This window comes from Pezoporus wallicus, unplaced genomic scaffold (genome assembly GCF_028554395.1).
Source record: "Pezoporus wallicus isolate ANWC-B61680 ecotype Strahan unplaced genomic scaffold, APGP_CSIRO_Pwel_v1 contig_7066, whole genome shotgun sequence".
In the NCBI taxonomy this organism is placed as follows: Eukaryota; Metazoa; Chordata; class Aves; order Psittaciformes; family Psittacidae; genus Pezoporus; species Pezoporus wallicus.
Window position 1 is genome coordinate 264,311 of NW_026640426.1, and position 110,424 is coordinate 374,734.

At 38.8% G+C, this 110,424-nt stretch overlaps 3 protein-coding genes across 8 annotated transcripts; 2 read left to right on the plus strand and 1 right to left on the minus strand.

Annotated features, from left to right (window-relative positions):
* Window positions 1-272: 272 nt before the first annotated feature.
* On the plus strand, window positions 273-9,751 carry SLC25A47 (solute carrier family 25 member 47). 3 transcript variants are annotated; one of them, XM_057418923.1, is made up of 6 exons: window positions 273-577; window positions 6,545-6,588; window positions 6,880-6,951; window positions 7,209-7,391; window positions 8,429-8,702; window positions 9,452-9,751. In XM_057418923.1, exons 1-6 carry the CDS (start codon window positions 550-552, stop codon window positions 9,736-9,738), a joined length of 888 nt encoding a protein of 295 aa, XP_057274906.1. In that variant the 5' UTR covers window positions 273-549; the 3' UTR covers window positions 9,739-9,751. The 3 variants fall into 3 exon arrangements, with proteins under 3 accessions (XP_057274906.1, XP_057274907.1, XP_057274909.1); XM_057418924.1 differs by lacking the exon at window positions 273-577 and adding an exon at window positions 709-932; XM_057418926.1 differs by lacking the exon at window positions 273-577 and adding an exon at window positions 3,172-3,511.
* A 5,261-nt stretch (window positions 9,752-15,012) lies between these two features.
* Window positions 15,013-41,192, minus strand: WARS1 (tryptophanyl-tRNA synthetase 1). Of its 3 annotated transcripts, none has more exons than XM_057418927.1 (12): window positions 41,109-41,192; window positions 39,073-39,128; window positions 34,194-34,410; window positions 32,883-33,090; window positions 26,629-26,737; window positions 25,638-25,757; window positions 25,039-25,221; window positions 23,652-23,752; window positions 22,271-22,383; window positions 21,002-21,175; window positions 17,989-18,129; window positions 15,013-15,481 (listed from the first exon to the last, which is right to left on the minus strand). In XM_057418927.1, exons 3-12 carry the CDS (start codon window positions 34,305-34,307, stop codon window positions 15,323-15,325), a joined length of 1,422 nt encoding a protein of 473 aa, XP_057274910.1. In that variant the 5' UTR covers window positions 34,308-34,410; window positions 39,073-39,128; window positions 41,109-41,192; the 3' UTR covers window positions 15,013-15,322. The 3 variants fall into 3 exon arrangements, with proteins under 3 accessions (XP_057274910.1, XP_057274911.1, XP_057274912.1); XM_057418928.1 differs by lacking the exon at window positions 41,109-41,192 and adding an exon at window positions 41,017-41,095; XM_057418929.1 differs by lacking the exons at window positions 39,073-39,128; window positions 41,109-41,192 and adding an exon at window positions 41,017-41,096.
* A 1,424-nt stretch (window positions 41,193-42,616) lies between these two features.
* Window positions 42,617-109,055, plus strand: WDR25 (WD repeat domain 25). 2 transcript variants are annotated; one of them, XM_057418941.1, is made up of 6 exons: window positions 42,617-44,898; window positions 79,252-79,399; window positions 88,695-88,825; window positions 101,145-101,315; window positions 107,344-107,388; window positions 107,776-109,055. In XM_057418941.1, the coding sequence occupies exons 1-6, from the start codon at window positions 44,185-44,187 to the stop codon at window positions 107,995-107,997; spliced, it is 1,431 nt and encodes a 476-aa protein (XP_057274924.1). In that variant the 5' UTR covers window positions 42,617-44,184; the 3' UTR covers window positions 107,998-109,055. The 2 variants fall into 2 exon arrangements, with proteins under 2 accessions (XP_057274924.1, XP_057274923.1); XM_057418940.1 differs by having other exon boundaries at window positions 42,623-44,898; window positions 107,248-107,388.
* Window positions 109,056-110,424: the final 1,369 nt, after the last annotated feature.

Consider the following 110,424-nt stretch of genomic DNA (forward strand, 5'->3'; position numbering starts at 1 on the left):
TCCGTAGAAAGGGCACAAAGAATTTTCCTTGATAGGAGTCTGCTCCATCTGAAGGAGGAGGGGTGGGATGGGATGGGGGAAGTGTCCCATATCCAGCCACACATGCCACTTCTCCACAGCACAGGGCAAGAGTGACTTCTGGCAAACAAGCATGCAAGCCTGTCTTCTAGGGTTAATAAGTACAATGGGGAACGGTCCCTTCACATCCAGCTTTATCCTGCAAGGCACCACCCCTCGTGATTTTCCAAGCAGAAGGGCACTGGGAACAGCGGCTCTGGCACAGCGTTGCAGGGCTTCACAGGATTACTTATTCACTGTGCCTGGAACAGCTCCAGGCTTCCCCTCTCTGCCTCCAATGTGCAAATTCATCAGATATCCACAAGGCTCACAATCCCTAGAGGCAAGAGAAGACAGTAGGAAAGGGATTCATATTCCAAATCACTCTCTCCGAAGGATCTGCGGGTCTCTGGAAAGGCTGAACCAGTATCCGTCTTTCTTCTACCTCCCTAACGCTTAATCGGGGTAATTAAGGCAGCAGAGTCAGTCTGGATGGATTTCATTGCCGGGGCCATTGGAGGTAAATACATAAGTAGTGCTTGTTGATGAAAGCAGATTGCTGTGTTTCCTTCTTGTCCAGCTAATGGGCAGGTCTCATTGCAGAGCTGAGAGTCTTTCAGTGGGGGCTTGTTAAAAGTGCATTCTTTACTAAATGGAAAATGTCATCCGAGCAGGTTCACAGTGCCACTGGAGAGTCAGTGCTGCAATTTGGTCAGCTGAGGTCATCACCCTGCAGTCTCCTCCAGTCTAACTGCAGTGGGGCAGAGCAAAATTCTGTTTGGAAGAGGCAAAGTGGAACGTGTTGTGTGCAAATACAGATTGGCTAGTACTGCCTGGAGAGCAAAACCTCATGTGTCTGATGCCTGGGGGTGCTGGTAGGCTGCTGGGGTCGTGGCTCTGGAGGACTGAGGATGGGAATTGTGGGACAGTAGGGAGGAAGCATGGCTTTGTTGCAGTGAAGAAGGTCTGAATGAATGACCTTTGCATTATCTTGGGTTAAGATGTATTTCAGTTGTGATGGTAGTGTCAGTGCAGGCATGCTGCAGAGCAGGCTTTGATCTGGGAGAAAGTAGGTTAGTTGTAAATAAAAAAAGTAAAAGGAGAAAAGTGTTATTTAATTCCAGCCGTTTTCAGAGGACGTGCTGCTCACACCCAGCTCTGCTTTAAACAACAAAATATAGCCACTGGTTTAATTGCTTTTTGAAATCTTGTCAGATTAGTGGAGTATCAAATACCAACACAAGAGCCTTGGCATTGCTGCCAGAAAGGCCAGGTAAACCTGAGACACCGAGTCCAAGCCTGGATATCTGATCTCACTGAGCTCGGCTGGAATTTGGCAGTTTCCCTCACCAGGTACAGCAGCCTGTGGTCCTGGTGCAGATGTGCATTTCCTGGAGAGCATTACGATGGTTTTTACCCTGCAGCCCCTTACTGCTCATCACCCAAAATGTGCAAGTAGGTCAAGGTCTGGTGTCTCAGCAGCATCCAGCCCTGGAGGTGCCTGTTGCTTGGGCTGTTGACTTTCCTGGGGTACTGGGGGTCCCTGCTTGGCAACAGCCTTTCATGGGAGAGGGGGATACAATTAACCCCTCCATGACAGCCTCCCTTTCTCCTCCTCTTTCCTTACTGACTTCAGAACACCCAGTGGAGATGGGAGCCCTGTGCTGGGGCTGGCAACTGCATGTCCATCCTGTAGGGATCCACCAGAACTCCTCTGAGACTTCATGTTAATGGTGGGGCATTGACGATTGCATTTGCTGTTTGGAGTCCTTTGCTTTTGTGAGCACAGTTGGAGCTGGGTCACTTAAGGATAATCTTGTTTTGCAAGAGAATTTGGAAAGCTGAAAACAGTTTCAAAGTGACTGCTCACCTGCATTCTGTCCCCACTTCTATGCAAAGCCATGGTTTGTGTGGTGCCCCCCATCCTGGCACCAGCATCATGTGCTACCCAGCCATGCAGCAAGTATCTCCCATGGGTGCCCCGGAAACAGGTTCAGCCTGGGAGGATGCAAGCTGGGGAACTCCAGTGAGGACCAGAAATGTCTGCATGTTTTAAGGCACTTTACCGATCTCAGGGTGTCAGAGAGAAAGATTTTCTATCCTGTCATTTGTGTCCAGCTCATGGCTTTTCTAAGAGGGTTAGTGCAGACAGAGGTGTTTTCTGGCATACTTATCCCTGCTGGGAGCTTGCACATAAACATGTGTGAGGTACCTGTGCAGGGCTTTAGGGCCATGGTCCCTACCCCACCATGGGACAGCTTCCTGGGGTGGGACAGCTTTCCTGCAAGAACTGGGATGTTTTTGGTGCTGAGCTTATTTTATGGCTTATGTCAGAGCTGAAGCAGTTTTCATGTTCCTATAAGGGCTACAAACCCAGCTGAAGTGCATCAGACAACTCAAGAGGCAACACAGATAATAACAGAGTTTCTGTTTAGTAAATTACATTCTTGTGACCTTGACCTATTTTCAGAGTGTTTTAGAGAAAGTGTGGCTTAAGCACCTCTGATAAATGGCTGAGATGCTGCTTGTTTTAATCGCATGTAACTATCCAGCCTGGCTCAGGCACGTGCACAAATATAGCATCTCCTCCACAGAGCTATTGCTTCTGTGGCCATGGGATAACCTCAGCATCTTCAGCCCAGGAAACAATGACCTACTATGACTCCAGATGGAAAAAAAACATGAAAGGAACATGCTTAATGACTGTGGAAACTTTCAATAACAAGCAAATGAGGCTGCATGTTGGAGAAAGCAGCTAATCTGTAAGGATGTCTTCCTTGGCCAATAAAGCTGAACAGGAGATTGGACTAGAAGCCTCAAGAGATCCCTTCCAACTCAATTTTTCTTATGATCTCATGTATTTTCTAGCCCTGCTGTAGCAGCAGCCTGAGCCATGACAGGTGATGGATATTGATGATTAGGGCTATTTATGACTAGGATATGACTTGACCCTTATGCCAGGTGTAAAGAATTGGGAAGGGGAAACTGAGGTTTACCCAATGGTTTTAGGGCAGCAGGGTCTGTAGCATGCCCAGGCTTCTCCACATCCTGCTGCAGGGTTACATACCCAGTCACATGAAGTTCAAGGATAGATAAAGTAGTCCACTTATGGAGGGAACATGCTGTCTTGTCCATGCAACTAAAGCAGCTCCTGCTGGACACTGCCAGGGTCACATTACTGGGTGGAGTTCAGCTTGCTTAGGGTATGGGTCACTTCTTATGTTCCCAGCTCTTCACAGAACTTTGGAAGCTGTTGTCTACCCATCCAGCATAGGGACCATTATCCCTGCTTCTCCATGGGTCTCTCAGCCAGGGGGTCGCCAACAGCTGGGAACTGTGGCAGCCTACTGGGCTGCTGCTTCCTCTCTGCTGATTGCCATTGTGGTGGTCACCATGCCAGGATCCCTTCTTCTTTGAATTGCCTTGTTGAAGCCACCTGATTCATGAAGAGACTGTGAATAGCTGAGTTTTGAACCTGTGCTCTGTGTGTGTGTGTGTAGGGGATGCCGCAACCTCTGCACAATACCTGAGAACATCTCAGATAAAGTAGGCATAAAAAATATCTCACTAATCCCCAGAATGATCATTCACCTAATCTTGATAGTTATTTTTGTCACAGCTTGTGCAGCATTACTCAGCTGGACTCCCACAGGATTTCTCCCCAATATGCATGCTATACATTGCTGGTCTTACTTGATTCTGCTGTGCAAACGGGGTGTGTGTGGGTCATGCTGTCTTCATCCTGGGCTATTTATACTGTGTGACATTGTGCAGAGCCCTTCCTTGGCCTTTGATGGACTTGGCTGAGCTCCTCAGCTCTGACAAGTTAACTGCTGAGTGCTTTGGCTCTTACGGAGTTTGGTTCATGGCAGGCTATGGTTGTTTAGAGGTTTGGGGGGCTCACATCTCCACTTTGGTGGCAGCAGTGAAAAACTTATCTTTATGGCCTCCTCTCAAGAGGATTTTGATCGTTGCTGGAACCAATCTGCATGGAAGCCCTTAGGACTGAGAAGCAGCAGGAAACAGCCTGGTTTAGGGCAAACCTGCCTTGTTTTGTCTATGTTGCTGTTGTCTCTGCAACTTAATGTGTAAACTGGGCAATTTCTGCAGAAGGGAGGACACTTAGTATCATAGAATCATAAAACAATTAGGGTTGGAAAAGACCTTAAGATCATCCAGTTCCAAACCTCTTCCATGGGCAGGGACACCTCGCACTAAACCATGTCACCCAAGGCTCTGTCCAACCTGGCCTTGAACACCACCAGGGATGGAGCATCCACAACTTTTTGTCAAAGGCTGATCCAATCAGCCCTGGCTCCTGATGCTCATGAGCCAAGGCTCTTGAGCCTGTGGGTCAAGCCAGTGTTGAGCTGTGAGAGGCTCACAGTGACCCTGTGTCGCTAGTGTCTGGTCAGCTCATGGCCACTGCCTCTAAGGCTGAGGAAGGCTGAAGCTGATGCGATGCCAAATCCTTCTGTCTGGGACAGGGTGCTTGGGCCAGGACACTGCACCTCTGAGGTCAGGGCTGTCACACTGAAAGTGACTTATGTGCTGCTCTTCTCTGGCTGGCAGGGTCCATGTTTGCAGGCTGTCTCTGCCCAATGACAGGGAATCCCGGATGGTGCAGGTGGCCCTGGGTGACTTTGTGCGTTGTCACTCTCTGCTCCGATTAGAAGCGTTGCTCCTTCCAGCCATATTATTCTGCTGGTATATTCCCCCTCGCTATCTCTCTTCCAGCCTGATCTCATTTTAGTTTTGGAATACAGAAGGTGGACCCATTTTTCATCTTCATTGCTGTTTATCTGGTGGCAGATTTGATATTTTTGAAGAATAAACCTCATTTTTCTGCAAGCAAGATACTGTTGGTTGTTTTCGCCTGAGTAACACACTTGGGGATCGTCTCTCGGTGACTCACACCAGCAACTGCTGATTTTTTTCCAAAACAAAGTAGAGCATTCCAGAGCTCCCAAGCTGCTGTGTAACCACACGTGAACATGCCCTGTGAAATACTTGTGGCTACTAATACTTTTCAGTATCTTGGGTTTTGTGTTTTTGTTTTAAAAGAAGGACTCAATCAGAAGTAGTTTCCAACCTGTGAGCCACCATATGTGTACTGTATCTTTGACTGCCTGGGTCCCCATAGGGCTTATCCAGCACTTTTATGAACTGATCTCTAAGTAACTCATATGGATGTAGCTCTGTCATCCCCCAGCCTGATTTCCTCTCAGATGACTTTGTGATTTATATACTAGGAGGAAGTTAGCTGGTCAGTCCCTTCATCATCTGTTGATGTACAATGCAACAATAGATATGAGATGGATTTAAACCAGAGCTGGGAAATGCAGCGATGTAAGGGCAGGAATGGGTGATCTCTTTGTTACTGTGACCAAGAGAAGTCCACATTGGAGCTCTTTTACTCTCCTTATCTGCCATTAAGGCAGTAACTTTGTCTCATGGGATTAACATGTTTCCAACTCCAGTGGCTATTTTAAGGTCTCAAAAGAAGACCGGGTGTCGATAGAGGATTGACCACCTCATATGCCAGACATGCCATCAGTGCTGCAGGTGGGGATTCAGCAGGTGTGCAGGCCATGCAACCTTTTGCACACGCAGCACTGATGCCTCACTGCCCCTTAATCCTTCTGATCCCTGAGCAGCGGAGGGCAGGGGGCACCACAGACCAGCACCACTGGTTGTCACACCAGCCTGCCAGGGCTCCAGCAGCCTTTGCTTTTGCTCCTTGTTCTGCTTTCTGAAGCAGTGGTGCGTACAAGAGATGAGATGTGCTCCAGAGGCTTAGCCCAGCATGGTGCCATGGACCCTAGTACCCAGTGAATTCCTCACCCAAGGTGCTAGATGTGCTTTGTAAACTTGAGCCAGGGCACATCCAGTCCCTGGCATGCAGGAGGCAGCAGGAATACCTCTTCTGACCTCCAGACAGAACCTGTAATGTGTGAGGGTCATCCCTCTATTATAGATGTCCTTGTGAGAGCTGCTTTTATTTTCTAACATTTCCAAGTTAATCATGGAGAACCAAAATTGCTCCAGAGACCCTCTTGTGTGGGTGGGCACTCTGCACCTCACATGAGGATGCCTGGTCATAGTCCAAAGATGCGTTACTCCCTAAGCTGAGAGAGGGAACAAAACCAGTCCAATATACAAGTAATCCCTTCAACCTTCCTTCAGCAGTGCTATCAGTGTTTCTCCCAGTCCCAGCTTTCACTGTGGTGTTATTCCTCCTGATAAGTTTCCCATGACGCTCGGATTCCTCCTCTGAGCCTTGGTCATGCAGAGAAATCTGTGCATTCTGCTCTGTCATTCTTGGCCCAGACGTCAGCGCTGGAGCTCGGGAGAGGTCTGGTGCCAAGCACGGCGTGGCTCCGAGGCTGCATTTTTCTGTCATTCCCCTAATGCCTTTCTCTGACAAGGGAAAACAGTCTGTTGTGCCATGTGCTGTTAACCATCTCCTATACGCTCTCTGTTTCAGGTGGTCTAAGCACAGCAGTGGGTTATCCGCTGGACACAGTGAAGGTACTTGTTAGAGCTTTATTTCTTGACTACAGATTGAAAACAAACAGGACCTTTGGCTTTCCCCCTCGTTTTTAAAAAAAAAACACTATTCCCATGACAATGCTTTCATTTTCGTTATGTCGACATTTCACTTTATTTGGTTGTGCTGTTTTTCTCTTAAAGAATTAAAGAAGTCAATTGTTTGGTGATGCTATTTTATGGTTAATTGTCTGGTTTGCTGCTATGGCATTTGTTGATTGTATTTTTTTTCAGTCTGATATCTGCATTTTATATTTGCTCCTGTATTTCTAGGTCAGAATTCAGACTGAGAGGCGTTACAATGGGATTTGGCACTGTGTTCAGGAAACATACAGGACAGAAAAAGTAAGTACCTCCCATCAGAATTTCTGATAGCAGTTATGGATCCTTGTTTGAGATAAACAGAGCTGCCTCTGCCAGCTTGGGAAGGATGGGCAGCAGTTGCATACAGTCATTTTTTGGGAGAAGGGTCAGGATGAAACTTAGCTTTGCCAATGATCTGTAAGATGCGAGTAAGTTTTGGCTCAGCTATGTGTGGCCAGTAGGTGCTTTCCCATGCCATTCCCTCTTAAAAGTGTTTTTTTTCCTCTGTTTCCAACTAGGTTTGGGGATTTTACAAAGGTATGTCTGCATCAGTCCTCACGGTCTCAGTGATCTCTTCTGTTTCATTTGGCATGTACAAAAACTTCCTTTGTGGCATCTGCAAGCTGCGATACGGGGCTGCAGATGTGAAGCCATCCAAGCTGGATGTTTTTCTTGCCGGCGGTGCTGCTGGTGCTGTCCGGGTAGGTAAACAGATGGAAGGGAAAGCACAAGAAGAGATCTTGTTAGCAGACACAGGAGGCTGGAAAAGCAGTGAATGTTTGCTGTCCAGGAGGCTTTGTTTTCACACGGGGGTCATGCTCTGCCCCTCTCTGGTCAGCCCTGCGGCATGGCTGATTCCTGCTGTGCAGCTCATGCTGGATTTGGTTTAGAGTGCCAAAACACTTAAGAGCATGTTGTTAAGAATGACATCGGCCTTGGCAGCACAGACAAGGAAGTAAAAACAGCCTGGGCAGCAAACTTTCAAAGTGACTCTGATGGTGTGTTTGTATGCAAGACTTAACTCAGTGTGTTACAGCACAAGCCCAGTACGGTGTTGCTGTAGAAATAGGTGGTACATAAACTCTGCCTTGTCAGGACTCAAAACTCAGCAAGGCATCACTGAGAACTGATGCTGCCTGGCAAAGGTGCATGATACCAGGATAGGGAGGTGAGGCTGAATCCAGGAACAGTTTCCCATAAGCAGATGGATTTCTGTGAGCATCTGCAGGTGCTATGAATGCAGCAGAGCTCACCCCAGTGACCCAATGGCATGCTGGGCAGAGATGCATATCCAGTCACAGGCAATCCTCTTACAGAACAGTCCAGATGGTCAGGTTTCTAGATGTTTCCTAGCAGGCAGTGACTCTACTTTACACAGGCTGATTTTTTTAGTCTTTATGGCCTTGGTTCCAAATACAGATACAAGAGCCCTGATGTATGCTACCCCATAGCTGAGGACATCCCCTTTTCATGCCCATCTGGTTTAACAAGTTGTTACAGGTATATGATACCTTCTGTTGATTTCTGCCTTGCCTTCCACTCAGCATGGTGCAGCTCAGACATGTATGTCCTGCTGCTGCTGGCTGAGATTTAGGACAAACAGAGGGAAGGAGGCTGGAACTCCCTGGCTTCAGAGAATATTATTGCCTGAAAAGGTGGGAGACAAGCAATTTGCAGGAGGGGGATCAAACCACTGTTTAAATGTGAAGGGTTAAAATACCATCTTCTGATGTTCCAGGTTCTGTTTATGGCTCCTAGTGAAGTGGCCAAAGTTCGCATGCAGACTCAGAGGAACCCACATCCTTCCATCACATCTCCCCAACCTGTTTCCAAACCAAAGTACCGAGGGTCTCTGCACTGTCTGAAGGTGATTGCCAAGCAGGAAGGTTTTGGGGGTCTGTACAAGGGCTGTTCTGCATTACTCTGCAGGGATTGCTTTTCTTCTGCAATATATTTCCTCACCTATTCTGCTCTGTGTGACTGGCTCACACCAGCTGGGAAAAATAAACCAGGTAGGCACCAGAAAGCATCTGGCATTACCTGCAAAAGTGGCTTATTTAGTACCACACTAAGAGGGAAATCAGGCTCTCAGCAAAAAATCAGCCAGTGTCTATAAAATCTCACCCAGATGTGGTCTGTTTGCTTCTTGGTGCTACAGGGCCACTTTGCTGGCATGACCTTGCCCCTCAGCAGCTACTCCTCTCCATACAGGAGGGGTATTTATGGCATGCTCTGGTGCCTAGTATGTGGGTATGAAATCATCTTAATGCAGAAATAGGACATAGAACTAGAAATGAAACATGGTCAAACCTCCCAGGAGTCATCATGGAGCACAGGTCAGGATCAGTCCAGAAGTCCAGGGGCAGAATTAAGACACTTCAGTTTCATGGTTGTGATTTGGCTCTGAAAAAAACCCCTATCCACTTTGGGAAAATATCAAATAGGTGACAATTCTCTCTAAGAATTTTAAGAATCAGTAGATCCAGCTGAAGAGAGTGTGATCAGCTCTCAGGCTGCATCACATCTAATTTGTGCAGTGTTAAAAGCATCATGTAGGCAAAAGCAAGCTGTGCAAACCACAGCAAAAATGCTGTGAAATCAAGAGGCACATGGTTTGTGTGAGATCACTGGAACTGGAAGAGCTGGACAAAAAAACTGCTAAAAACCACTGAAGTTAACATTAGTTGACAAACCTGAGATGCTTGTGGCCATATGAGTGCAAGGCTGGGAGTTAACTGCTCCTCCCTTCTCTCTCCTGCAGATTTCCTCGTTGTGCTGCTTTCTGGTGGTTTTGCTGGAGTCCTGGCCTGGGGATTTGCTACTCCCATGGATGTCATCAAATCACGGATGCAAACAGATGAATCGGACCAGCACAAGTACAAAGGCCTTGTCCACTGCATTAGGGAAAGTGTGAGAAAGGAGGGTGCAAAAGTACTCTTCAAAGGACTGGGTTTAAACTGCATTCGTGCCTTTCCTGTGAACATGGTGGTGTTTGTAACGTATGAAGCTGTGCTGAGATGTACAGATTATTATTTAAACAAAAAATAGCTTGTTCCACTCTGTTCTGAGGTGTGTTTTATTTAGATTGTTTTTTTGTAACATGACATCCACAAACAGCTGCTGAATGCTGTCTCCTTTCATGGGCAGCATAAGAAGCATGGACATTTCAGCACAAAGCTGGATGACCGATAGCTTTGTCCTGTTCTTATAGGATTACAAACTCACCAGGGAGTCTTGGACTTACAGACAACCTCCCTTTTATCTTGTTAATGTATTTAGACTGTATCCACTGCTTAGGCCCTTGAAACATTTGCAAATATTGATGTTCTAAAAGGCTGCTAGTCTGATTAGAGATTTTGGTAAAGGATTAATTTTGTTTTCTACTGGCACAGAAATAGATCCTCACAACCAAGGCAAGGGTTGGGGGCAGTCTGTGTAAGATTCAATACTCTCCAGCGTGTGCTCTTCACATATAATGCCCGTATCACATTCACTGAGTAACCTGCATATTTGTGCTTCAGGCTGCAACTTTTCTTTCACAGCTATAATTCTCCCAAAGTACTCTACAATTATACCACTTTGGTGGCAGTGATATTATTTAATGAGTGGCAGACATGTCCTGTTTACATAATTGTACTAATGGCCTCACTGAAAGTGAAGCCAGGCACAGTTTCCCATAAGCCATGTGATTTCTCCTTGTACAAACCCGAGCCCTACAGCATTAGTAACCCTACAGGCTGATGGTACTGCAGCTCTCAAGAGCTTGGCACAGCTCTGGAAACAATCTGTTCTGATCCTGGGTAGGAAGAGATGCAAAAGCTCCTTGCTTCTCAAAGGAAGGCTGCCATAAAATCTCCACACTAGCAAGTTAAAGGAAAGTTGCAAAGTTGTAGAGTATAATTAAGATGTACAACTTTTTAAAGGTGCATACTCTTCTCCCTTTACACTATGCTGTCAGGAGCAGCCAAGTGTTTTTTTGTCATGGGTATGTTTCGAAAGAATTTCTGACTTTTCTATCAGCTATTTTTCACAAAGGTAGAAAGCTTCATCAACACATCACTTGAAGAAAACAAAATCCACACTATTGCTTCAGAAGATAAAAACCCTAAACCCAGAAATACTTTTATTTGCTCATCCTGGTTCCGGATACAGCACGTATTTTCTGTATCTGCTTTAATCCCTAGACGACGCCATCTGGAGCAGACTGGATCCAGCCTCTGTCAGATTCTGCTGAAAGTGCATTTTTTGGAGGGAAAGAGGGAGCCTGTATTTTTAGAGTTCTAACATTCAGGGTTGATGTCCTTCTGGCCCATGGCCACTTTTACCAGTTAACATGGCTCTGACTACACTGACAGCATATTTGCAGCAAGCAGGACTTGTCAGCTACCCCGGATGTATAAAAAAGGCTCTTGTGCTAGAACAAGTTTAAAAATCTCAGGTGTTACTAGGAAAGAATAAAGGGAACCTCTTCAGCTCCAGACAGACCAGTAAAAAGCTCCAGAAATGGCCTTCTGAGATTTAGGCCTTCAACTGGCTTTTTAAACATGCTCACAGACATGTTATCCACCAGTCACTAAAGTTGAGTCTACCCAGATCTTGCAGCTGATCCAAGAGCAGGGTTAAAACACCAGGCAGGGTCTCCTACCCTCACCTCTTTCTGCAAGGGGTGCATTTCACTGAGTGCTGTCCCACCTGTGCCTGGTTGTTTTCTGGAATTGAGCTCCTTTAAGCTGTATTCTTCTCAGGCATCACGTCCTCTGAACACAGACAGTTACAAAATGCTTGCAAATCAGACTAAAGAACCATTTACTGTTAGGCAGTGCTGATACCATCCATGGTCAGCCCAAAGCTTGAAAGTAAAGTAGCTCAGCTTTCCTAACTGGCTCAAGCATTCAGATAACTAAAAATGTCTCTTCCTGTGGGTGTAACTGAAACAGAGCTGGTTTCAAGAAACAGCAATTACAGATGAATTGTAAAAATGAGTGGGAATGACTGCAGAAGCCAGAACTGTAAGCCTCAGGGTATCCAGCACCATGTAAAAAAGTAGGTTCTCATGTGGCCTGAACAAATGCTACACGTGAGGTGAGTTGTATCTCCAGGCAGGGTATTCAGGAAGGTAACCACTTTGCAATCCATCCTATTCACAGCCCTTTACAGGAAAAAGATATACAGCATATGGGGGACAACCTGCCTTAGAGCAAGAACTCCTCTGATTCATGCTGATACAAACTATCAACAGGTACAGGAATTGACTGTAACAGTCCTGTAAACACAGGCACATAAGCATGAACTGATTTTTGTTTAACAACATGACACACTGTTACATACTATGTACTTCACCAGACGCACCCCTAAGCCGGGTGTTTGGCTTCTGGATTTCAGAATTTAACTGCTTTCTTTTCTGATTTATTTTACCTTGACCTTCAGCTGCTCTGACAATCATAGAACAATTTATTCTGACAAACTAGCTAGCTGAAGGCCAGCTAACAGAAAGAAGACACCACATTTGTTGTGCTGAAGTTGGGTTTCTTTGCTGTAGGGGACTGCAGCCTGCTGTATAGATGTTTTCTTTTAGTAACAAAGTTGGTTGCCTTGAAAACAAGTGAATTTTCTTTAGAAGAAAATGTGCCTCTTTCTTTTAGATGGCACATTCTGCCTCATGTTTTCATGTTGCTGATAGTTCCTGTTTTCTCTGAGAATGTTAATGGAGATCCAAGTAGGTTTCAGGAGGTCTCTTGGTGTCTATGGAGGAGTCATGTGAGGCTACTTGGAATCTGTGCTTTTCAGACAACAGCAATTGTGGAGGATCATGTTTCCATTTAAGTACTAGTCTTTACGCAAAACCTACTGAAGCATCATTGTAAATGGGTCAAATCAACCTTGCCCTATTTCTGAGATGGCTGTTGTGCACAGGGAAATTCAGCATCAAGTCTTGTTTGCAGTCAGTTAATCTGGAGAACTGACTCTTATTAGCTTGCCCTGGGAGCAAGCTGAAGTCCACCTAGTAGGATTGGATAGAGGGGGTTGTAAGGCACCTTATTTCACTACTTAAATGGCACTGGACATCAAAACAAGGGCCAGATCCATGAGATGACTAAATCAACACCTAAAAGAGTAGGAAGAGAGGTCAAAAATAGAGTAAGTGCAAACAAAACCTTTTAAAATAAAAGATAAATAATAATAAAAAATAGATTAAAAAAAGAGTAAAATCAAAAGTTTAATGTAAACTTCTATCTACATTTTTATTACAGTGAGATGAACAAAATATGAGCAAATTGAGGAATTCTTAGATATTTCACACCTACTTTTGAAGACTGCCTTCTCTTGTCTTTTAAATACTTCTGGGACTTGAATTGTAACAGCTTTAGGAATTTGCTAAGACTCCTCTGAGAAACTAGAAAATGTATCATTTCAGAAGCATGTTTGTAAGAATTCACCAGAGTACTTGAGTAAGGCTCTTGATCAGTAAACAAATACCAAATAATTTCGTTATCACTTTATTTTCTAGAATGTTCAAAACAGTTTTTAACTTTTGTGTTATAAAATCAATCCATATGGTTAGTTAGACCACCACTATTTGTTTCTCCTACAGCACATTTCCCTTCCCTAAATAACTAAATAAATTCATAGTTAATGAAATCTTGCAGGACAAATCTGCATACAAGATTTTAAAGAAGAAATCTTTCATATGTATCTTAAAGATGGTCATAAGAAGACTGCAAGAACAAGAAGGTCCTAATTAAAGTCTAAAGTAACTAAGAATTAGTTCATTTACTGCTGGAAATAAGAAGCTGTTGCTTGTTTTTTTTTTCTGTCCATAAGAATTGCTCCACCACTTTACAAAAACCAGCTTTTGTACTAATTGTTAAACACTTGTTAGCATGTGGATGCTATGTCTGTGGGTTATAAAGACACAGTCGCTAGTAAATATCTACTTTAATACATTCAAATCAATGACATTAGTGATGCCAGCACATGTAAACTGTAAAGAAAAGGACAAAAGCTAAGCAGTGCTATTTTCAGCACAAGTTTGAAACACATGCAATAATAGGACTAAATTTGCCTTGCGTTTCAGTCTTTTCTTGGTCCCTTGCACAAATGTAATTTACATACAGTCTGGCCCACAGACATTTCCATCTCAGAAATGCAAGGTCACTGCCAGAGAGGACATGTATGCTGCGTTACAGAACCGCTACTGGTGGGATGGCAGCAGCATCAGCTTCAGGCAGCATGAGCAGCCCAGCATGTTCTCACATACTAACAGGCTGATCCAAGGTCTGTTGAAGTCAATGAGAAGACTCACCATTGAAAATGCTCCCTTAACCCAAGTGTAACCAGCTGACTTCAAAGGTTTACAGTGAAATGAAAAGTGTGCCTTTTTGGGTCTCTTTAAGAATGCTACAGTCAATATATGTCCACTAGGCTCCACAGTACATAACCTGTTCAAGCTTAAATCTTTCACACCTCAAACTACCTTCCTCATATTTTTAAATGATTTAAAAATACCACACACCATTACCCACCTGTGTTATGAAAGGTATTTTTATTTGATGTAGATAAGACTACATCTGGGCTAGCAACTTTCTATTCTATATAAAACCAAGATAGATCTAAGTTTGCATTCAGCACTGTACATATCAAACCAAATTAGCCAATAATACGAATTTTTCGTTCATAAATCGTAGCAAAGTCATTGAAGTTCTTTTTTAAGAAAGGAGATCATTAAATAGTATGTGAGGTATTTTAACAAATTATACTTTCTCACTGGAATACATCTTACAATAAGTACCCTTAATTTAAATGACTTGGTGCAATAGAACAGACAGTACTAGAAGTATCCAGCAGTTATTTCATTTTCACAGTATGATTTAACACTTGATATTTTTTATAACTAGAAACAAAAATTTGCATGCCTATACTAGCTTGCACCTGAGAACATTAACAAACTTTACAACCTTATGATAACCTCCTCCCTCCAGAAGCAGTCAGACCAGTTAAATAGCTGCAGAAACAAAAGTACAGTGAGATTTCTGTGACTTGCTCCAGGTCAGAAAGGAAGGCTGTAACAAAACCAGTCTGATGCTCTTTCTCTCATGCTCAACTTGCAGATCTCCATTCTTTCTGCATCAGTCCCAGGCCTAAGTACTGTATAATCTGCTTTGTAACCTCACTATCTTTTTGTGCGCAGCATGTTCCCAGTAGCTCAAAAGGACATACGGTCTACTATATCAAGGTACACAGTAGAAGAGAAAATGGAGTTACTAGTTATTATGTTGAGGTATGACCTTTTACCAATGTATTTAGAACAATTTACAAGTTAGGTTTTATCATCAAAATGGAACTTTTATTTTATATTTTCAACATGAAATACAATAAAATAACAATGTTGTGCTGAAAGACATGCTTTTCTGCAAGATTGGGCAATTCTAGCTTGTGTATTCTGATTTTAAATAGATACAAGTTCCTATTTTAAACTTTTCCTGTACTCTGACATACACGTTAATTAACACATTAACAGCAGTATTTATAAAGCACTGATTGCAGGCTGTACGTAAGTAGGGAGTGATGACATACAACAGAAGACAACAGTTATTCTTGGTTTTATCAGGTGATAAGTTACATACACATTTCTTCAAAATTCAAAGGCCAGCTTCCGAGGAGTCATGAACTGCTTCACCATTTCATCTGTGACATGCTTCCGTCTCTCTTGATGAGCTGCTATCAAGGGCTGCAGTGTTTCAATGAGTACCTTCTTCAGCTCCCCTGTGAGCAATTCCCCACTTGTGTATGCCTGTCAAGGAAGTGTTGATTGCTAAATATGGTGCCATATGGAAAAAGACTCATGACAAGTATTGCTTTAAGAGCCTGGCCCTAGCAAATACAGATTTGGATGTCTTAAAAATAAGCACATGCCTTAGAAGACTGTGTGGCATCACTTTGAAGACGTAACTTGCAAAATTGCTTGTTGCCTTCTGAAAGATTAAGGCAGCTGTGCAATTTCGTATGTGAAAAGTTATATGGACTGAATAAGGTACATCCACAAGAATTTAACTGGGAAATCCTGTAATTATTTGAAAGAAAAGGTGTATTTTTCACTCCAGAATCCCAGTTCAAAAAAAGTCACCTTAAGTTTTTTTTGCAATAAGTACAAATTCTCACTTTTTTTTTTTTTCCTCACTTCATTTAGGTATGAGATCAGATGTGATTAAAATATCCTTTTTATAGCAAAGACACTCAGAATCTGTGTTCACACTAGCAGTCAGGTTCACAGCTGGGAACTCACTCAGTTCCTGTGATATTGGAAATACACTTAGCTAAAAGCACAGGCTAACTGCTGACGGGTTCAGCCCTGGTCAACCTTGGCTGGGGCAGTTCAGCTATGATATGAAATGGCAATCTTACCTTCTCTTGCCATTAAGCCATTGTCGTGGTTTAAACCCAGTCAGGTAACTTGTTCACTCACTCCCAGTGAGTGGTGCCGAGCTGACAACAATCGAGGTCTGTGCCCCCCCCCACGGGGGTTCTCCCCCACTCCCGGAGGAATGGGGAGGAGGATCGAGAAAAAAAAAAAGTGCAACTCCCACGGGTTGAGACAAGAACAGTCCAGCAACCAATGTACAACACAAATCACCACCGCTACTATCAACTACAACAATGATAAGGGAAAATAACAAGGGAAGAGAATACGATACCACCGGCCAAGAAAACGAGTTCCACCCGGAAGCCCGTGTCCTTCCGGGTAACTCCAGTCACCCCCCACCCCGGCCATGACGTGCTGTGGTATGGAATACCTCCCTGGCTAGCCCGGGTCAGGCGCCCCGTCCCTGCTTCCTCACAGCTTCCCTCCTCCCTGGCAGAGCATGAGCCTCACAAAGTCCTTGGTCAGGGTAAACATCACTTAGCAACAACCGAAAACATCGGCTTCACCAACACTGTTCTCAGGCTGAAAGTCAAAACACAGCACTGCACCAGTTAACACAAAGGAAAAAAAAAAAAAACATGACTGCTACTGCTGAACCCAGGACAGCCATTTGTAATACCAATTCAAGCTGTAATTGTTGCTGATGCTTACTCAGCAACAGTAAAATATGGATAATAACAATGAGCTAAACTGTAACTTCAGTGGTGGTTTTTGGGTTGTGGTTTTGATTTTTCTGTTATAAAAACACCAATATTGCTTTCTCTAGAAGCTACTTCTGGTACCATACCTGAAACAGCCCCACTAATGCCAGTATAAGCAGTTACTTCATGTTTTCTAATCTGGTTCTGGGCTAACATTGGAGCAAGCTGCTAGTGGTGGTCTAGGCTTTGTGCTCTGTCGCAGTTAGGCTGATAATGTTGCAGTGGCTGGAGACTAATGGCAAACTGTTCATTAAGTCAAATGTGCTCCAGATTTCCATAAGAAATTGACAATGATCTGTATAGGGATTAGCAGCTATCCAACCCTGCTCTTGTGTGGAATTTATATAAAATAATATAAATATACCAGAGGGCTGGAGAAGAATCTGAAGTTGTTGACTTTCTCATAGCTGTTCCCAAAGCTGCCAAACCTTTGAGCAACCTGGTCTATTGAAAGGTGTCCCCACCTGTGGCAGGTGGGTTGGAACTAGATGATCTTTAAGGTCCCTTCTAACTCAAACCATTCTGTGATTCTATGAAACCAATGTGACATGGGTACTTTCAACTGTGGATACTGCCTTCCAGAGAATGCTTACTGCCTAGTATTGATGACAACAATACAGCTGAAGGAAGTGTAGTATCTTGCTACCAACCCCTGGGGACGTAAGTCTGCCAGATAGGTTTAAGGAAAATGCCACTTACATGAAGCATTTTTTTCTTGGGAACAGAGAATCAATTCCTCATAGCTACTGCATTTCTTGTGATAAGAAAACACCCAAAATCCTAGCAAGTTCAGCTGTGAAGCTTTCGTACTTTTGCACAGTATATTGGTACATTGCATGTAAGGAACAGGCAGAGTGCATTATACAATAAAAACAACACTAATCCTAAGGTGGCTTCATTTGAAAGGTAGGGGAGATGCTCTACACAGTGTTGGAGATCTTTATGAAAACACTAGGAGTTTATTTATTTTTTTATTTATTAATTTTTAAGAAGAGATAGATTGGCCTGTGATAAAGAACACTGCAAACAAATACAGATATTGAGACTTGCAAGGGCTGGAGAGTGCAAGAGTAACACCACAATTACCTTTGTGCAGCAAGTTCACAGGAGGACTTGGTTACAGCTTTGTCCTTACAATAAGGAATGAATAGTATTATTGTCAACTTGGTTACTTACCTGCTTCAGTTGTTCAAGCCTGTCATCATCTTCTAGGAAGAAAGTCAGGTACATAAAGGACACGTCAACATCACAGTTACCTCCGTACTTCCTATGCTCTTCAATGGTATCTCTGCCTCCTGAGAAGGCATGCTTGTTAATCTGAAACAACATAAAGATTTTATGGTATAATTTCTCCTAAATTATGCACTGCTCTATTGTAAACAGAGGTGTATCATGATCCTCAAAATTCTATACTAAGGACAAGCTGAAGGGTGAAGGGTGGTGCAAGTTAATGCAGAGCCTCAGGACCGACACAGGGAGGCAAAAGGTCATTATAATACAAAGACAAAAATGGCTACATATATATTCCTCAGACTGCATAATCAGAATGAAAATAAAGCAAAATTAAAAATAATCCACCCAAGATTTAATCAAAAAAGTTTTAAGTCCCTTTTGCTGAAGCAGTTGTCTCTCGGATAGAATTTGTGCTTACAGGAAATGTACTTCATGTAAAGAAAAATTAGATATTCACTTCATCAAGAAATTAATTTTGAAAGACATGAAGAAGGCATGGAGAATTTTGAAGAAATTCTAGAGAGAACCTTGGCTCCTTCTCTTTTCAGTGAAAAGGAAAATAAGAGGAAGAGAAGTTAAAGATTACAAGTCTGGCTAGAATGGCTAAAATCAGAAAACGCCTAATTGTTCAGTATGAAAATGGAATACTTGCTTCCTCTCTCCCCCCTCTTTCTAAGCATAGATTCCCATGGGCAGATGAACTGCACTGGTGAATACAACTACTTGCTAATCCCATTCCCACTAAATTCAGAAGCCACTAGCGTATTTTAAAACTTTACACATGTATAGAGTTCTCAGAGCATGCTAATCTTCCTCCAAATTTAAAGAAAACAAATTGCCAGAAAAGGAAGAAAAGTATTTCTCAACCATAAGTGGAGTTTTCATTTGGCTCTTGTATCTTTTCAGATATCACCATCAAGCAGCCAAGAGACACACATACATCTGAAGTAGATTTTTTTTTTCAGTTCTGGTACCTAGGAGCCGTTACGCATTTACAATTTCTGAACACTCTTACTATCTGGATGACTGTCTAGTGCTTTTTTGAATCCTTCTAACCACCACATTACAGATGATGTTGTGGCAACGAATTCCATAAAAAAATGATGCGCTGATGAGTATCTTCAGAAAATGAACCGCCATCTGCCACATCACATCTATTCTTATATTGCAGGACAGCCTGAAGATCTGTCTCAGTATCTGTAAAACTAAGTTTTTACATATTATTTTGCAGTTGCCTCTCTCTCCTTTACTAGACTTTTGAAAGCCTTGGTATGAAATCTTTTCTGTCATTCATCTCTACAGTTTGCCTTCTTACTAAAGGTAGAGGGATTAAACACAATATGCCAGGTGAAGACACACTGTTGTTTTATATGAAGTGTTTTCTACATGAATCTCAAGTTCATTTTTTACATATTCTGGCACTTAGTCTTTGACTGAAAGTTTCAACGATTTATTTATAATGATGAACTGACCTTTTCCTTGAATTAGTACAGACAGAATCTAAATAACACTTTCTAGGAAATCAAATAATTGAGCTGTAATTTGGTGCTGATAGGTGCAATAAGAATAGTTTATTATAATGTTGACATTTATCTCCTTGGATTTCCCAGAAGCTTCTCAGCCTTTCTCAGTATCTAGTTTGTTTTTCATCCACTATTACCTGTTAAGTTTTTGAACATCATTACTTTATTTGCCGTAACAATATTTGATCTTTCACTCTGGCTCTATTTCCATAAAGATTTGTTTATGACAAGCTTCAGAAACTGAAATAAATCTCAGTTTGTCCTCTGTTACTCAATACTTGACATTATGTTCAGAATTTTTTCTTTATAGCTTTTACACTCCAAGTAGATAGAATTATTTTTTATTTTTCCAACTAGTTTAAATATACCAGAAATAGGACTTATAAACTGGACACAGGGCATCTTGGATCTTTTTGCAGATTACTAGCTACTTGCCAGGTAAAGAATGGAAGAATATTACCAACATTGACACTAACAGTGTATTCTCTATTCAGAAATTACAGTTTTATTTAAAAGGCAACTCTGTAACTGTGCAAATAAACTGGAGTTATTATAATTCAAACACATGAAGAATTCCAATTCTTCAAAACAGTTCTGTTTAATCAGTTTCTTCATAAGATAATGAATCATTACAAGATGGCTGTAGAAGAATCTGAGCCACCATGGGTTCATCAACCATAAGAGAACCAATCCAAGCCCACCCAGTAAAACAGCATACACATCTTTCTTGTTCTGACAGTTACTTAATGTCTAGTTATCATGCCTATACGAATCCTTTTGCAAAGACTGATTTATATTTGTGTTTTTTAAATACCACAACACAGGTGGGCTTCTGCCAAACTAGATGTACTTTCCCTTGAGCTTGAAAAAATACTCATAATATACTCAGGAGAAAATAGCCCTTCTAAATCTTAGGTGAAATTCAACACAGTATTTGTTTGTCAATTGGAGTGTATGGCAGCAGCAGATCCCCAGGTAGCAGGAAAAGCCTAACCTGTGCTGTAACTCACACTGTGCAACACTTGGTGCTCCCAGCATGGAGAGGCAGTCAATAGAAAGAGCTGTTTATTAGATTTACATCATGGCTTGTCAGATTTCAAAACTATGGCAACATTATTTTCAGAGCAGGAACCTCCACAGCTCTTATTCTTACACCACTGTTATGCAGACATCAGAAAAATAAACATGATGTTTTGTCCATTATTCTAGCTAATGTTTGTACTGTTTGACTAATTGGCAAGGCAAAAGGATATATTTCATAGGCTAGTTAAATTTGCGTAACTCAGTCAATTCCTGAGGAGGATTTGCCATGAAATGTATGGGAAAAAGGATTCAGATATGTTTGAACATTAGAAAACTGTCATTGTAACCATGAGGACCACCATTCATTTTTGTTATAAAGCTTTTAACTCTCAGGTTTTGTAGGTCCTTACCTTTGTCTTGATTTGTTTGGGTGTATCTGTGAGGAAGATGGAGGAGTTAGGGTCACTAGCACTCATTTTTGTCTGTGCTCCTTGTAGGGCTGGGAAGAAGACTGAATGCAGTAAGGCTGGCTTAGGTTGTCCAATTCTAGGTGCTACATCCCGGGTCATTCTAAAATAAGGATCCTAGAACAACCATCAATAAAAATACAGAATAAAGCTGAAAAATGTAACGTAAAAGCTGACTACTGCAGACTCCTTCAGGCTTTAGCAGGTGGTCTCAAAAAAAACCCAAACCCAAAACAAAAACCCCAAACCCCAATATTTTCCAGAATCTACTTCCAATCCAATTCATCCAGAGGAACAAACAAACAAAATCTATTTTTTCCATCTCCATAGTTTTGTTACACACATTGATTCCCCCAACTAATAGGCATATTAACAAAGACTTACATGAATTCAAATAGTTGTGAGAACTATGCTTAGTATACCAGCAGATGGATGAAGACTAAGATGCAAGCTTTCTCTCAAAGTCTTTTAAGAACCAGCACAAAATCTGAAATAAATCAGTGATCAAGCCGGCAGTGCTGTGCTGATGATCTGACTTAAACCAATTGTAATATTAGTACATAATATTGTGGCTGATGAGCATAATTACGTCACTGACCCTGTGACTAAAATAGCTAAATATTCAGACAGTGCAGACTTTGATTCCTAGAAACAATACTTATTTAAAGTAATGGCACTACCACTGTCATTTGTAGTTGATGTTCTTCCAGTCTCTCTCTATAGATCTAAATTGTTAAGATTCTGCATTGCAGCCTTTTTGGCAAACTACTTCAATGCCTCTTTATACTTACTGATAGAAGATTTTTCCCTATGGTTCGATATAAATCTCTTGTGTTGCAAGTTGAGCTCATTAAGTCTTGTCCCAATTACCACAGAGGTGGCCAAAGATTCTTCCTAGACCCATGTCAGTAAACTTCTGCATAAATTTTAGTGTCTTTGCTTTCACAGGTTTCAGCTCACTGTGAAATGGGTTGAGATCAAGAAAGATCCAAGACTGGCAAGAATGAGTAATGCACAAATACAGATAGTTGGCTTAAGCCTTCATATTTGTCAGCACACAGCACAACATACTTCTAGCTCTTCCAGCTTCTGCCCCAGAAAGGCGCTTGCAGGAATGTTTTACAGATGTTCCACCATACCACCATGAAGCTTGAATTGTACATCATAAAAACAAGTCCATGAAAAGCAAAATAAGTAATACGATTTTCTTACCTGATCGATAGCACATGGGATAAGACACTGAATGTTCTCCTTGCCATTGAATATCTGTGGAAATGATGAACTGAAGGATGGAGCGGCTTGAATAGCAGGAAAGCTGATCTTTCCTAGGAAAGAGTATATTTGGAAAAGCTAAGCAGCCCATACAAGCAATGATAAATAGAGATAGCATTTTGAAATATGTCAAATGCACAAGTAAATCATTCAGATACTCAGTTGAACACCAACAGCTATCTTTCTCAAGCAGTCTTGCCTTATCTGAGGGAATCTTTTAATCTTTACCTTCTATGTTGTCAAAAACCTTCAAAGTAACATAGAAACTAATGAAAAGAGGCAGGCTGTGATCACAAATGTTTCAGAAAAGGTTCATCAGCACATAATCTCTTCATCATTGAACTATCTACCCTCCCCAGAAATTCAGCTGACTACGTCATCAGCCTGAGCTGCTCTTTTTCTCTTTTAACTCTTTGTGAGAATGACTCTAGAGCTACTTATTAGGCAAGTTCTGCTCCAAGATCTTAGAATCATTGCTATATGCATGCTATGTTTATGAAGCATCTCAGATATGCCTAGTTTTCTTTTTTATACAGTGCTTAGTCACAAGGTGCCCAAGATGCTTCCTTGATCAAAATCCTCTTGGAAAGAAAGCAAAGGGCAGATTTTTTCAAACACATAATGAAGTCATTATCACAATACCAACTTTTATTAGAGCATGCTTAAAACAAGCAGGAATCTGTTACTTGGTTACAGTGAAGGCTAAAAGCTGTCACCGGCCTAATTACTGGTCAAAGAACGATGTTAGTGCTCACGACACCAAGGTTTTAATGCCATATTTGACTTTTTTTGGCCAATGTTACAGAAACCTGCAATTGCAGTGAAATAACTGGAAGACAGAGTTACTCGGAACCTTGATAATTAGGCTTCTGAGCACTCCTTAACTTTTTTCATATATGCATATGCATGCATGTGTGTATTAATATGAAAGAGAAAAGCTTCTATATAAATCTAGCATAAAAATTTCTAGGAGGCATACTTGACTATAACTCCATTATTAAAAAAAAAACAAAACCAAAAAAAAAAAAAACAACCACCAAGGGAAAAGAACAGTTCTCTACCTTGGGGATTCAACATTGGTCTTTTGTATTTTGCTGTTACTAAGGCTGAAAAAGTAGCTATTAATCACACTAGAAATTTCACTGTAAATTGTTTTCGATATTGAAGGAACCACAATAACACCCTTTTAGAAAAGCCTAGAGAAATGGATCTTCTTGCTTTTTCTATCCATTTCATGATACTAATCTCTTTAAATTCTTACTTAAATAGTGCCACAGAGAGTGAAAGCAATCACCACTTCCAGTAACCCATTATTTCCTACCAATGCAATCACTGTCTGTAAAGCCAAAGATTCCTTTCACTTGGTTAAATGTAACATGCTTCTGAACTTTGACAACATTTTTGTAGAATCCAGTACTTGTCCTGTGAGAAATAAAGTAGAAAAATAAAATGAAAAGAGCAGAAAAGTGCAGGCAGAAACTATAAGCTAAGAATGTCAAAAACCCTGCAGGATTAAATCTGTTTTAGATTTTCTGTGGCCCACTGAGATAATAATTACAGAATTACTTACAAACAAGAACTTTATTCCTTGAAAGTTTAATTTATTCTTCCCTCCCCTCAACATTTACTGCAAACATTTTTTGTCACAATTAACTAGACAGTTAACCCAGAAACACTTTGATTTGGAAATGGTGCCAAAATGCCTCACAGAACCTGAAGTTTACTTATCCTTATGCTTCTCTGTGAACTAAGGCAACCTGAATGGATTTTGTCTTCTGTGTTGCTTGGCATCCCCAGTGTGTATCCCATACAGGACACTGCATTTTGTCAAAGTAATAGCTCAAATGCTCCAAATTCTTGTTTTCTACAGGCTAAGTTCCCTGCTTGTATTTCCAAACCAAAAAATAGCTCAGCAGCTTCTTCCTTTTTTATTTCTGCTGAGGAGCTGAAGCAAAGAAACAGCAATTCTGTTATTCAGCCTTATTCAGCCATAGGGCAGATCTGTGTTAACGACACTTTTCTAAGGCAAGAAAAATCACAGGAGTTAAAGGAAGAAAAGCTGCTTTGTAGGTTCCACATTCTGGGGCTGTATGTTATACAGTTCATCTCTAAAATACACATTCTCTCATCCAAGTCTTTAGGGAAGCTCATTTCCCCACATGGAATAGCAAAGCCCATAACTCTGGTTCTGAACTCTGTCATAAAACTTATTCCTTCTGAGAAGGCAGTTCCAATAGACACTTCTTTTTCTTAAATCTTCATTAAACTTTACTCAAAGTCCAAATAATAATCTTGCATGCTCTATTATTAAATTAATTAACCACAGTTGCTGAAATGCCCTTTGTTAACACAGATAAAGTGGAAGCACACCACAAAGATTTGGATACAGTGTTAAACAAATCAATCTGGAGGTTTCTTGGAGGTTTAAATATTTTCACAATTTAGCTGTTTTAATATGTTTTTCATAATTTAAATTTAAGCATTGCACACAAAAGTATTTTTTCATATGTTATACAGGAGAATGACAATACTATATACACAAAATATTAGACAGCCAAAAAATTAATTATGTTTCTATTGTAAGTATTGTAAAACTTGTCTTGAAGCTTTCAAATTTAGACACATTTATCAAAACATTGCTGGCTGTCAAAGTTTGACAGAAAATAAAGGCATTTCTTCATTAGAGCCCTAAAAAGATTTATACTTACCCCAAATAGTCTAAATCAGAAAATATAAAGGTTTTATTGATGTCAAAACCACATGCAATGATGTCTTTTGCATTTTCTTTAGCATACTCATATGCCTTCTCAGTTGTCATGTCCTTCCATAGATATTTCTCATCATCAGTTAACTGTATAACTAAGGGAACATCAAATACTTCTTGCAGCCACCTAATAAAAACAGGAAGATTTTATCACAAAGTAAGTTAAAATGAAAACGTTAAGTCATGGAAATAAAATATTTTTATACATTGAAAAAGAAGTGTATAAAGAGGCCTGTTTCTCCTCTTTGTATGCATATGCAGTTGTTGATGTGAACAGAAACCGCATTATAGAGCAATGTTACCAAGTCTCACCACAAACTCATTTTTAAGAAGAACAGAAATTCTAAGGGATGCCACAGGGCTAAGAGTGCAAGGAATAGGGCTTCATGGCAACATAGGGATAATGATAATTTTAATGAAAAGGTAAGACTGCATTGTTTAAGTTCATTAATATTCAGCTCACGTAAGGAGTTCCATAAACCATGGTCAGTATTTCCTTAGGAAAAAATGTTTTGATTAACACACATAGTAGAAATAACTCACTTTGTGAACACAAATGGGATAAGATGACCAACATGCATTGCCTGAGAGGACGGCCCTCTGCCTGTATAAAGGTAAAAGGACTTCTTATTTTCATAAGCATCAAGGATTTGGTCCATATCTCTAAAGAAAAAACAGAGAAAACAGATGCAACTCTTCAGGAAGAAACATCACAGCAAAAAGCTTCTATTCAAAATCTGACTGCTTCTGAGGCCAAACACACTTATAAATAAAATACTGTATGTTAAATGTCCTAGAAACAAAAGGGTTTTGTTTGTTCATTTTTTAATTTATGTATTGTCACCTTCAGACTTCATGAAAATGAAGAAAAAAAGAAATTAAAAACCAATATTTAAATTTAAATAGAAAATGTATAACTTTTGGAGTTACTTAATTGGATAATAATCTCTAAAGCCTAATTAAAAGAGCTAGAATAATTTCTCAGGTAGGTTCAAACAACCAGCTTGAAATGGTATGTGGTGGAGGCTATGCCCTGTATCCTACTCAGGCACTTAGCTGAAATGTGCTAGCTGCCATGTGTGCTAACAATTAAACAATGTAGATGACTGGCAGACTGGTGCTTAAGATTATTCCTTGAGTCTTTTTTATATAACAATACAGATGCACAGGTCCCAACAGGCCATGTCAACCCTTGTTTAAATCAGCACTGACACCATATGAGCCCTTAAGTTCACTGCTAGAACACCGCTTTTGTCTGGCTGCTAACATAGAATCAAATGAAACCTGTACAAAGCAAAGATCCTGTGCACACTTCTTGAATTTGGGATTAGTGAGGACACATCAGAAACAAATGCAACCAGGGTTTTCAAATGCTGACAGTGGAAATCTGCAGTAGTTGCTAACTTCAAATGACAGAGTTGGTTTTCCTTGTTATAGAAGAACATAGCCTTTTGCTAGTCACAGGTTTCCTCCCAAAAATGCTCACAGAAAGTCTAATAGGACCTCTCTGAATGCTAAACCAACAAAAACTCACCTGTGAGAAAAAAAGATTCCTCTACGTAGAAAGCGGTGAGGTTTTTGCCCAATAGCTCTTTCTATTCGATTGATCAGGTCGGTGTCAATTTTACTGCTGCCAAACCGAACTATAATCATAAAATGTAAAAAAAATTAAAGCATAGCACACTTGCAACCAGATCTTGGATCACCAAGAACATACCGATGCAGCCTAGATTAAAAAGAACATATTCACATCTCAGGTAAAAAGGCTGGATTTTCCTGATTCTTCCCTGAAGTCCCAGTCGTTATCCGTCCCCAGAAATAACTCTATGCTAAGAGACCCAAACCATTCACAACGTGTAGTACTGCTCTATCCATTACTGATTATAATTGCAGTCTCCTTACAGATGAAGTATTGATATTCAGCACAAAAAATATTACAAAGAAACATATTTAGGTCAATAACCTGGCCTAACTAAGCCATAGGATAAAAGTAGCTGTGAGGCTCTGAATGTCCCTCTGTTGATATCTGATTTTTCACGTTTTTTTATCTGTCAACCCCAAATGCTCTTCTGCAAACTTAATTCTGCTTTCACATGGATATGATTACAGACACTGCTCCCCTCAAGAGGCTTAAAAAGGTAATGCATAATACTCTTAATGGCAACCAAGCACAAGTTGTTACTCGGTGGTTCAGGAAATCAGCTGATTAATAAAACAATATTTTCAGATGTAGTCATTTCATTCAAAAAAGGTTTTGACAGAGTGGAATAACAGTATTTTTTCCTATTCCATACTGAACTGGGGAAGCCTTTTATTTCTTCAGTAAAGTTTCCTATACTCCAGTCACATTTCTTGGACCCTAACAAGCGGATCAATGCTTTGTGATTTGGATTTGATAAACATTTGAGAAAGTCAAGACAACAATCTACTCTTTGCTACTACTGTGGTCCATGCAGCATTGGAACAATTTGCACTTTTAATTACTGGAAATGCCAAAGTATCCAAGAGAACAAAACAGAGACTCTGGATGTAAAGATAACATTTTATATGCACAAAATATCTAAATCTATCTCTTATTAAAGAGAGACTGCGCTGGCAAATTCCACGGTTATAAGACACACACCCACATGGGAGAAGCACTTCAGGTCTTCCTCACTATAACACAAAACAATCATTCCACAGGGACATATCACTGACACTTGATAGATTTCAAATATCTTGACAGTTTCCTAAGGAAATTGGAAACAGAGAAATTAATTTTAAACCATTCATTATGCAGCTAGTAAATTATGGCTTACAGAACTACTTAGCTCTGCTCTGTTGAAAACAGCATATTCCTAAGTTTTCAATTATTATTTGTTTCTTGTTTTTTTTTTTCCAAGCCAAAACCCAGTGACATTAAAAGCCTTCCTGCAAGAATACTGTCATTAACAAAAATTACAATTATTGTATTTATTAATATTTGTTGAACAGGTAGGCTTCTAATGTTACATCCTAGCACATGGCAACAATCCCCAGCTGGACAGTGCAATGGTTTACATCACTGGACAACAGAGAGACAGACTGATTCTAGCTGGAGGCAGAGCTCTCTACTTGCGCTGGTTACCCAATGTACTACAAATCATTTTACAAAGAAAATTAACCCACTGGGGGAGCAAGGAATATTAAGCACATTGGTGTAATTTGAAAGTAAATATTCAGATACAACTTGTGTATTACAGTAGACTAGAGTAATTTCTTCCCCAGAAAAGGGAAAGAGACCTTTGATCCCTTTACAGCAGAGGTTCTCTAAAAACAACTTGGAAGCGACTTTAAGGCTTTACATACATCTCAAAACAAACTATTTAAAACCATGACCATCCTAATCATTGTGACTGCAGTGCTCCCTAGGGATTATGAGGGATGGGACAGAAGAATCAGACCAATATATACCCTAGGGCACTGCAATGCAGAGAAGCTCTGAGCACAGGGAATTCCTCTTCTACACTCTGGCTGACAATGGGGATCTGTGTTTAAGTTTGTTACAGGAACTGTTTTTTTAAATTTTGTTATATGAACAACCTTTCACAAACAAAAATCACAATCCCCACTGAAATACTCAGTTTTGATAGAAGTGTGATAATGTACCCAATTTGAACATCAACCTGGAGGTATGCACTTTTGCTGTTCCAGACCCTCTCTATCCATTTAATTTTCTTAGAGAATTACTGTTTTTGCATGGCATTAATATAAAGCTTTGCATATGCAATTAAATTTTAAGTTAGTAGGAATTAATTTCTAAATGGGAGGGAAAACTAGGAATATTATAAAGAATGGTTTGGGTTGGAAGGGACCTTTTAAGGTCATCAGTCCAAGCCTCCCTGCACTAAACAGGGACATCTTCAACTAGATCAGGTTGCTCAGAGCCATGTCCAGCTTGACCTTGAATGTTTCTAGGGATGTGGCATCTACAGGTTGCTCTCTCAGCAACCTGACCCAGTGTTTTCATAACCCATACCGTAAAGTCTTTCTTCCTTATATCTAAATCTACCCTCTTTTAGTTTAAAACCGTTGCCTCTTGTATTGCTACAAACCTTGCTAAAAGGTTTGTCCCCATCTTTCTTGTAAGCCTCCTTTAAGTACTGAGAGGCCACAATAAGGTCTCCCTGGAGCCCTTCTTTTCTCCATGCTGAACAACCCAACTTTCTCAGCCTGTCTTCATAGAAGTGCTCCAGCCCTCTGATCATCTTTGTGGCCCCTCTCTGGACCTGCTCCATTTCTTTCCTGTTCTGAGGGCTCCAGAGCTGACGAATTACTCTAGAAGGTGGTCTCACTAGAGTGTAGTGGAGGGGCAGAATCACCTCCCTCTACCTGCTGGCCACATTTTTGATGCAGCCCAGGATACGGTTGGCTTTTGGGGCTGTGAGCTCACATTGCAGGCTCATGTACAGCATTTCATTCACCAGTACCACCAAGTTCTTCTCTTCAGGGCTATTGTCAATTCCTTCATCCCTCAACCTGTCTTCATACTGCAGGCTGCCTAACGCAGGTGCAGGACCTTGGCCTTGTTGAACCTCATGAGGTTCATGTAGGCCCACTTCTTGAGCTTGTCCAGGTCCCTCGGGCATGCCAACCACACCGCTCAGCTTGGTGTCTATACCATTATCCAATGGGAAATGAGTTCTTGCTTAGAATTGTTCATTCACTCCAGATGAATCAAGCAGGGTATCATACTGACCCATTAAAATAAATGTAACTAAAAAAGACAAATGCTGATACATGGTTCAGCAACCACTGCTTTAATTCATATGTTTTCCAAGCATTATCACATCTGTTTGTCCTAAGCAAACCTTAATTACTGAATTAATTTCTTTCTAGCAAATAAAAGGCATTACAAAATGGCAAACTAATTATAATCTGGATGAATGCTAAAAAGAGAACAAATGAACATGAAAATGTTTGGTTCAGCAGAACAATAGCAGCTGGTAAGAGGCTAATCTCACGGAAACAGAAAACATAAGGTTAATGAGCTAGCCACCCCAGAAATATTTGTATATTGTCATGGAAAGAGATTAAAAAGTCTCTGATATATAGAGCACTTCACTGGAAATGACTAAATATCTTCATTAAACAAACATTCACAGGCTGCACAACTCCCATTTCTTTGCCCATCTTCATCTTCCTGGTTAAAAAATAGGGTAATTTTTTCCTACCTATTTCCTCTCATGAAGGTGTTCAAAATATTTTAGGCTTTCTATCCACTAAGAATCTGCTTTCCTAAACAGCTTCTGACAAGGACATAGTCTCTACTCCTTAACAAACTTTAAAAAAATTCTTAGCATGCTTTTGATCTCTAGTGTTTTTACACTAGTGTTTTACTAGCTTTTACCAAAAGATAGCTTTCAACTTGCTGTATGTAAGAAGTCCTGACACCTGCCATATTCAACAGCATATTTGCATTTTCTGAAAATTTATTGTGTACTTTTCCTCTTTGCCATTGCCATATTATATTTGCATACAGGAAACTAATACCCTACTATTTGTTATACAGTAACTTTACTGATCGGGCCAGTACAGACAGAACAGTCACAGCAACTGGGAGAGGCTCCTGGGGCTGGAAATGCCACTCCCACCTTAAAGAAGGGCAAGAAGAAGGAACTGTGGAACTACAGGCTGGCCAGCCTCACCTCAATCTCTGGGAATGTGATGGAGCAAATAATCCTGGAAACCACTCCCAAACATTATTAAAGACATGAAGATGACTGGGAGTAGTCAGCATGGATTTATGAATGCAAAATCATGCCAGATCAACCTAATAGCCTTCTGTGATATGACTAGCCTAGTACATGAGGCAAGAACAGTGGATATTTTTTATCTCAACTTTAGTAAGGCTTTTGACACCATCTCCCTTCTCATTCTCATGGCTAACTCGTGAAGTCTGGACTAGATAAGTGGATGGTAAAGTGAATTGAAAATTGGCTGAACTGCCAAACTCAAAGGATTGTGACCAGCAGCACAAAATCCAGCTGGAGCCCAACATTATTTGTGTACCCAATAGTATTGGCTACTGGGGATAAAACTATTTAACATCTTCATTAATGATGTGGATGATGGGATAGAGTACACCCTCAGCAAGTTTGTGGATATTGCCCAATATTGGGAGGGGTAATTGATACAACAGATGGTCATGTTGCCATTCAGAATGACCTTGGCAGGCTGGAGAAATTGCTGACAAGAATTTAATGAAGTTCAACAAAAGAGAACACAAAGTCCTGAACTTGGGGAGGAATAATGCCATACACTCGTACAGGCAGGGGGCCAACTGACTGGAAAGCTTGGCACAGAAGGACCTTAGGGTCCTGATAAGATGGAATTGAACATAAACCAACAATGCAGTTTTGTGACATTGGAAAGTCAAACGCTTTATGTGTTGCTTTAGGAACAGCACTGCCATAATGTCAAGGGAGGTGATCCTCCCCCCCTACTCAGCACTGATGAGACATATCTGGAGCACTGGATCCAGTTCTGGGCTCCAGCTTTAAAAGGACACCCAAAGTGAATCCAGCAAAGGGCCATAAGGATGAAGAGCATGGAGCATCTGTTGTATGAGGAGAGGCTGAGAGAGCTGGGATTGCTGAGCCTGGGGAAGAGAAGGTTCAGGTGGGGTCTTATCAATATGTATAAGTATGTGATTAGGGGAGGTGTGGGGAGTAAAGAAGACAGCACCAGCCTGTTCTCAGTGATGCCCAGTGAAAGGCCAAGGGGCAATGGGCACTATATGAAATGAAGGAAATTTCATTTAAACATATGAAAAAACTCCATATTGTGCATATGGTCAAATACTGGAACAGGCTGCCCAGGAAAATCATGGAATCTCCAACCTTTGAGATAATAAAATTCCTACTGGACAGGGTCCTAAGCAACCTATTTCAGTTGACTCTGAGGCTGGGGGCTGACTAGACAACCTGCAAAAAAATCCCTGGCAACTAACTGCTTTCTATCACTTGCAATATTCAGCTCACTGAATTACCAGCATGGTTGATAATATCACACACAAATCTCTCTCATTCACCTCTCTGCCCTCTGCTCAAACAAACAAAACAAAAATTCTATGGATGTTCATGTCCAGTGCTTAGCTAACAGAAACTTTCTTCCCAAAATACCTTCAGGCTGTTTTGCTGTGCAAACATACACTTAAGTGCATCTAGGATAATCATTTGAGAAAAATATCCCTTTCAATTACACAGTGCTTTTAGCACTTTTCTTCTGTTTGAGTAAACACAAGAACACTGGCAACTTTCTGTGGTAAATAAACAGATTTTAGGTAGCACAAAATATCCTTTATTGTAAGATCTATCAGATGTCTATTTCTTGGCCAGTATCTTTTATTATTATTTTAAAATGGGGAGGAAGAAGAGGAGGTTTATCAATAATGAGCAGTAACTGTTTCACCACCTGAAGTTGCTAGGCTAGCATTCTCTGACAAATTTCCAACACATCACTTGAACAAACAAAATGACTCATCCACCAAATTCCCCAATCTGCTAGTACTGTAAGTAAAAACCCTTAACCTAACCCACCATTCTAGGGTAGATCAAAAGTTCATACATACACACACGTACACAAACAATTACTGGGAAGAAGGGCATTGCTGTCAGGCTTTAACATGGCTTTAGAGAACTGATTTACAGTGACATCATGATAGTCATGATGGTTTTGATCAGGACTTTTTGTGATCCCTTGCTGTATTTATGGTCATTAGGATCACTTAGCTTAAATTCCTTAGTAGCAGTAAAGAAAGAGTTATACCTATGAGTTTATCATAATCCACGCCTTTAGCATTTGAAGTCTGCACTGTCCAGGGGTCCACAAAATCTTCATCCTCTTCTTTAGCTGTTCCATTGCTTATTAATACAAGATCTCTTGGAGGCAAGCCTGCCTGATAATCTTGTCCTGTTGCTGATTTATATGACAGTTTTAACGATAATAGCATCCTCACTGCTGCATCAATTTCATCCTGAATAAAGGAAAAAAAACCTGTTTGCCTTGACATACTTAAGATAGGTAATTACATTAATGTCCTAACCTTTTAAAATCCTGCATCCATGCTTTGACTTTAACTGCATTATTCATAAACTCTAAATTTTTATTTACATGTTTGCAGCGTTACTACCAAAGGCAAAAGAAAAGCAAGTAGCAGGTAACCATTTCTTACTTCACAGAATTTAGAGCATCACTACTGCCAATATATTTAAAGCACCATTGTCTCACTTTTCAATTTCTGCCTGACAGAAAAAGAAAATGCTTCCTCTTTTCAGGGGTATAACAAATTTAACATTTTAAGCACAAATTACTAAGATACATAAACATAATTTCTTGTCTAATTTACTTCAAAATGCTTTTAGTGGCTCACCTTAAAACTGTTCATTAAAATTAACTGACAAATTTGAAGAAAAACTAGAAAAAAATTTCTTCACAACTTTCATGGTTATGACCTTTTAAATTCAAGGCTATTGCAATATTTCATGCAGGCAATAAATAATAGATAATACAAATATATAAATACTTGACTCCCAGTTTTCAAGGCTTACTCCCACAGGCAATACACCAAGAAAGCCCGTATTAAAACTGAACTCTCTTTGCCAACATAGCGATGACAGAACAGGGAACTTGAAATTAATGGCAAACTACTAAATTAATTAAATGAGATTAAGCAGGGATTGTCATTACAGTTACAGAAAGACATATTTACTAGTATGTACAAATACAACTGAAGAAGAAGATTTTAATGAAGCATCTAAAACCACTGAAAAATGTGAGTGACACAAATTTTACTTGAAAACCAAATACCCTGAATCCTGTCACAGCATGCCAAGTGGCTAAAGCAGACTTCTAAGCCTATGACTTTCTTTTCTTAATTCAGGAATAAAAAGTGCTCTTGCTACTGACTACCTTGCTCCAGGTATGGCTATAGTTCACAAAATGGACATAAATGCTTTTAAAAAGATTTTTTTCTTACTGCAATACAAAAAAAGATCTTAGAACAATCATATTCTTCAGCATTCTTAAAGGCAGACCTAACTTGGAAAAGGATGGGTTCAAACCATGAAACAAAAATACCTTTGGTGCTTTTCCTGCTTTCAGTGCTCTGACTTTCTCTCCTTGTTCAGTTACTCTTTCAAACAGCTGGAGCGGACTGAGAGATTTCAAATCACAGTTTGGACTATCAGCCATTTTGCCAGACTGCAAAAGACTTGCTTATTTACAATTCAAGTAAATTTATTGTCTTCCAATTCTTTGGCTTGTAGATTCCAAACAGCAGCAACAACAAGGAAAACTGTAAGGCAAAAAATAGTGTATTTTATTCTTTTGTGTTTATCTTGCCAACTAGAAGAACAGAACAAGAATACAAAAACTATATTGACCTAATTCTGTTCATATCAGATGGATAAATGTGGAGGCATCAACACAATAAGCTTCAATTTCACACAGAAATGGACCAAGACTGACAAGAGTACCTAATAAATTTAGAGATCACTCTTAATGTTGTCTGTTTTTAACACGAGAACACCTTTTCAAAGACAAACTCTTGCGAAAAGGAAAAGTAATTAAATACATTATGATTTAGAGCATTGCAGAACAGTTGGTAGAGGTTATCCCATTCCCAATTAGTTAATGGTTTTGCACTACTTGATATCCTGTCAAATTGTGAATGATGAGATTTTTATGACTGTCATATGGAATTTTGTCTTAATATATGTAATGTGGTACTCAGCTCAAAGAAAGATATGCAAGAGAAAAGCTTAGTCATCTTTACTGCTTTCCTCTAGAGGTTACAAAACACATTGATTATTAGTGAGAAATACTGCTTTCCAAAGAGTCCTCGGGTACGCAACAGGCTATAAATTTAAGGAACTATTTTGTTTCTCAGCAGAGCATAGGAAAAATCAGAGGAGGTGGCTTAAGATGATGAGATAGCCAAGAATAATAACACAGCAGCCTTCCTATGTCCAACATATACACCTTGTTCATTGGAGTTTCTTAGCACAGAGCATTCCCATGATTCCACAAATGGGCTTTCCTTCCAGGCTAATATCATTGTACATATTAACAATAACACCATCTCAAAGTTTCTTACCAGTCTAGTAATTAACAGTGACTGAGACTTTGGTAAACTACAACTGCATAGTTTACAGTACACTAACAGAGAAACTACAGGAAGTTAAATAATGCTGTTTTGTTAAGTAAGCACACTTAACATACTTACATAAAACAAAGCATAAACATACTTAAACTTACTTAACACAAACATACTTAAAGTGTAATGTTTTCTTATCAAAAGCATTAAAATGATTTTCACTCTACCTCAGAAATACCTTGATCTTTTCCCATCAGTCGTAATCTAAAATGTTATAAAGAGCTCTGCTGTACTTAAGTTTAATGAATACACTGAACACCTCTTAGTAATTTCCAAGACACAAATGCCTGTAACGTGGATTGCATTGAATTAACTCATACTTTATTACATATGCCTCCCATAAAGGCTGGCACAGCAGTTACTGGTATCCCAGAAATTTCTTCCTCTAATGTTTCTGAGGTTATCTGATAAACTGCCTTCAGATGACCTTTGATCTAAAAATAGAGTTTTATTTACGTCTAAGAAATCCAGTGAACATTAGTAACCTGCCAGGAATAAAAATCCATTTCAACTGCAAAAGAAGAACTAATTATCTTAAAAAGTCCTTATTTTCAGAAATTATTCATGCTCAGCAGCTGTCTGTACAAAATGATGACTTCTTTAGAACTACAGATGCTCTAAATAATTTCTTTCATAAAAATTCAAGCATCATACTGTTTAACTATTCATAACTGAGGATAAACAAGCATTAACTTGATAGGCAAAGAGAATTTTAAAACCATTATGGTTCTGGTTATAGTGAGCTTGCCATATTTACACAGAAGAAAATAAGTGTTAAAAATGGGTAAGGAGAACACCATCTGTCAGAAAAACAACATTGTAAGTGATCTTGGGTTTAGCAGTAGCCGTCAATTTTTCTCCTTTTTGGTAGCTGGTGCAGCGCTGTGTTTTGACTTTCAGCCTGGGAACAGTGCTGATAATACTGATGTTTTCAGTTGTTGCTAAGTAATGTTTACCCTGACCGAGGACTTTGTGAGTCTCATGCTCTGCCAGGGAGGAGGGGAAGCCGGGAGGAAGCAGAGACAGGACACCTGACCCAAACTGACCAAAGAGGTATTCCATACCACAGCACATCATGCCTGGGGTGGGGGTAACTGGGAGTTACCCAGAAGGACACGGTGTCTTCTGGGTCGGACTCGTTTCTCGGTGGGTGGTATTGTATTCTTTTCCCTTCTTATTTTCTCTTATCATTGTTGTTGTTGGGGGTAGCTGTGGTGATTTGTGTTGTCCATTGGTTGCTGGACTGTTCTTGTCTCAACCCGTGGGAGTTGCACTTTTTCGATTCTCCTCCCCATCCTTCCGGGAGCGGGGAAGGGAAAGCCCCTGGGGCGGGGGGCCTTGATTGCTTCCAGCCCGGCACCCCTCACTGGGAGTGAGTGAACAAGCTGTCTGGCTAGGGTTTAAAAAACGACATCATCGTTTAACACCAGACAAGACCCAAACCTGACTCTGCTTAACTCTTGAAATTAGTCGTGAGCAAAATACACTCCGTATGCGTGCCAACATGGTGATCCCCATCACGATCAGCAAACAAGTCTCAACAGCATTAAAAGGCCATTCAAAAACTTCAAAACTCTCAAATGATGCTGTAAATGATCTGGGGGGAGGACTGGGAGAGTAAAAGAATGCCTCCTTCACAGGTTGACCACCCGAGAAGGAGAAAAAAGATGTGTAATTGCTAAGCACTTTTATTATATACCTCCCAAAGTATAAAGTTGGTGACCACACTGGGAACACAAGCCAGATCAGTTTCACGATCAATGATTCTATTGTATTACAAGTCATTACCATAAAGTACAATGAGACAAAAACCTTAGCCCAAGCCCCACGCTTGAAAAACACTAATACAGCAAATACCGGATGGAGGTACGATATACTGAAACTGTGAGATCAAGAGGAACAACCTTGAGAGCCAATAAATCAGCATTGTGACGAGTGACTATTAATCTGGACAGATCTGTCGTTATCTCAACCCTTTGGGCCCCACGTTGGGCGCCAAAAAAGAACTGTCGTGGTTTAACCCTAGCCAGACAGCTTGTTCACTCACTCCCAGTGAGTGGTGCCAGGCTAGAAGCAAACAAGCCCCCCCCCGGGGGCTCTCCTCTTCCCCGCTCCCGGAAGGATGGGGAGGAGAATCGAAAAAGTGCAACTCCCACGGGTTGAGACAAGAACAGTCCAGCAACCAATGGACAACACAAATCACCACAGCTACCCCCAACAACAACAATGATAAGAGAAAATAAGAAGGGAAAAGAATACAATACCACCCACCGAGAAACGAGTCCGACCCAGAAGACACCGTGTCCTTCTGGGTAACTCCCAGTTACCCCCACCCCAGGCATGATGTGCTGTGGTATGGAATACCTCTTTGGCTAGCTTGGGTCAGGTGTCCTGTCTCTGCTTCCTCCCGGCTTCCCCTCCTCCCTGGCAGAGCATGAGACTCACAAAGTCCTTGGTCAGGGTAAATATCACTTAGCAACAACTGAAAACATCAGTATTATCAGCATTGTTCCCAGGCTGAAAGTCAAAACACAGCGCTGCACCAGCTACCAAGAAGGAGAAAAATTGACGGCTACTGCTAAACCCAGGACATAAGTGAAACTGCAACTATCTCAAATGAATCCATTTGGGATGAACATACCATAATAACAAAGTGCACAGAGAGAATTTTAAAAGAATTTCATAAACTATTAAAATGAGGTAACAGTGCAGATCCTAGTGGCAAAAGCACATTTTCCATGAAAACTATCACTGCAAGTTGTCCAGTGTTGTGAAGTGCTGCCTCACAAACCGATGTGGTCAATTTCTGCAATCACCCAAGCTACTGTATAGCTTTTTTACCTGAGGAAAGTGATGTCATCTTAATTCATAAATTTATGCTTATTTTACCCGCACTGTATTCAGACATGATAGCAACAAATGCAACAAAAGGTAACTGAATTCTGAGTTGCAAACAGCAGGGTGTTGGAGTACTCGCTGTCATGGCATGGTTTAGTGGTGGACTTGGCAGTCCTGGGGTAAAGGTCAGACTTAATGACCTTAAAGGTCTTTCCCAATCTAGTTGAGTCTATGATTCTATGCCCACATCTATGAAGGAAGAACTCTGTGCCCATGTAAAGTCCTACTGACTTGTAAAGGATTATGTCTCTCTGGAGACACTCCCTAGCATATTATGAATCCGTTGCTATGCATGGAGCATGACTAGACTGAGTTACAAGATACATACATAAGTGACTCATATAAGCTGTTAATAAAAATTCATTTGGCTCCCTTGTCCCAGAATTAAAAGAGAAGAAACAAAAGCATATAGCAGTTGCATTAGTTGTTCACCAGTATTTCAAAGCCTTCCTTCTACAAAAACAATCAGCCTAATCACAACCTTGGTTATATTTACACAGTATATATTTAAAGGCTGTAAAAAGGCTTCACCTGCCTAGAAAACTTACACAGGTTGATTTGGTAACTTGCTGGCTACCAAAACATATCTGCCATTAAGGCTTTGTTTGTCAGACAGCTGTGGCATTCCCAGATTTGAGCTTCAGTTTAATACCCCAAGAAAGCTAAGAAGCATATCTGTCCACTTGCTAATTTAATTCACTTTGTCTATTAACATTGACACCATATTGGGCTTACATAATTGACTAAAATAAGACTAACATATTATCAGTAATATTTATGTATTACTTAGTTTTTAACCTCGATCCTTTCAAGTTTGATTATTTGCAATTTGACAGCATTATTCTGAAGAGGTAATCTGAAGCATATAAACAATTCTCTGATGTATTCCTGCAGTTTACTTACATTCTTTTATTTGGATACTAGCGTTTTTCTCTTTTTCATGAGCACAAGATATTTAACTGGAAAACAGTAAATTTATATTAGAAAATATTTATGAAGAATTACATCCTTTCTGTAAGAATATGCCAGTTATATTTACTGGCTTCAAATTTTACAAAATAGAATAAAGTAAATAAGAATTAACCTTTGGTGGAGAACAAATTGTGATTTGGTGTTTTAGCTTAATTTCTGAATGCACACTGTTACTGACAGATTGCATCTGCTCAGAAAGGCTGAAATGGCAGAGTTGAAACTGAGCACATATAGTGGAGAGTGGTGAAAGAGAAAGACTCTTTAAAGATTTTGGAATATTAGGGATTTAAGCTGAGCAAAGTATCACAAAATACGGTGCATTTTCATTAAGAAGCAGCAAAAGTTATCTAGTCACTGCAACAAGAGATATTATGATTACAGAATGTAAAAGATATTGACTGCTACATAAAACTTATTTCTTTTTACCTCAGTACTGTCATTACTTGCTGATGGAATTCAAGCCAGGAATTCAGTAATATGGAATAGGTCTATATCTTTTGATATCCATAACTGCAATTGTGAACTGCTTACAAGAACATTTGGATATTCTGCACTTTATCAGGACTTTTTTTCTTGCCCTCTTATTGATATTATAAAAGCCAGCAGTTAGATACTGCTGGTTTTAGACACATGCGTCTAACATATAGACACAGTATTTAATTGCTGTGTTAGACACATTAGATACTGTATGCAGACACATTAGATTTCGTATGCAGACAGATATGGAAGGAAAAAATGATACATGAGAACCTGAGAATGGACTACTAGGATATTCAGGACCAGGGTCTTAAATGAACTTAAACGCCTCAGCACAGTTTCACAGTGTGAACTTAAAAGCCAAGAACTGTGTGCTTTTTATATTTATGCAATGCATAGTAACTTGTACGGGGCACTGCTCTTGTGACTGTTTCAGAACATTAGATCATCACGAGACAAAATAATATCTCAAAAATAATCCTTGGCATAGATATCAGAAAACAACTATGTCCTCCTCTCTTTCCAGCTGGGTGACAATCACAGTTCTATGATAATTCTCACTGTTTCTTATCTGATTTGGTAAGTTAGAGACCAGAGAATCAAAGAACAGGGCTTCACGTTATGCTAAGAAAAGCTTTTTCATGACAAACATTTCATGAAAGAGAACAGCAATACAGAAGTCCTGAAAAGGTTTTCATGATGAATGAAAGAATGCAAATTTAAGTCTGACATCACTTATGTTCCCGAAAACTGTTCTGCCTCCTGGAAATAAAAAATGAAAAGTGAAATTAAAGCAGCTAGTATGCACACAGGTGTGAGAAATATACCTTAAGTACTCCAAAACAGGCTGCATTTTATAGTAGCCCTACCTTCCCAGCCATGGCAATCATCAACTTCTGTATGAAAACACTAAAGTGTGCAAGGCGATTTCCTGAGATGATAATATGGCCAACCACTCTAATCTTTAGAAAGTCCAATATGAATCTCTACTACCCCACAACTGTTAACAGCTAAGTTCTTGTGCAGGGATGGTCATGCATGACATTAACCAGCAAGCTAATGTTTCTAACCTGCCAACCCTTCTCTACCACACACGCCTGCCCGGCCAAAGCAAAGGTCCCCGCCTGCTTGGGCTGGGCCGCATTTTCCAGTGACCAGAAACCCCGTTCCCCGTCGCTCGCCAGGGAAAAGGGCTTTTTCTACTGCCGCACCGGAGACGTAGCCACGGGGGCTGCGACCACGCAGGGAGCGCAGGAAAGACCCCTCAAGCATACTGACGTGCCGCGGAGAGAAGGTGCCCAGCAGAGAATCTCGCTCCCAGCACACCGTATTGGCCACGAGGCCGCAATAACCGCCCCGAGAGCCCCTCTACCGCCCCAGGCCTGGCCCTGCGCTCACCTCCCGCCGGAGCACAGCCAGACCCGACTCCACTCAACTCAACTCTCCCCTGTCACTGCCATTGCATCACCCCCCACCGGTGCGGCACTCACCCCTCCCGGCTGGGAAACGCATGCCCGCGGAACCATTGCTTCCCACTGTCTTTCTACTTTCTAGAGTCACCAACTAAACGACCCTCCTCTACATCGCCCACAACGGTGGTAGAAGAGCTCTTATACGCACAGACAACCGCAAACTAACCCCTGCTCTTCCCAAGAGGCGGCCCCTAGTCAAAAACTGTTACACGTGGAACGGTTTGCACGGAACGCCTTGTTTCCACCCGGCGAGCTTTTAAACACGGAGCCTCTGTAGGCTGGTTGGTGAGTTGCGGCCTAAGCGGCCGGTACGGTGTAGGTACCCGTAGGGTGGAGCGGGGCGGCCCTGGGCACGATGCCGGGCTCTGCGGAGGGACAGCGGTAGAGGTGGCCCCACTAGTGCCCTCGGCCGGTGGGTGCACAGTGCGTATGAGTGGAGGGAGCGACAACGGTTCTCGTGCCGGGAGAGACGGGAAGGAAACGGGGTCGGGGTGCCCTGGAGACCGGTGTACTGCTCCTGCGGGCGGGGCAGTTCGGGCTTTGGGTTGGGGGTCGTTCTCCCCGCCTCGGGGCTGTGGGGCGGCGGGAGCGAGGAAGCTCTTGGAGAGGACTCGGGGCTGTCCGGCCGGGGTGCGAGTTAATCCCGCCGTGAGCGGCTGGCAGTGCTGCTCCTACCTCTTATGTCGTATCTAGAGTGACTTTCGTGGTTTCTTAGCTGGTGTGTGGCGTTGTGCGTGCAAGCCTAACGCTCTTTCATTTAATGCGTTCGGATAAATCGGCCATGGGAAAAAGACAACCGAAACTTCATAAACTTCCTTGTTAGCTCAGTGCATTGTAATTCTTGTTAATAAATTCGGTCTACTTACAGTATGTTTCCAGTGAAGTACATTCTGCCTTTTTTCCCCTGTGTTTTTCTTTAGTTGGGGCACTATGATAAACTTTGGGGTGGTGTTTCTTTAGAAGCAGATGTTGAATGGGAAATCTTAAGATGGCAGAGTTGTGGTGTTGTTACAAAAATACTAATGCTTATGAGTGATGTGTGTGAGGGGAAGGAGTTACCTGACCCGTTACTAACCAAACGTAATGGGACAGCTTCATTCCAGTATGTCATAGGAAACTTTTTTAACCTTGCATGTGCAAGACACCCTCTCTGAATCTCAGCTTAGGGTTTTTCTTGGTGTTAAACCAAACTCCAGTAACTTTGAAAGTCCAACCCAATCCAGTTGTGTATCTTCATTTATAGCTTTCAGCCAGAGGTCAGCTTCTTACTCTATTTTTTCCTTAAACACGATGCTTTTTGCCTGCATCCTGTTTCCAGCACTGCAATACAAATAGTAACTACTTGTTTCAATTATTGGAGTCCTTCAAAGTTACTATTGATTTGCTGAGAAATTTCAATTTACTACTAGTCTTCAATTTACTGTTTTTGAATTATTATTTAAGTTTTCCTGAATCACTACTTATTTTTTTCCTTTACGCTGTTTAAGTGAGATGCTGGTTTAATAAAGGAAGTTGTATTATTAGAAAAAGAACTTTTCCTTGCTCTTAGTTGCTCTCACTTTCAGCTGTCATAAACTTCAGATACAGACAAAATGTCCTCTAGAGGGAGACCTTGATGCTTTTATGTGCCAAAATGTTGGTCACCTTGTTCCAGTTAAACTCTTGATCACTTATCTTGGAAAGATCTGTTATGAGGTTCATAGGAACCTGTCTTCCACGTTTGTGCTTGGAATTTCATTACAGAATTTAGACCATAGCCAGTAATGTAACACTTCTGTAGATTAAGTGAAGCATTCTTGTTTTAATTCAAATAGATCTAATTCTGAAGTTCAGTGAGTAATCTTTACAAATTCCAGAGTAGTACTACTCCTGGAGTAGTATTTGGAGGACCTACATTTGTGGCATCAGTTCTGCAGATGCTTACGTAGATACTGACTTTCATACAGCATTCTCATTTTAATCAAGATGCTTTTAAGGACAGTTTATATGTTGACCTAAACTAAAAATTTCAGCAGCTGATCTCAAAGTGGTGTGGGTTAAATCACTTTAGCATAATGAGTGCTAACAGCTGGGCAAGGAAACAAAGCAGAAATGAAATGTCCCATTTATTCAATCTTAGCAACTGAAAGTTAGCAATACTTCTTGACTATAAACAGCAGAATGTGAAAGATTATTTCTGCAGACACATGAATTATTTGAATGTAGTTAACCCTATAGTCCACATGCTTCATCCAAATTATTAGCAGAAGCTTGGTGGGATTGTTATGGTGGTGAGTTATTCAACATGTTACATACACTGTCTCTGTATGAGATTTCTAATTCACAGACACTTTGGAAAAATTTATTCCACAGTAAACAAGCATCTATGCTCTTATTTTTCTGTAAGTAAATGCAAACAGCAAATTCAGCATAGTTTCTGGCATAATTCCATCCTGTAAGAATAAAGGCTGTGCTGACCTTGCTGTGTGTATACATTTGGAGAATTTCCTCACACTGGAAGACTGCTGAATGGGTTGTAGAATCATAGGGTCAAAAACACGTTTACTTTTTTAGTTGCCAGTTGAACCCCTTCATACTTCTTTCAAGTCATCTGCCCTGTTAAGAAATATATATTGTTAGACCGACTCCAAAATAGTTGTAGTATTTGTATTATTTGAAATGTACACACCAAAACACTGCATAATTAATTACCATCTTTTTTTCTACGTATGAGAGGAAGTGCTGCTGCAAGTAAGGTGAAAGTGATTTGCAGTACTTATTTTGCAAGTTTGTTTTCCTTTTCATACTCATTTTCATTGTTTTATGGTATGCAAATGCATCTCTGCAGTGCATTAAAAATGTATGTAAAGTGCTTGGAGGCAAATGGTGGTGCATAATTGAATGTGCACATGTGTTATAATAGAGGAATAAATTCCATTAATAAAGAGTAATAAAAGTTACAGGTTTTTCTGTGAAAGAAAGCATATTTATATCCTTACGTTACTCAAGTTGCAGACTAATAGATTTTGCTCTGAATAATTGATTCTTTATTTTAGATCACATTTTTGGAGGATTCCAGCACAGAGATTTCTGGAGTCTGCTGTGTCTAGCCATAATGAGTTTGTCACTGGTTGCTTACGATGATTCAGACTCTGAGACAGAAACTGAAAACACTGAAGTCCCCAATACTTCCATCAAACAAGCAAGCCAGCCAAGTTCTTCTGTGAATTGTGTTCAGTACTTTGCACCTGGTAGTTTGGGTACAAAATCTACATATGAAATGCAGCCTACTGGGAACATGGACTGTTCTGGCACAAGCACTGCTTGTGAAGATGCCTCTGAGCATTATGTACAGAATAACAATGCGGATTTGACATCTCCTTATTGTAAGAGAGCATACTCTGGCCATACTGCATTATGTATGTCCTACAAAAACTATGAACAAGCATCAAGCTCTTCAACAAACTCTGGAAATGGTGTTTCCCACAAGAGAATACATAAAGACAGTACTACTGCCATAAAAGGGATTAGACCGTATATCCCTAAAAGGTTGCGTCAAGAAAATTCCAGTATGCCTGAGAAAAAAGAATGTGATCAGAGAGAAAACTCAGATTGCAATGTTAAGCTAGGCATATCAAGAGAGCAGACTTTGAGAAAGATCTCTGAATTAATTAAGCCATATTTGGGATCCAAATATAAATTAACTGAAGTCCCCAAAAGCTTAATATTCATGTCTAAACACAGTGGCCCTGTCAATGAAATCCAGTGGTGTCCTGTACGGGAACAAAGTCACATGCTTCTCTCTGCTTCTATGGACAAAACAGTCAAGGTAATGTAGAACAAGATGTTTTGCGGATCAATCATCAAACTTTAAAGTGCGCCATTAAATAATGATCTGGGAATAACATAGTTGCGTCTGTGTGTTTAACAGTTCCAGTGTATTCGGAATGTGAGGAGTTGCTTTTAAGTACATTTGCAAGTTATGAACTTGCAGCCTGATCCTTCACTATACCTACTTTTTTTTTTTTTTTTTTTTAATTTGTATTGGGCATGTCAGTGTTTCAGATCTTAAGTTATATTTCTGCTGGGTCATTTCTTGTGATGTGTATTAATGTTTTCATTATGTTCTACTTTAGTTTCACAATGGCCATAGGCACCATGGTCTGACTACAGATTTTGCCTTCAGTCATTAAACAATTGACTGCCAATAGTGGGATAATATTTTGAGGAACTTTACCTTTCTGTCAGGCCTAAGGTCTGACAGTTCAGTTTTTCATCTGAACTGATGTTTTGCATCCCAGAAAGATGTCCTGGCATGATCTAAGGAGTCTTCCCACTTTAACGTTGTTTCAAGGGTTAATTGTTCAGTACTTAAAGTGAGATTTCCTCCTTTAGCAAATTTGACTTCAGTTTTTTTGTGTATTAATTTAGTCCAATGAGTCTTATTTTAACATTGTGTAATATAAAAGTATTTTATGTGTGTGTTTTCCCAGATACAGGGCTAATGCCACCTCTGGGTTCAAATGGTAGTCTGAAGTGGGTTTACACAGGCACATGGTTTTGATAAGAGCATACAGAAAGTGTCCTTCTTGGTGGAAGGCATGCTTTATTGTATTTAACATAGCAGGTACAATTATTTTAAAATTTGACCCTTTAAATTAAGCCTTAATAAGTAAAGAGAAGAACACCCATTGTATCAGCATGCTTCTAAAACCTCAGGAGAGGTTTTAGAACTTTAAAACCTGATTTTAAATTCTGATTTCACGTAGGAAAAATACTGTTAAATTCTCTTCTTAAAATTGAGATTGTTTGTTTCTTTTAAACTATTTTGCTGATTAACTTGTAGTGGAGATTTGGAGTTTCATTTAGTTTGGCTTTTGTATGACTTCTCTTAGTTTTTTTTTTTTCTCTTTCCCCAGTTTTGCCATGGGACCCTATATGTGCTCACTTTTCATCTTTGAAGCAGTGATGTTCTTGAATGTTGGACAGAGTTTTTGCTTTTTTCTCCTAGTGTCTATTAAATCACTGATGCTTGCAGAAAAGTCCAGATTTATAGCATGAATCAAATTTACTCCTCTCAGTTGCCTTATCTTCAGTTATAATAACTTCACTGTTTCTGTAGTCAGCATAACATATCACACCAAAGCCTGAATACTTTGAACTGTGGGTAATTCCTCCTTCATGTTCTTTCCCAAGATTTTTTTATGTCTTTCTCTTAAAGATTAAATGGAGGAAAAAAGTACTTTTGTTTTTCTTTGCAGGTATTCTTTGATCTATTGAATAAGTTAAATCTTGGGTGTTACTTGAAGAACTGACTTAGAAGGAAGACACTAAGATATGCAAAAAGTACTGATGGATGGTTTTGGTAAATAGCAATTTAAATTAGGACTGTATGAAACTTTATGCACCTCTAACTTCAATATGTCTGAATTTGACTTTTTATTTTAAACTGTTACACAATATGCTTAATATTTGTTTACTACCCCAGAGGCTCATTTTGCTGATAAGAGGAATTATGGATGTATTAAGTTTGGTAAAACAATCTAAAATCAAAGTTGTTTCTGCAATGTAAAATTATTAAAAAATGGAAGTAATAGCCTGTCTTGTATTCTAAGCAGAAAGAAAGATTACTGTTTGGAAGCATTCCTTAACATTAAAGTTGTTTTTTGAAGAAATTTACTTGCTCTAGGTGCCCCAAACCATGGTAATTTAATATAAAAGGCGGCAATACTTCAGAGCATGTGAGTAAAAAGTTAATAAAGTAATACTGTGACTGTTACAAAGTATATGAAAACACACTTCTGTATTTTGGAAGGTTACCTGTAAAGAAATACCCATGAATGCTTCCTGTTGTTATTAATGAAGTTGAAGACTGTAATGGTATGAGCAGTAGGATCTTCAGTTTGCACCTTTACGCAAGTACCTTTCAGGCCAGTAGAGGGCACGTTTAGATAAAGTATTGACTTGATGTTACGAAACTAATTTCTTCAACTTTCTAGGGTCACAAGTCCATAAATTTGTAATGACTGTGACAGCCCGCTGCTGCCTGAAGTTCTGCATTTTCTGATATAAGCATAAAGCAACTGACTGAAGATACAGATGCACTTTTTTTTTTTTCCTGATCCTGTACCTTCCCACAGCTTACCTTTTTTGCTGTTTTCATCCAAAAACACCTGCTTAGAATTGCTAGCTTAAATCTGGGCAGTGGAAGGTGGTCCTGTTTAATGGAAATTTACAGACACTCAGGATGTTTGCACTAGTTATTTTCAACATGTGATTCAGATAAAACTCAAAACAGAAGCCTAAAGTCCCTGTATGATCAGAGCGAGTAGGCAATCCATGGCCGCAAAACTCTACTTCCAGTTAGTCATGTGAATAAATGTGACTGAATGTTTTAATGGGTAAATATCTTGGGTTTAATCCTTACATTCAACCTATGCATCGAGACATATATCTTTTGAATAGTCCAATATTGGTGGAGATTTCTCAGAACTAAGAGTTCTGTCTAAGCATATCTGACTCAGTATGGTAGTTTAAGTTGTGCTTAAATAAAAAGATCTTTAGTTGAATGCAATTTTTGTAGTATTTAGCCAAACAGTTTTGCAGTTTTTCATCTTTTATCCATTCTTATGTACTTATTTTCCTCTTAAAATTTTCATGTACTATTTCAGTGAATTTTATATTTTCGTTTAAAATATTTGCTCTTATTTTTTTTGTGTATGGCTGCGTTTTAAAAAAACCCAGTTATCAAGTGGTACAATTGAAAAAAAAAAATCACCCGCTCAGGGCTGTAATTCTCTAGAGTAATACTTCTACCAGCAGATGGGACTCCTCAGCATTTTAAAAAGGGATGGTGGCTGAACTGTGCCTCTAAAGACTGGAACGATTTAATGTTTGCCTCCATGTTGTGTGCTGAAAGACCAAAATTGAAAGTTTATGCTTGTGTTGCAAAAAGTATAAGAAGATTTCGTAGAAACCTGGAATTAAGGTAGAGTTTCATATGGGAAGTGATACATATTGCAGATTAATTGCCCACAGCTCTTCAAATCCGGAGCATTAATACACGAATATTCCATGCTAAATATTAAATTTGTAAGGAATGGGGGAGGGAAGCTTAGATTTAGGCTTTGACAAGTCTTTTACCTTCTATTTTCTTAGAATTCCAAGGAGGTGAAGCAGATAGTACTTCCAGTCTAGGTAGTTGGAGAAAGGGGCAAGAAACCCGATTCTTAGTGAAAGTACTGTTGAAAACTCTTGCTGTGACAGTGCTGTTCACTATTGCATTTTAAATGTATTGTCAGTGGCTTATGTTTTTACTTTAAGTATACATTTTAAGGATTGTGAAACACAACTGATTAAATTTGTTTTCTTTGGATAACACTTCTTATCTATCTTCTGTTTGAATAGCTGCTGTAAATGAAAATTAGGGTACTACTCTTGTTTTTGGTTTTGCCTACTTAAAACCCCAAAATAGTGTTTGTGATTTTAGTATCTCATCTAGTATTTTTTCCATAAATTTTGAGACTCAACACAATTACTACTATGTTTCCATAGTGTGAATAGTTAACATGTTTTTGGTTTAGAACCCCAAATATAGAATCCAAAATCATAGGTTACTGTTGAATACAGCTATTTGCCTTAGGTAGCATGTCTCTTCCAAGACATGTTTACCAATTGCAGAAACCACTATCTTGCATTCGTATTGTTAGTATTTTTTATTTGGAAGACCTTGTAATTACATAGCCACAGAGATGTAAGCATTTTCACCAGTTACTGATACTGGACTTGGCTTTTTAGAAATTGTTCATACTTCAAGCCTCCCATACCATTATTCCGTATTTCCTCTTTTGTCTTAAAATTAGGGTAACATCTTCATATAATCTTTAAACTTATATTTATGTGTTCCTGATTTTCTGTTTAGAGCATTACAGCAGGTGTTCTATCTGTTGCAAAGTTTTGTTTTTTTTTAAAATTTTCAGCGCTTTCATCCTCCATTGATGAACAGGACCAAGAAAAGAAAGTAATGTGATTCTTCAGTACACAAAATGTATATTAATAGCCCTTTAATGGGATGATTTGTACACATTTTTGGAAGTTTTTCTAATGTATTTTTTTCCCTACTTGACTGGTTGAACTGTATTTCCATTTAATCTATAAATCTGTAGCTAAATCTGTACAAGGAAAATAAAAGTCTTTAAAATTAGTTAAAAATGTCAGCCTGTTGAGCAGAGGTGTTGCCTACTTCTCATGACTAAGAACACAAGAACAGCTGTACTGGTTCAGTCAGACCAAGGCTCTGTCTAAGCCCAGTAGTCAGTCTCTAGTAGGGTCCATAAGCTGATGCCTAGAGAAAAAGAGCAAATCAAAGGTTTATAGTGCCTTTAAGTCCTCTTCTGGTCTCGGCTTATTTTCAAATCAGGGGATTTCTGAGCTCCAAAGTCATTAATCTTTGTAGCTTGATATCTGAAGAGTTCTCTTTCAGCTATTTCTGCAGTTTTATGAGACTTGGTGATCATTAGATCAAGAGTGGTATATTACCCATAATAGTGATATTTAATGATTTTGCTTCCAGGAATATATCAAATACTATGATAAATACCATTTTTATTCATACTTTCAAAACCTTTTAGTATTTTGCAGTTGTGTGTTCATTAGGAGAAAGATAGCATAGTAATTTATTCCAGGAATTTCTTATTCTTGGTCCTTTGTATTGGACTGAAAGCAGTGGAACATGGTAACCTCCATTCATCCATATAATATGTGTAGCACTGATGGTAGCAATGCAGATTTCCTAGTTACTGCTATTACTCTGCCTCGAGGTAACAAACCAACATTTCAGTTTTCAACCATTCTGCACACAATTAACTTGAAATAGGCAGTGTTTCTTTCACTGTTCTGTCAGATGCATGTGTTTTTAATGAGGAATAAATTTAAACTGCCAGGATATCTCCTATACACTCATGCATAGCTGTCAAATGGCCATAGCCCTGTCACTGCTAGTCTAGATTCAAAGTCTTCACTAAGTATTATTAGCTATCATGCTGCTGGTACCCTAAGTATTGCAATTTTTAGATTAATTTTAAAATCTAATTGTGGCAATGCTCCTTTGACTGTAGCTAATGCATAAGATGAGAATTTGGGGCAGTCATACCATTTAATACATATATTCCACTTTAACTGGAACTTAGAAAAGATATATCTGATGTTGGTATGTTTCTAATCCTTTATTTTAAAAATAACCAGTTCTCGCCTTTATCTTGGAAGTGACAAACACCTATGTTCCAGAGCTTGTGTGCTGCTTACCTATATGTGTGAGAAAAGCTTTGCTTTCTTGTTGAAGAGGCCGCTGTCTAAACTATTCTGAAATAGCGAAGCTATTATGATGCCTTGTTCTGGCCTTCTTCCCTTGTCCATTTAGAAGTAAGTATATTTTTTTGAATCACTAAGCTTGCTAATGGGAGGCATGTGCTTGACCAGAAGTTAAAGCTTCTGATTGTGCTTATGGCTAGATGATAATGCAGGTGAAGATGTAATAGCTAGCTCTCACGCAACTGTTCTGCAAAAGCCATTAACACAAGTCAGCAAAGAACAGTCCTTGAAGGTGGTGGATTTTGGTCTCTTCATCCCAAAGGTATGTGTAGGTAAGGGTTGTTCCACATTTGGCATGTTAATACCTAGATATGGTTGGAAATCACTGCTACATAGAGATGTATTTTTTAATTATTTTGTTTCCAGCAATGCTGTTGTCAGGGAAACAGAGATCCTCGTAATGTCTTTGTTCACTTTCTCAGAATCCACAGCTGGAGATGACTTGTATAGTTTATTTTATGTTTTTAGTAATTGACACACTCTTGTGCCTCAAAGGATTTTTTTTCAAAGGAGTACATTTTCTGTATAAATAACACCATCCTGATCTCTGTGCTGTTTGATAGGCCATTGTTTTTTTTTTTTCCCTTCTCAGTAACAAGAACTAAAATCAGCGCTGCTTTGGATCAGAATTTATCTTAACACTTGTGTGAAAACTGATGCTAAAAAGAACACAAAACGAAAGCCCCAAACCAAAACCAACTAAAACCCAAAACCAACCAGCCAACCAAAACCAGCCCCCCCCCCCCCCCCCCGGGCAAAAATACAGTGAACCTTTCAGCTTCTGCGTTAGGTTTTCAGTTCCGTAAGGGCATTAATTTTTCTTTACACTTGGAAATGTCTCCTGAATTACTATCTAGTTAAAGAATACAAAAGTAGTACCTCAGGTGGTCTTGCAAAGCATTTTTGACTGCTTTAAGGTCATATTGGAGGATGTGGCTATGGGGGAGAAGAGCCGGTGAAGATTGTTATTTCATGGCACAGCTAATATGCCTGTGTTCCCCCCTAGAATTGGGAATTAGAGAAAAATTCAGAAAATATAGCTCTTCTAAGAGCTGTAGAGTTAATGGAGTCTGGCTGTATCTTGAGGCTGGGTGTAGATCCTCTTCAATTTCTCTTCCTTTGAAGCTTCTGCCGTGTTTTTTATTCAGCTGCTTAGTTTGATCAAGTCTTGAGGGGAAAAATACTGAAGCCTCTGTGAAATTTGGTTGACATTGACCAATAGGAGCAAAGTGGCCGCAGGTGACATGCACTGGGGGCATGGCTTTTGTGACAGTGTTATTTCAAAAACCTCTCTTTCTCTGGAAATTCAAAAGGGTGGAAAGTGACTTCTGTGTATTCTTAATGGTGATACAGAAGAAAAGATTCTGGTTTCTCATGTTACCTAAAAAGAGTTTTAGTTACTTGTGTCACTACTTACAGAAAAATCAAGAATATTAAGTTTTTATCTATTTTTCTTAGAAACCCATCTGTCCTGAATGGCTGGATTCTTCACTTCCTTTCTACTGAGAACTCTTCCAGCTGTGTACTAAGTGTATCTGAAATAGCCTATAGTAGAGAAATAAGCAATCTTGTCCTCCCCTCCAGGATGCCACTCTGCCAAGGTAGAAACAGTCATAGAGATGTCTATGAAGTAGTGTCTCTAACAAAGTCTAACTGATAATGTCATAAAATAAGCCCTCCAATTATGTGTAGGATCTGTGTGGGCAGCTACTGTGCAGTCTTAACATCACAATGTCACCTGAGATGGGAGAAATGTACGATGGTGTTATCCCCCTTTTGGATACTTCAGTGGGATTGCTGGTGAAAATGTTAAGATTTTAGTGCTTGGAAAATGTTGACCTAGGATAGTTTTAAGTCCTTAAGTGACTGTAATACATTATGGAAGTATCCTTTTTTTTTTTTAAAACAGTTGAGAAATTGTGAAGTTTTTTGCTGTTTAAAAATATAAATAATATCAGTCTGACTTTGCTTCTTTTCTGGCAGTCTAGCTTTATAGATGCATCTTTGATACTGCTATTTTTTTTTTAATAATCTGCTAACAAAGCTACAAGGCACCTTATGACTTCAGTTCCTTAGCTCTCTTGGTCTGTTGATGTTGTCAAGGAAACAAATTCTTGAGAAGCTTTGCTTTACTTTTTCAGGTTCTACAGAGAGATTACTTGTGTAAGATTTATCTAGCATCAGGAATAGAAAAAAAAAATTGCCTGAAGTTTCTATTCTTTTTAGTATGTTCATGTCCTTGCTTTTTTTTTTAAAGCAGGTTTTGTTTTTTGTCATGTGTGCAATATCTGCATCTGTAAGGTCATAATATTAGTGAATGTACGAGAGACTGTTAACACTTGTTCTTTAGATGAAGCCTGATAGAAAGAACTTTAATGCCATTTTGCTTTCTCTCTATAAAGACAACTGTTAGTTGTAGATTCTCTTTAGATTAAAGGGGAAAGAAACATTAAAAACTCCCTTGTTCTTCAGAAAAGTTGCTTCACTACTGTGGAACTAATGGCTTACTGTCCTTTATTATGCATAACATATTTCATCGCATTAATCATCCCTGTGCAAAGAAAAGCATTTTGTGGCTAGTCTGGAACTGCATTTGATTTGTCTTGCAGTACCTTTGTGCTGGCTGACTGGCTGATTCAGATAGTATGACTGAAATTCACCTTCAGTGTGCTTGTGGAGGCTTTTTTATTTATTTATTTATTAATTTAAAGAAAACTGCTGATTTTCCTCTGGGACACATCTAAAAATGTAGTTATACAAATGTCAGTGGGCTAATAGATTAAAGATACTGGGCATGACAGATAGTAAAGACTGCATGTGCTTGTATATTATGTATGTGCCAACTCTGTAAGGCATTGCTTTCTAAAGTCAGGTTTTGTCCTGTTCTCTGATCTTCTTGTCTTTTTCCAGATTGTGATTTCCGCATTAAAAAAAAAAATAATTCTCATTCTGAATACTGGGACTAGTTGTTGGAATTCTATATTGTTACACAATGAAGAAGGCCACAGCTGGTTCCCTATGGAAAGGGTGGCAGTTAAGGATGCAGGTGGTTAGGGATGACATAGTCATATAAACATGTTAAGGGTTGGCAGATCTGTTAAAGCTAGCACTATGTTAACAATGTAAAAGAAATTAAAATTAATTAGGTGGTTCAGTCTTGCTCTGCTTGCTAGTATTGAAGTAGTGCTAGTTGTGAATGTTCTCACTGCCAGCAAAACACGTAGCTGCTTGACATAATTAGTAGTTTATTTTCATAATTAAATACCTAGTTGTGCTCATGTTTGAGACTGGGTTATGTCAGTGACATCAGTGGGTTTCAGATTGCATCTATTTTACCATAGCCTAGGATTTTATTTTTTTCCCCAGTTATTAACATAGCTTTGGGAATAAGAAACAATTTATTTTTCAATTGAAAGAATGAAGAGTTGTAAAGAATGTGTTACTTGCCCAGGCTCACTGATAAATGAATGCAAGATTCATTAAAGCTGTGGTTTTTAGATAGCTGTTCTAAGTCACTAACTGTATACAGCCCCTCATAGATACTACATGCAACTGTGGGAATAAGGCTGTAAGAACTACTTTTAAAATAAGAAAGCTACCTGGTGAATGTTGGGGATGGGACAGGACTTGACTATAAATGTGGCTTAGATTATTTCTTAAAGATAGAAATTTGTCCTTAAGTACAACGGGTTACCATTGTTTTTAGAACTGTTGTAGCAATGTATTACTTTGTGCTATTGCACAAATACTTCCAGTTGTGCAGCTGCTTACAATGTATCCAGCTCTGTTGTGCTGTCAGGCAGTTGCCTCTTCTCTCATGTTTGGTCAGGGGAGCTCCTGCATAGCTGTTGTCCCTGCTGTGACAGGTTCTCCCAGTAGATAACGTTCAAGAATGAGACAACTTAAATTGCTCCTTTTAATTTGTTGTGTTTGTGCTTATTTATTTTATTTTATTGACTGTACAAATAGAAGAGGTGGTTATCAAATTTTCATATATGTGAATATATCAATATAAAATTGTAAAGCACAAGTAGCCTTAGTTGATTCACAGTTTTATATTAAGAAAAATATAATATTGAAGTACAGTACAAATAGATAAGTTTTGAATTTTGATAGCCACTGTTTAACCCAAGGTTAAGGAAAAAAGCCTAAAACCAACAAACAACTTCAGAGTTGGTCAGTGTTGGTTTTCTGTCTCTTGCTTTCAAGGACTAAGTCATAGGTCAGCAGCAAATAGATGTTTCAGAAGCTGGGGAGTACAATTGCTGAGAACAGTGTTTCTTATTCCAGCAGTGGGTGATCAAAATCTGTGAGATGCAAGTATCTATGGGCTATGTTTTTTTGAACGTATCTATCCAGTCCTTAGTTACGTGTAGGAATTCAGGACACTTCAGACAGTTTGCCTCCAAAGTGCTGTAAGGCTGAAACTGAGGTGTTTAACACTTAAAGGGTCCCTTTAATAGAGCATAAATGTATGTGACTTGAGGAAGCGATTGATGCTAATGAATATGATACATAGAGGTGAAGAGAAAATCAGATTATTTAATAAATGGCTATAGTTATTAGGTAATTATCTCCTGGGGAGTTGTAATACATTTGAAGTTGTTCTCCTTTGCGTGCTGGTAAGATATTGATTGCTTAAGTGTTTTCTAGGCCTGAATACTAACTACTAATAGCCATGACTGTGACTGTACTTTTTAGGTGTTCTGAACGCATTTCTATCATTCTTAACATACTACTGTTGCAGTCTAAAGTCAAAGAGAAACTGCCAAATGTATGTCATGTTGTTCTTTTCCCATACAGTTTCAGCAGTGGAAAATTTCTTCTTATTTATTCCTTCTGTTATGTGGTTGTGTTATTCTTAAAAAGGGAGAACCCCTTGGAGACTGCGCAGCTGCTCTGTAGGGATTAAAAGCTGCAGTAGCTTTGAGGACATGTGCCATAGCAGTTGGCCTTCAATTAATGTCTATTTGGCAATGTGGCTTGTTTTAGGGTTAACCAAAATTTTTAAGTTTAGTTATGTTAGTGTAATGTAACTTCCCACTGCCCATTTTATTCAGCTGACCACTTATTTGGGATCAGAAGTAGGTCTCATTACATTTTCCAGAAGTGACTTGTTACTGAATTTGTAAGAAAGCATTTCAACAGTATTTTTGGTGGTCCTACACAAAATAAAGAGAGGGACAAGAACTACCTATACAAAATTTTACTCCTCCACTGTATTTCTTTTTTTTTGATCAGCCTAAGTAGGTTCCTTTATTTTTTTTCTCTGAGACGTGCATTGAGCACTTGTTGGAGACCTACAGTTGTGATTTTATTACCTGGTTTCATTGAAGATCGCTTTTATCTGAACTTGTCTTTAGTAGGAGGACAGCAACCTGGTCTTAATTCTCAGTGTTGTTCATCTCCAGAGATTTTATAAACATTTTTTTTTTTATTTCTTAGTCCATTTACAGTTTAAGAAAACAGATATTGTGGAAGATGGGTAACATGTAGATCTCATGAAGTTCTCCCCACGCCTGAAATTAGGAGTCTGAGATGTATGTGCTGTTTAAGGTCGGGTAATCTCCTTTTGCTGATGAGAAAAAGACCAATGCCTTCTTGGAGGATGGCATCCTCCTGAGCAATGTCTACTGTTATAACCAGGGTACGGTCTTGGGGATTAATGACCAGCACTGAGTGTTGCATACCCTGCTCTGTTCTCTGGGCAGTTGGCATTGCCAGTGATTGTAATGTGCCTTTGAAGCAGGTCACTAAATGGGCACACGCAGCTGGGCAGTAGCAGGAACTGTCTTTTAGACAGGATCAGGAGTTTATTGGCACTATGCCCTTTCAGAACATTTGATTTTTTTTTTTTTTTTTAACCTAGACAGATTTCACCTTATTTTTCTCTCCAAACTTAAACATTGACAAAACTTCCACCAGGAGAGACTTTTCAGGTATAGACTAAAACTGCTAGTCAGACTGGGTTGAGAGATACAGACCAGTAGGACATCCTTATAGCATATAATTATTCACACTGATATTTTGACTGATTAAAAATCTTCTGTGTTAAATAGCTGGAGAATAATAGAGTAAACTTAATCTGTTGTACTTCAGAATGCTGTCTAAATGTTTCTTTTCCATCTTGGAGCACATTATCCATTAATCTCTTCTAGTAGAAGCTTTTTTTACTCTTAAAAGAGCGAAGGATAAAATACCAAGGCATGACTGTTTTGACACCATAATTTGGGGGTCAGTTTTTTCCTATTTTCAGGGTTTATTTCTCCAAGAAGTCTTGATCAGGACCAAGATCAGTGTCCTGATCAAGCCTCCTTCCTTCTCTGAAGACAGTAATGGTTATAACTTTTTCCCCCCAACAAAATTGTGTCAATGATTTTTCTGATTTTTCATATTTTTACATTGTATTTCATCCCTGAATTTGGTTGAATTTTTCTTTTGGTAATGCATTTGACTTGGCTGCAAACAAGACTGATGAAAGCGTACAATGTGGGTAGGGCATACAATGTGCTACACAGTGTGCAAAGTAGTGGTATCCTTGGCTTGATAATGAATACTTTCACACAAGGATCCTTCGTGTTAGTCTTGTGCTCTTGAGTTCAATTAAGGAAGCTCAGTCATTATTAGTTTCATTTCCATCTGATGTTGTAAGGAATTTATTTTTAACTGTCTCTTCTGAGAAAACAATTAGAATTAGTGACTTTTTTTTTTCCTTCAGCTTTTTGCCTGAAGGGGAGTTTCTTAACAAAAGCCACATACTTGCCTTTGAACACATATCTCTATATTAGCAGGTAAGCAAAGGTATCCAGTTTTCCAGAGCAACAAAATACTTGATTACAGGTCTAATGATAGCTTAAGAGGTGTTTTCAGATATGCTAAAATCAAGGGCTTGAAGCAGATGAACTTAATTATCTTTGTGAATATTCACAATCACATTATGTGCTTTAAATGTCACATTTGGAAATAGTGCCTCATTGCTAGTTAATTAACAATAATTACTCAAGGTAGCACTTACATTTCTGGAATTTCTTACCCACTGTGAAAAATGTTGTTTGCTACTAAAGGTTTAGCAGTATAAAAACCAGGTTTTACTTATTCTTAAAGCGTTACTGTTGCTTAGACCTTTGGTATGTTACCTCTGGCACTGCAAGGAGAATCAGTTGTTGCATTACATTTGCTCTGCTACATCTGGGCAGTGTTTTTAACATCCAAATCAGGCTGTATATGTTATTTTGCTTTTTGAAAAAAGCAATCACTTTTTTTTCTTTATTTTTTTTTTTTTTTAGCAGAGAAAGAAAAGCAGTAGCAAATTAGACTGGCAGTCTAGACCCATCATGAGGTGTTACAAAGGTGTGTTGACATATTTAGCTAAAGAAATATGTCTTATGATAATACTGGAAGGGTTTTTTCAGCCATAGCACCTATGCTCCATATGTCTTTCTCTGGAAGGATTCTTTTTCTTGGCAAAGAGCATTATACAAGCTAAGATAGCTTACATTGCAACAACAGCAAAAAAACCCACCACAACCCAATAAAAAATCCCCCAAAAACCAAACCCCAAACCCTCATAGATCCTAGAAAATCTTCTCTCTGTTCGAGTTTCCAGCTTCCCTCTTCTATCTTCTCTGCCTTCTACTTAGAAACGTAATTTAGATGTCAAGGGATTCTCATCAAGCTTTTTCCTTCAAAAAAATAAATCTTTCTTCCTTGTTTGCTTGTTTGCAGAAGCACACTTTACATGTGATTGTGTCACATTATATACTTATATATATATAAAGAGATTTATATATAAAGAGATTTAAATGAGCTGAAAACCACTTGTCAGTTACTTGTAAATACAAACTGGATATTCTCTTTGCACACTTCATTCAGCTGTGTGGATGGGGTGTCCATTGAAATCCTGGTAATGTACAACTACAGAAAATTTTTATTGTGAAATACATTAAGTGCCTTACAATAAAGTTTTTAACTTCTGACAGCATTTGCAACATGCTACACAGATGTTTGAATTCTCAGACATCCGTTCAAAGCTATTCAGAGAACAGCAAGAAAAGCTACTGAATTTTAGAAACAGTCGTGAAGATTAATTAAACTAATTATCTGTGCTTTGTGCAGTGGGAGTGGAGATAATTGCAGGTAGGTGAAGGCATAACCAAGGGAGTGATCAGTATTGATTAGAGTGGTGAAAGTAATGGCAATGCAGATGAAGAAGCCGAGTGATAGAAAGCTGAAATAATGACACAAATTTGATGGTGAATGGTCTTCAATGTATTATGTGAAAATAGCATTGGAAGTGGTAAGCACTTTGTTGGAGAAACTTCCCAATAATAATTTTCCAGTTGTAGAATGACTTGGAGAAAACAAGCTTTTCACAACTTTTTTTGGCTGTAAGTATTTGGAGGACATCATAGACCCATCCTAACTGAATGGTAATGTTCTGAATGTCAAAAAGCTTTCACCCATGTTTGCTATGTCAAATGGGTTGAAACAAATAACACTGCTTATTTTTTTTCCCACCATTATACATGAAGGACTCTTTTCCTCAGAAGGACTGATGAGAAATCTGTTTTTGGGTATTTCTGTACAGAGCCTGGCTTACCAAAAAACTTGATATGCAGCTGGTGACATGATGATTGTTTATTTTATAAATTGTTCATTTATATGTGCTTAAATAGGAATTAGATACTGAAAAATATTTTAAAAATTGGCCACTAATCTTAAAGTTTTGCTAATATGCAGAAGCCTGTAATTTTGCTGAAAATTCAAGCAAGCTGAACCCAAAATATTTACATTAGTTTGTATTTTTTAAATTATTTATTTCGTAGTTCCGCAGTGATAGTGAAGTAAATGCAATTAAATACTTCTGTTAGTGAAATAACACTTCCTCTAGATGTGTCATACTGCTGTGAGAAATGCTGAACCAAATTCTACCTGATGAGTGGTTGTATGGCTTAAACGTTTATGTTGCAGTAGTGCCAAAGAGTTGAGCACTCTGGGACCTGTGGTACAAGTTTGAGTTCATGTGTATGTTTCAGTGCTGCACTGCATAGAGCAATCAGCCAGCTTGGGCACTCGGAGCTGCAGAGCTGGCTTAGTGTGATGCCCTCTTGAGGCGGAGAGGTATTCATCTGGGATGAGTTTAACCGTGGGATGTCTCGTGCTACCACTGGGCTGATGTGATGATCGAGTAGGTTTGCTTATGCGAATGTAAGCAGAGGCAGACTGATACAATAGAATAATTGTGCGTTCTCACTTTCTAACATGAAGTGTTCACCAGGCTTTAGAAAATAAGTGTTTAGGAGGGGCAGTGGTCTTAATTTTGCAGGTATCTAAATATTACATCTATTTACATAGTTAAAAACAAATGGTTCAGTGTAAATGCCAGACAATGTTTGTAAATGTCAGTATGTTCATATTTGGTCCTTGATAACTCTGTCATTAATTCACAGTTTTATGTCAACATCCAAATAGGAAAAAGCTAGCTTTTAACTTGGCTCTAGATTTTTAGTGTGAAGTCTTACTGTTTTCATTTCCAGCTTCAAAGGTATGCTCTTATACCATCTGTAAAGTAGTCCTGTCTCCTTAATATGACACAACCACAAGTGTGCAATCTTGTTACTTAATGTCTAAACTATTACTATAGAGTTATATATTTTTTGGGGTTGACTTATGTAATAGGTTGTTATTTGAGATTTTGCAGGAGAGAGATTAAATGTTTTAAAGTATGAAGTACAGAAACTGTAGGGCAATCTAAATGATGTCATAGGAACTATAGTACAAAGAATATTGAACATATTTGCAATCTTGTTATTTGTCATATGAATGCCAGGTCACTTTCTGTCAAATGGGTTGCATAGATATGCAAAAGAGAAATAACAAAAGCTAATCAGTTTTGTGTTATGTAAAGCTGTTAATATGTAGATACTTGAGTTCTCTCAAAAAAAAAAAAAATCTGAGCATCTAATGATACATGTTGATGTTGTGTAAATTGCTTGGAGAAGAGGAGCTGCTGTAATCACTTCACTTGAAAAGTGAATATATTTAAAAAGAAAATAGGATGACACAGCTGATGTACATCTGCACTAAAATTACTGTGAATGAATCAAGTCTCAGTTAACCTGAGACAGTTGGAGTAATGCTGGTGGGGGCTTTACCAACTGGGGAAACAAGCGAGCACTGTGCCCCTCTCTTTAGTGTAGTTCACACATGCATGTGAAGAGCAGGAAACAGTGCAATGGCCCCAGCATGGTGGAGATAAATGTGTAAACAAAATAGTTTTGGCTTTAGCATGGAGGAAGCTGGAAGGGAAGGTGAGACTTCTTTCAGTCCCAGTAAGCTTATTGGCATGCTTAACAGCCCTAGATCTGTGCCTCATGAGTGTGCCAGAGAATAGTTGCAGTGATGGCAGCACTGAGCAAAGAAAACTGAGTTCTGTTGTGCGTTTGGAGGGAAACTACAAGACAAAGTTTAAAAAATGGCATTATGTTTTATAACTGGCTTGTTTCCTTGATAGGCACTGCAGAGCAGGATTGTCTCTACTACATTTAAATGTCAGGAATATGCTGAGGGAATACCTTTTGTGTGCGCTGCTGCACACATTAAGGAAAACCTGTGTCGAAGACTGCCATCCCCATTTGTGGTGCAAACCATTTTCTTCGAGTCAGCAAATTCTTATATGAGGCACTGAATATCCTGGAAGCCAAACGTGAATCTTTGAGAAATCCCGAAGTCTTTGGAGCATCTGCCCCTTACATTTCCCCATATCTGCCTTTTATACTCCTTGTGAGTGACTAGGAAATGCAAACATACATAATGTAATAACCACTTGTATCTCACCATGTTATTCATTCTGTGATGCTCTTTAGCTTCCAGTATTTAACAGTATTTTTCACAGACTTCATTCTGGATTCTACTATGGTGAGCAGTCCTGACTTAATTATTCATTTAGATATTAAAATATGTAGCCAAAATCAAATATCTTCAAATCCATGGTAACATGGATCCTGCACCTTAATATATATTCAGCTTTTTGCAGTTCCCAGTCTGTCTAGGTTAGTATAGTTTTCAGATGTTGCAGTTTCCCTGCCTTTTAGAGAGACAACTAAGTGTTGTGTGTAATTTTACTGATTCACTTGCCTTCATTTGAGGTCTTGGTACTGCAGTGGAGGGAGCTGTGTAGTGTGAAGGATGCTGAACTGGTCTGAGGAGCTGGTATCTCTCTCCAAGGGTATTTGCTGCCCTGCAGGTGTCTTGCTGGCCTTTAAAGGGCTCTTAGCCAACAAGACTATATTTAGAGTGATCTGGCATCAATGAAAAGCAAAACATTTTCCGAAGTCTTTGAAGAGGGGAAAGGGGAAAGAACAGTGCTCTTGCCTCTCCTGCACCTCCATTCTTTTGGAACTTCTCCTTCTAAAGAGCAAAAAACAACTGGTAAAACTCTAGTTGTCTGCCAAAATAAGTCAAAAGAAGGATCAGTGTGTTTGGAGATCTTGATCTCACTACATGAAGAGTTTATGCTGGAAATGGCTGCAATTTTCTAGTGTCTTTTAAAATGATACATAGGCTAGAAAACATTCTAACATAAAAATATGTGCTTTTGCAAAAGAAATCAGTGTGTTTTGAAAGTCTATTGGTATAATTTCCCTGAAGATTTTAAATGAGAAGGCAACATAAAATGGTTTCAGGAGATTTTTGCTAACAATGATGTTTTGGTTTCAGGGAAGGAAACTAGAACTGTGAAGATTTCACTTGGTGATGTAGAAAAAATACCTAAAAGTAACAAAAATAAGCATGTTGGTTTTCTCTCAAATTTAATGCTGTAAAGAAATGTAACTAATAAAAAGCAGTAGCAACTGCAGAATAATTGTGTTTTGAACAGATTTATACCATAGGTTCTAACCAACATATGAAACCTTTAATATGTACTACCAGAAATGAAGCTACTTTTGCACACCACTCTGTGTACTTGCTCACCTTGGTTATAGTTTAAAGAGATGATAAAATTTGATAGCTCGCTTTTCAGCATTTAGTCCTGTAGAGAAATTCAGGTGATGTCTAAGGAACACTGAATTGTGTTAGTACTGCTTTTCATTGCCCACTTCCTTGGAAGTATTTTTAAATAGCAAGATTATCTTAGTGATCTTGTTTTAATATCTTTTCGAGGGGTTGAACCTGTGCTACTTGTGCTTGTCATTAAACAAGTAAGACGTATAGCTCCTACTGTATTTAATCTCTTGAAACGGATTTTATCACTTTTTAAATGTGCCTTGTATTCCAATGTGATATTAAAAATAAATACATATTTGAAACTTGTAAAAACTTTTTTAAAAAAACAAACTTCTGTGCCACACACACTGTACATGAGTAAACTTTGTGCCTGTGAAATTCAAAGCTTGGGGCCAAGCCTTAACTAGATGTTCACTGCTATGGAAACAGCGAACTGAAGTCAGATGGTTCATGACTGCATTATGAAACCCATTAAAAAAAAACCCACCAAACCAAACAACCAAAACAAACCAAAGCCACTCAAAGTCCTCTCAAACAATGAACTACAGGTTGGTTTTGTTAAGTGAACATGGGATTACTCCAGCATTTAAAAATGTTCTTTTAATTTAAAAATATCTTTTTAGAAAAAAAAGACAACCTCAAGTTTAAAAGCTGTTTGTTTAAATAGTGTTCAAAGCTTTTAAGAATTAAAGCAGATATTGATCCTTAAAGTATGATACTTAAAAACATAGGATGCTGCTTTATCTTGTCCTTTAATGTGGTATTTAATATCAGACATGCAACACATTATGGGATATTGTCCTGGGTTAAGCAGTAGCAGTCAATTTTTCTCCTTCTTGGTACCTGGTGCAGTGCTGTGTTTTTGACTCTCAGCCTGAGAACACTGATAACACTGATGTTTTTAGTTGTTGCTCAGTAATGTTTACCCTGACCAAAGACTTTTTGAGGCTCATGCTCTGCCAGGGAGGAGGGGAAGCCGGGAGGAAGCAGAGACAGGACACCTAACCCAGACTAGCCAAAGAGGTATTCCATACCACAGCACGTCATGCCTGGGGGAGGGGTAACTGGGAGTTACCTGGAAGGACACGGGGTCTTCTGAGTCTGACTTGCTTTTCGGCGGGTGGTATCGTATTCTCTTCCCTTGTTATTTTCTCTTATTGGTGGTGGTGGTGGTAGCGGTAGCGGTGGTGATTTGTGTTGTCCATTGTTTGCTGGACTGTTCTTGTCTCAACCAGTGGGATTTGCATCCTTTCGATTCTCCTCCCCATCCTTCTGGGAGCGGGGAAAAGGGGGGGGGGGGGGGGAGTGAGTGAGTGAACGAGCTGGCTGGCTGGATTAAACCATGACAGTTCTTTAATTTGTAGAACCTAGATCTGTCTATGCTGTTTCATAATACTGCTGTCACTATTCAAACTCATGATTGTAGATATTGCTTAAACAGTGTATATATATATATATATATATATATATATATATATATATATATATATATGATTAGTACTTTGAAATGTATTTTGAGTTGGCTGGGGAAAAATTTTTCACTTCTAAATGGTGTGGAATAATTTATTCTTCAAGGAAGATGCACTGGTTCTGAGTCTCACGACCCTTCATGCTTTCACCTTGTAATTATCAGAGCTGAAAAATCAGCTACTTTTGAAGATAATCAATTTTCATTTATTTTGGGTAAGAAGTTCAAAGCTGAAGTACCTGTATAACAAATGATAGGCCAAAGCTCACACAGTAGCGATCATACTTCAATAATGTAATGATACTCTAAAAATATCATTTATTATGTAGTAGTAATGTCTTAATTCTGTGATTACTGGATCCTCGGGAACACAGATTACTTCTAGGAGATCTGTGAAAAGTGCATTACCTGGCATTCTGCTTAAGGGTTTAAGGTAGCTGCATAGTCTGTGTCCCCACTGGGGGTTTCTTTCTGTTCCGGAAACTGAAACAAATTGAAACTCATTTTAGTATTGCTTTTTTTTTTTTTTTTTGAGTTGCTGTTGATGATTTTGCCACTTATAACACACTTTTTAACCCTTTTAAAAACATATTTGGGACCAAAATTGTTTCCCTGAGCCCCTCTCCCAAGTGGTGCCTGTGTCATCTCTGTTTATCCATAGGAAGACACATGTGGTCCGCATTCAGCAGCAAGTCACTTGTGTTGTGATGTGGCTGTGCTGGTGTATGGAGACACAATGCTGCTCTGTAAGCATTGTGTATGCTGTGGTGTCACAACATGCTGAGGCCTAGACAGCTCTTTCTGACCTGTCTCCTGTCTGTGAAACTTATTGATCAGTCACTTCAAAGTGGCAGAGCCATGTTGAAGTAACTGCTAGTTTAGGTTTGTAAATGCATCTGAAATAACCCAAGCTTTTCAAGGAATGACTTTTTCCACCTTTGAGGGGAATGATCTTTCTGATGGAAAGTGAAGCTAAGGTTAGAGAATCTCTTCACTGAAAAGGGAAGCTATCTTCGGTACCTAAAGGTGAAGAGTCACTATGTATTTAATGAATGTAAAAGTAATTTTTTAGTATTCTTCCAGACACAAATGTTAATCAAGTGGTCATAAATATATTGTCTAATTGTTCTTAACTGCACGCTTATGCTTTATATATATGAAACCACTAATTGCTTAATCAGGATAGTGATGTTAATATGCCCTCAGGAGGGTAAATTGTAGTAGAAGCTATAATATTGAGAGATTAAAATCCAAATTTCAAACTAAATCCAAATCTTAAAGTTTATTAACCCCCCACCATCAACTTCCATTGGCATTAATGACTCGTGTAAGTGCCAGCACATCTGGAAATTGGACCACTTGGATCTTAATTCTTAGATGAGCAAGAAGGTTAACAAACTTTAAAATTGCAAATAAAAGGGCGGAAAGGAGAATGATGTGGTTATTGTGAATTAGAATACCTCTTTTTGGTGAGAATTGCTTTTTGCTCTTTAAAATGATGGTATGACTTGTAATGACGTAGCTTTAGTGTTGAAGTTAAATATTATAATGGTCTTTTAATGACACCTTAATGGCCTCTCTGAGGATTTGCACTGACATAATTTTACCTTCTTATAATTGTGCTTCATAATGGCCTGTAGCAGCATGATTTAAGGTCTCATTTTTTTTCATTGTTTTTTTCAATATAACAAACCTTCTGAGTTACCATTCTGTGAAATAAAGGCAGTATTGTTTTGTTGCCTTTTTTTTTTTAATTGTTGTATTAGGTTTATGTTCCACACTGAAATATTTTTGTCTGCGATATGGGCAGTGGGATTGAGTGCGCCCTCAGCAAGTTTGCTGAAAGCACTAAGCTGTGAGGTTAGATTGATATGCTGGATGGAAGGGACCTTTACACACGTGTGAGGTGTCCAGTGCCACCCTCATGAAGTTCAACCAAGCCAAGTGCAAGCTCCTACACCTGGGTTGGGGCAATCTCAGGCACAGCTACAGGTTGGGCAGAGAAGAGATTCAGAGCAGCCCTGCAGAGAAGGACTTGGGGGGTGTTGGTCGATGAGAAAATGAACGTGAGCCGGCTTCAGTGTGCACTTGCAGCCCAGAAAGCCAACTGTATCCTGGGCTGCATCAAAAGGAGCGTGACCAGCAGGTCGAAGGAGGTGATCCTGCCCCTCTACTCTGCTCTTGTGAGACCTGACTTGGAGTATTGTGTGCAGTTCTGGTGTCCTCAACATAAAAAGGACATGGAACTGTTGGAACAAGTCCAGAGGAGGGCCACGAGGATGATCAGGGGACTGGAGCACCTCCCGTATGAAGACAGGCTGAGGAAGTTGGGGCTGTTCAGCCTGGAGAAGAGAAGGCTGCGTGGAGACCTCATAGCAGCCTTCCAGTATCTGAAGGGGTGCTGTAAGGGTGCTGGGGATGGACTCTTCATTAGGAACTGTAGTGGTAGGATGAGGGGTAATGGGTTCAAGAACAGGGAAAGGTTAGGGTGGGGACATAAGAAGGAAGTTCTTTAATGTGAGGGTGGTGATGCACTGGAATGGGTTGCCCAGAGAAGTTGTGAATGCTCCATCCCTGGCAGTGTTCAAGGGCAGGTTAGACAGAGCCTTGGGTGACATGGTTTAGTGTGAGGTGTCCCTGCCCATGGCAGGGGTGTTGGAACTAGATGATCTTAAGGTCCTTTCCAACCCTAACTATTCTATGATTCAATGATTTTTGTCTGTCTTGGCAATAATAAGGTAGTAACTGAGTTTTGTAAAATTTGTCTGCATTGCTTAACAACTGTGTGTATTGAATTTAGGAGAATTTCTCATGATGCACTCTTTATTTCATGTGTATGTGTGACTCAGAAGCTAGGTGTCATGACGAAGTAGTTTATTACGTATCCAGTGTTTATGTTATTCTGTGCAAGTAGCCTGAAAGAAGGTGCCTGTTTAGCTTCATTATTTTTGTGAAGCTTAGGTGTTGAATGAAAATAGTTCACTATAAATCTGGCATGACTTCAGTGCAACAGGCACAGCTGTAGATATACCCCAATAAAAAGGGAATTTTACAATGAGTCGCTGTGTCATGAAAGCACTCTGATATAGCTGCTGTTGAATAAATGTGAAACTTTTACTGTGTTTCCATGTACATGACCTGACAGGCCAAGATTTCATTCTGTGTTTTTTTGTGCTTTGACAGTTTATTTCAGTTCTCATCACAGAGATGTTAATTTTGGGTAAACATCCTCTATAAACAAACTAATTCTAATCTGTAGCTTCAGTTTCTAAAGCTATCAGTGCCTATTTCTGGATAATTATGTAATACTCTAGCATTTACTTTAAGCAAGTGTTTAAATGTTATTAGCATTCTGATATATCATGTAAGAAGGTCCATGCATGCGTCGCTTGTCAGTGTTTAGCGATGTCTTCTGCACAAGGAAATGTGTGTGTACGTGCCATCCAGGCAATTGAAAGCGAAGGCCTCCCTCTGAGAGGTGGTGGAATGCTGGAGGATTGAACTTGTGTGTCTAGAAATTGCATATAATTAACAGGGGAAAAATATTGAAAACCACCAAATGGAAATAGTGCCTTGTCCCAGCTATCCATCTTGTCTGTCTTTCTGTAATTCTAGTCATGTATAACATCGAGGAAATAGGAATTCACGATTTTCCACTTTTTTTACTTTTTCCGTTTTTAAATCAAGGATGGAAAAAGTTATTTGCATGTGAGATTAGTATGTCCTGAGAAGAATATAGGACATGGGGTAAAACTTTAGCTTTTGATACAATAGCAATATATAATTTAACAAATTCTCAAGCAGAAATGTCTGTGAAATGTTTATATCAGTCTTGCTCAGTTTCTTACTGTTACCCTTTTTAAAAGTAGTTTACATGTTTCTTAAGAGCTCTGTTTGCCAGTTTTAACTTCAAAGTCTTCCATGGAGGCTACATTAATTATTTATATTGGAAAAAAACCTGGCCAATTTGTATACTTTAAAGTCTTGTATGTTTTCAATATCAATTGGCTGATTAGATCTTCCATGTGCTACAAGCCGGCTTTTGAAGTATGGAATCACTGAGTGTATTTCCAAGAGTAGATGGCAAATAAACAAGCTTAGGTTAAGTGTAGTAGCTCTTGTTATTAAAGCTTTGCCAAGAATGTTCTGTTATTGTATATAGTCAGATGGATTCCTCTTGTGATAGCGGTGTGTGGTGGTTTTTATTTTTTTAACAGTTCTGCATTACTTCTTTTGTCTCCCCCTTTGCCAGCTGAAAATGTCAATGTTTTCTCTTAGTCTATTAGTGTTTTCTTAAAATCATTTAGTAGGATGATGGCAGCTAAAAGTACACTTTTGATTAGTTTTTTATTTTCCTGTTAATGGCAAAACCACCTGAATGAAGCTTCGCAATTAACATTTATGGAGCCTTCCTTGGCAAAAGGGCTGCTGAGTTTCTGTGGGAGGGAAGATTAAAATGAAACACACCAAATAATTGGAAATGTATTTCATAGGCATACTTAGTATATTAGTGCTGCCTCCTGAAGCTAAATGTAGTGCTTGTACTTAACTCAGCCTTTGCTGGATTCACCAGAATTAAAGGTTGCTGACATGTTTTTCAAATCAGTTTTCATACTACTGACTAGTTTCTAGCAGTACTTGCTGCCTTGGTTAGTAGTATGCTACTCGTATTATAATTCAAAATGCCTCTGCCTGGGTAAAGCCCCCTACAAAAAAAAGAGCTATCTTAAGTTTTGAGTTTTGTGTTCTGTTGTTTGTGGGTTTTTTTGTTTTCTTTTGCCTTTTTTTTTTTGTTTTTTTTTTTTATAAAGTAGATTTTCCTCTTGATTGGTTTGATGAATGTCCTTGAAACATTTTAATATTAAAATTCTTGGTGGGGAAAAAAATGAAGTAAGATCTTATGCTGGCTGTCTTAGCTAATTAAATTTGTTATATTTTTCTACTTTCCATTCTTGTTTCTGCAGTAGTAAGGATAGTCTAGTAATAAACTATCCAGATAGAAACTCTTACACAGATATTAAAACAATAATAAGGTTGGCTCTTTTTTATTGGTCTCTAGTCCTGTGCTTTGGGTTAGTAAGATAATTGTGTTTTGAGTTATGACTGCTATAACAAGAAAGCTAGTGGAAATAATGTAAGTGCTTTCTCAAATGACAGCATTGATATATGCTTCTTACACCATGTCTAGATTAGGAAGATGGATATCATTTAAAATATGTTCCCTAGCACACTTTTAAAAATTCCTGGAGCAAGTGTTCAACACATCTGAAAATGTGTTAGCTTTATCTAGCTTTACAGAATCCTGATGAAAAATTATTTTTTTTTTTTTTTTTTTTGGACACTTGGCTTTCAAATTAAGCTGGTATGCCCAAATGGCATCAGTCATAGTCTATCTGAATATCTATTTATGCCCTTCATGATTGTACAGAAATAAGTTTATTAATGCTTAGAGGTTACATTCTAAGTTGGACCTTAGCTCATAGTTTTTCCTAGACCTTAGGTCTGGTTTTTACACTGTTTAACTACATGTTTAGACAAAAGAGTGCAAAGACAGTGACCTGTTTTCTAATTCTCCTTTCAACAAATTTTACCTTCTACTTAAACTAGAATATTTAGGTCACTATTTTAAGAAGATACAAATTGAAACAGCAACAAAAGTCTAAATCTTCCTGTAGTTACTCTAGGAATTTATATATATTGCATTACATGCCATTCGAGATCAGAATTTTTTCAATCATGGTGGCTGGAGAAGCTTAGGTACACCTACTAGTTCTAGTGCTTGGCTATTTATGGCCTTTCTGCTATTGTTCCTTTTCTTTTTCCTAGCTTTCATTTGCCTCAATTCTCTAAACAAAAGAATGTACCTGTTTGTGAGTGACTTCTTATCCTTACTGCTATTGGTTAGAGATACTTAAGGTACACTTAACACTTGCAATCCTGCCCAAATCTGCACCTCATCCAAGTGGGGAATCTGAAGAAGCAACATCAGCAGCAAATGTATTTTTCTAATTTTACTCTGGGACTACTTCTGCCCTCTGGCCCATTGATTTTCAAAGAATCTTTTAAACGACAGTTCTGAGCCTACTTTGCAAACTAGAAAAAGCATGATTTTTTGGAGACAGTGGGGGCTTCCTTTGCTGTATTTGTTAGAAATTACAAGATTTAGATATTAATGAGGGCAGAAAAGCAGTATGGTTCAGAGAGTACCATTCTGTTAAATCTGTTCAAGTTAACAGGTACATTTTTTTTTTTTTTTTTCCTCCTTGAAACATACCAGGGAGCAATGATATTAGAAAAATGGAAAAGCAGAGGGTCGTGTCTCTTCAGCTTCACAAGTCTGTGGAGCAACCTGAGCATGCTTTGGAAGGGAGCAGCATATATTCTAGTCAAAGCATAGTAATTCTTCATTCTTTCTGTAACTCATTACTATCCTACATCATCCTAGAACAGGACTCTTTCTTAAATGCCATCTTTGTATTTAGATTAATTGAGAAGTTGAAATGATTTCTTGTTGTCCATGTAGTAGGAGCCATTGACAGAGGAAGTTGGTAATTACAGAAGAATAACACAATTTGCTTAAATTGAGGGGCAAGAGTTCTGTTATTTTAGTATGGATGTTATGTTGAAATTAACTTGAATTTATCCATTAAAAATTTTTAAATTTTGTTATACATGCTCCAGAAAGTAATTTCTTGCTTAATATTCTTGGTTTGCTCTGCTGTAGTTCCTTTACGCATCCAAATTCAAAATGCATACAACTTAATTCCTGATACTTGCTCCCAGCCTCTAATTTGTAACAATTTATCACAACTTAATTGTTGTTCTTGGGTTCACTGTGCGATTATAGTGACTGTCTGTTTGAGTAGATGCACATTTCTCTTCCTAAAAGTAGTTTCTTTACTGCAACCAGATTTGCTTGGAGGCAAGCATATTATAGGTAATCATAGAATGACAATGGAAGAGACATGCTCAATTCCTAATTTATCAGTCTCCATATGCTTTATGAGCTCTCATGTTACTTTTGTTACTCTGCTTGTGTTGCTGTGGCTATTTTTTTCTAGGAATGAATGCCTAGTTTGGATGGTAAATAAGATAAAAGCCTTTATTTTGTGTCCTATTGGCTGGTTGATAGCATAGCAGACTACTGAACATTCTTCTGTGGCTGCTATTCATTGACATATCAAGCGCTTACCCTCCCCTTTTTTTTTTTTGTTTGTTTTAGCGATTTACCAGGAGATTTTTTATTATCTTCAACCCAAAGTACTGTATTTTTAGGGGCTGTTTTCCTGAATGTGTTCAGTCAGAAAATAGGATCTGGAAACACATCATCCGTAATAAATCTTATCTGCTGTATTGCTTGGTTGCTTATGTGATTTGTGAACATTTGATCTTGAGGGTGGGAAGGTCTGGTTATGTTACCTAAAATGCTGGTTGCAGTTTTTATACAATATTCGTAAGCTATGTAGGAAAGCAGTCAACTTCTAAAGCCTTTATTTCCAAATATCATGAAGAATGTGAAAGAGCAATTGAATTACAATATGCCTTGGAGAAAGTAAAAAGAAAATTGCTTTTTTAAAAGAATCTGTAGTATAATCTTGTCACTTGAATGTTTGTATCTGCCATTCTGGCACAATATATTAATCCTAGCAGATAACGATGTAATCATCATACTTTCTATAATATGAGAGGAAATCAAATGAAGTGAAAGCTATTGATGGAAAAGAAATAGGCAATTTTATAAATAGTGAAGTACATAAGGGTAGGAACTAGTAGGGAAATATGAATGAGCTGACACCTTAAAGCCAATTTTAATAAGACTGGAAAAAATGGAATTAAAAAGTTCATGATATCTTAATGCCAGAAAGGCATTAAATATAATCGTTGAAAGTAACTAGGTAATTTCAAAGCTTTGAGTCTTGACTATGTATTTCTTTCAAATATTGCAGAATTCATTAGTTTATAATGGTAGGTTTAGGGGAGGTAATACAGAAATATGTGTCTTTTTCTGAATAAGAGTTGCATATTTCATTGCTTTGGGGGTTCTTTATAAGGGGAAAGGATGGACTGGTTACTATTTATAATGTAAAACATTGCTTGAATCTGTGGCAATAAGCAGTATTTTCAGAATAGCAGGCTGAAATGTGTGCTTTTAACTTCTTAGCTCAGCAATTAAAATCACATCTGACATCAGAAGATAAAAGAGAAACACCAGGTTTAATATTTCATCTAGAAATAATACTGAGTTTCTGTAAGAGCTGAGTTTTGAAGTCAAGCACTTAAAGCAGTTGATCTCTTGGTAAAAACAGTTGATTATAAATCTGTCTTCATTTGACAGATGCATGATAGCATCTAGTCCTGTAATGCTTGATAAACATTTCAATGCCTGTGAAGGAAATATATATGTATCTCAGCCTGTGTATTTTTTAATGAGCTGTTCCCCCTGCCCAAGTAATTTATTATGTACTAAATATGTAAGGCTTTATTCCAGGTAAATCTTACGAGTTTATTTTATAAAACTTTTTTAAAAGCATTTGTTATTAGATACGCTTAAGGTTCAGCAGCCTTTGGTATTTAAAATATGACTTTCTAAATGGTTCAAAGACATCTAATTTCTTAAAAACACTTTGAAAATAAAGCTGTGGTTGTTACAACCATGACTTTATAGTGTTGCAGCCTTTGCCTTCAGTGTTAGACTGCTCTTGGGTACAAATCCTTTTTCTGAAGCCACACGGAAGAATGGGTTTGGGATCCTTTTCTGGGAAAGAGTCTGTGATTCATGTTCCTCTTTGGCAGACAAAGCATGATCAGCATCTCCACTCATTTGAAATAGGAAGTTTTTAGTGGCCCTGATTCCTAGGGAGATCTCATCCCCTGTTTTGTATCAGGCCCTTAAAAATTTTTCTTTTGAGACTGAAGTCTGGTAGCTGTATTGTAACCCAGTTCTATATTCCTAGCAGAAATGCCACAATCCAGCCTACTGGTTAGTAACTGTTTGTTTATTGTTTACCTTGGTAATTTAGAGAACATGCTTCTGGGTTCAGGCATCATGGTGGATGGTCTTTGGTCATTTCGTCAACTCTGCTGGTTACTGCCATGCAGTCTTTTAGGCTTATTGTTCTATCCTAGTTTGAGCCAGCATATCCAGCATATGGAAAAAGTGAAGAAAGGATACTAGGAAAAAAATGAATTTCCACACACACGTTGTTCTTGAAGCACTTGGCTATCTCAGTTGCAAGAAAACTTCTGAAATGCCTGCCATCCTGGAGAATCTGTTAAGCTGACAACTGAGTGTTTGTCAGAGGCAAATTCACGTGAGAAGGACTCATATAATTTTTTACATGACAGTGGCTGCCTGTTTGGAGTAAACACCAACTGCTGAGTAGACATTAGTCTTAAGCTTTGGATAGGCTATGTTGGAACTCTCCCACTAGCCACATTTTCCCCTAATTATGACTAAGCAGTAGAAATATGCAGGATTAAGGAACTACTTAAGAGACTGTTGGAAAATGCAGACTTGGTGGTGGCTATGCGATGATCCTCGGATGAGAGTTGAAACATCTTTCCTTTGTAATGAAATACAGTAGATTCTCCATTTGTTGGTGTAACATGGTTCACATCTCTCTCACTTCTAGGAATGTGAGGAAGGTAGGTGCATGTTACCTGCCTAAGCAGCTCAGAAATTCAGGAACAGGATGGAGGATGACAGTCCCCAGAGCTTGTAAGCATATTCAGACCCTAATTACATGTTTCAGGTGGCCAAAGCAAGGACAAGGGTGTATGGCTGTGGCCTAGGAGCTAAAGCAGACAAAGAGCATTTGATGTTTGCTTTAATTACAGTTCAATGCTGGAACAAGTACAGAATTATATGTATTATTTCAGGAGTGAAGACAGGAACCCAGAACTTCTCTTCCCAGACACTGAGCCTGTCACCAGTAAATCTCTGCTTCAACAACAATAGAAAACATCTTGACAGTTGTCTGTGTGATAGCAGGAAGAGCTGGAATGGCCAAAGCAAATGTCAAAGCTCCCTCTCTTTTAGTGTGCAAAATTCCAAGCTATCAGAAAGACCGTCTGCATTGATATGTGTGTCTGTTGGGAGAAAAAGAGGGAGCAAAGATGAATTTGCTTCGTCATGGAAAGTTTTTTTGTCAGTTTTCCACCAAACATAGACTGGGACTTGGCTGAATGTGACACTGCTTAAACCTCTCAAATATAGCTGCTTGTATAGCTAATTTTTTTACTTGGGAAAGGGGAGAGGTGCCTGAGGACTGGGGGAAAGCAAATGTCACTCCAGTCTTCAAAAAGGGCAAGAAGGAGGACCCGGGTAACTATAGACCGGTCAGCCTCACCTCCATCCCTGGGAAAGTGATGGAACACCTTATCCTTGGTGCCATCTTAAGGCATATCAAGGATAAGAAGGTTATGAGGGGCAGTCAACATGGCTTCACCAGGGGGAAATCATGTTTGACCAATCTCTTAGCCTTTTATGAGGAAATAACACGGTGGATGGATGATGGCAGAGCGGTGGATGTGGTCTACCTTGACTTCAGCAAAGCATTTGACACAGTCTCCCACAGCATCCTCACGGCTAAAATGAGGAAGTGTGGACTGGATGATCAGGTAGTGAGGTGGACTGCGAACTGGCTGAAGGAGAGAAGCCAGAGAGTTGTAGTCTATGGGGCTGAGTCTAGTTGGAGGCCTGTAACTAGTGGAGTGCCTCAAGGGTCAGTACTGGGACCGGTATTATTTAATATATTCATCAATGATTTAGATGAGGGAATTGAGTGTACTATCAGCAAGTTTGCTGATGACACTAAGCTGGGAGGAGTGGCTGACACGCCAGAAGGCTGTGCTGCCATCCAGCAAGACCTGGACAGGCTGGAGAGTTGGGCAGGGAATAACTTGATGAAATATAACAAGGGAAAGTGTAGAGTCCTGCATCTGGGCAGGAACAACCCCAGGTTTCAGTACAGGTTGGGGAACGACCTGTTAGAGAGCAGTGTAGGGGAGAGGGACCTGGGGGTCCTAGTGGACGACAGGGTGACCATGAGCCAACACTGTGCCCTTGTGGCCAAGAAGGCCAATGGCATCCGGGGGTGTATTAGAAGGGGGGTGGTTAGTAGGTCGAGAGAGGTCCTCCTTCCCCTCTACTCTGCCCTGGTGAGACCCCATCTGGAATATTGTGTCCAGTTCTGGGCCCCTCAGTTCAAGAAGGACAGGGAGCTGCTGGCAAGAGTCCAGCGCAGGGCAACGAAGATGATTAGGGGAGTGGAACATCTCCCTTATGAGGAAAGACTGAGGGAGCTGGGTCTCTATAGTTTGGAGAAGAGGAGACTGAGGGGTGACCTTATAAGTGTCTATAAATATATAAAGGGGGAGTGTCACGAGGATGGAGCCAGGCTCTACTCAGTGGCAAACAATGATAGGACCAGGGGTAATGGGTACAAACTGGAACACAAGAGGTTCCACTTAAACTTGAGAAGAAACTTCTTCTCAGTGAGGGTGACGGAAGACTGGAACAGGCTGCCCAGGGAGGTTGCGGAGTCTCCTTCCCTGGAGACATTCAAAACCCGCCTGGACACATTCCTGTGTAACATTATCTAGGTGTTCCTGCTCCGGCAGGGGGATTGGACTAGATGATCATTTGAGGTCTCTTCCAATCTCTAGCATACTGTGATACTGTGAATGGAATGGTGGTTGTAACTTGTGGCAGACATATTCTGTTACAGTTGAGCATTCACATCTCCCACCCTTTTGTAATTTATTTGTACAGAAGGTGCATTGTTTGTCCTTTAATTGTCTTGATTTCAGTTTTGCACACCCATTTTTGTTTGCACACCTTTAAATGACTTTCTGTGGGCATGGCTGCATTTCTCAAGTGATTGCTGAGAAGTTAACTGTAAATATCAAATACCACTTGCAAATAGGAAGTAAAGCTTCTCTTTTCCTATGGAAGATGAATACTGAAACATAAAGCTCTGAAATTGTTCCTCAGGGGGCACACTGCGCTGTATTACTGTTGCATCAGAACACACACTAATGTGTCAAAGTTACACTGAGCTAAATCCACAAGATGTGAGACTTTAAGGAAAATCCCAGGTGGGTTATATGGAACCATACCTAGGACTGAATGTGCCTCGGTAAAGCTTGCAGAGCATTGCCCCTGCACCGCAGGACAGGGTCTGCCATCTTCCATTGCCTTAACTTCTCTTCCCATTAGGCTGCAAAGCCACAGTAGAAGTGGCACCTCTCACCATTATTTAAAAGCACATTAGTGGGCTCCAGTGAATTGCATTGGACCGTATCTTGATGGAGGTCTGTCCTAACTCTTTTGTCAAACTGATGGATTGTATTAGGCATTAACTGTGGGGTTTGGTAGCCAGAACTGCAGGGATGGCCTGTATGGGAGGCAGTTGTGAGTTCCCCTGTCACACATATTGAAGAAAGGGCACAGCCACAAAGACACGTGAGGAAACAGAAGGATGCATGTGAGGACACACACAAGGCAATGTGAAGAGATAAGAAAAGAGATGGGCATTTGGACCAAGGGAGCATAGGAGCAGTAAGAAGCAAAGAGCAGGGGATGAAAAGAGTGAAGTGCAATGAGAGGCAACAAAAAGCCTTTGGGTCCTGACCCCAGCCTCCTGCGATGGCCATTCTCTACTGGGTACGTGGAAGGGAATGAGCATACCACCCAGTGAAAACAAGTGAAGCTGGGGTAGGAGTAGGGGAGGAGAAGCACTGGACTGAAGTGGGGCCTGAGGAAGGAAGGGGTTCCCCTAAGTGGTCGTTTAACTCTTGGTCTTTTTTCCTCAACACCTGAATCTGTCATTAAAAGTTTATGTTAATTCGCAATAGAGTGAATTTCCTCAGTCAAGACTACCTTGCCTACGTGGCTCTAATTCCAGAAGGCGTTGCAACATCACCATTATGTGGGCTACAAGACCTGATGAAAAGCTGAACAGTGGGGAGAAATGCAGTACTCAGTAACTTGTACCTTGTGCGTAGTCAGTGGTCTCCTTCACAGGATTTGATTGCTTATTGCATTTCACGTAATGAAGGGAAATTTGCAGTTTTAGGGGTGTGCTTTTTCCATTTATACACTTTTTTTAATCAAGCAGGATCTCAGAAGTGCTGTTGAACTTGCTTTGCTTCATACTTTTGTGAAAATTGAGTTTTTATACTTAATCATTAAACATGACAGAAAAGTATCTGAAGCATGTACCATCCTTTTTTTCCTTTCATCTTGATTCATTCGTTAGCTTCCTCAAAGCCCTCCAAGACACAACTAACCCTTTTTTTAATACTGTGAATCTTGAAATAATCATTAAAACTCATTAAAGCAGAGGAACTTACTTTCAAAAGCAGTTTAATATTAAGATTTTCCTGATTTCTTTTCCTGTGGATAGGGTAGAATACTTACGGTATGGCCATCACGGTTCCAGACTTACCTGACTGTTAAAGTAATTAATGATATTGGTTGCTTTGCATTGCAGAATTTTGCTCCATGCTAGAAGATTCTTTGAAATGATTTTCTGTAGTGGAATGCTATCTGCTGAGTTTGGACTATATAAGAATGATATTGTCTTAGAGTCCTTTTTGTTCAGTGAGAACAAAATATGATTGAAGATAAAAATACATTACCAAGAGTCTTGCTTTTTTATCCCCCTTTACATTCTCTTGTATTGTGAATTGTGCTGTTCCCACAGCAAAGTAAATGTCTGCTTATGTTTTCTGATTTACCAAGTTGGTTTTGTTTTTAATGTCCTTTAAAATGCACAGATATGTAGTCAATTTTATTTTAGTGCTAACTTCAGTGCTCTTGTGCTGACATACATGAAGGTTGAATTGTTTCTCACTTTAAAAAAAAAGTCTTTTTTTTTTTTGTATTCTGTTAATTGCCTAATCTGTTCCTAGCATTATAGAAATGATCTTAGACTTGAGAAGTTGATTGGAATGGACAAAATTCAGAACAAACTTTGAAGCTCCTCAGCAGCGTTTTCATTCTGCAGCAGGGAGAAAGTGACACATCGTGAAGTACCATGAAGTAAAACGGTGACTTTAAAGCAATAAACTTCCTTGGGTTTACTGAAACTGCAATAAAACTGTCATGAAGCACTGTCAAAGCATTGATTTATTTGCACTACTAATATTAGAAGTAATAAAATGTAGGATTTACTGGTATGGTTATAGCATTTGTTATCTATTTTATTAGACAACTCAACAGGTATTATATTGCATTTTACAATCGTAAATTATTTTATAATCTTTTACTGAAACAGAATTTTGATAGGGAAAATAGTTTTGATATTTATCCTTCTCTTAGAGGTGAGCATACTGGATCTTTTCATGGGTCATTTGTTGCTAAACTTTTAATTTTAAAACTGACAAAAGGAGCACCATGGAAAGGATGTGCTTTTGATTATTACGTACTATATGTAGTAACTGAAATTGTAATTCAGACTAGTTCTATTCTCTAAAATATGTTATTGGGAAACAGTTGCATTTCTCTTTAAAGATTCTTTTTAACTTATGAGCAGGTCTATCTTTGCTCTAAAAATATTAGTTGTTTTGTACTTTAAAAAAAAAAAAAGATAACTAGTAGAACATGATTTTTAGAAATGCTCAGCATCAACCTAATTCTGTCCAGAAGAAACTGAAAAATTACTTAGGCCACTCCTTAGAAGTCTCCATGTAGTTGCATGATGATATTCCTATCTGCCTCCTCAGTGAAGTGAATTACAAACTGTGTGAGAAATACTATAGTAGCCTATCTATAGGCAGATGTGAAAGCTGTAATCTGCTAGCATTCCTTTTACTCGATAGAAAGCAAAGACATGATAGAGACAATAATTTGGAAGAAAAGTTATTTTAAGGGCAAGTGTATTTGGATATGTTCCTGCACAGAGGTAGGACAGTGTTATGAATGGGAAAGTATTACATGAATAGCCATTGACAGCTATGTAGACATTTCAAAAAATGAAACAACTCATAAAGTCATAAACCTTGGCAGCGTTCAAGGACAGGTTGGATGGGGCTTTGAGCAACCTGGTCTAGTGGAAGGGCCCTAGACCACGGCAGGGGGGCTTAAGATTCCTTCCAACCCAAACCATTCTATGTTTCTATAGAAATGTAGTAGTGATTTGTGCCTTGTAAATAAAATGTGCTAATTCTTATCAACCATGCTATTATTTCAAACAGAATTCTACAGCTTGGCAGTATTTGAATTCAGAATTCAAAGCTTTGTCAGCCACAGTGATTTGCTGTGGCTACTTATCAATACATGGAAAAAAAATACCATGATTCTTCATGAGGTTTTTGTTATCCTTTTTTTTTAAGGTATGGGATGCTGTAGATACAGGCTGCTGTTTGAAAACATACTCCTGTCACTCTTGTGCTGTTCGAGCTGCCCGGTGGTCGTCCTGTGGAAGAAGGATCCTTAGTGGGGGCTTTGATTCCATGCTGCATTTAACAGATGTAGAAACAGGTAAAGATCATGTAAGGGTGCATTATAGCCCTATCTTTATCGAGTACAGATAACTTTGTATCTTACTAACTTTATTCTTTCTTTTAAAAATATAGATAAAATCTGTAGTTCCAAGTTAGAATTTTTGAAACATGCCCTCACTAAAAAGTCTCAGCAGTTAAGGGTAGTTGGAGATACTTAAGAAAATTCAAGTATCTTTAACTTCATGAACATATGTAATTTCTATCATCAGATACAGAATGTGTATTTTTTGTATGCTGTGTCATGATCATTCATTAAAGTGTTTGAAGAGCTTCTTAAAGCTGACTTCAGTAACATATATACATATGGTTAATTTAAATATAGGCTTGTATCTCATTCTCAGTGGGATTGGTTTTAAGTTTGTGCTTAAAGTTAATAATTTTTTTATTTTTTTAAATAGAAACTTAAATTCTGTTATGAAACCTTGAAACTGAACCTGTGTTGTTTTGATGTAGTTGTGAATTTGATTTGGGATTGTAATGTTGTGACCTTAGCAGCTAATTTCCAGGATGCGTCTCTCCTCATGTTGCCTTCACACATTAAAGCGGTTCTATTAGCTATGTTTCTTTTCTCCTTTATGCATGTTACCTGCATTCAAACGGCAGCATTCATTGGGGCTGTACATAATAGGACACCTCTGCGTGTGTATAAATGATTAGACCTAAAATAGTAGCTTGTCAGCTGAAGAGATGTAATTTTATTTTTTCCACTTAATTTACTTTTAAATGTTTAACTCCCGCAAAGGTGCAATTTTTTTTTTTTTGTAAGACTACAAAAGAAATACTTACAGAAATTACAAGCAGTTCTCATCTAGGAGGGTTCTCTGTTATGTAAAAGAAGTACATTGTATGCGAATATCTGGAGAGCAGTAATCCCATTCAGATGAACTGGGAAAGTGGCCAAGGAAATTTGTGAATATTGTTCACATGAAAAGAAGATTCTTTTCCATGCTCTAAGATTTTATTTTTCTCAACACTTATCATACCAGAAATATTTAAATTCAGTGGTGACTGGAAGGGAGCTGCCAGAGTTTGGGAATGTAAAACCTGTGACGCAGTTACCAAATTTTTTTTTTTTAGAATATTCATGTTTTATAATGGGGAAAAGAGCTTTATATATCTGATGTAGTAATATTGCATGAGGTTAATATACCAAGTCATTAATTTGTTAGACTTATTGTTTTTTTATTTTCAGTCTCATGGCAGCAACCTTCTAATTTTTAGCCTCATATATATCTGAATCTTACTAATGCAAGTTGTGCTTACAAATTCTAAACAGAATGGCTACATTCTTAATGGGGTTTATAGCAGTAGAATAAATTTGATTGCCTGAGTCATTTGAAGGGATTACTGTGGGGAAAATCTCATTTTGTAAAACAATAGAACAGATTCCAAAGATATAATGATATAATTTAATTATATGCTTTAATTTCTAACGTCTTTTTGACTCAACTGTCCAGTAGTGGGATAGTAGTCTGGTTTATGTTGTTGGTAGTGGTTCATTTGGATGAAGGTACTTCCGTGTGTTAGGCAATGACAACAATAACAAATTTGAAACCAACTTGTGAGTTATGTAGTATTTCTGACTACTTTAACTATGTGTAAAGGTAAAATGAATGCTTATAATCCTTGCAAATACCAGATATTCATTATTGCCTTATTTCAAGGACACGGGATTCCTTGTAACTCATGCGAACTGCAGTTGTAATGTTGATGTTTAGACCTGACTTAGTGACACACACTTCATTTGCAAAAATCACACAAGTGATCAGAATTTCATTGTCATTTTCTATACATACAGATCAGTTTCTGATTTCCTTCTCTCTTGTCAATTCTTTTCAGAGAAACAGGGCAAGCAGTTTCCCTCTGGAATCCAAATCAATTTGATATAAAAAGACTCATTTCCATTTGAAAAACACTAAGATGGCTATAAGGTTTTGATTTACATTAGTTCACTGAATCATTCATTCCTCCTCACTCTTCATCAGCGCTGAGATGATTTCTTCTTTGATTAACTTCAGATAGCTGTTAGAACTGTTCCTTTACAGAGAACTTTAGATACATTTTTGGATTTTGATCTTAATTACTGTCTGTTGCTAGACTGAGCTGACTACCAGTGTGTTTAAATCCAGTAAATGCATGCTGATGAGATTTTATAAATAATAATGCTGTCTTTAAGGCTCTGTGCTCTGTCTCTTCTGTAGGTTGTTCTGGTTCAGCATTTTTCTAGTCATGTTTGCCAAAGTCTAATCTTTCTTGTCCTTTTCAGTATGGATTCTATATATTGCATCTGTGCTATAAAAATTTCTACATGCCCTTCACCAAAAGAAACCTAACAGTCTGAAGAGAATTACTTTTAAAAGTTTAGGAAAGATTGCAAATGGAGCTTCGAACATGCATGGTATTGAGCTGCTTAGTTGGAGCTTGTTTTTTTGTTTTTTTTTTCTCATTTCTCATTTTGTGTTGTTTTTCTGTTAGGAACATAGTTTCTGCCCTATTAAATCAAAATTGTAGTCTAGCTAATTGTTTGTTCTGGGTCTGACGACAGCTAGTTACAAGATTCTTCAAGAAATGTGCCAGCATGTTGTAACAAGCAGTGAAAGAATAAATTTCCCTGGAAATCTTGTTTCTAAGCTTGGACTTAAGTTTGGGTATCCCTTGTCCTAAGAGGTTGTATGTTCTGGAGGGATTTTTTTTTTTTTTTTTTTTAATCTTTGCGATGTGAGCTTTGGGATGGCAGCAGACACTGAAATCTCATTAATCACAAAGCAGTTTTTTTTGTTGTTGTTGGCATAGAAATTGTCATGCAAGGGTAGAAGACGCATGAAATCTTATCCTGCAGTTTTACACCATCAAACTTCTTCCACTTGTCAAGTGTCTTTAATGAAAGTTCTTATATACAGGGAGGTCTAAGATACTGCAAGCAGGGAAAATGGGCTAAGAGGAACCTCATAAGGTTCAACAGGGACAAATGCAAAGTCCTGCATCTGGAATGGAATGATCCTGTGCAACAGAAGAGGCCGTTGCTAAACTGTCTATAAAGTAGCTTTGCAGAAAAAATCTGGGGGTTCTGAAGCTGAAGATGAGTCAGCATTGCTTTCTTGCAGCAAAGGTTACCTTCATCTCGGGCCAGATTTGTAAGTGTTTACCTAGTACATAGAGAAGATTATGCCAGGCTCTTTTCAGAGATGTGCAGTTAAAGGATGAGAGGCAAAGGACAAATGTAAGAACACAGGAAACTTTTTGGCTCAACTCAAGGGTCATCAAACACTAAAGCAGGCTGTCCTGAGAGACTTTAATGTCTCTATACTTGGAGATACTCAGATACTTCAGTAACCCCTGAGTAACCCTCTGCAGCTGGATCTACCTGTGAGTGTCTAGTCCTATTTGGACTAGATGCCCCCCGGAGGTTCAGCCTGTACGATTTGTTGATGCTATGATGGAAGAGCAGGGAAAGAGAAGAGTTCAAATTATTGTGGTACAACAAATTCGCTTGTCCTGGTTTGATGAAGTAGATGCTGTTGTACAAGTCTTCTTTTTCTAAATTTGTTCCTTATAGATCATCATTTATTATCTTAAATGGTCATCCATATTTCTAACTTCAGGATAGTCAAGCTAAGATGCTCCACTTTTCTGCAAGTGGTCCGTTTTTCCACAACAAAAATTCAGTTTTCTTAAAAACTGATGTACATATTCAGTGCATATTTCTGATCTGAAATATGCATAAAATACTTAAAGAACTCAAGGTTATTCATGTGTCATTCGCATGAGTAGTTCTTTGGCTGCCGTTTACGTGAAGCATGTACAGTACTGCAGTGTGGAGTTTTGCAAATATTAGTAGATCCAAAAACTGCAGCTGAGCTGCCTGTAAAGATTACTTGTTAATATTTTTTATTGTCCTATTTTATATAAAGTATTTTTTATAAAAATAAAACTTTCTGATTTTTTTTCACAAATGTGATAATAATGCAGCAGTCTGAACCAGCTAGGCTCCCTGGTTCATCTCTACTAAGACCACACTTGCAGTCATTTCTACTAGTGATAGTTCAGACACTTTGTTATTTACAGATTAGTAGGTAGTGCTATATTCACAGAACACTGAAAAAAAAAAGCTTTTAAAACAATTCCTGGTCAAGTGCATTTGACATTTAGCTTTTATTATGTCCAGATGTAATGGAGATGCTTTACCAACTTTAGGAAGGTAATTTTAATTTTAAAATTTATTTATAACTGTTTTATTTTTGGAATATATGTTTTATTCATCAGTGGATTTTTTTTATTAGACACAAATAACTGGTACAGTAGCATAGGCAGAACACTGGCCGGATTGGTTCTATTTGCATATTACAGATACTTCTCATTTCTTTGATATTATGACAGAGGGAATTTTCCAAGACATTCTGGCACATTTCCTGTGTTGCCAAATGCTGCAGTTATATTTTAGTTCATGGACTGAACTTGATTTCAAATATAACTTCCTCAGAGTTTTATAATGGGAAATTTAATTTCCCATTATTTTGAAAGTTTTCACATTACCATGGCCAGGATACTGAAATTAGGCTGTTGGTTTTGAAGGAAAGTTCAGATTCTATATAATGTGGTCACTTAAATCCGTCAGGGTTTTTGAAAACAAAACAAAATTTTTGCATTATTTTGAGAGTCTCTCAATGGAATATTTTGTACCCTCCAAAAACATGGTGCAGGTTTGTTTTTCTGTATTTTATTTTATATTCCAATGTGGTAGTCCTATAGATATAACATTATTGTTAATAAATATAATTGTATTTGTTCACATAGGAGATTCCAGTTCACCAGGACAAGTGCTCATACATAAGCATCACCTCAGGAGAGCTGTGACTTCATTCTATTCCACCTCTTCTCTCCCAGTAATAGATAGTATGTTGTTTTAATATGCATAAAAATTTTCTATGACACTTCAGAAAAAAAGCCCAGTTGACATGGTTTTGTTTGTTTTTTTTTAAATGCATACAGTCAGGGAAGTTCTGCTTATTCTGCTAAGTGAGCTTACTCTCATGTCCTTGTAATGTGGCTTCACTTTTCCTATAGAGTAGTGTAAGGAAGTGAATGATTTTGGATTATGCAGGTAGGGGTGTGAACCTGAGAACCACTAAACACAGTTACAGAAGCATCCTGTGCTCAGTAGCTATGCTGATATTCTCTGAAAAATTCACCATGTTAAATAGCCTTTAAAATATCTGATTTCATAGTTGAGCAGTTTCACAGTAGGCTGCCAGAAACATATGTTCAAGATTTTTTAAAAGATTTTTTTCTTTTCCATACTGTGTATTTTACTGGTGAGCCTTTAATAAATGAAGAATTGAATTAAGCACTTTAAGAATAAAAACCACACTGTAAAGATGAGGTAGATCTTGTTACTGAAATTGTGAACTTAAAGATTGAGAGAAATATTTGTTCTCTGCTTTTGGAATAACAACCTCTTATACAGGAAAATGATATGGGGTATAGATTTTCCCTCTATTAGCCAAATAGATTTTCAGAAGATATAATTTTCTACAGTCTGTGAGTTGGTTGAATCTTTGTTATGCTGCCTTTATGAACTAAAATGCAATAAATATATGCACAACAAAGGTATATACAAGCTTGCTGAATTATACCTGTTGTATTCTTGTGTGGATAAGGGAGTCTTCTGCTCAAAGAACATCTTTCGCAACATATAGAATAAGGCCCCCAAAAGTTGTATGTTTAATGTTAATAAGCTGTATCATTTTAGAGAAAAATATACCTAACTGTAAATACCAACTTCCAGGAAGGTGAAGCAGGATCTCCAACAAATGCTGAAGCTGGATTTCCCAACCCATATGGCTTAGATCCATCATAGCATAGTTGCAGCCTGGAAAGCAGGAAATTCTGCTCATGGTAGTAAAACACACAAAGTAAAGTCGGCACAAAAGAGAACTAAAAGTTGAATTTCTTGTTTTAAAACACTGGATTGCATGAGCTATTTTGCCCCATATCGTATTCTGCAGTGATCTGTTCTGTCTCTCAGTTGGATATTTTTCCTAAATTTCTGAAGTTCAGAAAGATATACAGTGATAGAGATTTCATAACTGTGTAGAGAATGTGCCTGGGTACTTCAGCTCTGCAGTCCTAATACGTAAAACGGACAGGTTCAAGGGATGTATTAATATAAATGTTAGTAAAGTTCATTTAGATGGGCTCAGGCATGTTTGCATGACAAGCAGTCTGACTTAGATTCTTTTATTATGCATAAATTCAAGTTCTGTCAATAGGAGAGTTTCTTTTCTGTACTGTTGTGATCCTCCCCTTTTGAGCATGTTATCTGCTGCTATTCCTTTGCTCTTCCACATTCCAGACTTTTTCTCATTTTCTGTGATGTGGCAGTAGAATGAAATTCAAATATACGTCTAATACCACCAACTCTTCAGAACACAGCATAATGAGTTTCCAAAAAGAGATGCTCAATTGAATTTCACTTTTGGGGGCTGAGAGAATGAGAAAGAAAGTTTTACTTCAAAGTACTAATTGGAGAGCCTGGGCTTTTAAGATTAATGTATTGTGATTGCTCCTCAGACCAGTTAAAAAACTAGCATGGGTAATATCTGCATCAAACAGTAAGGTAACAGCTTAAATAGGGTAAAGTAGCAGGTTAGAGCATATAGAGATGAATAAAATACTCTTGTTTGCATGGTTGTTTGCATGAATTTTATTTATTATTAGACTATAAAATAGAACTCATAGTACTGAGATCATTACAGTGTACTGTCAATGCAATCTTTTGGATAAATAACAGCCTCTAGAAGACAAGGGCAAAACTAGTACCCACTTCTCTTAAAAACAGAGGAGAGAGAAGAGGGAAATAGAGAATTTTAGTTTCTGGAATAAATATTGAGCAAATAATTGGAAGTAGCTGGGGAAGAGATTGAAAGATGGACTAATTAATAACAAACAAATGATCTTAAATCAATCTTTCTTTGGAAAAGGTAACAGATCTTGTAGTTATTAGATGAAATGCGTCTTGAATTTAGTACACATCTCTTTTTGATTTTGTCTTACCTGACTTTCTCATATCTTAGGCTAGAAAGTACAGTGGAAAGAAATATGTGCGTATTATAGAAAAAGCAGTTTTCAGAAGTATTGTGGAGGTGAAAACCTATTTAGTAAAGGTAGTTAAACAATTAATGTTTGTTGCAAGGTTAGATGATGAGTTCTGCTGAATCACTAATTTGTCTAATGCTGTGTGGATGACGTATTTTATGGAGAGTAGCAACTGCTTGATGCAGCCTTTATAAAGCTGTTTGACAGGATTAGTACAAGTAAGCTGTATGAAACTGTTAGACAGGATTAGTACAGGTAAGCTGTATTTTTGTTAATTTCTGGCTGCAGTGCCATTTAAAACTTGGTGACTATACTCACAGATTGTTTATTAAACTAGATACTACTAGGAACCAAGTTCCTTTAGGAGCAAAGAGCTATTAAACTGGCTAGTGTGTCTCCACAGGGAAATCCAGTATTTTCTCAAGTGTTGAGGATGAGAGGAAGAAGCATGTGTATATAACTTTTCTAAAGCTTGCAAACGATGCCTGGTAGTGGTGTACTTGAGAGCAATATCTTTTTGCTCCTATAACTAATGATTTTAATATTTTCTTCCTTCCCTGTGGAATTTTGTTGTTTTTGTTTTTGTTTTTTTTGGTTTTTTGTTTGTTTGCTTGTTTGTTTGTTTTTCTCTGATTCTGTAGCTTTTGGGGTACTGAAAGCTCCCATGGTGAGAGATGGTCACTGTTGCATATTTCTTGTAAAGAGAAACCCTACTGCCCTTATGACTTTTTTCTCTTTTGGGGGAAGGTACTTAAGGACTAAATTAAGTCTTTCACTCAGTAGTGACAGAGAGACCATTTAGATCTTGCATGGGTAATTAGTAGAGAATCTTTATAAAAAGAACAGAAAACCCCTACAAAAAAACAGTGTTCACATGGAACAACACTCACCCCTCCCTTGTGCTCCCTTCATTCTATTCTCCCTGACCCTGCTAGCTCAAAGAACATGTGTGATGAAGTAAAATCTCTCCTCTCTAAAATGAATAAATAAATAAATTGACAAGTCTTAGCCTCTTGACTGTAAGTAGAGTTCAGCAGATGGAACTGATGATGAAATCAAATAAACTGGCTCCAACTTAAGCATAAAAAAATTCTATATGAATGAACATTCATCTAATAGTAAGTAAATATATCCATCACCAGCATCTTTAGCTCAAAGTATTTTCAGTTAAGAAAGCCTGTTTTAAGCCTCACTTGCTGAAAATATAGATTAATGAATATTTTGGGGAGTTTTTGCCACAATATTTTAAGGGTTTGATGTGTGGGATTTTTTTTTTTTAATTTTATTTGTTTTTACATCTGCAGTACCTTCTTCACTGTGGCTTAAAGCAGTAACTTTATTTACTGTAGATCTTTATGTGTGATACATAGAAAATAAAGCACAGTTGAAATTGCAAACTGAGTAAATGTACTTTTCATGGTGCAGACTGCTCTTCTAAAAAATGTATTTCAGCAAATGCATTAGTATCATGAATTTGTTAGGATTAAAAGAAGCAGTTGACTGTGGAAAAGTCGCATAAATTAACCTAGCTGAATGCTGTTGCTTTTGAAAGTGTCGACACTCCAGTTGATGCTAACCACAGGATCCTGCAGAGATTAGTGTACACAATTAAACGTTGGGAACAGTGTATCCATGGGAACAGCTATTGCCTTCATATGATGGTATGCAAATTATTTCCTACTTTCAAGATGAAGTTTCACTCCTGCCTTCGCAGAAAGATAAGTAAACATCACAAGAGTTGTAGTGCAATTTGGGTATGGTATTTCTGTAAAACAATGTTTTGTTCTAGGTATTTTTATCCCTCTGAAAGAAAGACTATGCCTTCTCTAGGGAAACATTCAGTCATTGGATTTGTGGATTTAATCCCGCATGTCAAATGAACTGGGACCTCGGTGGATCTCCTCAGTATGGGGAACTGCTTGTTCTCTCCTTTCAGTAGGAAGCAGTCAGTGGTGCAGAAGCCCATGAGCAGGAGTAGTTACACATGTATAGAAGTTAGTTGAGTTCAGTCTTGTATTTCCAGTAAATCAAGAGTAGTCCTAGATACTTGAAATGTGTTCACATAAACATATTCACTTTTGGTAACATTGCTATTTTTAAAACCAGGTTGAAATGAATAACGTATTTCATTTTTGGTTTTGCTCAAATGTTAATCTCTGCTTCTTACTTTATTCTAGGGAAGCAGATATTTAGCAGCAAAAATGAATTTAGGATCAGCGCACTGAAGTTCCACCCTACAGACTCAAATATTTTCATTTGTGGAGGGTTCAGCCCGGAAGTTAAATCTTGGGATATAAGGACTTCTAAGGTAATGGAAATCTTTTTTTTTCTGTTTCTCTTTTAAAATGTTTCCTGGCTTGGATGTGCTATGCATTACTAATCTGCTAGATGTACTGGTCTTTCAGTGAAATCTTACTCTGAAATATTTTGCATTTGTCATTGATTGTGTTGGCATTTATTAATATGAACATTTGTAAAGTTCATGTAGAGGAACATTGTACACAAAAATATTTTTGTTTGTTTATGTAAATATGACTAACATACAGTTAGGAAGCCTTTTTGAGGCTCATTTTGAGGATTGTGAAAAGCAGTTGTATACTAGGAAGCAGTACAGCTAACTTGCTGTTCAAGCTGCTGCATGTGGGTCAGGATGCGTTTACCTGTATCTTTTGTATAGAAGCTTGGAGTAATATTTACATTCATGAAGGGTCACAGAGAGGCCTGTATAGCCTGTGCCTTCATCGTGAACCACCAAAACCAGTGTGCTTCCAGCTGCCATTCAGAGCTCAGGTAAGACCAGTGCTGTACTCTGCCAGTGGAAGCATAAGGCAAGCTGACATAACAGCTCAAAGAGCGGCAGTGACTGTAAAGTGAGTTGTTTTCCTTTGAATTTCTATGTGAGTAGTTCCTACTCATCTTAGCCATCTGTTTGCTGTTGAGGGTGACAGAAGGGATCTGAAAAAGATAAGATTGTTTATCCAAAGTTTGCCTTTGATGTACTAGGAATAATAGGTGAGAGATGTAGGGAGACGCATTTCATGTATGAGGGATCTAACAGGAGAGCTCTGAAATCATTATGGGAGTTGCACTACTGAGAAGACACAGTATTCTTGTACAATTAAGAATCTAGTTCCTGTGCTGCAGTTGTTCTTTTAGATTTGTCACTGTTTGAGAAGAGGATTTAACTGTATGGGATCTATACATAGGCTTCCCTCACAGGTGATCAATCACAGGTGATACTTGCAGTTCAAGGTTACACTTCAAAAAAGATTATTCCTGACCCCCTCACCCCAGCAATTCTGATACCAGAGACTGTGATGATGTCCCTGAGGACTATGCAAAATTGGCATTGACTGAGGCAGAGTTAGGGGGCTAAATAACACATTAATGCTTGTGGAGATGTTAGTTTTGAGTCATCTCCTGAGTCTGATTCTCTCCTATTGTCAGTATCTCTGCCAATCAGTGGTATTTTGGTTTTATCTTGGAACAGATAGTGTGTCAGATGGTGTCACCGAGAAAAATGGCTTGAAAAATGCTGTTCTTGGTCATTTTCCCCATTTATGAAGTGTCAGAGTTTCAGTAGTCCTTTCCCTTGGTACAAGATGAGATATCAAGCCATGTTTTATTCCAAGCAATGAAGACAATAAAAGTGTTCATCTTTTAAAGCAGCTCCTTAGGTTTTAAATTCTGGTGGTGCCTCAGCTCAACTGATATGTCTGGCAGACCTGATTGTAGTTCAGGCCTGTGTAAATATATATTCACAAAACAGTTCCTTGTGGACAGGAGCAGGTCTCAGACAGCGTGTTCTTCTTAACCTGGACAGAAGCTGCAAAGCAGCCTGTGCATCCCAGGCTGTGATTGCCAGATATTGCCAACCACCTTAGCTTGCTGTTTCACAGAAGGTGCCTCTTACAGAAATGTGTGCATGTCCATGCTACAAGACTGGAGTTTTCTGGTTGATAAAGGGTGGTTTCACTGTCTTGGAAAGTCTTCTCCATGAAACTGTTCCTGAAAAGTAACAGTAGAGAGGAAATGCGTCCTTCACCAATGAAAGGTGTTTGCTGGAACAAGAAGAAGGCAAGTGTAGAGAGGTGTAAAACATAGTTTGCATGAGTCATTATTGCAGTGAGGAGCAGACAAGTGTGTTGAAATGAAGATTACAGTAGACGATGGAAATATAAGGGGCAATGTGAATTTGTGAGGTATTGGCCTTTGTAAAAGGCCTTGTCAGAAGGCAAAAGAGCAAAACCATACTGATAAACTGTAGACTAGTTCACCCATTCATATATTGTGTAATTCTGACTACCAGAAGCCTGGCTTGAGATGGTGTTCTGATATAGTAACTTTTGTGTAAACTACATGTCTAGCAAAATTACAGAGGAAAACTGCACTTTCAGTACTTTACCACTGCGCAGTTATAAGAAACAATAGTTATGCTTGGGACCGCCTTTGTTTAGGTTGCAGGGGATAACGTATAAGTTGTGTGTGTATGCAGGCAGAGCCAGTAGTGAATGCTTTAGGTGACGACATCTTGTGATTCATTTCCAGAGGACAAACAGACACCAGGAAAACCTATTTATATCTGTGTAGAATAGTAACAGAAATACTTAACATTTTATTAATTTGAGGGTACATCCAGTCTAAACCAGCCCTCATGTTTTCTACTAATTAGGGAATATGCTGTCTTTATGAGATTCAAACAGAATTTGATGGTATCTTTATGCTATGCTTTACTGCCCAAATCTCTTTTTTTTTTTTTTTTTGACTCCTTGCTTACTTATCTGGGCACGGTGCTTTTTTTGAATGGGTACAATAGTATATTTGTCTTTCCATAGGCCATTACATGTCCACTTCTAATACTGTTGCCAAAGTAACAGTATGATGCTCAGGATTGTTACATTATGAGTTTTTTCTTTTTCATTGTGAGTATTGCTGTTGTGCAACATGTCACAACATTGCATGCTGTGACACTCTTTGATCCCATCTTTCGATGTGTTTTCTCAAAAAGCAGTACATTTCTGTGGCCAGAATGCTGTATACAGCTAAAATGAGGCTAACAGAATAATGCATTTGTATCCTGTTACTAACCATAAGCTCATTTTGCAATGCTCAAGCTCCAGTGTTGGAAGCTGCCTTAGAGAGCTGTTGATCTCTAAGGAAAACACACAGTGGTGGTCTCTCTACCTGCAGAATACTCCAGTGCTTAAAAAGATTGTCTGTAACTCCATTTGTGTAAACTGATGCTAATGAAGAGATAAGGGAAACATCCCACCGTATTACAGAAAAATAATTTCTTTCTGAGAGAATAATAAGTGAATGAATGTATATTCTAACAGGTAAAATAGGAAACCTTTTAGGCTTGGTAAAACAAAAACCCCAGCCTCTTTCTTTTGTACAGAGCCTTTACTGGGTTCTCTCTAGAAGTTTCTAGAAGCTGTTGCCTGCTTTGTTCATTAGGAAATAATTATATTCATGTAGAATTTCACCAGTTGGAAAACTAGCTAATTAAGTAGTGCGCAAGGAATATTAATTTTTATAATACTTTTATAAGTCTCTAATCACCTTGGAAAGTGGAAAGTTTGGGTTTAGCCTGGTAACAGATACTCATCCTTTTTTCTTTTGTTTGTTTGATATGTTTCTCATTTGAAAACTGTAATTTTGTATATACTGTGATTGTCTAAAGCAGCAATGTGGTTTACTGTCTTACTCTGAAACCTTTCTAAAAGGGGGAGAGAGCTTCTGTTATTCTTTGATATTTTTTCCATGATACGAGGTAGCTGTAGCTGAGTGATAGATGTAGATTGTTAGACACCTGTGTTTGTATTGATTTTAAAATTAGAGCTGTGTGTGTACCGAGTGAATGTGGAAGGTCATAACTGAGTGGGGAAAATATAAAATTCTGATTTGATTGCTTATGGCTTCTTCTTGCAGAATGGCAAGTATCATGTATGCATTATTACTGCAAAATAATGTTACATTTCAAGCTCTTAGTCATGGAACAGTATGTCGGTTAGGCATGAATTATCATATCATCAGTATCTCTGTTTCTTGCTAGTTTGGAGGATTTCAGTGGATTCTTCAGGAATTCCTACTTTCAGCTTATATTGTTATCCTTATTCACAAGATAAAACCAGCACACCTCATGTGTTTTTCATCTTACACAGTTATGGCCATATTGATTGAATGATGTGTCCTGGCCAGTCCTGTTCTAACAAATGGCATTTGGTCTTAACTGAAATAGATGTCTGAGGCCTCTTACCACTTTGTTTCAGTTTTGGTGCAAACTTTTAAGTGCTTTCACCCTAATTCATTACAAGATTTTCCTGTTTTGCTGGTTCCTTCAAGTATGTTTACCTGTCATTCAGCTTGGAATGATGTACGAGTGAACTAATGATTCTTTTTGTTCCCATTATCATACTCCTGATAGCGTTTTTGGGCTTTGCAGCATATTTTGTCAATAGAGTGAGTACCCTAAATCAAGAGCTTGAGTCTTGTTAGTCATTGCCCATTCAAAACTCAATTTCAGCATTCACTGGTAATTCTATTTCAGAGGTCATTCTTTAGGATATACACGTGTTTTAACAAACTATCCACTTGCACATCTTAACTATGTGAGGCAAAATAATAATTGCATATCAGGAAATGAGGGATTTTTGGTGGAAATTCAGGCCAAAGCATTAAGCATCATGGACATAGAGGGAATGAATGACAACAAAACTTATTATCCAATTACACATACATGCAGTAGTTGAAATGTGCAGTTCTATGCCAGTGTGCCACATTGGCTGCTGGTGGGAAATGACACAGAATAGCTGATAGTGGTATTTTTCCAAATTAGTACTTCTGAAATTTCTCTTTGATTTTATAGAGTATAAGTTTGTAGACCAAGTTACTAATATTTATTCATGTATTGAATGTGGTATGAATACTGGATTTCTGAGTCCCAGGGAAAATGTATGATGATAGCTTTGGGGCAGTCTTTCAGCTACTAATACACTGAGAAATGTACACAGGCTATTAATCAGAAAGACAGACATATAAAAGAAAAAAAAGAAGGAATATTGAAAGATGTTTATTGCTATCCCTGTTCTGTTGAACAAACAAGCAAAATGATTTCAAATGTAGCATTGTGCATTGAGCTAGAGAAAGAATGAAAGAACAATATGGGAGTTAAAATCTTCAAGGTAAAGCTAAGCAACATACTTCAGAGAAATGAATGGATGGCATAGCTTGTTAACTGCTCAGTGAAATGTAAGATACACAGGCATCTCAAACTTAGAGAGGCAAGTAATCAAGGCCTGAGGGGGAAAAAAAATGAAAGAATAGAAAAGGCAGTTGAATAGCATGTAGAGATTTATTTTAGTGGTATTCCTTTGTGTTAAACCCAGTTTTGTCTCTGGTGAAGGGATTATTCTGGAGATCTTATATTGCTGTATAACAGATTCATTACATTTATGAAACACTTGGAGAATGTTTATAGAGACTTTATGAAAAGACCAGAAAGCTTGGAAATGAGCTGCCATGTTTAAAAAAAACAAAACCAAAACCATCTCTGCAGTGTTTACCATAGAGAGAGAATCATATTGAACAGCTGCTTGTGGGATCTTTGGACCTCGGAGCTGAACCTAGAAAAAACCTGTAAAATGCCCTGTAAAAAGAACTGTGCGATAACACTGAGACCTTAAAGTACTTACGTATTTTGGAAGTATTTCCTTTCTCTGAGCTGTGGAAGAACTTCTTAAGATGTTCAGCACAAACCAGTTGAATTATACAGTTACTCTCCGTTTTGGCTGAACTATATTAGCTTTTCAGACAGGAGACAATATATGTTCCAAACACTTATTCTACCTGAAATTTTGATATTTCTTGAAGCACCAAAGAGAACATAGGGTTGAGACCTGTATCCTTTAGCTAAGCTTACACAGATGTAATATCAGAACAACGCTACAGCTCTGCTGATAATTTAAAGTTAGCCAAAGGAGCTAACATTCTTTACACCATGAGTGTAAGTTGTCAAACTGAGTTGAAGATTTATTTACACATGCCAGCAAGGTTTGCATAGTGTGAAGCAGGGATAGTATTATCTCTGTTGAAAGGACAAAGAACACTCAAGAACTTGCATCTGAATGTATTAATTTGCATTTTCTAAATGTATCCATATAATTAAAGTTTTGCTTATTTCACCTTTTATTTACATTTTGCTTTGATTGACGAAACATTTTGTAAGCATTCAGGAACTGGTTCTTTATCATGTGCATACAGAAATGCAAGGAACTCTAAAGGCAGGGAGATCTCTAACTTTTTTTGGACTCTGTTAAAAATAGAGGAATAGTTTATTCAGCTGTTAGATGTATTCAGTTCATGTGTTCTATGTCATAAACCACTGTTGGAGCTTTGGCAAGAGCTATCTGCTGTAGCTGTCAGAACGGCAAGTCCTGAGGAAGCACTGTGCAATGATTCAGGGAGGGAATAAGTGGAAGGTGACAGGGCTGTGGCTCTGATCTTTAAATAATATTAGACCTCCATAAATGCAAATACACTCCTTATATTAAACAAGGAAGGCTGTTACTCCACAATTTTGGACTTTTTTTTTTTGAACAATTAGAGAAGCTGAAGAAGCAGAGACTAATGTAGGTACTGTAAAATGAGAAAAGCTAAAGAGGAGAACTCAAGAAAGGAAACTGGGAGGTATTTGGTGACATGCTTCAGGTGTGGCTCCAAATGGAGACAACATTTATTATTTTAATTCTGAAAAAATATTTGTTACAGAAAGTATTATGCTAGCACAATCAATGATAATAAAAAAGGGATAGAATACCATGCAGAGAAAATGCCCGTGACTTACTAGGAATAGGAAGAGTACAAATGAATGCAAAGATTCAGCCTTTTGAGATTAATAACAAAATTTTGTCAGGACATAAGCAAGGTTTCAAAAAAGATGAATACAAAGTCAGTCTGTTGGAGTGATAGGCAAATTTGAGGAAAATTTAGATTTGAATATTTACACAGAATTCCCATTTTTGAAATTCAGGTCTTATAAGCTAGAGAACATATTTACTAGAAAATGGTGGAAGCAGTTAGTTTGAGCTTTTAAAATTAGTCTAGAAATGCACTGCAGGATTTTTATTATTATCAGAGGCCAACACAGAGTATAAACAGGGGCTTCTCCCCCATCTCCCCATCTTGCTTTATTGCTCTGGATTGAATATCATTTAGCTACAAAATTTCAACTATCATATATAGTTTTATGCTTAAAAAAGAAATCTTTATGTTGAGCTATTTGTCTATACTTGAGTTTATAAAGAAAGAAGCCAAAGTCATTAAAAGACAGTTTAAAAATTAATGAATTCAGAGTGCAAGTGCAGTGCATTTAGTTCCTTGGAAACATTCTATTGCAATTTCTTTCAGATGAGATGCTGTCAATTTCCGTAGCATGTAGCATTTAGGAAACTTAAACTATGACACTAATGAATTTGTCTCTGGATAGCATATAAATATGAAAAAAGGTTGTAGAAATTGGTGATTACTTGCACTTCTGGTTTCTATAGAAACAACCATTACATTGTCATGTACCGATGGTATTAGGAAGAGCAATGTAATTAAAATAAGATGATTTATTCAGTTCTTTAGAAAACTGAAGATATTCTTCTCACAGTTGAGAAAGCCTGACTGAATCTATGGACAAAAAGTTTGAAGAAATCTGGTGAGGAATATATTTGTACTTGTGTAATGGTGTTCGGTTTTAAATGTGAACATTCTGGAGTCCTTTCTGAGTGTGAGGACACATTTTATGTGGCTGTATCATATACATGAGCAGTCCTGCTGTGTTTATTTGGAAACCTCATATGGTGGTATCACAGATGATAATCATAGACCTGTCTGTCTGTGACAGACAATCATAGCAGCTGCTCCTGAGGAGACTGAAATGGGCCAGAGACAAAACATGCCTCTTTGTGGAGTGTGAGTGTTCAAATGAGAAGCTGTTGGGGAATAGCCATTCTGGTTTTAGCCCGTTTCTAGACAAATTTTAAACACCCAGCGGCTACCAGTATACTTTTAAACAAACAAGAATATGAAAGCACAGCAAACTCCATCTCGATTCCCAGCAATGGTTACCCAGACCTTTCTAATGTAGAGTGTGGGCACTTCTTGCACCACAGATACTGTCTTTGTCTTTCATGGTCTGTTTAAGTTTTCAACTGTAGAATTGGTTGTTCTTGATTTTCTCTCTTTTTTTTTTTTTTTTTTTAATGTCTACAACATCCTGTAGCAAAAAATACAATTTAAATATGTATTGTGGGAAGAAGCATCTTGTTTTGAATCTGCCATCTGCTAGTTTGGAGTCTGAATTCTTATCATGGAAGAAATCGGTCACCTTCTCCATGCCACTCAGACTTTATTTCTGATACTTTCAAATTCCCCATGGTTGTCCATTTCTGTACTGTAAAGTCCTTGGTTATTGCTTCTCATAAAAAAGCCGTTCTGCATCTTGGATGTTCCTCGTCTGTTTCCTGTATACAGATTTCACTTATCCTATTTGAGATGAGATAATTTTAAATAAAATTCTGATGGGAAAATATTCTTTTTCCTAATAAATGGTTGACACTTTGCATCACAAGAATCCTGTGCTTTCTCAAGCAATCTGAAGTGACTTAGAAAAAGAGTACATTGTTCATATAGTAGTCATCTGTCTTAACACCTTACTCTCTAGAATAGATTGACACAAATGGCTTGCACTGCAGTAGATAAAAAAGCTTCTATTTTGTGCAAAATTAACTTTCTCTTAAAGTGCACTTTTTATTACTAGTAGTGCTCTATTACTGTTTCGCAGAGGAAACTTAAATCAGTCCACGATTGCTTTAATTACCCAACATGCCTACAGGAAGAGACAGTTTCATACCAAAGCACTCAATCTAAAAAGGTAGGACAAGAGGTGGAAATAAAAATATGGCCATTTTTATAGGTTGGAAGGCATGGCACTGGCTGATTAAGGTTTTTTTCCATGACCATCCAGATTACATGTAGTCCTGTCAGATTTGTTTTGAGATCTCATCTGCTGATGCTCAGGACAATGACTATAAAAGCACGTTTCTTTCTCACCACTTGCTTAAAGTTTGAGGGACTTTTTAGGAAAGTGCAGTGCATATAGATTACAGGTGAGCAGCTCAGAGCTTGGGTGAGCAGCAGTTTCTGAACTGCTTGTGTTGAGGCTTTGGGCTTTCTTGACAGAAAAAAATACCAGGCATTGCATGTACTTTATGCAGCAAAGGATTATAGAACACCCATCTGAAATATATACCTTGAATTCCGTATCACAGCATGGTTTTCAAATCATCAGAACCCTAAGAATCTCTTTGAAACTGACTTAATTTGCTTAAATTACCTTTCTTGTTGAATGCCTGCAGCCATGAGCTCTTGCCTTAGTGAAGAAGCTTTATTATTATGTTGGATTGTGTTGACACCAGAAAGTATTAGGACTTCTTTTGAAATTATTTCTTTTATTTATAGGAAATGCTTAGATTGAAGAAGTGGACTGTGGATTTCCAATGCTTATTGGTGATAAATCTGCAAATAGAAAAAGGGCAAAAGCTATTATTAACAAACTAAAGCCAGCAGGGTAAGGAAACTGGTGCTTTCCCCAAGCAAGTTCCTCAGGCATGTCATGAATTAATTGTCTAAGGTAGAACAAATCAGGTTTAATTATGAGTACTTTTCTGAGCAGGGGTGTTGCAAAATTTGAAAGCTATCTTTATGGAAGAATTTAAATACTATGTATATCAAGTTCCCAGCTGCTTGTCAAAATGTTAGTTTATTGTTCTCTGAGTCAGCTCTTACTGTGTGGTTTGAAGATTAAATAGCATAGTTTTTCTGAGGTACTTATAGAAAAAATGTTTTTTTTTTACTTATTTTTACGGAGCTTCCTGTTGCAAAGCTAACATCCATGGGTAATTTGGTTAGATGTCCTATTAACAGACAACCATATATATGTAATGATTAGCAATGAAAATGTTTAGATTATTAGTGTCAGTTTATGTGAGAGCCCAAGAGGATTTCAGCAAAACATTAAAAGCATGTGCATGTTACTTACTGCATGACCTCTACTTTTTCCTTACTGAGAGATTACTGTTGCTTCAAACAGAAAATTTTAAGTCCCAAGCCTAAAAACCCCTTAACAGTGCTGAACACAGTGTATGTATGGATATGTGTATACATACATTTCACAAGGGTTTTTTTTTTTTTTTTGCAGATGAAGGCCTAAACAGTACATTTGAGTTTTTCACCTTTAAAATAAGAGAATATTATCCAGTTACTATCATGAAGCACCGTTTGGGACTTTATTATCATTTATTGCTCTGTATGGTTCTTCTTCATTTCCCAACACCAATTGGCCTTTGTTTCTGCTTTCCTGTCCCTGTTTCTACTTGTTTATGCTGCTCTGCACTGATCTTGCCAACTCTCCAGTTGGAACTTGTCACATCTGTGAAAGTGCCTGCTGCTAAGTAGCTGTCTCTTCAGTCTGTTGGGGCGGTAGAGCCTTTTGTACCCCCCCTCCTCTCAATTAAACTTTATTTCAGGACACCTGCAGTTCCTGTATGATTTTTCATTTCTCATTCCAGGCAGCTATTGTATTTTGTGGTTTTATTTATTTATTTTTTATTATTATTTTTATTTTTGCTCCTAGAGAATACCTTCATATTCTACTTTACTAACGAACTATGGACTTCCTTTTATAAGTCTTTGAGGAAATAGCATGATGATTTCTCCATAAAGAAAAGTGGAGGCAAATATAACTGTTGGCTTTGCAAAGTCTAATTGCTTTGTATATCATGTGGATTTGTGGGCTGAAAAATCTGATGAGAGCAAGTAACACATTTGTATATTCATTATCTTAAAAATGCAGGCAGATTGCTGAAAAGCATGCCAGGTTTTTGAGTCTGCGGGTTCAGATCTTGTTGATGAACTTACAGGGTGTATAATGTGCTTGCATGAGTGAGGTTCTTCAGTGAATGCAAACATTGTCTTTCTAAAGCATACATTTCACAGAGCCTATGAAAAGCAGTCGGAGCAGCTGTTGCTGCTGTCCTTCTACATGCCAAGATCACGGGAAGCAGAAATGCAAGGGACCTCAGGAGATGATCTAGTATATTGCTACTGTAAAGCAGGATCTGCTAGATCTGAACATTTCCAAGTAGTCTCAGACTTTTGAGCTGGAGGAAGGAAATCAGGAAGTTCTTGTGTTTGATATTTGAAACTATTTTTCTTTTACTGGTTAAAGTATAAAGCAGAGGTATAATCCAGGATATTTCACTGTGACACCTGAAAATTATTTTTATAAAAAAATGCATGTGCTTACGGTATCTGTAAAAGTTCTGGGCCCTGGAATCAGTAGTCCCATGTTGCTAGGGATATGAAGTAGGCACTGAAATGCTTCACAAAGCTGGGGACTGTTTCAGTATAATAGTTCAAGTGCTCTGCCTGCTCTGTTTTTTTTTCTAGTGACATTAGAAGGACTAACCTCTGAACACCCTGTTGGAAATGCAGGCAGCTACTTTTTAGCTGTCTTGGTGAGAGAGATACGTATGTAGATATTAATAAGTAAGAGTCTTCCAGTGTCCTAGTTTCAAGGATCACCATATTCAGAGAGATGGATTCTTTTGATCTGGCCATTTGCCTTGAAGTTGCTCTTTACTGGAGGCAAATAAGAGAAAAAGAAAGCAGAAATATTGATTTGCAAAATTCAAAGTAGACAGCACAGATGCAGAATTTCATGAAGAAAGGTGGAAAGAAAGGAAATTCAAATAGTTCATATATTCTTTAGAATATTTCAAAATGTCTGTTACATTTTAAGATCCAATTCACAGGCTGTTAAAAGATTCAGCATCTGGTGGCTGAGGACCCATTTCTATATGGATCTAACCCACTTTGGTGTGAACTGACATTTGCCTTCTTCCAGTTTTCTAGAATGTCCCCCAATCTCGATGACTTCTCAAAGATTATGGAGAGCATCCTTGCAATGGTGTCAGCTGGCTCTTACCCTTGGGTGGATAACGTCAGGGCCCACTGATGTGTAGGGGTCAAGCTCCTGTAATAGTTGACATACCAAATCTTTCTTTTTTTTTTTTTTTCCACTGACGGTGGGTCTGTGTTTTCATCAGCCTGGATTTTTGTTCCCAAGGCCTGTGGCCCAACTGCTGATAAAGACAGAGGTGAAGAAAGCATTGAGAACCTCTGCCTTTCAGCATTGCTGGTAACTAATTCACCTCTCGTGTTCAAGAGTGGGAAAATATTTCAATTAGTTACCCAATTTTAATTATGTACCTAATTTCAGTTCAAGCTGAGCTTTTGCTTTTCTAGCTGCACCTCTGCACACATGGGCAATGCTCTTGTAGTTCTCAGTGGTTCCACTTTTCCATCTCTGGTACTCTTCTCTTTTGGTTTTGAGCAAACTTAACAGTTAAGCCAATGGGGTATTTTTTCTTCTACCAGTTAAAAATTAGGTGCTTTTTCACATTTTACATTTGTTGTTTATTAATACAAAGAGAATATGTTGGTTATTAATAAAAGAGAAAATTTAAGTTATTGGTTCTTCTAATCTGTCAAAAATAACAAACTTTTTTTTCCACTAGGTGTTAAGAGTGTATAAAGCTGCCATTCAACAGACATTGGACATGCTCTTTCTCCCAGAAGGAAAAGAATTTCTTACAAGCACAGATGCAGTAAGCCGTGACTCAGCTGATCGTACCATTATTGCATGGGACTTCCAAAGTGCTGCAAAAATCTCCAATCAGATTTTCCATGTAAGATTAACAACTGGTGTTGTTTGGGATTTAGTATTCCATGCTTGTCAGTGTTGTAAAAAAACCTTGATTTTCTGAAAGATTATGTGGTGTATAAAATGCTCTCACTGTAAGTTGAGGGCTTTCTTTAGTTCTGTATATATATATAATGTATATTAAAAGCACTTACTTATTCTGAAAAAATGACCTTGAACACCGTTAGGTCTCTTTGTGTTAAAAATGTTTACATTTTGGTGCTCATTCACTGACAACTCAGCTATAATTAGGCAAGGACACTGCAGTGTCTAGCTTGCCAGTGACGAATGGCAGTAGTTGCTTTCTTTTCCCACACTTTTTCATACATTTTTCATCAGCTACAATGAGGGCTATTGACAAATTTAATATTTGCATAGTAATAGCAACCTGATATGTGCCTATAGATACCTAGTACGGCACAATCACAGAGGCGAAATTTACCTTTAACAGTGCAGGTGCAGTATTTCTCTCAGTAATCTATCCAGGCAAGATAATGGACTAAATTTTCTGAAAAGCCTGACAGCTTCAAAGGAGATTACTAAGGAAGCTAACAGATATTTCTAACTCGCTGGGTCTTTTTTGAAACCCATGTCTAATATTCTATGTAAGATGATTGGATTATATACAGATGCTTTTGGCTGAAATTAACAGTTATCTGCTGACAAGAACATGAAGTTGGTGATCTAGTCTGATTGTTTCATGTTTAATTTCCACAGTTATGTCTTCATCCAATATTGGATCTATCAACATCTTGGATAGACAATAAGGGAAAAACAAAAAAGCTGTGAACATATGAATTACAGATCAGTCAGGTTCAGTATCAAGAAGTAAAACCAACCAAATAATTTTTCTTCTGTTTATCCCCTGTCAAACAAACCAACTAACAACCCCCCATAGCCTACCTTCTCACTACTACAGCGGCTCTGAAACAGACTTTTTCTCCCCTTTTCTGCACTGTGAATAAGCAAGGTGATTTTGGAAACTCTTCACTTTTCTGAATTTCACCTTTGAACCTTTCAATGTGGGAGAGAACCCCTGCGCTCTTCAGGCAGATTAGACCCCAAAAGAACTTGATGTATTGCTTGTCTGCTTTAACAAATGAGTAGTTAAGAGCTCTAAAATAGCCCATTACTGTAGTATGCACATGTCCCGGGTTCAGCAGTAGCAGTCATTTTTCTCCTTCTTAGTGGCTGGTGCAGTGCTGTGGTTTTGACTCTCAGCCTGGGAACAGCACTGATAACACCGATGTTTTTAGTTGCTGCTCAGTAATGTTTACTCTGACCAAGGACTTTCTGAGTCTCATGCTCTGTCAGGGAGGAGGGGAAGCCGGGAAGAAGCAGAGACAGGTCACCTGACCCAAGCTAGCCAAAGAGGTATTCCATACCACAGCATGTCATGCCCACTGTGTAAACTGGGGGCAGTTGCCCAGAAGGGTGAGATCACTGCTTGGGTCAGCCTGGGTATCAGTCGGCAGGTGGTGAGCGGTTGTATTCTCTTCCCTTGTTATTTACCTTATCATTATTATTATCGGTGGCAGCAGCAGTGGTTTGTGTTATACCTTAGTTACCAGACTGCTCTTATCCCAGCCTGTGGGAGTTACGTTCTTTCGACTCTCCTCCCCATCCCTCCGGGAGTGGGGGAGGAGGAAGGGGGAGGGGGAGTGAGATAGCAGCTGCGTGGTTCTGAGTTACTGGCTGGGCTTAAACCACAACAGTTTTTTGTGGCACCCGACGTGGGGCATGCAGGGTTGAGATAACGACAGATCTGACCAGAGTGTGTCTAAACATATCTGTGATAAGCATTCATTGTTTTGGATTAATAGTCACTCCTCACAATGCTGATTTATTGGCTCTCAAAGTTGTTGCTCTTGATCTCAGAGCTTCAGCATGTCGTACCTTACTTACAGCCGGTATTTGCTGTGTTACTGTTCATCAGCTGGGGACCTTGGGCTAAGGTTCTTGTTTCATTGTACTTTATGGTAATGATTTCTAATACAATAGATTCATTGATCGTGAAACTGACCTGGCTTGCTTTCTGAGTGTGGTCACCACCTCTATACTTTGGGAGGTATATGATAGAAGTGTTTAGCAATTACACATCTTTTTTTCCCCTCCTCGGGTGGTCAACCTGTGAAGGAGACATTCCCTTACCTTCCCAGCCCCCCTACCAGACCGTTTATAACATCATTTGAGAGTTCTGAAGGTTTTGAATGGCCTTTGGGTACCCTTGAGACCTGCCTGCTGATTGTTACGGGGATCACCATATTAGCACACATACAGAGTGTTTTTTATCCACGACCATTTCATCTGATCTCAAAAGTTAAGCAGAGTTGGGTTTGGGCCTTGTCTGGGGTTAGACCATGATATAGGAGGACCAAGAGAATTTCCCTGAGGCTGGACAGTCATGAGTGGCAGCGTATGTGGGATAGTATGGGCAAGTATGAGGCCAGTGGGCCCCTCCAGTGCTTTGGAACTTCAACACTGAACAAGTGCAAAATCCAGAAGAATTAGTAAAACACTTAAATGAGGTGTGTTGTCATGCTGGCCATACCAGAGAGGGACAAATCATGGCAACGTGCTGGGGCTTGGCCTATGCTTACAGAGCCCTGTTCAAAACCATCTAGCACCTTCAGAGGGAAAAAAAAAAGTCTCTGGATCTGATGGCAAAGAAACCAACAATTCAGCTACTCTAACTCCAAATACAGCAGCTACACCAACTCCAAGTACAGCAGCTACACCAACTCCAAATACAGCAACTACACCAACTCCAAATACAGCAACTACACCAACCCCAGTGACAAGTACAGCAGCTACACAAACTCTGACCACAACAGACAGCGCAGCTACTCCAGCTCCAAGCACAGCAACTACACTAACCCCAGTGACAAGTACAGCAGCTACCCAAACCCTGACAACAGATACTGCAGCCACTCCAATCACAGTGATAATCACTGCAGCTAAACCAGAGGACCAATTTTTGCCAATATCGGTTGCCCCTGTATGCAAGCGGAAAAGCAAAAAAGAGACAAGAAAGATGAAGCAGCAATGCCAATGCACTTACTACCCAGGACAGCATCTGATCAGGAGTCATCATCACATGAATCAGAGGAAGAAGAGGTGACTTCTCAATCCCGGACCTCAACTGAGCGACGGAATATACGAAAAGATTTTACCCATCAACCAAAGGAGCACATCATCACCTGGTTGCTCTGATGCTGGGACAATAGGGCTGATGGTCATGAATTAGAAGGTAGGGAAGCTAAGCAGCTGGGATTACTTGCTAGGGAAGGGGGAATTGACAAAGCAATTGCAAGAGAGAAACAATCCCTCAGCCTTTGGAGACGGCTCTTGGCAGCTGTGAAAGGTTTCCATACAAAGATGATAAGTCGTTTGGCCAAGTGGACTACTCTAGAGAGAGGCATCCAGTCTCTGAGGGAATCAGCCATTGTAGAGATGATCTGTCAAAAGGTAATGCCAGGGATGCACCCATAGATCCAGATGAAGTCGAATGTACACAACCCATGTGGTGGAAATTTACACGAAATGCACCGTCGTCATATGCACATTCATTGGCAACAGTAACCTGGAATGACACAGTACCACTAACAGTGGATGAAATGGTTCATAAACTCTGAGAGTTCAAAGACAGTCTCACCCCTACCATCATTTCAGCTGTGGAAAAACTGTCCCAGGAGTTCAGACAATTGAGAGATGATCTATCTGATCTATTCAGCTCCTCACGTGTGCCGACACACATCTCAGCTATTAACAAGAGGTGCCCTACTGCTCAAGAGAGAAGATATAGAAGGTGTATGCCACGGGCCACCCTATGGTTTTACCTGCGGGATCACGGAGAATACATGAGGAAGTGGGATGGAAAACCTACCTCAGCTCTGGAGGAATGGGTGCGTGAATTGAAGAGAAGAACAAAGGTCAAGGATGATCATCCCATGAAAGCTGAGGCTTCAGTCTTTGGTGAGCAGTTTCGCAGATGGAGTGGAAGAACTGCTTTTACTCCAGCTCCTATAATAAAGAAGACTAATCCCTGTCTACCAGACGTAAGTGACCAATATTGTGATGACTATTAGAGGGGCCCTGCCTCCAGCCAGGTGGAGGTAGGGGACAATCGGATTTACTGGACTGCGTGGATCAGATGGCCTGGCGCATCAGTCCTACAGAAGTATAAGGCTCTAGTAGATACTGGTGCACAGTGTACCCTGATGCCATCAAGCTGTCAAGGGGTGGAACCCATCTATATTTCTGGAGTGACAGGAGGATCCCAAGAGTTGACTGTACTGGAGGCTGAAATCGGCTTGACTGGGAGGAAGTGGCAAAAGCACCCTATTGTGACTGGTCCAGAGGCTCCATGCATCCTCGGCATAGACTACCTCAAGAGAGGGTACTTCAAAGACCCAAAAGGGTACCGGTGGGCTTTTGGTATTGCTGCTTTGGAGACTGAGGAAATTGAGCAGCTGTCCACCTTGCCTGGTCTCTCAGAGGATCCTTCTGTTGTGGGGTTGCTGAAGGTTGAAGAACAACAAGTGCCAATCACGACCGCAACAGTGCACCAGCAGCAATATTGCACCAACCAGGACTCGCTGATTCCCATCCATCAGCTGATCCGTAGACTGGAGAGTCAGGGAGTCATCAGCAGGACCCGCTCGCCCTTTAATAGCCCCATACGGCCAGTGCGAAAGTTTAACGGAGAGTGGAGACTAACAGTAGACTATGGTGGCCTGAACGAAGTCACACCACCATTGAGTGCTGCCGTACCGGACATGCTAGAACTTCAGTATGAACTAGAGTCAAAGGCAGCCAAGTGGTATGCCACGATTGATATTGCCAACGCATTTTTCTCAATTCCTTTGGCAGCAGAGTGCAGGCCACAGTTCGCTTTAACTTGGAGGGGTGTCCAGTTCACTTGGAACCGAAAGCCCTGGGGTGGAAACACAGCCCTGCCATCTCTCATGGGCTGATCCAGACTGCACTGGAATAGGAGCAAGCTCCAGAATACCAGCATAACAGCACATCGCTCCTGTGGATTACATTGTGCTTTCTGATCCCTTATTGTTAGACCCAGTTTCCCCCCACAAGCATGCAGTGCTGTGCCATGGAGCATACTCCCAGCCAGGCACACTGCCTAATCCAGTTTTGATTTCTGTTCCCAGTACCTTACAGTACCCAGAACTTCCTTCCCAGTTCATCACTTTCAAGCCACACGATAAAACTAGTCTGATGTTCTTCCTGTTCTGCCCCATAGCCTGTGAGTTCCAGTGGTCACTGTCAGCCTAATGACATCACATGCAGATACGTCCTACAGCCAACGCTCTTTTGTAGTTTAGTTTGTATTCATGGCACCAAAATTCAGCACTGTGCCTTTAAGTTAGGCTAAAACTAGCAGAGGTTTTGGACCTGGTGAAAACACTGCGAGAGTAGTTGATTTCTAGTGCAGTCGCTATGCAGTCTTTCAAAAGTAATCTTAATTCAGTCTTAAATTGGAACACTAGACTAAAGCCAAGTGTTACTAATTTTTTGAAGATATTTATGAATTTACAGCCAGCAATAGCTTACATGGCAAATCACTGTCATAAAGAACTTCTGACTTAGTAGGCTATTCAGTACCATCAAGTTGGAGTTACCTATTACCTTTCTGCAGCTATTCTGCAGTGGAATTATGGTTCAGAGGGAGATTTTGGTCAACATCTATGAAACCAGGGTAGATATTTCATTTAAAATTTGTCTTGGTGTAAGACTTTCAGTGGATTGTAATGAGTTAAATATCTTTTCTATAATGTATGCTGTGGTTATGACTTATGTATACCTTACCTTTTATGGTCTTCCAAAATGTGATAAGATAACCTGAATCATTTCAACAAATCTTTTGTTTCATACAAAACTTTCTTTAAAATTATTTTCAGGAGCGTTACACTTGCCCGAGTCTGACTCTGCACCCAAAAGAGTCTGTGTTTGTTGCTCAGACAAATGGGAACTACATGGCTTTGTTTTCTGCGCAGCGACCTTACCGAATCAACAGGAAGAAAAGATATGAAGGACATAAGGTATCCTTCTTTACTGGGAACTTAGTATCCAAATCTAGAAACAAGATGGTTAGCAAAGTATGTGTGCTTTTTAGTATGTCTGCTAATAGTGGTTGATTATAAATCAGTGATAGATATTAATTGGCTTCATTTGCTTTTCCATGTGCCAGTCTATTTTGAATCATATGCACTCTGAAGAAAATAGTTACTAGAAGACACTATGAATACTTAACAGCTTGTTTAAATAAGTTTGTGTTGTAGCTGTGTCTTATTAAACACCTGGAGAAGTCCTTAGTGTAAGTTTATTTAAAGATACAATTTTTTTTTTGGTACTGTATTCTTTTTCAGTATATCACAATGACCTTTCCTTATCAGCATCAGGAGTTACACTGTTATTGATTTTCACAGGTGGAAGGTTTTGCTGTGGGCTGTGAATTTTCTCCAGATGGAACACTTTTGGCGACAGGAAGTTCAGATGGCAAAGTGTTTTTCTATAACTATCATACTGCTAGGATTATTCGCACTTTGTCTGCACATAAAGAAGCTTGTGTGAGTACAATATTTCACCCAGTCTTGCCATCACTCCTTGCAACATGTGATTGGGCTGGAGAAGTCAAGATCTGGCAATAACAAGCAGAGTTACTTTTCAGGCTGTCTCCTGTTAGTCTGTCAAAGGCATAGGAAATAAACCGTGGTATGCAATGTGAAATTTTGTTGTGATGTGGTAAGCAGAAGAGGCTGTTGCCTTTTCTTTTATGACCTCTAAGTGTATGCTTTCCTAATGCAGTTAAGATGGTCTTGTCATTAGCTGCTTAGCAAGTGATTTTACTCTCCCTCAGCCCTGGTGACAAATTTCTGCCTGTGACAATTTTTTTGTGTCTTCTGCTACTCATCTGGCCCCACCCTGATTTGAGTAGCTAAACTGAATAAAATTATTGCTCTTTTTATGGTGCTTTTCAATGCAGCTTTCTTAAACCAGGCTGTGTCATAGAATTATTTAGATTGGAAAAGACCTCTAAGATCGTCAAGTCCAGTCATTAACCCAGCATTGCCAAGTCCACCTTATGTCCCTAAGTGCCACATGTACACACCTTTTAAATACCTTCAGGGATAGTGACTCAACCACTTCCCTGGGCATCCTGGTTCAATGCATGATAACCCTTTTGATGAAGGAATTTTTCCTAATACCCAGTCTAAACCTCTCCTGGTGCAACTTGAGGAAATTTCCTCTCTTCCTTACCAGAAGTTGGTGAGGACATATTATTTAACAGAGGATGACATTCAGATCAGTTAATACCTATTTGATCTTCCTTGGATTTCTTTTCACTGGTTTAAACTAATTTTCACTAGGTTTGCTCCCTGACCTGGTCACTGAAGGGTTGACGGGCACTAGTGTAGTTCAAGGTAAAACAACTTCTGTGCACAAAAAGGGGGAAGATCACAGGGCAGGTGGGAATGCTTCTTTTGGAAATGGGTGGCTGTCACCAGCTCAATTTATTGTAAAATGCCTTCTGTGAGTTCCAGGGAAAGGTGTGCCAGATAATTTGAAGCTAATTTTGAGGTCAGTAAATTTGTGTTCTTGAAATCCTGGTGTTTAATGATGAGTTTTAAACTTACATTTACAACTGTACATAAACAAAGCAAAACTATATGTAAATACTTCTAGTGAAAAAATAAATGGTTTTTTTTATACATGGTTTCTGTATTTCACTATTTTACTCCTGTTGTTGTTGACAAGTCAGTACCCAAGACTATTATGGAATTGCTAACTGGGGAGGGGAGAACTTTAAATATGGTACCCTAATTTATTGTGAGCACACATGCCTTCCTCCATACTTCTTGATGTCATGCAGACACAGAAAATTGTCATAACGCTATTTAGTGCAGGGGATGTTCTTTTCCACATTCAGACAGGAGCTGGGCTATTCTGCAGCAAATAGAAAATTCATTAGGCCGTAACTGTGTGTTTACATATGTATAGATTGCTTGTAAATGTCTTTGAAATTTGCATACCCTTCACTTGTATTGGTTGTGTATGTATACATATATATGTATATATATCACTGAAAAAATTATGTCTGTTCATCACATAAACCATATACCCAACCTTGAGCCCATATAGATATATGTTACCTTGCAGTGAGTGCTATAAGTTTGTTTTGGTCTGATTAGTCTTTAAACATATTTTAACATACACTTGGATAATTGTGTTTAGTAAATTGTCTCTGTCGTGGAATCCAGTAGTCATATATAATAGCAATTTTTCCTGTGTAGCATCTTTTTATTCTTCAGATCTTTTCTTATTGGCACAAATAAAAGCGGGTTTTATCCATTTTCCACATACTCAGTTAAAACAGATTTCCTGGAGAAAATTTTTCAGAACACTCTTGCAAATGGCAGATTTTAATTAATTAATGAGCAAAATGTTCCACAATAAGCCTGTACCAAGACTGGGGGTCCACAATTATATTGTTTGGTATGTGGACCAAGATATTGTAGCTCCATGGTTTTAATCGTAATATCAACAGTTATGATGAGTTTTAACACCAGACATTACATTTTAATGAACCATGCAATGTAGCACAAATAACTTTTGTTTGTTACTTTCAGACTGTTCTTAATTTCTTGCTTCCTTATTTTGAAATTATCTGTTCGACGGGAGCCTGAATTTTGTGCTTCTCATGACTGCCTCTAGCATACAAGGCAGCTGGACCCTTTAAATGACAACTGGTTCAGTGATTTGACGAGTTACTCCTAATTCAAGCTACGAGATCTTCATAGATGTCAGGAGTTCAGCTGAGAGTGAAGTAATAGTTGCCTATCACTGTGTGGGATGAATGGTGGCACAACCTTTTCTAAGATGTCCTTCCTTCCAGGTATTTTAGTTCAAAATGTGCTATTGCTCTTTAAAACTTCTGGCAACCGGTTTTGTCTGTATGGGCAGCATTGTAGTCCTGTTATCTGCACAGGACATTATCTGCCTCTTATTTTATTAAATAGTGTTGAGAAAGGCATCTGAAATGAATGTGAGCTCATGGTAGTAATGCTTTATTGGGT

Coding starts and splice junctions, on each gene's coding strand:
- SLC25A47 (XM_057418923.1), top strand. CDS start 550: ATGGATTTCATTGCCGGGGCCATTGGAG. Junction 578..6,544: donor CATTGCCGGGGCCATTGGAG/GTAAATACATAA, acceptor TCTCTGTTTCAG/GTGGTCTAAGCACAGCAGTG. Junction 8,703..9,451: donor AGCTGGGAAAAATAAACCAG/GTAGGCACCAGA, acceptor TCTCTCCTGCAG/ATTTCCTCGTTGTGCTGCTT.
- WARS1 (XM_057418927.1), bottom strand. CDS start 34,307: ATGGCTGATAGTCCAAACTGTGATTTGAAATCTCTCAGTCCGCTCCAG. Junction 23,753..25,038: donor TCTGATTTAGACTATTTGGG/GTAAGTATAAAT, acceptor TATTTCTCACAG/GACAAGTACTGGATTCTACA. Junction 21,176..22,270: donor TCCCATGTGCTATCGATCAG/GTAAGAAAATCG, acceptor TGGTTGTTCTAG/GATCCTTATTTTAGAATGAC.
- WDR25 (XM_057418940.1), top strand. CDS start 44,185: ATGAGTTTGTCACTGGTTGCTTACGATGATTCAGACTCTGAGACAGAA. Junction 44,899..79,251: donor CTATGGACAAAACAGTCAAG/GTAATGTAGAAC, acceptor TTTTTTTTTAAG/GTATGGGATGCTGTAGATAC. Junction 107,389..107,775: donor AAAGATATGAAGGACATAAG/GTATCCTTCTTT, acceptor TGATTTTCACAG/GTGGAAGGTTTTGCTGTGGG.